The 144179-nt window shown below is 44.4% G+C and overlaps 1 protein-coding gene and 1 long non-coding RNA gene across 2 annotated transcripts; one reads left to right on the forward strand and one right to left on the reverse strand.

Moving 5' to 3' along the window:
- Positions 1-13828: 13828 nt before the first annotated feature.
- LOC143940814 (uncharacterized) lies at positions 13829-97762 on the reverse strand. The gene is made up of 4 exons (XR_013263943.1): positions 97631-97762; positions 92582-92694; positions 65378-65551; positions 13829-14674 (listed from the first exon to the last, which is right to left on the reverse strand). It is a non-coding gene; the product is annotated as an uncharacterized LOC143940814 (long non-coding RNA).
- Positions 97763-97770: 8 nt separating this feature from the next.
- F2RL1 (F2R like trypsin receptor 1) lies at positions 97771-119532 on the forward strand. Its single transcript, XM_077462573.1, has 2 exons — positions 97771-97910; positions 115582-119532. The coding sequence occupies exons 1-2, from the start codon at positions 97847-97849 to the stop codon at positions 116676-116678; spliced, it is 1161 nt and encodes a 386-aa protein (XP_077318699.1). The 5' UTR covers positions 97771-97846; the 3' UTR covers positions 116679-119532.
- The last annotated feature ends 24647 nt before the right edge of the window (positions 119533-144179 follow it).

Raw genomic sequence — 144179 nt, forward strand, 5'->3', positions numbered from 1 at the left:
CATCCTTCCTGGAGCATGGGTGGAGGAGCATAGAGCATGGACACCATGCAGACAGATCAGGCATGAAAGGTATGTGCTCTTGGCAGCCCCCGGTGGCGACTATAGGCATAGCATACATTTACTTAAAAGGAGAAAACCTACTAGAATCAGAAAAATTCTTGAGGAGTCTCCCTTACCTTATCCAGTTGCAGGGTCTGAATAACCGACCCAATCTTCACCTCTTACGGAATAGGGGGATCCACAGTTCTGGGCCCGAAAAAGCACCCTGCCAGGAATATGGCTGAAAAAAAAACAAATACTGGGTCCCAGGATCCAGCTCTCTAAAAAGAGAAGTGTTACAGGTAAAACCTAGTTTCTTCGGACACGAGGCCTGGAAAAGACACTTTGAATAGATCCAGGTGCATAGCTGGCCCCAGTAAGGATATTCCAGCGGAGCTCAGCCCAGCACATCTTTACTTGTGACCAATACCTAAGATATTGGCGAAAAAACTGAGGTACCTCCAGTAGGGGGAGGGGTTATATAGGGGATTGAACTTCCTGTCTAGGGTGTGCCAGTGTCCAATCACCTAGTGATACCCTATAACCCATCAGTAATTACTGAGTCTCTGTGCCCCATGATGTACGAGAAAGAAAAGTCAGATGAAGCCCACACGATCGTAATATCCTATGGAATGATTCCGTCTGATGTTTTCTGACGGAAAGTCCGGTCGTGTGTACCGGTCGTGTGCCCTAAACCACCACAGTTACTCATGTTGGATGTGCCCTGCTGTTAAATATAATTTCAAAAATTGTAATTACATGCCCCAGTCAAATAGGTGCAGAAAAATTGGGCCTTGGGTGTTGATGGTTCTATAACACTGTAACCCCTCACAGTTACTCTTGTTGGATGCAGGAACGTGTCCTGCTGTTAAATAATATTTCAAAAATAGTAATTACATGCCCCTGTTAAACAGGGGCAGAAAAATTAGGCCTTTGGTTTTGGTGGTGCCGCAACACTGTAACCTCTTAGCCCTTGTACACACGGTCGGACATTCCGACAACCAAATCCGTCGGATTTTGTCCGATGGATTTTGTCCAAAACTGTTGCATACACACAAAGTTATCAGAAAATCTGATCGTACTTAACGTGATGACGTTATTTCATTAGGACGGGACTACGTTCAGGCTAGTAGCCAATAGCTTTGGTCTAGGAATTTGATCTGAGCATGCTTGGCACTTTGTCCAATCGGAATTCTCTACACATGATCGGACAAAGTCCGATCGGATCATGTTGTCGGAAAATTTTATAGCCCTGCTGGAAAACTTGGTCCGTCGGATACTCCGGCGGAAACCGTCCGATGGAGCCCACACACTGTCGGATTATGCGACAACACGGTCCGATCGGACATTGTCCATCGGAATGTCCGACCGTGTGTACAAGGGCTTACAGTTACTCTTGTTGGGTGCAGGAATGGGCCCTGCTGTTAAATATTATTTTTGAAATTGTAATTACATGCCCTTGTTAAACAGGCTCAGAAAAATTGGGACTTGGGTGTTGGTGGTGCCCTAAACCAAAAATATTGTTGGAAGCTAGCATCATCAAGATTCAGGAGGAATAGCAGCAGTCAAGGTATCCCACATTCATAGCAAATTCAATCAGTTACATCAGCATCAGGTGCTTGATTCATTTTTAAAAATGTGAGCCTATCAACAGAGTCTGTGGACAGGTGCACTCTTTGATCCGTTAAAAACCTTCCAGCAGCACTGATATTGAACAAGTTCTTGCCAGTAGTCCATCGGATGGTATGAAAGTCACGAGTGATGGCACATCGTGTACTATAGGTGCTATGGGCACGACAAGATTATTTATGGCCCTAAGGTCTTGAACAAGATTTATAGGAGTGTTGTAAGGTGTGACAGGAGTCAATTTGGGGGAGCAGGGCGACCAAGAAAATAATGAACCCTGTATCTGCCATATTAGAAATAGTAGCTGATTCCTAATGCTGGGACAAATACTGTTAGGAGATGCTGTCACGTACCTTACAGCGGAGTCCGAAATGACGAGGGTGGCTTCTTGCACGGTGACGGTCCTAGCACCCCTGGAGGTGGAGATAGGAACTTCTAGGGCAGCAGGAGGGTGCAGGTGCCTGAAGGCAAGCAGGTAGCAGGTCATAGGTCAAGCAACGGGCTGGCAGAGAGGTACACAGACGGCAGGCAGGCTCATGCTCGGGGACAGGCAGAGGTCGGGGACAGGCAGAGGTCGGCAACAGGACAGGCAGCGGAGAATCAGGAGACAAGCCAAAGTCAGAGGTTCAAGCCGGGGTCGATGCAGGTAAGCAAGGCAAACGAGGTTGCAAGGGTATTCCAAGAGGGTGGTCAGGAAGAGCCAGGTGTTCCAGATCCAGGGAAGTCAGACAAAGTAGTACAGGCATACAGGAACGAGCTGAGACAATCCAGCACTGATGCTAAGTGGCTGCTTGTTTAAATAGGGTGCTGTGCGCTGTGATTCGCTGGCGTGAACGTGCACATTGCGCATGTCCGTTCCACAAAAATGCGCCGATGCGCACATCTGTGTGCCATTGCGCATATCCATGCGCCGATGCACATATCTATTACATATGATGCGCCAATGCGCACATATGTTCGGAAAAGGTGCGCAAATGCACATATTCGATCCGGGATTGCCCATGCTTGGTGCCGAGGTTCTCCGGATGCCCTTCTGAGCCAACTTTTCTGGATGGGAGCGGTGAAAAGCTTGTATGAGTTTTTGAGCATGAAGGTTTGCTCCCAGGAGTTTTCCTCCTGGCAAAACCCCTTCCATTTAATCAGGTATTGATTTTGTCCCTGCCTTCTCCTGCCTTCTCCTGCAGTCTACAATGGCCTCAATCTCAAACTTTTCTTCTCCGTCCACCGCTATAGCTTCTGGGGGTCCCACTTCACGACCTGCAAATAATTTGCCACATCGGGTTTCAGTAGGGAGGTATGAAACACAGGGTGTATTTTAAAAGACTCCGGGACTTCGAGTTGGTATGCCACTGGGTTCATTTTCCTTTTGATCGGAAAGGTTCCCAAATGTCTAGGTCCCAATTTCTTTGATGGGCAGGCCATCTTTAGGTTCATGGTTGAAAGCCATACCAAATCGCCAGGTTTTAAGTTCAGGTCCCCTCTTCTTCTATCAAAAAACGTTTTATTGTCCCTTTTGTGTTTTGGTGATGGTCTCTCTCAGCACCTGATTATTAGTGGCGAGGAAGTCTAGTCTGTCCTGGACCGCTGGTAAAGGGGAGTCTGGAATTAACGTTGTCAGAAAACAAGGATGGAACCCGTGATTGGAAAAGAAAGGGGATTGATTGGTGGTGGCATGGATGGAATTGTTAAATGCAAATTCTGCCAAAGGCAGTAATGAGGCCCAATCTTCCTGGGTAAAGGAGGAGAAGCAACGTAGGTATTGTTCTAGCGTCTGGTTAGTGTTCTCTGTCTGCCCGTTAGTCTGAGGATGGTAGGCTGAAGAGAAACTGAGCTTGATACCTAAGGCTTCACATAGTGCTTTCCAAAATTTCGAAGTGAACTGCACCCCACAATCAGAGATAATATCACTAGGGATCCTGTGCAGTCTGATTATCTCTTTAATGAAAACTTTGGCAGTTTCTGTCGCTGATGGGGGTCCCTTTCATTTGTATAAAGTGCGTAATTTTGGAGAGACGATCAACTACCACGAAGATGGATGAAAATCCTTCCGAAGGAGGAAGCTCCATAGTAAAATTCATGGCAATTTTATCCCAGGGTCTTTCAGGGATGAGTAAAGGTTTGAGCAGACCCCATGCTTTGCTTTTGCTATTCTTGTTTCTGAGGCAAGTTGGACAAGAACTGACATATTTCCTGCAATCCCTTGCTAGGTTAGGCCACCAAAAGTGTCTTTGGACCAAGTCCATGGTTTTTAAGCCCCAGAAATGGCCTGCTAAAGATTAGTAATGGCATGCCTGCAGGATGATAGACTGAAGGTTTAGTGGGGTTGGAGATCCCAGCTGATGAGGAGCAAGGAGAGGTCCGCTTTGTTCTTTGGTGTGGGTCTTTAAAGTACGCTTGCCAACGAGCTGCATGGCAGGTCAACATGTGTCTGGTCAAGCATGTGGTGCCCAAGCGGCTGATGTTTTGTTCCCACGAGATACGCTCGAGACATATGTTGCAAATAGCAGTGGTGCAATGTGATGCACTCGTCTCAGAAAAAGGCCCACACCCAAGAACTTTTGGAATAACGCGCAGAGGCAGCACCCTGCACAGGCGGAGCTCTGCGGTGTGATTCAGTCGTGTGCTGCCCCTAAGCTGGCCCCCGGAGGGCATCCTGCCTCGTTGAAGATGTGCCTCCTCCTCCTCTCTCCTACCAGGCACCCACGTGGAGTCAGTGACCTCATCATCCCCTCCCTCTTCATCACTGGAGCAAACCTGGCATTATGCTGCAGCTTGTGGAACATGGCTGCCAGATTGCTGTCCTGCTTGAGCATCCCCTCTATCTGCGCTCACGCTACTGCCTTCCTCTAGCTGAGTATCATCATCAGAGCCTTCAAAACACTGGGCATCCTCCTGGCGCATGTACCCAACACTGTGCTCAAACAGTTCGGGGGACTCCTCATGAGGACATGGTGGGTCTAGGGAAGGAGTGACTGATGATGACATTGAGAATAGGGAAGAGGATGAGTTGGCAGCTGCTTTGCTAGTACCCTATGCCTGGGTGAGAGAGGATGAGGAGGATGAAGAGGGCTTGGTCATCTACTCTACCAAGTCTTCGGCATGATGCAGCTCAACACGTCCAGCTGCTGAAAATAAGGACAAGCGTGTCCTATGGCCACGTGCTGATGACGATGCACCACGTCCACGACCAACACTGTTGTCTCTAGACACAGAGCCTGCTTGCCCTCTTTTATTGGCTCATACCTGTCTGCCTCTCCTTGTTGGCCTTCCAGACATGGTAATGGCCTGCAGGGAGATGGGAAAACCATCAATTGGGTAGTGTATATTGTGCTGGAGGCACACAACACCCACTAACTACTGCAGATGCCTGTATGAGAGAACACCAGCAATAAAGGTTAGATACAGGTTTATACTATGCTGTGCTGGAGGCACACAACAACCACTAACTCCTGCAGATGGCTGTATTAGAGAACACCAGCAATAAAGGGTAGATACAGGTGTATATTATGCTGTGCTGGAGGCACATAACACCCACTAACTCCTGCAGATGACTGTATTAGAGAACAACAGCAATAAAGGGTAGATACAGGTGTATACTGCGCTGGAAGCACACAACACCTACTAACTCCTGCAGATGGCTGTATTAGAGAACAGCAATAATGGGTAGATACAGGTGTATATTGTGCTGTGCTGGAGGCACACAACACCCACTAATTCCTGCAGATGGCTGTATTAGAGAACACCAGCAATAAAGGGTAGATACAGGTGTATACTGCACTGGAAGCACACAACACCCACTAACTCCTGCAGATGGCTCTATTAGAGAACAGCAATAAAGGTAGATACAGGTGTATACTGCGCTGGAGGCACACAACACCCACTAACTCCTGCAGATGGCTCTATTTGAGAACAGCAATAAAGGGTAGATACAGGTGTATACTGCGCTGGAGGCACACAACACCCACTAACTCCTGCAGATGGCTGTATTAGAGAACACCAGCAAAAAAGGGTAGATACAGGTGTATATTGTGCTGTGCTGGAGGCACACAACACCCACTAACTCCTGCAGATGCCTTTATTATAGAACACCAGCAATTAAAAGGTAGATACAGGTGTATACTGTGCTGTGCTGGAGGCACACAACACCCACTAACTCCTGCAGATGGATCTATTAGAGAACACCAGCAATAAAGTTTAGCTACAGGTGTATACTGTGCTGTGCTGGAGGCACACAACACCCACTAACTCCTGCAGATGGATCTATTAGAGAACACCAGCAATAAAGGGTAGATATAGGTGTATACTGCGCTGGAGGCACAAAACACCAACTAACTCCTGCAGATGGCTGTATTAGAGAACAACAGCAATAAAGGGTAGATACAGGTGTATATTGTGCTGGAGGCACACAACACCCACTAACTCCTGTAGATGGCTGTATTAGAGAACTCCAGCAATAAAGGGTAGATACAGGTGTATAATGCACTGGAAGCACACAACATGCACTAACTCCTGCAGATGGCTGTATTAGAGACCTCCAGCAATAAAGGGTAGATACAGGTGTATACTGTGCTGTGCTGGAGGCACACAACACCCACTAACTCCTGCAGATGGCTGTATTAGAGAACAACAGCAATAAAGGGTAGATACAGGTGTATATTGTGCTGGAGACACACAACACCCACTAACTCCTGCTGATGGCTGTATTAGAGAATTCCAGCAATAAAGGGTAGATACAGGTGTATACTGCGCTGGAAGCACACAACACCTACTAACTCCTGCAGATGGCTGTATTAGAGAACAGCAATAACGGGTAGATACAGGTGTATATTGTGCTGTGCTGGAGGCACACAACACCCACTAATTCCTGCAGATGGCTGTATTAGAGAACACCAGCAATAAAGGGTAGATACAGGTGTATACTGCACTGGAAGCACACAACATCCACTAACTCCTGCAGATGGCTCTATTAGAGAACAGCAATAAAAGGTAGATACAGGTGTATACTGCACTGGAAGCACACAACACCCACTAACTCCTGCAGATGGCTCTATTAGAGAACAGCAATAAAGGTAGATACAGGTGTATACTGCGCTGGAGGCACACAACACCCACTAACTCCTGCAGATGGCTCTATTTGAGAACAGCAATAAAGGGTAGATACAGGTGTATACTGCGCTGGAGGCACACAACACCCACTAACTCCTGCAGATGGCTGTATTAGAGAACACCAGCAAAAAAGGGTAGATACAGGTGTATATTGTGCTGTGCTGGAGGCACACAACACCCACTAACTCCTGCAGATGCCTTTATTATAGAACACCAGCAATTAAAAGGTAGATACAGGTGTATACTGTGCTGTGCTGGAGGCACACAACACCCACTAACTCCTGCAGATGGATCTATTAGAGAACACCAGCAATAAAGTTTAGCTACAGGTGTATACTGTGCTGTGCTGGAGGCACACAACACCCACTAACTCCTGCAGATGGATCTATTAGAGAACACCAGCAATAAAGGGTAGATATAGGTGTATACTGCGCTGGAGGCACAAAACACCAACTAACTCCTGCAGATGGCTGTATTAGAGAACAACAGCAATAAAGGGTAGATACAGGTGTATATTGTGCTGGAGGCACACAACACCCACTAACTCCTGTAGATGGCTGTATTAGAGAACTCCAGCAATAAAGGGTAGATACAGGTGTATAATGCACTGGAAGCACACAACATGCACTAACTCCTGCAGATGGCTGTATTAGAGACCTCCAGCAATAAAGGGTAGATACAGGTGTATACTGTGCTGTGCTGGAGGCACACAACACCCACTAACTCCTGCAGATGGCTGTATTAGAGAACAACAGCAATAAAGGGTAGATACATGTGTATATTGTGCTGGAGACACACAACACCCACTAACTCCTGCTGATGGCTGTATTAGAGAATTCCAGCAATAAAGGGTAGATACAGGTGTATACTGCGCTGGAAGCACACAACACCTACTAACTCCTGCAGATGGCTGTATTAGAGAACAGCAATAACGGGTAGATACAGGTGTATATTGTGCTGTGCTGGAGGCACACAACACCCACTAATTCCTGCAGATGGCTGTATTAGAGAACACCAGCAATAAAGGGTAGATACAGGTGTATACTGCACTGGAAGCACACAACATCCACTAACTCCTGCAGATGGCTCTATTAGAGAACAGCAATAAAGGTAGATACAGGTGTATACTGCGCTGGAAGCACACAACACCCACTAACTCCTGCAGATGGCTCTATTAGAGAACAGCAATAAAGGTAGATACAGGTGTATACTGCGCTGGAGGCACACAACACCCACTAACTCCTGCAGATGGCTCAATTAGAGAACAACAATAAAGGGTAGATACAGGTGTATACTGCGCAGGAGGCACACAACACCCTCTAACTCCTGCAGACGCTGGAATACTACACAAGGCCACCGCGCTGGTGGCCTTATATAGTGTGGGGCGTGTACTAAACAGCCTGAGCTATAACTGGCCACAGGCATCCTGCCTGTGGCCAATTATGGCTCTCCTTGCTGCCGGCGCTGTGATTGGCCAAGCATGCAGGGTCACAGTGCATGCTTGGCCAATCATGAGCCAGCAATGCACTGCGATGGCGCAGTGCATTGTGGGCCATTAGCGCCACACGAATTTGGCGCAAACGGCCCACAGAGTTCTGGACAGTCGGTGTTCGAGTTGAACATGCGTTCGACTCAAACACCAAGCTCATCCCTAGCTAGGAGATGTGAAGTTTGTCCTAAAGGTCATGTCTCTGAGTCACCAAAGCTGTCTAAAGCAGGGGTCTGAAACTGACGGCCCTCCAGCTGTTGTGAAACTACAAGTCCCATCATGCCTCTGCCTGTGGGAGTCCTGCTTGTAACTATCAGCCTTGCAATGCCTCATGGGACTTGTAGTTTCACAACAGCTGGAGGGCCGTCAGTTTGAGACCCCTGGTCTAAAGGATTAGATAATTAGCTTGTGTTAATTGGGTTTTTGGTGAGAGGTTGTACTTTCATCCTGCTGTATATATTTGTTTGAGATCTCAGAATAAAAATTTATTCCTGTTTGAACCTCAATACAGAGCCTCGTCTCGTACTTGGGGGAGAATTATTCATATGGTTTCTTGTTCGGCTGATTGAGGTGTTCAGTAGCTGCCTTTGGGTTTGGAAATGGAATGTCCTAAATGGCTTTAACCCCTTTCATACTCGGGGTGTCATTACAACTGGTGGCAAGCAGCTGGATCATTCCACAGCCCAGAAGGATAGCTACAAGAAGACAGGCCAATGGAAGCACAGTATGAATGGCTAAAGAGCTCTACCTTCAAGGACTTACTGGAGAACCGGGGCCGACCGGCCAATAACCGTAAGAAGAGGGACATCGCAGAACTAGTCGAAATGGATACAGCCGAAAGATCCAACACAACCGAAAGGCCCAGCGTAACAGACAGGACACCCGAAGAGGCAAGTTTTGATCGGGCTGTTAACATAAGACTGGCACATTATGGCCCTAACCCTACAGTGGAGATCATAGACCGAGTTAAATTGGCTACAGCAAAGAGGTGCTACAGCAGCAGGAGTCACAGCAGCACCAACTGAAAGGAGAAAGGTAAATTTTTCTGCTTTTAAAAAATGAATCGAAGCAGAAGGGGGGATTGATGAGTACCTTGCCGATTTTGAATGGCAATGTGGCCTATACCAGGTGCCCACAGAGGAATGGGCTACCATTTTTTCCGGGAAATTGTCCGGCCGGACCAGTGAAGAGTTCAGGGCAATCCCAGACGAGGAGATTATGAACTATGGGCTGGTAAAAGAAGCACTTTTGGCCAGGTATGCTGTCACACTGGAGGCATACTGGAGGCGGTTCCAAGAGATGAGCAAACAGACTGGAGACTCATATACTGAGTGGGCATGCCGCCTACACCGCACGGCATTCCACTGGGTCCCCGAATGCCAAGCAGTATTCAGGAAGAGGTGCTGCAGCAGTTCCTGCTTTAGCACTTTTTTGACAAGCTGTCCCCGGAAGTCAGAGAGTAGGTCCGGAACCGAAAAGTTTTCACCTTGCCTGAAGTAGCTTGCCTGGCGGACGAATACACAGACGCCCGCAAACTGGATAACCCTGTGGTCAAGACAACAGCTCGGGTGGATTATCGACCAGTGGCACCCCCTCCAGCTGGCACCTACCAACCACAGACATACTGCCCTACAACACCACCTCCAGCGGCCGCTTAGCCTTAGCAGCCCAGGTTCAACTCCCAGGACTACTCACAACCCATCAGGTGTTTCAGGTGTAAACAGCTAGGGCACAAAATGCCAGACTGTCCATTGAATCCAGCCAGGCAGTCCTAGGCATGGAGAAAGCCAATAGGGGTGCATCCACACACATCCATGCCTGCGGCTCACTGCGTTGAGGAGGAAGAACTTTTGGGGCGTCCTGCATGAGGCTGATCCAGTACAAGCAGCTAACCAGGACAACAGGCAGCAACACAGGCAGACTGTCCGGGGTTAATAGAAAGGTAGCCAATGGCCTACGTGATACTGGCACCACCATGACCCTACTACAGAAGAACCTCATCCCAAACAGCCAACACACCAGAGACACTGTAGCCGTAAGGGTTGCAGGAGGCACCGTTTTCCGGCTACCCATTGCCCGCGTTCACCTGGATTGGGGGTTGGTTCGGTGCACATGAATGTGGGGGTGATGAAGGATTTGCCAGTGGATATACTACTGGGGAATGATTTGGTCCCCCTCGTTTCTGCTTACGCCCGATGGGCCCCGCTGAAGCCAACCCAGTGACTACCCGTGCCCAGACCCGTGCTGTTGGAACTGGCCCGCTTGCTGCTGAGACACAGGTAAGACTATCTTCCCCAACATATACCTTAGATCAGGCTCCCCTAGGCTGGGATACCCCAGAGGCATTCGGGAGGGAAACCCGGGAGGACCTGGCCTTACACAAGTATAGGGCTAAGGCAGATACTCAGGAAAGGGGAATAGATGGGGAGATTTATGAATGATCAAAAGGTGTGTACTAATTCGCTAACGAAGCAACCTGTGCTGACTATGAGGTATATACAAATAAATAGATAAAGTGCTAAACGGAAATAAAAAGCAGCTAAACTTCTAAAGTGTTATGGCACAATGGGAGGATGATTTTATCTATAAAAATAAACTGGATCAACTAATTCTATACCAGCATTACATCGATGATATCTTTTTAATCTGGAAGGGAGATAAGGAGAGTCTTACACGATTTGGCTAAACTTTAGAAAGAAATGAGAAGAACATTAAATTATCTTGGGAAATAGATGAATCAAGAATTAATTTCCTAGATCTTGAAATCTGGCATGAAGACACGAGAATTAAGACTAAAACTTTTTTCAAAGCAATTGATAGAAATAGCTATTTGTCTATAGACAGCTGCCATCATTCATTTTGGCTAATGAACATTACAAACAACTAGTCAGACTAAGAAGAAATTGCACATCAGAAGCCGATTACAAACAACAAGCGGAATTTATTGGAGAACATTTTGTAGATAAAGGCTATGAAAAATCCTTTCTGCAACAAAAAATTGAGGAAATCGTAAATATTGAAAGAAAAAATCTCTTGATAAATAGAGAAAAAGAAGAATCAGAACATATGGAAACACCATTAATTCTGGATTATAATGTGCAATTCAAGAAACTGGAATCTATTGTTAGAAAACATTGGAACATTCTAACAGCTGACCGCCACCTGAACCAAGTACTACCTGTCTTCCCCAAATTAGTATATAGAAGAGCCACCACACTCCGGGATTTGCTAGCCAAAAATGTATTGGACCCCCTCCTGAAAAAGGCTATACATTCTTTGAGGGTAAAGGGTTCTACCCATGCAAAAAATGTTATGCTTGTCATCATACCACTTTTAGGAAAAAGGAAAAAGAAAAAAGAGAACTTTAGTGCCAACGTGACAGGGAAAAATTACAACATTAAAGATTTTATTTCCTGCAAGACTGAGAGGGTAATCTATGTTTTGGAGTGCTCATGTAATCTCCAATATATGGGCAAAACAAAAAGACTCCTCTGGAAAAGATTGAGGGAACATGTTCAAAATATTAAGCCAGGTTACCCCAAACACAGTGTATCAAGACATTTCCTAGAAGTTCATGGAAAGTATCCCAGCTCCCTCATTTTTTGGGGCATTGAAAAGTACAAGCCACACTGGAGAGGAAGTAATAAAATCATCACTCTTAGTAAATGTGAATCTAGATGGATATTTGAAATGCAATCTTTTGCTCCTCTGGGTCTCAACATCAAGTTTGATTTAAACAGTTTTATCTTTAATTATTAGTTTTATATATAAAAAAAAAATATTTGTTTCATGTGTAAGTCTGTTATTTTGTTGTAATTTTCTGTGATATTGGAGGTATTATCTAAATATAAATTTTTATGCTTTTATACTCTCATTTATACTTTGTTTTGTTTACCATTCACCTTGGGTTTTATATATATTTTAATCAGTAGGTTTTAGTATATTTATACTATTCTTGGTCCACCATTAATTAGATTAGTGAGAGTTCTTAGTGACCTGTGGTCCAGAACTTTGCACGATCCTTTGCTTCCTAGTCTCATTTGCATAAAGTCTTAAATCTTCAATTACCCGCCTCTAATTATGATTATATTCATTGTTTAAGCTCACTAAGTTCACTCAGCTCCTTCACCCTTGAGAAAGTCACGTGTGTTGTGACGCAACGTGTTGGGAGGAGCTCTGTGATGTCACTTCCGGCTACGGCCTTGACCAGAAGTCCTGTTGTTGTGTTTTTTGCCTTACATGCTGTTTTTTTGTCTGGCCTGTGCCACCATTTTTTTATGTAAACCATTTTTTTAATAAATGTGAAAATATACTGTTTAACAATACTACACCATGAAGGACCTTCCTTTTTTCTTTTGTCTGTGATATTGTGGTGTTTGGAGACATTCCCATTAGGACAAGAGATCCTGGAGATCGGGAACCAGCACAGTGACCCTCTGGATGTTTAAGAAGTATCCTGAGCCACTGCCTGAATGGCTTTTGATGCACTACTAGACCCATCTGAGGTCTTTTTGCGAGGTAAGGGGCTGGCACCACTGGGGGAGGATTGTATCAAGCTATATGTGGTTTTTCTACATTCCAAAGTGGACTGCTGAATTTGCTTTTTGATGGACTCCTATACCTGTTCTTTTCCCCCCTCACTTTTACTTGTCTTCATAAGAAAACAGTGATATTATTCCAGGACTATTTGGAGACAAAACTCTTTTCTTTCAGTTTGAACTATATGATTCACACCACACCAACTCTTTTCCCCCTCACTCCCATTTGTCTTTATAGAAAAGGAGTGATATTGTTGCAAGACTATTTGGAGTCAGTACTCCGGTTTCTGTTTATTTTCTCTATTTGGTTTTTATGATCCTTGTTTTTGGACGTTATACCAATCTTTGCACAAGGCACTGCACTTTACTTACTGTGCATTTTTAGAGCATTAGTTCACTATTTATTGCTGCTTTATTGGACTATTCATATATATATATATATATATATATATATATATATATATATATATATATATATATATATATATATATTCTTTGGATAGCTCACATTCTGTGGATTATATTTTCCAATATTGCACTTTATATTTCATCAACATTGCACTTTATTCCAATTGAATTTTTTTTTTCACATCAGGATTTATTTATATTGATTTCAATCACGTGTTGTGGGATTAATATTTCTTTGACCTTACTTATCACTGTTTATGGATACATATATCCCTTGTTGATAATTGGTCAGATATTTATTCACCTGTTTACGAGATTTATGAATGGGTGAGGGATAGACTGTATATGATCCCTAAGTCATCCCCGGGAAATAAATCCCCTTCGCAGAAACAACAGCTGGTGGTACCTAAGAAATACCAGCTGGAGATTCTGCAAATGATTTACCACTAGCAGGACATCTAGGGTCCCGTCGCACAGCCCATAGAATTACACAGAATTTCTTCTGGCCCAATTTTAACCAGGATGTGTGACTGTACTGCAAAATGTGGGACACATGTCAGGGGGTCGCAATGCTTTGCGTCTAGCTATTAAGTTCTTGTGGTAAAACCAAGGAAGCTTAGACTTCTGAAGTGTATCAATGCTTTACTAAACAGGGAAAAATCTGCACATACAAACTGTAGGATGAACAATACAACACAACTTATAGCTTACAAAATATATGCCTACACATATAAGCATGTACACATTAAGTAAACTAAACAATTATTCAACGTAGGGGTCAAGATGTCCTCCATGGTCCTTTGCTCAGTCCAACTCACAAAGTTCTCCAGCTTTCGGCAGCCATGTCTCCTCGTTGTCCCCTCCACCATCATCTCTTGTCCGAACACAAGTTTCTTTCAAACTCTCTCCATGCCCCTCCCACCCATTTCCTGCACACACCAACTTCCTCTGCTCAGCTCCAAAACCTATCCATCTGGTTTATTTACATATCAATGGAGGGGGGAGGGCCTCTGTACATATGCTCTTACCAAATCTAACTATATTATTGCTATCAAGACAATATACAAAATTGGCCATAGCAACACATACCACCTCTTGACTTTATAGGAAACTTCTTAAAGCCTTTTGTCCAGGAAAGGGCAAATTAAACCCCCCGTATTGTAAATGGGAGGAAAAATTTCCCTTTCGACCCCCATCTTGTGGGCAGTCAGACGATTGTTTTGTCCCTGGAAGGCTGCAACATTACTTTTGAGCAGGGTTAACAATGTCTTTTGGCAGTTTGTAAAGAAAGTCCCAGAGGAAAGTCTCTTGTCCTCTTGGTCATAAGGAAATGCTCAGATGAAATTCCACTCAAATTCAGCCACCATCAGGAAATAATCCACATCTTCCTTAGGCTCTCTTCTGGTCTGCCTACTCCCATCCAGCATGGTCATCTGCTCTGCCTGCTCCACCTCTCAATGCTCAATACCTGAAAAGAGTAAGAGACAAAGCAGATTATATGTTCCTTCCAATTGTGCCAAAAACATAGCTCACTGCTCACATTTCCCTATCTGCCCATTTCTAACTGCAAAACTATTGAAGGGTGCCCACTGTTGCCTTGAAAAACTTTCACGGAAAGGCACTGACTTCCAACGTAACAAATAAACTTGAATGTCTCTCCGTGCTGTCCTGGGAAGCACACAGGCCTGCTGTTGTCCAGTCTTCACAGCATGGCACATTTTTGCAAAATGCCCCATTTTATGGCAGCAGAAAAACTTAATGTGACTGAATCTACCATTCCCAACCATTTGCTTCCACTTCTTAAACAATGCTGGTGTAGGAATTCCATCTATTTCCTCTCTAGGGACCCCCACCTTAAGTAAATAAATAAATAAATCCACATGTGTCTCCTGGAGATCATAGGCCTTGCCTTCCTTGTATCTGACTCAACTCGGTCATTTGAGCTGATCAAATCCTCTGCTTCCCGGTTATGAGAAGTAACAGTGGCACATGTCCTACTTCTACTTACAGGCTTCGGGCCTTTGTCCTTTGTTAGGGCATCATTAGACTTGGTCATGAGGGCTGCGCAACGCTCATTCAAATCTTCAGCTTGGCCTACAGGGGTTTGAACACACTTCAAAGCCACTGCAGGTTTAACTTTGATTACACTTCTTTGATTGAGACCTTGTTCCTCCTTGAAGATTCAAGTAGGACACTGCCACCTGATTGTCCTAGAATATCTGTACCTCTCTCCCTCGGACCTGGTCCTGGAAAAAATCCAACACCTCCCTGACCGCCAGAAGCTCTCTGAAATTTGATGAAGCTCTGGTCTGACTGCAGTTCCAGAGGCCCTGTGCATAGTGATCTCCCAAATGACAAAATAATTATTGGGGGACTTTATAGGCACTGAGAAGAGGACAACTATTTCATTAATAATTTTATTGTTACAAACAGACAATACAAAATTGCATTAAAAACACATATTAGAAAGAGTGCTTCAATAGGACCATAATCAGCATGTAACAATAAAATTATTAATTAAATAGTTGTCCTCCTCTTAGTGCCTATAAAGTCCATAAAGCCCCCCAATAATTCTTTTGTATTTAGCTAGTCTGGACGTTGGCACTCCCTCTTATCTCTAATCATGCCGGGGTATCCACTATGACCACTTAGTGTTTATTGATATCCCCCTTTCAATTCCTGTTTCTGTTCTCCCAAATGAGCCTCCCAGCCCCAGGAGCTCGCATCCGTTGTGATCTTTATCAGTTCCAACTGTGACCGTCCGACCCCCCGATAGATTGGAGTGGACGATCCACCATTCTAGGTAGTCTTTTACCTCTCTTAACAGAGGAACTCTCATCTCCAGGGATTCTCTTCTCCCATCCCAAAGGAGAGCAGGAAGCCCTGAAGGCCCCGGGAGTGAAGTTGAGCCCAAGGGACGGCAGGAATGCATGAGACCATGAGTCCCAGCACTCTCATAATCCTCCTCCATGAGACCTCTCTGGCCACGAGGAGGTCCGCCACTGCCCCCTGGACTTTTAGGACCTTTTCTGGGGGAAGGAAAATTTTCTGGGCCCTTGAGTCCAGCTGGTACCCTAGGTAAAGAACCTTGGTAAAAATTCTCGGACTGGCAGCCAAGCCAAATGGGAGCGCCCTGAACTGCCAATGTTCTACTCCCCGATTGGTTGCGTACAGCAAACCACAGGTACTTCTGATGTTCCAGGGCAATAGGTAAATGCAGATAAGCATCTTTCAGATCTAACATGATCGTGAAAACGTCCTCCTGAAAGTGTTTTCGGACCGTATAGATGCTTTCCATCCTGAATCTTTTGTACATTAAGAACCGGTTTAGTTTTCGCAGATTGATAATTAGCCGAAACTTTCCTGATGGCTTTAGCACCACAAACACGTGGGAGTTGAAGCCTAGAGTCATCTGACCCACTGAAACCGGGGTAATCACCCCCTGTTCTGCAAGCTCGCGGACACTCCCTAAAAGACTTCCTGCTTTTAGAGGATCCCTGGGGGGGCTGAGTATTAAGAAACTTTTGAGGGGGGAGGGACCGAACCTCCAACTTGTGTCCTGTTCTTAAGAGATCTAGGATGTAAGGACTCTCTCCGAGATTTCCTCCCACTGGGGCAGAAATTCTGAGAGCAACTTTTATGTTGGCGTCATTGTCATTTGTTTCCTTCGTGGAGGGTCCAGCCCTGGAAAAAAGAATCCCACTTTTTTCCTTGCCTTTTCCACTCCCCCATTTTGTCCTTTGTTCGCTCTTGCCCTTAAACTGACCTTTTGCAGCGGTGCCACGAAAAAACTTCTTCCCTCTCTCCTTCTTGGGTTTTGTGGGGAACTTTTTACCCTTTTCCGTGGATCGGGACAGCACCTGTTCCAATCCCGACCCAAAGAGACGGGAACCCTCAAAGGGGATACCATATAGACGAGATTTAGATGTAAGGTCTCCATCTCACCTCTTGACCCAAAGGGCCCTCCTGGCTGAGTTCAGTAGTGCTGCTGGCTTAGCAGTCGTTCTTACTGTCTCTACCGTCGCTTCGGCTAGGTAAGCCATTGCCCTCCCAATGACTCCTAGCGAGTCTAACACCTCCTTGGACTCCTTTTTGCGTGAGACATGGTCCACCAGCTTGTTGAGCCATGCATCAGCGTTCCTGGCCACACATGCAGAAGCCAGAGCTGGGCCCATTGCCGCAGCATTGGCCTCCCAGGCATACACAGCAATGTTTCAGATTTTTTATCCATTTGATCCTGGATGTTGCCAGAGTCCTCAAAGGACAGGTCTGACCTCTTAGAGACCTGCGCTAGGGACACATCTAACTTTGGGACCTTAAAAAAATTGTCTTCCTCTTCCTCCTTAAAGGGGCACCTATGCTTCCAGGTTTTAAGTTTTAATAGTTTCCGCTCAGGCTCCTTCTATTTCCTTAAAATTATCTCCTTAAGGGATTGGTGTACCGGAAAGGATCTAGCTTCTAGTTTACCCAAACCTCTGTAAACCCTATCCTGAGCTGACACCTGGGCTGAGGGCAACTGAATGTCCCCTGAAGCATAAATCGCCCTAAGGAGACCCTCCATATCCTTTTCTGAGTAAAGATGTCCACCAGGCCTGGCCTCTATCTGGCTGTCCTGATCCGAATCCCCCCACTCCTCCCGGGAGCTCAGCTCAGAGTGACGAACCTCCTCCTCATCCGAAAAGTAGGAGGCAGGTTCCTGGGATCCACCCGTATTACTAGACCTATCCTCTTGTGAAAGAGTAATCTCCTTTTCTGAAGGGACCTCTCCTTGACACTTTTGAAGCGAAGCCTTAAAGGATTGGAGGGTAGCAAGCATCTCAATTTGCAGCGCTCGCCATTCCCTAGCCCCTTGTGCTGTCTCCTTGCCTGCCAGCTTGTAGATGCACTTGCAACAGAAAGGCTTGCTGTGGTCCTGTGGAAGCTTATCATTACAGTACCCACAGCGCCTAGACTTAGACGTGGCTTTAGTTTTTGGCCTGCTGACCGTCCCCTGGGACGGTCAGTTTCTGAAATCAAATATTCTCCTATTAGCCAAGTCTCCATTTTTTAGGGGAGGGGGAAAAAAGAGGCCACCCCAATTATCACCCCCCCCCACAAGCTCCAGCAGAGTTACTCACCCCCTGTGGCAACCTCAACTGCTGTGAGCTCCGGTCCGCCTTCCTTCTCCATCTTACAGGGTCTAGATGGCAGGTCGCGGACCTTCTAAGGCTTAGCAGACCTCCGGCCCCTCGCTCTGTCTCGCTTGCTGCCAGTATCAGCACTTCTGTTCACTGCTATGAACATCGTTTGGCGCCATGTTTTTGGAGTCCTCGGCCGCCAGAAGTGACCTCACGTAGGCTCCGGCGGCTTCTGGGCATGCGCAGTAGCATTCGCCGCACGCCACTCGAGCCGAGTGGCCACAACGGAACCCAGCGCTGCCAGGCGGCTAAACACAGCCTCCACCAGTCCCCCCAGGGACCTCGAGGCATTAGGAGACACATCGGCAGGCCTCCCACCATCCGCCACCTTCAGGTACGGGGAGGGGACGAACGAATAACACAGCCATCTGGAGTTATGGACAACTCACCTGTCCTAGTGCCCCAACATGCACAGGGGAATCCAGCCACCTGTTTAGGGAAAAAAAAAACCTCAGAAAAGAGGTTCAACCTCCTCAGGTCTCCGCAGTCCCCACTAACTGCTCCGAGCCTTGCTCCCAAGGGGGGCGACCATGGTCCCAGACCTAAGGTCTCTTTAAAAACATAACAAATGGTTTCAAAGCCTCCTTGGTGGGAAACACAATCAATAACTGAGGGTCAGAGGGAGGGGTGGGGCCTTTTAAATTCTGCTGATTGTGTTTCCTACCAGGTGAGACCAGTCATCTCTCAGCTGTGCCGTCCTGGAAGATGACTGGAGAAATATAAATGGCACAATGCCTACCAGCATGTGATATAAAGTGCAAATGTGCAGTGATCAATATGCAATATCACTATGACTAATATGCGTATTGAATAATGGTGAAATTAATAAAATATTATCTACATATAACTAACATAATACAATAAAGCATATATCATACTATAAAGTGCAATCATGCAGTAAAAAATATGCAATATTGAATGACAAAGTGAACAAAAAAAACAAAAAAAAGTTAATGTATGGCTAATATTCAAATGGAAAAGATCTGATAAAAAAGAGAAAGTTCTTGTAAACTAGTATTAAATGGAGGAGATCACATGTTCAGATGCTTGGGAGCATGTCACCCTTCACCATAGTTAAAAACAAAAAGGCTTACTAGAAAGCCAGCGATCACCCTTAATAAGCTCACCCCTGATGACGTCACCTTTGACAAAGCAATCGTCAGGACTCCACGCTCACATGCTCTGTGTATGTGCGATCGCTTCCATGGACTTGTAAATTGCAAGGAACTGTTTTGGTGTGTTTTCCCTGGAGCTGTGCCCCCAGTTTTGAAACGTATTTATGCAGCACTGCCAATAAACCGCTTATGAGACATATCCCACTATCCTGGGTCTTTTGTTTCTTCACATATTAATGTACCCTGTTGCTGAGGCTGTCTGATGTTCTGGCTGCTGATAACCACCCGGTGTATATAAAGGCTTCTGGTGAGAGATGCTTGGATATTTCTCCAGTGGATCTTTGAATCCAAACAAGTGCTTTGTAACCCCCCTTTGAAAGGGTGGTCGCTGGCTTTATGGTAAGCCTTTTATTTATGGTGATGGATGACACACCGCCAAGCATTTGACCAACGCTATCCACTTTTTATGGGATCTCCTCCACTGAATACTAGTTTACAAGAACTTTCTCTTTTCCATTTGTATATCAGCCATACATGAACTTTTTTTCTTCTTTTTTTTTGTTCATTATGTCATTCAATATTGCACATCTTGCACATTTATTAATTGCACAATTGCACTTTATAGTATGATATGTGCTATATTGTAAAATGTTAGTTATATGTAGATAATATTTTATTATTTTCACCATTATTCAATACTAGATATTAGTCATAGTGATATTGCATATCGATCATTGCACATTTGCACGTTATATCACATGCTGGTAGGCATTGTGTCATTTATATTTTCAGTTTAATTCAGTGCTGCACGTTACCTTTTGTATCATCTCTTTTCACAACTTGCTGGATTCTCTGCAACTTCTCCTCTGCTGTTTACGTTTGATTTCTAAGGACTACATATCCCATGGTACCTTGCTGCCTGAAAGCAAGCAGTGATTCTTGTACTGCCTTCACCTCTTGAAACTTCTCCTCTATGCACCTCTGTAGTTAAAGAGGGATTCCACCTAAAAAAAAAAAATATTAAAAGCCAGCAGCTATAAATACTACAGCTGCTGACTTTTAATAAATGGACACTCACCTGTCCCGGGTTCCAGCGATGCCGGCAGCCGAGGCCGATCGATCGCTCGGCTGCTGCCGCCACCATTCTAGGTGAGGGAATCAGGAAGTGAAGCGAATCGGCTTCACTTCCCGGTTCCCTACTGCGCATGCGCGAGTCGCGCAGCGCAATAGGAATTGTCCGCGCTGTCACTGGGACCCGTGTGTGTCCCAGCAGACAGCGCGGCAGGACAGGAATTGACATAGACTCCCATGGGAGTCTATGCCCGGAAGTGAGTGTAAATACCTGTCTTTGACAGGTATCTCCACCCCCCTCCCCCCTGTAAGGTGCCAATTGTGACACCGGAGGGGGGGAGGGTTCCGATCAGCGGAAGTTCCACTTTAGGGTGGAACCCCGCTTTAAGAAGGCAGGCTCTGTGAAATGTGTGACACAGCAGTGCCTTCTCAGAGCTAAGTGAATACTTGGCACAAAATTCAAGGAAGTAAATATAAGGGGATTCTTCACAAAGTAAGTTTACAAACTTCAAGATAGCTCTGATTATTAGGAGTAGGCTAGAAATAATTGAAATACAACATGAAAATGGATATGTGATTTTACATTTTGACCATAGATATGCTTTACATTTTTATACCATAGCAAAAAAAATTATAATAATTTCCTTTGTGATTTACGCATAAACATCATTTTTTTAAAACATTAGGCTACCATTATGCACTGCCTGCATTGTTCCCCGTTACACATATCTCCACTGTCATATGACCACAGCTAAGTAATTAATAGGTAATAGGAGGTGCATGTGATCAGTGCCAAACATTAATCCAGGGACATATACAGCCTGAGGGACACAACCACATTCCAGCACAACCTGTACAATTTCACAGATCGTCAAACATGAAATCCATTGGTTGACCAACATACAATGAGCCCTATGGCCACAAAGGAGAGGATTTATCAACTTTAATCCCAGAGCGATTTTTTTTTCTCTTTCTGCATACATGTTAAAATGAATATCTTAGATCTTAAGATTAATTAAACCCTAAGCCTAGGTTCACACTGGGAACTGCATGTGAATTGTACAGGGATTGTACTGCATTCCTGTGCAAATCACATGTGATTTTGTGCAGTGCAATTTGAGCCAATTCATTTTTGATGGCTCAAATCGTACTGCATCCGCATGCACCTTTTTTTTACCTGCACTGAAATTGGATTGCATGGGGGTTTATATCCATACAATCTGCTTCAGGCAAATGCACTGCGTTTGCAACTTGCTTTTGGGGTGTCGTTAACTTCTAATTGACACCCGGAGCAGATCACAGAACACAGTGGGGGTTATTTACAAAAGGCATATCCACTTGGCAGTGCAGTCACTGTAAATCAGAGGGGTAGATCTGAAATAAGGGGAAGCTCTGCTGATTTTATCATCCAATCATATGCAAGCTAACTTGCTGTTTTTTTATTTTCCTTGCATGTCCCCCTCAGATTTAGAGTTACTGCAGTGACTTGTAGTGCAAAGTGGATTTGCCTTTCGTAAATAACCCCCAGTGTGATGTGTACACACACACTCCAACATATTTGAACAGGCCAACTTTAGATCTTAATTCAAATAGTGCTTACATACTTTATAAAACTCATATACATTTATACTCATAAGTTTACATACCCTGACAGAATTTATGATTTCTAGGCCATTTTTCAGAGAATATGAATGATAGCACAAAACATTTCTTTCACTCATTGTTAGTGTTTGGCTGAAGCCATTTATTGTCAATCAACTGTGTTTACTCTTTTTAGATCATAATGGCAACAGAAACGATCCAAATGACCCTGATCAAAAGTTTACAAAGGAGTTTGAATGGCTATTAAAGATAACCATCCTCACCTGTGATCTGTTTTCTTGTAATTAGTGTGTGTGTGTATAAAAGGTCAATGAGTTTCTGGATTGCTAACAGACCCTTGCATCTTTCATCCAGTGCTGCACTGACGTTTCTGGATTCTAAGTCATGAGGAAAGCAAAATAATTGTCAAAGGATCTGCGGGAAAAGGAAATTGAACTGTATAAAACAGGAAATTGATATAAAAAGATATCCAAAGAATTGGGAATGCCAATCGGCAGTGTTTAAACTGTAATCAAGAAGTGGAAAATTAGGGGTTCTCTTGAAACCAAACCACGGTCAGGTAGACCAACCACAACTGCCAGGGAAATTGTTTGGGATGCAAAGCAAAACACACATACAACTTCAGTAGAAATACAGGACTCACTGAAAACATGTGGTGTGGCTGTTTCAAGATGCACAATAATAAGGCACTTGAAGAAAGGTGGGCTGCATGGTCGAGTCGCCAGAAGAAAGCCATTATTACGCAAATGCCACAAAGTATCCCGCTTACAATACGCCAAACAGCACAGAGACAAGCCTCAAACCTTCTGGCACAAAGTCAATTGGAGTGATAAGACCAAAATTTAGCTTTTTGGCCACAACCATAAAAGCTACATTTGCAGAGGAGTCAACAAGGCCCTATGATGAAAGGTACACCATTCCTACTGTGAAACACGGAGGTTGATCGCTGATGTTTTGGGGATGTGTGAGCTACAAAGGCACAGGAAATTTGGTCAAAATTGATGGCAAGATGAATGCAGTATGTTATTGAGAAATACTGGAGGAACATTTGCATTCCTCAGCGAGGAAGCTGCGCTTGGGACGTACTTGGACATTCCGACATGACAATGATCCAAAACACAAGGCCAAGGCAACCTGTCATTAGCTACAACAGAATAAAGTGAAGGTTCTGGAGTGGCCATCCCAGTCTCCTGACCTCAATATCATTGAGCCACTCTGGGGAGATCTCAAACATGCAGTTCAAGAATTTACAGGAACTGGAGACTTTTTGCCAAGAGGAATGGGCAGCTTTACCATCTGAGAAGATATAGCGCTTCATCCACAAATACCACAAAAGTCTTCAAGCTGTCATTAATGTTAAAGGGGGCAATACATGGCATTAAGAACTGGGGTATTTAAACTGTTGATCAGGGTCATTTGGGCAGTTTCTGTTGCCATTATGATTTAAAAAGTAAACACATTGATAATAAATGGCTTCAGCCAAACACTGACCATGAGTAAAAGTAATGTTTTTGTGTTATCATTCATATTCTCTGAAAAATGGCCAAGAAATCATAAATTCTGCCAGGGTATGTAAACTTATGAGCACAACTGCACTTATGATATGATAATGGTATACGAGTACATTTAAAATTGTGTATTCATTTTCATAATCTAAACCAGTGTTTCTCAACCAGGGTTCCACAAGCAGATGAATGGCAGATCACATCCCCAAACATCTAACAGGCTGCGGGGGAAAACTGACATCACTGTCCTGTGCCTGTTGTGGGCAGCCCTTCCATCCATCCCAGTAGCCTGTGTGGGTGTGACATCATTCGGGAGGGATCGGAGAGGAGGAAGGGATGAGAATCGGCACGAGGGATACCATTGCAATCCAGCTGCTTCCCTGAGGTTTGCTGTAAACCACTATAGATAACAGCATTGTACCCTCCAGTTTCCTCCTGCTCCCCCATACTATACTTTTCTCTCCTGGTCCCCTTGTCCTATTCTCTCCTGCCCCCCCATGATATTCTTTCTTGCCCCCTATACTATTCTCTCCTGGACCCCTATACTATTCTCTCCTGGCCTCCTGTACTATTCTCTCCTGGCCCCCCCTGTACTATACAATTTTTTCCTGGCCTCCCCTGTAAGGTTTCCTCCTTGCTCCTCGTACTATTCTTTCCTGTCTCCCTGTACTAATACTTTCTGCCCCCCCCCCCCCTGTAATATTGTCTCCTGGCCCCCCTCCCTAAACTATTGTCTCCTGGCCCCCTATAATATTCCCTCCTGGCCCCCTGTACTATTCTCTCTTGGCCACTCTGTACTGTTCCCTACTGCCCCCAATGCTATTCTTTTCTGGCCCCCCTGTACTATACAGTTCCCTCCTGACTATTCTATTCTTTCCTTGTTCTCCATACTATTCTCTGCTGGCCCCCCCGGTAATGTTCCCCCATGGCCCCCTTGTACTATACAGTTACCTGAATACTGCTTATCATAGGTTTGAATCAGATTTTAGCATCTGTGCAAAAAAAGCAAGCACAAGTGTCACATTAAGGAGGTAAGTTTTAGTATTTATTCTATTGCCTAATGATATTTCTAAGCATAATTGTTATATCTACAGCTCCCTGATCACACTGATGTTCTGTGAGCTGTAGCTATGAAAATTATTTTAGGGGTTCCCTGAGCTCTCAGACTTGTCGCCAGGGGTTCCTCGAAGCTAAAAAGGTTGAGAAACACTGATCTGAATTAACACAGTTACAGATTTGTCATATGGAAAAAGTAAGTACACCCCTACATTTATAATCACTTAAAGCCCATGAAATTAGAATCTGATGTTCCAAATGAACATCTACAGTCTGGTGATCTCTTTGCTATTTACAGGCATGGTATCATTATACCAAGATCATTAAAGGAGTTGTAAAGGCAGAAGTTTTTTTATCTTAATGCATTCTATGCATTAAGATAAAAAAAAACCTGTGTGTAGAAGCTTCCCCAGCACCCCTTAATTACTTATCTGAGCACCATCTCACTCAAGTGATGTCAACGAGTGTCTTAGCCATCCAATATTCTCCTCCTGATTAGCTGAGACACAGCAGTAGCGCCATTGGCTCCCACGGCTGTTAAAGTCAGCCAATCAGGGGAGAGTGGGGACGGGGGCCCGGTCGGGGCTCCGTGTCTGAATGGACACAGGGAGCTGTGACTCGGCTTGGGTGCCCCCAAAGCAAGCTGCTTTGGGGCACTCAACAGGAGGGAAGGGCCAGGAGAGCTGAAGAGGGACCTGAGGAGAATCCAGGTTGCTCTGTTCAAAACCAACTGCACAGAGGAGGTAAGGGCCGGTTCACACTGCAGGCGAGGCGAGGCGACTCCGACTTGCCTCGCCGCGACCTGCCGCGACCTCGGCGGCAACTTGCAGATGACTTCTGTATAGAAGTCAATGCAAGTCGCCCCGAGGTCGCCCAAAAGTAGTACAGGAACCTTTTTTCTGAGTCAGAGAGACTCGAGTCGCTCCTCTCAGAACGGTTCCATTGTACAGAACGGGGGCGACTTGCGAGAGCGAGGCGAGGCGAGTCGTGTCGCCTCGCATCGCCCACTGTGTGAACCGGTGTTCTGCCTAATAGTGTCCGCCTATCAAATGCTGTCCGATCCGTACTGCGCATGCGCAGTACGGAGCAGACGAGGCTTCGGAAAAACTCCGAAGCTGAACGGCGCCTGCGCCGTGAGTGGAGGGGGTAGCCCCACTATCCAAGCGGACATAGGGTTAAGAATTTTAGAGGGCCCCTCGCGGGCGAGCTTCGCTCGCCACGCTTCGGGCTCGGCCTCGCTCCGCTCGGCTCTTTTTTATTCTAACTCTATGTCCACTTGGATAGTGGGGATGGAACCTGGACTCACGGCGCAGGCACCGTTCATCCTCGGCAATTTTCGGAATCTGTGTTCCTGTGTACTGCGCATGCGCAGTACGCAGGGGACACCATCTGATGGAGGACACTATTTTACAAGACACCGGCTCTTAGTATAACATGTTTGTTTCTTTGTTTTTTTTAACAAACAAGATTTTACAATCACTTTAACCACTTGCTTACTGGGCACTTAAACACCCTTCCTGACCAGACCAATTTTCAGCTTTTGGTACTCTCACACTTTGAATGACAATTACTCAGTCATGCAACACTGTACCCAAATGAATTTTGTGTCCTTTTTTTCCCACAAATAGAGCTTTCTTTTGGTGGTATTTGATCACCTCTGGGGTTTTTATTTTTTGCGCTATAAATGAAAAAAGACCGAAAATGTTGAAAAAAACGCATATTTCTTAGTTTCTGTGATAAAATTTTGCAAATTATAATTTTTTTTTCATAAATTTTGGCCACAATTTATACTGCTACATATCTTTGGTAAAAATAACCCAAATTAGTGGATATTATTTGGTCTTTGTGAAAGTTAGAGAGTCTACAAGCTGTGGTGCGAATTGCACAAAATTGATTTATCTCATTTCTTGCGACCCGAACAAGTCAGGAAAGTACAAATACCCCCCAAATGACCCCTTTTTTGAAAGTAGACATTCCAAGGTATTTACTAAGATGCATGGTGAGGTTTTTGATGTTGTCATCTTTTTCCCACAATTCTTTGCAAAATGAAGATTTTTATTTTATTTTTTCTCACAAAATTTTCAATGTAATAGGTTATTTCTCTCACATGGCATGTGTATACCACAAATGACACCCCAAAATACGTTCTGCTACTCCTTCTGAGTATTACGATACCAAATGTGTGAGACTTTTACACAGCCTGGCCACATACAGAGGCCCAATATTGAAATAGCACCATCAGGCGTTCTAGGAGCATAAATTACACATCTTATTTCTCAACCACCTATTACAGTTTTGAAGGCCCTGGAGCACCGGAACAATGGAAATGCCCACAAAGTGACCCCATTTTGGAAAGCTAACACCCCAACGTATAATCTATGAGGCATAATGAGTCGTTTGAATGGTTCATTTTTTTTCCAGAAGTTTTGGGAAAATGTGGAAAAAAATGAAAACGCATTTTTTTTACGCAAAGTTGTCCATTTATAAGATATTTCCAACACATAGCATGTACATAGCAAAAATGACACCCCAAAATACGTTCTACTACTCCTCCTGAGTATAACGATACCAAATGTGTGAAACTTTTACACAGCCTGACCACATACAGAGGCCCAATATTGAAATAGCACCATCAGGCGTTCTAGGAGCATAAATTACACATCTTATTTCTCAACCACCTATTACAGTTTTGAAGGCCCTGGAGCACCAGGACAATGGAAATGCCCACAAAGTGACCCCACGTGGCACTGACGACACGTGGCACTGACAGATGGCACTGGAGGCAGATGGCACTGGAGGCAGATGGCACTGGAGGCAGATGGGGCTGGCAGATGGGGCTGGCAGATGGGGCTGACAGATGGGGCTGACAGATGGGGCTGGCAGATGGGGCTGGCAGATGGGGCTGGCAGATGGGGCTGGCAGATGGGGTTGGCAGATGTCGCTGGCAGATGGGGCTGGGGCTGGCACTGGGGCTGGCACTGGCAGATGGCACTGGCAGATGGTGCTGGCTATTTGCTCTGGCTAATTGCTCTGGCAAATGGGGCTGGCAGATGGCACTGCGGTTGGCAGATGGCACTGGCAGGTGGCACTGGGGCTGGCGGCACTGGGGCTGACGGATGGCACTGGGGCTGACGGATGGCACTGGCGCTGGCAGGTGGCACTGGCGCTGGCAGGTGGCACTGGCAGGTGGCACTGGCGCTGGCAGGTGGCACTGGCAGGTGGCACTGGCACGTGGCACTGGCACTGGGGCTGGCGGCACTGGGGCTGACGGCACTGGGGCTGACGGATGGCACTGGCGCTGGCAGGTGGCACTGGCGCTGGCAGGTGGCACTGGCAGGTGGCAGGTGGCACTAGCAAGTGGCACTGGCGGCACTGGCACTGGCGGCATTGGTGGTGGCACTGGCAGGTGGCACTGGGGCTGATGGATGGCACTGGCGCTGGCAGGTGGCACTGGCGCTGGCAGGTGGCACTGGCAGGTGACACTGGCACTGGTGGCACTGACGGCACTGGGGCTGACGGCACTGGGGCTGACGGATGGCACTGGCAGGTGGCACTGGCAGGTGGCACTGGTGCTGGCAGGTGGCACTGGGGCTGACGGCACTGGCGGCACTGGGGCTGACGGCACTGACGGCACTGGGGCTGACGGACGGCACTGGGGCTGACGGATGGCACTGGGGCTGACGGACGGCACTGGGGCTGACGGACGGCACTGGGGCTGGCAGGCGGCACTGGCGCTGGCGGCACGGGCTGACGGCACTGTGGCTGACGGCACTGGGGCTGACGGCAGGCGCTGGCAGGTGGCACTGGCGGCACTGGCACTACTGGCAGATGGCACTGGGCTGACAGATGGCACTGGTCTGACAGATGGCACTGGCACTGGGGCTGACAGATGGCACTGGGGCTGACACTGGCACTGGGGCTGACACAGGCACTGGGCTGACACAGGCACTGGGGCTGAGACTGGCACTGGGGCTGAGACTGGCACTAGGGCTGAGACAGGCACTGGGGCTGAGACTGGCACTGGGGCTGAGACTGGCACTGGGGCTGCACTGGGGCTGACACTTAGATCGCTCTCCCTCCTCACACGCTGTCTCTGTGTGAGGAGGGAGAGACACGGCAATGGGAGATGATCTCATATGTTTACATATGAGATCATCTCCCATTGGCAGCTGTGATCGCGCTGTGAACGGCCGCTTTGATTGGCCGTTCACGGCGATCTGTATTTGCCTGTCTCCGGGAGACACGGCAAATACAATACTTCCGCGATGCGCGCCCCCGGCGGCACGCATTGCGGAAGTAAACACCAGGCCGTCCAGGGACGGCCAGGCGAAGGAAGCCGTCCGCTCTAAGGCCGTCATTCGGCCATAGGGCGGGTGGGAAGCTGTTAAAGATCTCAGAAAGAATGTTGTTGATGCTTAGGCCGCGTACACACGCGCGGACTGTTCGCCCAACTTTGTCCGTCCAACAGTTTCAGCAAACAGTCCGCTCAAAATTAGCATGGACGGACATGCCCACACACGACGAACGAACAGTTTGCTGAAACCGTGCGCGATGACGTGAACAGCACGTACGACGGGACGAAAAATACGACGTCCTATACACTGCATTATAGCTTTCGGCGTGAAAATCCTTTCTGAGCATGCGCGCAACTTTGTTTGACGAACAAGCCTACACACGAGCGGGCTGTTCGCTGAAACAAGGTTTCAGCGGACAGTTTTTCGGAAATTCCGAAAAACCTTGTCCGTCCAACTGTCCGCTGAAACTGTCCGCTGAAAGCCCACACACGAGCGGACTGTCCGCCCAAACACTGTTCAGCGGACAAAGTTGGGCGAACAGTCCGCCCGTGTGTACGCGGCCTTATGGGTCTTGCAAGGGATTTAAAAGAATCTCCAAAATTATTAGAATTCGGTCATTCTACTGCAAGTAAAATAATTTAAAAGTGGTGTAGATTTCAAATTGCTAATTTGTCAAGGACTGGTCAGTCCATCAAATTCAACACAACAATTGACTGATGCTAAAAGAAGTCTCCAATTACCCCAAAATTTAATTGCAGGATGTTAAAGAGCCGTCACCCCCCCCCCCCCCCCCCCCACACACACACACACACACACTAAATGCTGTAGCTGCTGACTTTTAATATTAGGACACATATGCCCTGTACACACGGTCGGACTTTCCAACAGAAAATGTGCGATTGGATTGTGTTGTCGAAAAATCCGATCGTGTGTGGGCTCCATCTGACTTTTTCCGTCTGAATTTCCGACACACAAAGTTTGAGAGCAGGATCTAAAATTTTCCAACAACAAAATCTGATTGTTTAAATTTCGATCGCGTGTAGACAATTCCGACGGACAAAGTGCCATGCATGCTCAGAATAAATTACGAGACGAAAGCTATTGGCTACTGGCCCGTTTATAGTCCCGTCGAACATCTTATACGTCACCTTGTTCTTAACGATCGGATTTTCCAACAACTTTGTGCGACCGTGTGTAGGCAAGACAAGTTTGGGAAAAAATCTGATGGATTTTGTCGTCGGAATGTCGACCATGTGTACAGGGCATTACAGTGGATATAAAAATCTACACATCCCTGGTAAAATGTCAGCTTTCTGTGGTGTAATGATTTCAGAAGTTTTTCCACCTTTAATGTGACCTATAAACTGTACAACTCAATTGAAAACAAACTGAAATCTTTTAAGAAGCAAAAATGAAAAACTAAAATAATGTGGTTGCATAAATGGGCAGCTGGGGATGTAGCTGTGTTCAGAATTAAGCAATCACATTCAAACCCATATTAACCACTTCAATAGCCCAGGACAATTTTGAGCTTTCAGTGGTGTCGCAATTTGAATGACAATTGCGCGGCCATACTACTCTGTACTCAAACTAAATTTGTATAATTTTGTTCCCACAAATACAGCTTTTATTTGGTGGTATTTGATCACCTCTGCGTTTTTTATTTTTTGCTAAACAAATAAAAAAAGATAGAAAATTTTGAAAAAAATAAAAGGTTTGCTTTTGTTTCTGTTATAAAATTTTGTAATTAAGTAAGTTTTCTCTTTCACTGATGGGCAATGATAAGGTGACACTGATGAGCTGGCACCAATGAGCGGGCACTGATGGGTACCGATGATGGCACTGATGGGCACTGGCAGGCGGCACTGATATGCAGCACTGATGGGCACTCATGGGTGGCACAGATGGGCACTGATAGGCGACACTGATGGGCACTGGAAGGATGAAAACATAGGTAATTATGGGTGGCACTGATATGCGGCACTGCTGGGCACTGATAGACGGCACTGATGGGCACTGATACATGGCACTGATAAGAGGCACTGATGGGCATCCCTGGTGGCACTGGCAGTGGTAGGCATTGTCAGTGGGCACTGATTGGCAGCTGCCTGGGCACCGATGTGCATTTCCCTGGGGGTCTAGGGGGGGCATACCTGGTGGTCCAGTGTGGATGGCCATCCTGGTGGTCCTGGGTGGCATGATGGTAGCCCTGAGCGGGATCCAAGGGGGGGCAGCGCTGATAAATCAATCAGCAATCAATCAACAATCAACACAGACCCCCCCGTCAGGAGAGCCGATTGGCTCTCCTCTAGTCGTGTCTGTCAGACGCGAGTGAGGAAAAGCCGAACACCGGCTCTTCCTATTTACATGCTGATCAGCCGTGATTGGACACGGCTGATCACATGGTAAAGAGTCTCCATCAGAGACACTTTACTTAGATCGGTGTTGTGGGGTGTCAGGCTGACACACCGCAACAACGATCGTCGCTATGCGCGCCCCCGGGGGTGAGCAGCAGCTTAAAATCCCGAGGACGTCATATGACGCCCAGTCAGGATATTGAAACAACTTTGCCTCCGTCATTCTGCTATATGGTGGGCGGCAGGTGGTTAAATATGAGTCAGTACATACCTGCCATCATGTCTGATTAACCCCAAATAAAGTTCAGCTGTTCTAGTAGGTCTTTCCTGACATTTTCTTAGTCGCATCTTACAGGAAAAGCCATGGTCCGCAGAAAGCTTCCAAAGCATCAGCGGGATCTCATTGTTAAAAGTTATCAGTCAGGAGAAGGATACAAATGAATTTCCAAGGCATTCGATATACCATGGAACACAGTGAAGACAGTCATCATCAAGTGGAGAAAATATGGCACAACAGTGACATTCCCAAGAACTGGATATTCCTCCAAAATTTATGAAAAGCCAAGAAGAAAACTTGTCAGGGAGGCTGCAAGAGGCCTACAGCAACATTGAAAGAGCCGCAGGAATATCTGGAAAGTATTGGCTGTATGGTACATGTGACAACAATCTCCCATACTCTTCATCTGTCTGGGCTATGGGGTAGAGTGACAAGAGGGAAGCCTTTTCTTACAAAGAAAAACATCCAAGCCCAGACAAATTTTGCAAAAACACATCTGAAGTCTCCCAAAAGCCTGTGCAAAAATGTGTTTTGGTCAGATGAAACCAAAGTTGAACTTTTTGGCCATAATTCCAAAAGATTTGTTTGGTGCAAAACAAACACTGCACATCACCAAAAGAACACCATACCCACAGTGAAGCATTGTGGTGGCAGCATCATGCTTTGGGGGTGTTTTACTTCAGCTGGAACATGGGCCTTAGTCAAGGTAGAGGGGATTATGAACAGTTCCAAATACCAGTCAATATTGGCACAAAACCTTCAGGCTTCTGCTAGAAAGCTGAAGATGAACTTTACCTTTCAGCATGACAACAACCCAAAGCATACATCCAAATCAACAAATGCTTCACCAGAAGATTACACAAGAAGATTCAAGTTTTGGAATGGCCCAGCCAGAGCCCAGACCTGAATCCAATTGAAAATCTGTGGGAGTATCTGAAGAGGGCTGTACTGACAGATTTGGAGTGTTTTTGCAAAGAAGAGTGGGCAAATAATGCTGCGCTTTATAACTGGCCTGGCGGCGGAGGAAGGAAAAGGGGGCCTGAGATTTCAACAGCACAGTCTACCAGAAGTGACGGGTACCCTTCAGAAACAGGTACCCCCCTCCCCCAAATGTGGTACCGGAGGGGGGTAGGAGGCAGATAAGGGAAGGTTCCACTTTCCACTTTTGGAATAATTATCTGAATCAAGCACACTAGCAGATCCGCCAAAGGAATGGCTCACAAACAAGAAATCGAGGGTTGTAGATTGCCCTAGTGAAAGCTCTGATTTAACTCCTATTAAAATTTTGTAGGGGGATTTTGAAATAGCAGTTCATGCAAAAACTGCATTTTGCAACTTTTGCAAGTGGTCAAAAAATTCACATCTACTGGTGGCCAATTATACAAAATGCCTACAAGTAATTTTTTGCTAGACACAGGCAATGTCTGCTTTTGATGCCAAGGACATACTTTTGCACAGTACACAATTACATCTATTGGTGTTTTTTTTTTTTTTTTTATGAATGATGAAAAGGCAATTGTTTGTGTTCTTATTCAAATATATCACATTTATCTGAAGGCATTGTTTGAATAAAGATCCATTGATTGTGAGAATTATTCCCTTCCCTTCCCCTCCTATTTACCTTTTATGTTCTTCCCTTACTATATAATACTTACTATAACCCTTTCCCGCCGAGCGTACGCACATCTGCGTACTCGGCTTCCGAGGGTTATACCGGGATGATGCCCGCACCTGCAGGCATCATCCCGGTACCGTTTTTTACAGCAGGCGATTGGCTATCCAGGCATAACAACCGATGCGGCTAAAAGCCGCTCGGCTGTTATGCCGGAGGAGCGGGAGGGGACGTCCCCCCCTCCCGCCGCCTCTCGCCGCTGTTACCGGTGCTCCCGCTCGATCGGGAGCACCGATTTGCGATCCGTCGGCTCTGGCTGCTGGGGAGGAACTGGAACGAAGCCGTAATCGGCTTCGTTCCAGTCTCCTCATCGTAAACACGGAAGCGACGTCATGACGTCACTTCCCGTTTACTCGGCTGCCAATGGCGCCGGTTTAAAAAAAATATCCGGTATTCAGAATCGCCGTTTTCGGCGATCTGAATACATTGAAGTGTAAAGGAGGGGTGGGGGGTCTTTTAGACCCCCGATCCCTCCATAAAGAGTACCTGTCACCACCTATTACTGTCACAAGGGATGTTTACATTCCTTGTGACAGCAATAAAAGTGATCAAATTTATTTATTTTTTTTTTAAACAATTTAGTCATTTAAAAAAAAATAAAAAAAAAAAAAAAATAAAAAAAAAAATTTCAAAGCGCCCGCCGTCCCCGCGAGCTCGCGAAGCAAAGAAAACGCATACGGAAGTCGCGCCCGCGTATGTAAACGGTGTTCAAATCACACATGTGAGGTATCGCCGCGATCGTCAGAGCGAGAGCAATAATTCTAGCAGTAGACCTCCTCTGTAACGCTAACCTGGTAACCGTAAAAAATTTTTAAAGCGTCGCCTATTGAGATTTTTAGGTACCGTACTTTGTCGTCAATCTACAAGTGCGCGCAATTATAAAGTGTGACATGTTTGGTATCTATTTACTCGGCGTAACATTATCTTTCACATTTCGCAAAAAAATTGGGCTAATTTCACTGTTTTGTTTTTTTTTTATTCATGAAAGTGTCCCTTTTCCCAAAAAGTTGCGTTTAAAACACCACTGCGCAAATACCGTGTGACATAAAATATTGCAACAATCGCCGTTTTATTCTCTAGAGCCTCTGCTAAAAAAATATATATAATGTTTGGGGGTTCCAAGTAATTTTCTAGCAAAAAATATGGATTTTAACTTGTAAACACCAAATTCCAAAAATAGGCTTAGTCATGAAAGGGATAAACATACTTTAGAAGTTATGATCAAAGCTTTAAAATCATATATTTTCTTTTAGACATATTTATATTTTCTTGGGATTAAAATGTTTAAAACTCGGGGGGCGTGGCCTGGTGATGTGCTAGAGCAGACGTGTGCTCTGTGAGCTCCGAGGCCGACACCGAGAAATATACATAAAAATCATCCAAAAACTCATATTTTTCCTACCTGAGTGATGGGCCGGCGGACGGGCAAGTCTCTGCCCAAGAAAGGAGCCTCGACGGGGTCGATTAAGCGATTCCTTTCCGTGGAACCGGACGAGGTGGAAGAGCAGGACGACCTAGGCCGCAAGCCGCGGAGTAGAGTGGATTCCGCATCCCGCGATGGGCCGGACCGGAGGTCGCGCTCGCCCGAGTCCTCGGCGGGCTCGGGGGCTGAGGGTGAGTCACATCCTTCCGCCGGAGCGGCGCCGAGAGTGAGCGATCTCCCTACCACCTCCGATCTCGCCGCCATGCTTCTGAACCTCGAGCGGGTCATCAGGAAGGAGGTCTCCGCAGTTTGTTCGGATCTCTCGCAAGTACTGGTTCGTGTTGAAGAGTCGGAGCAACGTCTCGATCGCCACGCGAACGCTATTCGATCCCTCCAGGCGACTACACGTCAACTTGCCATTTCGCATCGTACGACCGTTTACAAGATCGAAGATCAAGAGAATCGTAACAGACGTAATAACGTTCGGATTAGGGGACTTCCCGAAGCGACTGGAGACGACGATCTGTTACCATCCGTTCGGGGCATTTTTAATAGCCTTCTGGGACGAGCACCTGACGCCCCTTTGAAGATTGACCGGGTGCACAGGGCACTCCGCCCACGCAATCTTGCTACAGACGTCCCACGGGACATTATTTGCCGGGTCCACCATTATCCTGAAAAGGACCTGATTATGCAGAAAGCTAAGGGAGCTAATCCGTTTGATTTTCACGGGGCGATGCTATCCTTTTTCCCGGATCTCGCTAAGGAAACCTTGGATCGACGCAGGGCCCTAAGGCCCCTCACGGAACTGCTCCGGGCGGCGTCCATTAAATATAGGTGGGGCTTCCCTGCGGCCTTGATCGCATCTAGAGATGGCAAAACCGCAATACTTCGTTTTCCGGAGGAGCTGTCCAAATTCTGCACGGATATGTCCGTTCCTATCCCAGAGCTACCTGGATGGCAAGAAGGCATCCCGCCCCTGCCCGCGGGGACCGACCAGGGCTGGCAGAGAGTGAGCCGTGCCCGCCGTACTTCTGCACCTGATTACCGCCCTTGAAAGGGCTTCCTGCCTGCCAACTTGTTCAGCTTGGTTACCTGTTCAGGACGTCTACTTGCATCTGTGGGACATACCGCCTGAATGTGACTGGGGGGGTTCCCTTTACTAAGTTTGTGCGAGGAAGCTGACCGCCTTTGGCGACAACGTGTTTTTGCAGGCCAGGGCTGAGCACCCCTAAGGGGCCCTCAGTCTGGATATGATCATCGCTACTCTTTTGCCCTTTTTCTTTTTATTGGCGTGACATTTCTTCATCTTCCTCGCTGTGCCTTTGGAGCGTATCTGACTCATGGATCCCCTTTCCCCCCCCCCCCCCCATTGGGTACCCTACCGCCTTAGCTTCATACCAATATTGTTCTGTACAGGCGCTTTAGGTTTTGGATGATGTTATTCATAGATTTTTCTGCCTAGGTGTCGGCACCGGACCGCGGGGCGCTGCCTTGGACCTTTATGGTGTGGTTTGCGCCCGGCTGCCCGCGTCCCGCCTCCCCCTTTTTGAGCGGGGGCTGCCCGGCGCGGGGCCTCGGCGTCCGTTCCCCCGTTGGGGTGGCGGGCGTGGGGGCCCTGTGGCGGTCACGCAGCCCGCTCTTGCACGGCATAGTAATGCGTGCACTAATGGCTGTTTCTCGACAGCACCTTTTTTGGTTCATTTTGTTTTTCCCACTAAGGTGGGGCCTTGCATTTTCTTGTTGCCTTTCTCTCTCCTTTCCTCTTCTCTTTCACCTTTTCTGTCTACTGCCTCCACCTCCTCTGTTCCCCTCCCCCTCTTTGGCGGCAGACCACCTTGGTATTGTATTGATAATGTTGTGGTGATCGCGGTTCCTCCTCCTGAGACCCCATGGCTACTGTGAACATTGTATCTTTTAATGTACGGGGCCTTTACGCCCCAGGGAAGAGACACAATTTATATAGGGAACTGGACCGTTTGCGGGGGGACGTGGTCTTCCTCCAGGAGACCCACCTCACGCAGACGACTCGAGTTAGGTTACACTCACCACAGTACCCTACGTGGTACTACAGCCTCTCGGACATCTCTAAAGCCAAGGGTGTGGCCATCGGGCTTCGTAGGGGAACCGCGTTCACGTTTGAGGAAATGTTGTGTGATCCTGCGGGACGTTTTCTGTTTCTGCGGGGCACCTTGGGCAGCATGCAGTGTACTTTGGCCACCTTATACTCCCCTAACAAAAACCAGGTGCGTTTCTTGGCTTCCACACTTAGCTCCCTGCGGAACTTTGCACGTGGATGCATTCTCCTAGCGGGCGATTTTAATGTTCCCTTGGAACCTACTCTGGACACCTCTAGGGGTGGTTCCTCGCTTTCCGGCAGGGGAATAAGGTATATACGTTCTCGACTCCATGATCTACAATTGATGGATGTCTGGAGAATTGCTCACCCGCGGGAAAGGGACTTTACCTACTTTTCCCCGGTGCACCAAACCTACTCTAGAATAGATTTATGCTTCATTGATCACCAACACCTTCCGCTCATAGTGAAGTCAAGCATTGACTCATCCCCCATTTCGGACCATGCTCCGATTTCCTTAACCATTAGCGTGGCGTCCATACCCCTGAAGGCCACTAACTGGAAATTGAACGAGGACCTTATAGCCGAAGAGGCCGATAAAAAGGTGATGGGTGATAGTTTGGAGTTTTATTTTAAGACTAATGTCAGTCCTGAAGTTTCACCGGGAGTGCTCTGGGAGGCCCACAAGGTGTATATTAGGGGAAAGTTCATAGAATTGGGTTCTAGGAAAAAGAGGGAGCGCTTAACTCAACAGGCCAACTTGTTGCGGGACATTACTGACTTAGAACGCCGACATAAGTTGAACCAGACTACGGCCCTTTTCCACGCCTTAACGGAAAAGCGGGAGACCTTGCAGTCTCTCCTTCATTTAGACCACAAACGTCGCGCGCGGTTGGTAGCTCACCGTTTTTATGAGTGGGGCGATAGGCCCAGTAGACTGCTGGCTAATTCGGTGCAACAGCGGAAGAATGCAGCGTTTATTGCCAAAGTTAAGACCCCCTCGGGAGACTTGGTGTTCGAGACACCCCGTATAGCCAAGACATTCCGGGACTTTTACCAGCGCCTATATCGGGTGCACCAGGGGGACCATGATAGAGAGGCTCGGGGACGCCTTATTGGGGACTATCTGGCCCGTGCCGCGCTCCCGAAACTCTCCGGGGAGGTTTTGGCTTCCTTGGAGGGGGAGTTGACGACTGCGGAGCTTCTGGGCGCCATGAAAGCTATGGCGCGCGGTAAGGCACCGGGTCCAGACGGCCTCACTGTAGCGTATTATAGAGCGTACGCTGACATACTGATGCCGTACTTGACCAGATATGCTAACGTGACCTCGGACGGCGGGGACCTTCGCCCGGAGACCACTCATGCACATATCACGGTATTACCCAAGGAGGGCAAGGACCCTAGTGACTGCGCGAGCTTCCGCCCTATCTCGCTCTTGAATATAGATGCGAAGATTTATGCTAAAGCTATAGCGAATAGGCTGCTCCCCCTGGTGCCACAATGGATTTCACGGGATCAGACAGGATTCATCCCCGGGAGGGAAGCGCGGGATAATTCTCTCCGCACACTCTCCTTGATGGCTTATGTGCGGCGGACTGCCCAGCCCACCCTGTTACTCTCCACGGATGCTGAGAAGGCGTTTGACAGGGTGGACTGGGACTTCCTTATGGCTACGCTGGCGCACCTGGGCATAGGTCCCACTTTGCGCTCCCAAATAGCGGCGTTGTACCACTGCCCCACTGCTCAGATACGGATTAACGGAACCCTTAGTGACCCCTTCACCCTATATAATGGCACTCGTCAGGGGTGCCCGCTCTCGCCGATTTTATTCGCGATATCCCTAGAACCATTTTTATCTCTTGTTAGACAAAATCCGAATATACGTGGTGTTACCATAGGTACGACGGAACACAAATACGCGGCTTACGCGGACGATATTTTGTTCTACGTGCAACAGCCTCTGATCACCCTTCCAAACCTTATGTCCGAGTTTACTGCCTACGGCGCGGTGTCAAACTTTAAAATCAATATGTCCAAATCGGAAATGTTAAACATCTCTGTACCCGCCAAACAGGTGTCCCACCTGAAAAAGAACTATCCCTTTAACTGGTAGCTGAGCTCCATGAAATATTTGGGCATTTACCTAACGCCCTCACTATCGTCCCTTTTCCGCGCTAACTTTCTGCCTTTGCTCAACACTCTTAGGTCCGATATCCAAAAGTGGTCCCAGCTACGACATTCTTGGCTGGGAAGAATAGGTCTGGTTAAGATGAACTTGCTGCCCAGGGTGCTCTTCATGTTGCAGATGGTCCCGTTTGGGATACCGGTGGGGTTTTTTACAATTTTGACATCTATGGTATACCGGTACATATGGAATAGGAGAAGGCCCAGGCTGAATAGAACACTCCTCATCCGCCCTAAGGGTAGCGGGGGTTTAGCTGTACCAGACTTCAAACTCTACTATAGGGCCGTTGTGCTGACCAGACTCTCTGACTTGAAGTATTGCAAGGGCACGAAACTCTGGGTAAATGTGGAAACAGACCTCTGTGGAGCTGAACCTTCCACGCTGATGTGGATACCGAGGAAGTTCCGAACCCTTTTGCCTACCACGTCCCCACTTACACACTCCTCCTTGATGGTATGGGACTCTATCTGTAAGAGGTATGGCTGGCAGTATAACTCCCCCCTGATGCCCTTGGTGGGTCACAACTTTTTCCCACCGGGTAACATGGACCCTCAGATTCACCCGTGGCGGCTGGGCACTCACACCTATCTCCATCAGTTCACCGGCCCATCCGGGGTGCTACCTCTTGCTTCCATCATGGGTGACTCCTCCATTTCCTACATGGATCGCTGGAAACATCATCAACTGTTGAACTTTGTTCGCATGCTCCCAAAACCCCTGCGCACCCTGGCGGAGCTTACACCTGTGGAAACCGCATTTGCTGAACCTGACCCGATTGAGCGGCCAGTTTCGTACTTCTATCAGGCCTTGCTGTCCCTCACCTCTACGGGTACCCCCTCCTTCCTACGGTACTGGGAAAGGGAACTACAAATGGCGCTGTCTCCGTCCCAGCAGTCACAAATCCTAACACTGGCTCATGCCTCCTCTGGATCCTCTAAGACATCAGAAATGGCGTATAAACTTTTGACCAGATGGCACTACACACCGGTTGTTTTACATAGGTTCTCTCCCCAATCCTCCCCACTCTGTTGGCGGGAGTGCGGGGAGGTAGCCTCATGCCCATATTTGGTGGTACTGCCCGAGGATCCGCCCATTCTGGCTGGCGATCATATACACAATTAAAGAAATCCAGGGGTGGGAGGTACCTAATGACCCGTGGTATGTCCTGTTCCATTGCACGGGAAGGCCGACAGGCTCCTACAAGAGGTCGATTACACCACATCTCTTAAACGCTGCTAAAACCCTCATTCCTCAGTTTTGGAAGCTGAAGACGATCCCCACACTCCGGCGTTGGTTGCTCAATGTGGATACCACATATTACATGGAGGATATGACCCTTTCCCTCCGGGGTAAATCTGAGTTGTCAACAAAGATCTGGGCCTGTTGGGTTGCCTTCAAATATTCCTCGAGCTATGCAGCCATAATGTCTCAACCAGAGTGAAGTGACCATGACGCTTGTTTTTACTATATCTACTGTTATTTTGCAATAGGTTGTCTGACGGTGGTCTGCCCCCCTCCCCCCCCCCCCTCCCTTCTTTCTCTTTCTCTCTCTCTTTCTGCTTATTTTCCCTTTCCTTTACTCTCCTTCTAATTCTGTCTACTATATTTCCTCTTTTCTGATAGAAGAGGTGGGTGTATATTTCTGTGCCCATGTAACTAACGTTATAATGTTGTAGATCTTGCTATTGGTTTCTATATTGATCGTTATGCTCTGTACACGCTTCTCTTCTTTAATAAACATTAATTTAAAAAAAAAAAAAAAAAATGTTTAAAACTCAGCTATAAGAATGCTTTCAAATTCTAAAATATACAAGGCCATTTATTGTCATTCCCACGAGAATATCTTGAAATTCTTCTTTGCTTTGTATCATCCGTACTTCAATATGTCTACTTTTTATTTTTGGTATCAAATAATTTGTCTTATATTCTGTACATGTAATTTATTTTAACATAAAATAAAAACTTTTGAACGAGAAAGATACAATGATTGCATGTTTAAATATGTCAAAAAAAGTCGGTGTAAATTGGGTACACCTAATTTTTTACATATATTCAGCATGTACAGTATATATAACGCTGTCAGAGTGCTTTTGCAACCTTGTATTTTTAACTATGTGTGCACAACAGCAAGTCAAACCAAAATATTATTTAACCACTTGAGACCCGCGCTATAGCCGAATGACGGCTACAGCGCGGATCTCCTTTTCCGAGACGACGTCAGTAGACGTAGTCCCGTGCACAAGCGGCCTGCGCGCCCCCTGGCGCGCTCTGTGATCGGCGAGTCTACGAGACTCGCCTGATCACCGATCCGTGCAAGGGGTCGATCCCGACCCCTTATCACGTGATCAGCTGTCAGCCAATGACAGCTGATCATGTGATATAACGGAGAAGGTAATCGGCTATTATTCCTCCTCGCGCTGTCATCAGTCCCGATCACGGCCAGCCCTGCCAGTGCCCACCTGCCCCCTGCCAGTGCCCACCTGCCCCCTCATAACTACACATAATAAAAAATTAGTGCCCCCCGTCAGTGCCACCCAGCAGTGCCCACAGTGCCACCCAGCAGTGCCCACAGTGCCACCCAGCAGTGCCCACAATCTGCCTCAACAAAGGTGCTGCACCCCAGTGCCACATATCCGTGCCCATCAGTGTCATCTACCAGTGCCCATCAGTGCCGCCCATCAGTGCCCAGCAGTGCCACCTATCAGAGCCACCTATCAGTGCCCATCAGTCCCATCTATCAGTGGTACCTACCAGTGCCCGTCCGTGCCACCCATCCGTGCCACCCATCTGTGCCACCCATCCATGCCATCTTATCTGTGCCCATCTTTTGCCATCAGTGCCGCCTTATCTGTGCCCATCGGTGCCACCTTATCTGTGCCTATTAGTGCCGCCTTAACTATGCCTATCAGTGCCCACCAGTGCAGCCTATCAGTGCCCACCAATGCAGCCTATCAGTGCCCACCAATGCAGCCCATCAGTGCCGCCTCATCAGCGCACTTCAATGAAGGAGAAAAATGACCTGTTTGCAAAAAATTTTAACAAACTATTAAACATGATTTTTTTTTTTTGCATTTTTTTTGTTTGTTTAGCAAAAAATAAAACTCCGAGCTGTGATTAAATACCACCAAAAGAAAGCTCTATTTGTGGGAAAAAAATGATAAAAATTTTATTTGGGTACAGTGTTGTATGCCCGCGCAATTGTCATTCAAAGTGCATCAGCGCTGAAAGCTGAAAATTGGTCTGGGACTGAGGGGGGTTTAAGTGCCCAGTAAGCAAGTGGTTAAATAAAGGACCCCATGAACACAAGTAGTGAAAGGCTGAAAATATGTTGGGTGTAAAATTCAAGATATTTACTGGGATCCGTGTACAAACTACCATACAGGTGAATGGCTGTACGTAATCATACTCATGTAAATATTGTCGCACATAAGCATTTTCATTTACAGGTACATGCATAAACTTCTGCATTTTGGAAATATGTTGCACACACATACTTGGATACAGAAGCATCAGCATTTAGAAGAGTATGACAGTGTACAAACATTTACTTGTATGGCAGGCTCTAAGTGACACCAGTGACTCCCCAGAAAAAGGAAAATGCCTGGAATACTGGACCTTTCACCATACATGTGAGATATCAGTTCAGGGTGGCATTTCTGTAGCAGGCACCCTCCCCTAGCTGCCAGGGGAATGGCTGCTCCAGCAAGAAGGGGACCACGGACACAGGAAAGGTTAGGCAAGTTTTGGTGGTAGGGTACTCAATCATTAGAACGAGAGATAGGACAATCTGTCACAAAGATCATGATCACCAAATGGTATGCTGTTTACCAGGTGCTCAGCCTTGGCACATCATGGACTAGATGGACAGATTGTTGAAAGGGGCTTGGGATGACCCAGCTGTCATAGTGTATGTTGGTACCAACTACAAAGTTAGAGGAAGGTGGAGCATCCTAAAAAATGATTTCAGGGACTTAGGAGTGACACTGAAGAGAAGGACCTCCAAGGTGTTTTTTTTAGAAATACTGCCTGTGCCTTGACACCAGAGAGGCAGCAGGAGCTTAGGGAACTTAAGAAGTGGCTGAGGAGATGGTGTAGGAAGGAGGGTTTTGGGTTCCTGGAGAACTGGGTGACTTTTCAGTGGGTTACTGGCCCTTTAGTAGGGACAGACCGCAACTTAATGGGGAGAAAGAACTTAATTGGGAGGAAGAATGGGCAAGAAGTTGGGGGGCTTTTAAACTAGGTGGTGGGGGATGGTTCAGAGAAAGCAACAGCCAGCAGTGAGCGAAGGTCAGAGGGTATTAATGGAAGAATTAGCAGTAATATACCCATAACACCTAAACAGTGGGTGAATGAGCTGACAAATCAAAATCACAGCCTCAGAAAACCTAAAGAGAAAATAATATGTTCTGTACAAAACTGAGAGGCATGTTCACAAATGCCAGGAGCCTAGCTAATAAAATGGAGGAACTGGAGCTGCTATTACATGAGGATTTAGACTTTGTGGGAATAACAGAAATGTGGTTTGACAGCTCACACGACTAGCTGGCAACGATCCAGGGGTATTCCTTGTATCAGAGGGACAGGGAGGGTAGAAGAGGGTGAGGGGTGTGCCTGTATATCAAGAATGGTTAATGGGTAGCAGAGAAAAATGACACTGTAAATGGGTAAGGTGGAAGGTGAAATCCCTATGGGTGGAACTTCAAAGGGGAGAAGCAAGTAGGAAATTAATAGTACATGTATGCTATAGAACCCCGAACCTGAAGGAAGAGGAGGAGTTGGCCCTCCTATCACAGTTAGAAATGGCAGCGAGGCAGGGCAATGTCATCATAATGAGGGACTTTAACTATCCAGATGTTGATTGGGCAGAAGGGACAGACTACTCATTAAAGACCCGTTGTTTCCTAAATGTCTTACAGGACAACTTCATGTCTCAGTTGGTGGATTCCCCGCCTTGAAATAATACATTGCTAGATCTATTGATTACAAACGGCTCAGATCTGATCTCAGATGTTGAAATACAGGATCACCTGGGGTCTAGTGATTACGGGATGTTTACATTCAGCATAAATCATAGGAAAGGGTGGCATGAGGGTAGTACAAGAACACTAAACTTCAAACAAGCAAACTTTTCTAAACTGTGCTCAATACTACAAGATATTAAATGGGACCACATGTGTAGGAACACATTAACCTCTTGCCCCCTGCACTATAGCCGAAAGATGGCTACAGCCTGGGCCCAAATTGCCGGGAGGGCTATTTACATCCTCCTGTGCATGTGATGCCTGTGCACCCCCTACCACGTGATCAGCTGTCAGCCAATGACAGCTGATCACGTGATGTAAACAGAAGCCGGTAATCAGCTTTTTTTCCCCTCATGCTGACAACGTGTTGATTTCTGTCTTGTGTAGACGGGACACTGGTCCTGCACACTCCAGACCCACTTCTGCAAAGCAGTGCCCACCAGTGACACCTACCAGTGCCCACCAGTGCCACCTACCAGTGCATATCAGAACTGCTAAGCAGTGCCACCTACCAGTGCCACCTATCAATGCCCACCAGTGCCATCTATCAGTGTCTCATCATCTGTGCAACCTATCAGTGCCACTCATCAGTGCCCTTCAGTGCCACCTATCAGTGCAGCCTCAGCAGCGCAAATCAATGAAGGAGAAAAATTACCTGATTGTAAAACTATGAAAAGTGCTTTTTTTTTTTTTTTTGTTTAGCAAAAAATAAAAACCCCATTAGTGATTAAACACACAATTGCCATTCAAAGTACGACAGCACTGAACGCTGAAAATTGGCCTGGGCAGTAAGAGGGTTTAAGTTTCAAGTAAGCAAGTGGTGAAAGGTATCACCAAGTGCATTCTAATAAACAATAAATATAGAGAAGTCGGGTGGGCTAAAACATAATGTAAACAGTCATATTAAAGAAAAAAAATGGCCTTTAAAAAATCCCGAAACAAAAGGAAGTTAGTGATCAATGACAAGGAGAAGGAAACTGTATTAAATGTTTTTTTTTCTCATCAGTTTTTACACAGGAAAAGGAGGTGTATAACAACCATGACCAGCACTCAAGGACTGCAACCTGTGTCAGGTTTTTACTGCTCTCTGAGTCTGCATTGAGATTTCCTATTATACCCAGTCCCAGTACTCAATGTACAAAAGGAGTGCAGATGGAACACTGAAGCATAGGGTAGAAAAATCTGGTGTAGTCTCCAGTTTCAAGAGACGGTTTTTCGATTGTTCAGGTTATCCCTATAGTGGGGATAACCATAGTGCAGTGGGGAGATTCCCCACCTCGAATGGAGGAATCAGTTTAGTTTATACTAAGCTACTGATACTGAGCCATGCATGTCCACCCTAAACGTTTGGTTATCAGCAGAGAATACACACCTACAGTATATCTTGTACTGACTTAACCTTGTTCATTTATCTAACACTCTATTTATAATAAATAAATGTTGGCTATTAAAATCAGAAAACCTGTCATGTCCTATCTGAAAGCATTGTTTTGCACCCAATTCTGAAGCATACGTTATCTATTGCATGTAGCTAGTAAATATTTATTTGCTGATATGAAGATTAGCAACCTTAGGTTTTATTTCCTCATATACTGCTTTGAATATTGTTAAACCTAAACATGAAGCATCTGATATGTGGGCACAATCTCATTGTAAGGGCTCATGTACACAGGACATTTTAACCACTACAATACTGGGCACTTTTGCCCCTTTCCTTCCCAGCCCAATTTTCAGCTTTCATCGCTCTCGTAATTTCAATGACAATTGCACAGTCATGCTACACTGTACCCAAATGAAATTTTAATCATTTTGTTTGCACAAATAGAGCTTTCTTTTGGTGGTATTTATTCACGACTCCGTTTTTAATTTTTTGCGATATAAGTGAAAAAATTGTGTACATTTGGGAAAAAAACAATATTTTCTTCTATTTTAAAAGAAAGCCAATAAAATCTAATTTTGTCATAAATTTAAGCCAAAATGTATTCTGCTACATGTCTTTGGTAAAAAAAAATCCGTTAAGTGTATAACAATTGGTTTGTGTGATCACGGACAGATGTATGCAAATGATCATGTACAGATGTGTGCAGGTGATCACAGACATATGTGTGCAGATAATCATTGGGACATGTGATTTTAGTGGGACATATGTGGGGGACAGGTGTTTTTATTATTGGGAAAATGCGTTTTTATTATTTGGGGACATGTGTGGGGATGTTTTATACTAGACTGGTGATCAGTGAGTAAAAAACTGTAAAAAACAGCTCATACTCACTGATCACCAGCAGGCTGCAGCGATCTGCTCTCCTCTCCTCAGCGATGACTTCCGTGTGAGGAGAGGAGAGCCGATTGCCTAGCAACTGGCTGTTTGTTTACACATGATGGCTGTTATTAGACATGGCCATCATGTGATCAGGAGGGCCAATCACAGAGCCCTCCTGCCAATCTGTGATGCGCCGCTGGGATCGCGCCACTGCCTGATCCCCTTACTTCTGAAGGACATTCAGAAAACGCCTAGAAATGTCAAACGCAGCTTGACGCATTTAGCCACATTTTTTGGCGTTTTTCATTTTCACAGCTCGTTTTTTTTTTTAATCAGAAAAGTTTTTATTAGAAAACAGAATATTACACGGCATCCGTAATACTGAAAGTGCAGCGCACTGAATTACATAGCATTGAACCCGTATATCGTACAGAGTCTCCATAGTGATAATATAACATAGGGGTACATTTATCTTGAAAATGTAAAGCAAATGCAGTAGTAACACACACAAAAAAAGAAAATAGTTATCCTAACAGGAAAACCTTTCAGAAAAAAAAAATAGATACAAAGAAAAAGGGAAAAAAAAGAGGGGGGGGGGGGGGGAAGAGTCAGAAACCCCTGAGAGTCATAGAATGCGGAGATAAAAGGGCTCATGGAGCCATCACAATAGTAGTGACCGTCACCACTCCCCAAGCAATGGTTTACATAAACTCCAAATAGATCATTTACAGACCATAGTGATGTTTAGGGTTGGGTCAACCTTGTAGCAGCCTATGTTGGATCAACAGGTGTGGTGCTAGGCCTGGGACCTCAAGCCAATCATGCCAGAGGTTATAACATTTGGGGAGCGTTTCTGTGTTGGTATGTCAGCTTCTCACGTATCAGCATTTTGTTAACCTGATCAATCCACTGTTGCCTGCTGGGTACCCTGGGCGTGATCCACAATTGCGTTACAGCTCGTTTTTACTGCTCCTGGAAGCAGAAGCTGTCCTTTTTTTTTGATACTGCCTCTAAACACTTATGCCTCTAAACGCCTCTGACAGTTTATGTGTGCATGGACACATAGGCTAACATGGATGGGCTTTTAGAGGCAGTGAAAAAAAACATCAAACACCCCTAACAGCAGATGTAAAAACAACCTGTGTGCATGAGCCCTTATACATACATGTTTCTTTTTTTCTTTTTTTACCCACTTGCTGCCTGTAAACCACAGATCTCTCCATAAAAAAGACCTGACACGCCCCATGCTGTCACTAGCGATGTTCCTCAACTAAAATTTAAAGTACTCCCGTCCCACGGTGCATACACACAAATGCGAAAATTAAAAGTCAGCAGCTACAGTATTTTTTTGGTTGGGGGGGGGGGGGGGGGGGGCTGGAGATCAGCTTTAAGAAACCTTTTCAGAGTGGACTGGAGGGTTGTAAATCAAATGTTACAATAAAGCACCTGGGAGAGGAGACTTGCAACATTGTATCTTGTATACTGACAGATCTACAGTGCCTTAGTATTCGGCCCCCTTGAACTTTTCAACCTTTTGCCACATTTCAGACTTCAAACATAAAGATATAACATTTTTATTTTTTGTGAAGAATCACCAACAAGTGGGACACAATTGTGAAGTGGAACGAAATCTATTGGATTTTTGAAACTTTTTTAACTAATAAAAAAATGAAAAGTGGGGCGTGCAAAATTATTCGGCCCCCTTGCGTTAATACTTTGTAGAGCCACCTTTTGCTGCGATTACAGCTGCAAGTCGCTTGGGGTATGCTAAGCAGTGCCACCTACCAGTGCCACCTATCAATGCCCACCAGTGCCATCTATCAGTGTCTCATCATCTGTGCAACCTATCAGTGCCACTCATCAGTGCCCTTCAGTGCAGCCTCAGCAGCGCAAATCAATGAAGGAGAAAAATTACCTGATTGTAAAACTATGAAAAGTGCTTTTTTTTTTTTTTTTGTTTAGCAAAAAATAAAAACCCCATTAGTGATTAAACACACAATTGCCATTCAAAGTACGACAGCACTGAACGCTGAAAATTGGCCTGGGCAGTAAGAGGGTTTAAGTTTCAAGTAAGCAAGTGGTGAAAGGTATCACCAAGTGCATTCTAATAAACAATAAATATAGAGAAGTCTGGTGGGCTAAAACATAATGTAAACAGTCATATTAAAGAAAAAAAATGGCCTTTAAAAAATCCCGAAACAAAAGGAAGTTAGTGATCAATGACAAGGAGAAGGAAACTGTATTAAATGTTTTTTTTTCTCATCAGTTTTTACACAGGAAAAGGAGGTGTATAACAACCATGACCAGCACTCAAGGACTGCAACCTGTGTCAGGTTTTTACTGCTCTCTGAGTCTGCATTGAGATTTCCTATTATACCCGGTCCCAGTACTCAATGTACAAAAGGAGTGCAGATGGAACACTGAAGCATAGGGTAGAAAAATCTGGTGTAGTCTCCAGTTTCAAGAGACGGTTTTTCGATTGTTCAGGTTATCCCTATGGGGAAGCCAAAGTAAATGTAAATTATGAGAGCAGCACAAGTTGTTCACTGTATTATTTTGTTTTTATTGCTTTCCTTGTCACTGGGAAAAGATCCAAGTGAAATCCAAGCCAACAAGGACAAAGACACCAATGTATCTACTCCATGCAATAGAAATGATAAAAAAAAAAGGTTGAGCTAGAGCTAAGCTTACTGTACTAGTGTGACCGATGAAACTTTTACTGCAACTCTCATGTCACAAGCAGGCAGGCAGCACCATTCTATGTATTCTCTTTGACTGCAAAGTTCATCATGATACCATATCACTGAAAAGTTACCCTCAGGGGACATGTCAGTAGTGTAGAAAGCACACTTTGATCACCAGGCTCTGTTGTAGCCAAGGATTTACTTCCACAAAGCTGTAGAACTGGATTTGTACAATAAACTGTTGTCTTGCCTGTGTACTGTAACTGACAAACAGCCAGGTATGTGTGAACTATAAATAGAGTGCGTTCAGAAACCCGTCCTCCGTAAAGAACATGAGTCAGTCATGTCTCTGGTGTATGCCTCATCTGTATCTTTTATCTAGTTGTCTTTATAAAGAGTCATTAATCCCTCACTTTTACTATGATTCACTGGATTAGCATGTAATTGTTACGTTATGGGTGATCCTGGAAATTCCTTTAATTAGCCAGTTAGCTCTAAAACGCTAGAAAAATAATACGGAGATTGTGATGATTAATTACATGTAGAAGACAAAACTAACATTATGACACATCAATCTATTCTTCTTAGATTTCAGAGAACTAGCCAGTCTGGGCAATTAGCACCCATGATTAGGTTTCCATTCCATTTCTAGTCTGAGTAATATGCAAGTGAAAATTGGAAGGTGTTTTCCAGGCACTGGAGCGGGTTAGTGGTAACACTTAAAGCGGAATTCCGCCAATTTTTTTTTTTTTTAAGTCAGCAGCTACAAATACTGCAGCTGCTGACTTTTAAAATATGGACATTTACCTGTCCAGGGTGCCCGAGATGTTGGCACACAAAGCCGATCTGTCCCTCGGCTCTCAGGTAGAGGCCCCGCCATCTTCGGTAAGGGAATCAGGAAGTGAAGCCTTACGGCTTCACAGCCTGGTTCCCTACTGCGCATGCGCGAGTCGCGCTGTGTGATTCCACATGTCCCTGCTGTCTTGCTGTCTTCTGGGACCTGTGTGTCTCCCATAAGACAGTGGGGGGACGGAGGAGGCGCCGGATATAGCATAGATATCCGCGGATACTGCAGCTATCTATGCCCGGATGTGGGAGCAAATACCTGGATTATACAGGTATCTGTTCCCCCCTCCCCCTGAAAGGTGCCAAATGTGACACGGGGGGGGGGGGGAGGGGGATTCTGAAAAGTAATACTAAAGTCTCTTTTTTTTAAAATAACAAACATGTTATATTTACCTGCTCTGTGCAGTGGTTTTGCACAGAGCAGCCCAGATTCTCCTCTTCTTGGGTCCCTCGCCAGTGCTCCTGGCTCTTCCCTCTTGTTGAGTGCTTCCACAGAAACCAGCTTGCTATGGGAGCACCTGAGCTGAGCCGCAGCTCTGTGTGTCCAGTCAGAGACAGAGGCGTGGCCTGGCCCCACCCCCTCTTTCTCCTTATTGGCTCACTAATTTTGACATCAGCGGGAGCCAATGGAGCTTCGCTTCTGTCTCAGCCAATGAGGAGGAAGAGCCTCAGACAGCTGAGTCTCTCATGCAACATCGCTGGATCGTGATGGGCTCAGGTAGGTATTGGGGGCGCTGCTGCACACAGAAGGCTTTTTATCTTAATGCATAGAATGCAATAAGATAAAAAAAAAAAATTCTACCTTTACAACCACTTTAAACCGCCCATAGATGGTTCCTGCTGAATCAGCCAGTTGGGCAGTATGGGACTGGCTGAATGTAAAAATGTGTTGTCATTATATAAAAATGTCTATAAAATAATAAAAGGAGCTCTAAGTGTAATGTACTCCAAGATCCAACAGTCTAATGCCGGCCATGTGCAGTTCGAATCTCGGCCGGTTGGTTGATCAATCAACTTGGGTACAACCAGCCTGCCGGATTTACTTGCATTTATCATTAGCGGGTGCTATAGCTGCTAGCAATAATTGCTGTCTTCTCCCAGCCAGGGATGGTTTCCCCTGCTCAACGCCTCCCCAACCCTGACAATACAAGTGGGGTTCCCCTGTCAGCACTGTCTGCGTTGATGGGGGAATCGTGAGAATTTCTTTCCTGCACCATCTATGGTCTGCCTTAGGCCTGGTTCACACCAACCCATGTGCTAAAATGAAGCGTTTTACTGGGCAGGCAGCTGCCAGCATGAGCTCTGAAAAGGCACCATACAACGCACATTTCAACACACTGCTTACTGTGTTTTTCCAACTATATTTGAAGTTTCACTTAGTCTTGGCACAACAGCGCAGTGTACTGCGTTACATCACAGCATGTTGTAGTGTAAATCTGGCACCTAGGCAACAATTGTTTTCTATGTGCCCTGGCGGTGACGTGTATATGCAGTGCTGAAAAACACAGCTCCCCATACATAGCATGAGCAGGCCCTTACAGAGACCCTGTTACCAGACCTGACCTTTTAAAGCCCAACTCCAGACAAAAATTAAATTTAAAGTGTTACTAAATCTACAGCAGTAAAATAAGTCTGTACATGCAGTAAAGCGTGCTTGTTATACTCACTGTGGAACCTAAGGGTTAATCCTCTGCATTGTGTAAAAGGGCTGTTTGATCCTCTGTCCTCTGATCCTCCCCTTCTTCCACTGTCCTCTTTTTTACATTGGCAGATCCCCGTTCTGCCTCTCTTCTCTACCCTATCAGGCAAACGTTATTTGGTCTGCGTATTCTGACAGCAGGGGAGTCTCCCCACTGTCAGAATACCATAGTGCAGTGGGGAGATTCCCCACCTCGAATGGAGGAATCAGTTTAGTTTATACTAAGCTACTGATACTGAGCCATGCATGTCCACCCTAAACGTTTGGTTATCAGCAGAGATTACACACCTACAGTATATCTTGTACTGACTTAACCTTGTTCATTTATCTAACACTATATTTATAATAAATAAATGTTGGCTATTAAAATCAGAAAACCTGTCATGTCCTATCTGAAAGCATTGTTTTGCACCCAATTCTGAAGCATACGTTATCTATTGCATGTAGCTAGTAAATATTTATTTGCTGATATGAAGATTAGCAATCTTAGGTTTTTTTTCCTCATATACTGCTTTGAATATTGTTAAACCTAAACATGAAGCATCTGACATGCGGGCACAATCTCATTGTAAGGGCTCATGTACACAGGACATTTTAACCACTACAGTACTGGGCACTTTCGCCCCTTTCCTTCCCAGCCCAATTTTCAGCTTTCATCGCTCTCGCAATTTCAATGACAATTGCACAGTCATGCTACACTGTACCCAAATGAAATTTTAATCATTTTGTTTGCACAAATAGAGCTTTCTTTTGGTGGTATTTATTCACGACTCCGTTTTTTATTTTTTGCGATATAAGTGAAAAAATTGCGTAAATTTGGGAAAAAAACTATATTTTCTTCTATTTTAAAAGAAATCCAATAAAATCTAATTTTGTCATAAATTTAAGCCAAAATGTATTCTGCTACATGTCTTTGGTAAAAAAAATTCCGTTAAGTGTATAACAATTGGTTTGTGTGATCACGGACAGATGTACGCAAATGATCATGTACAGATGTGTGCAGGTGATCACAGACATATGTGTGCAGATAATCATTGGGACATGTGATTTTAGTGGGACATATGTGGGGGACAGGTGTTTTTATTATTGGGAACATTTCCTTTTTCGTTATTTGGGGACATGTGTGTTTTGGGGACATGTGTGGGGACATTGTGTTTACACTGTTTTATACTAGACTTGTGATCAGTGAGTAAAAAACTGTAAACAGCTCATACTCACTGATCACCAGCAGGCTGCAGCGATCTGCTCTCCTCTCCTCAGCGATGACTTCCGTGTGAGGAGAGGAGAGCCGATTGCCTAGCAACTGGCTGTTTGTTTACACATGATGGCTGTTATTAGACATGGCCATCATGTGATCAGGAGGGCCAATCACAGAGCCCTCCTGCCAATCCGTGATGCGCCGCTGGGATCGCGCCACTGCCTGATCCCCCCTACTTCTGAAGGACATTCAGAAAACGCCTAGAAATGTCAAACGCAGCTTGACGCATTTAGCCACGTTTTTTTGGCATTTTTCATTTTCACAGCTCGTTTTTTTTTTTTTTTTATCAGAAAAGTTTTTATTAGAAAACAGAATATTACACGGCATCCGTAATACTGAAAGTGCAGCGCACTGAATTACATAGCATTGAACCCGTATATCGTACAGAGTCTCCATAGTGATAATATAACATAGGGGTACATTTATCTTGAAAATGTAAAGCAGATGCAGTAGTAACACACACAAAAAAAGAAAATAGTTATCCAAACAGGAAAACCTTGCAGAAAAAAAAAAATAGATACAAAGAAAAAGGGAAAAAAAAGAGGGGGGGGGGGGAAGAGTCAGAAACCCCTGAGAGTCATAGAATGCGGAGATAAAAGGGCTCATGGAGCCATCACAATAGTAGTGACCGTCACCACTCCCCAAGCAATGGTTTACATAAACTCCAAATAGATCATTTACAGACCATAGTGATGTTTAGGGTTGGGTCAACCTTGTAGCAGCCTATGTTGGATCAACAGGTGTGGTGCTAGGCCTGGAACCTCAAGCCAATCATGCCAGAGGTTATAAAATGTTTGGGGAGCGTTTCTGTGTTTGTATGTCAGCTTCTCATGTATCAGCATTTTGTTAACCTGATCAATCCACTGTTGCCTGCTGGGTACCCTGGGCGTGATCCACAATTGCGTTACAGCTCATTTTTACTGCTCCTGGAAGCAGAAGCTGTCCTTTTTTTTATACTGCCCCTAAACACTTATGCCTCTAAACGCCTCTGACAGTTTATGTGTGCATGGACACATAGGCTAACATGGATGGGCTTTTAGAGGCAGTGAAAAAAAACATCAAACACCCCTAACAGCAGATGTAAAAACAACCTGTGTGCATGACCCCTTATACATACATATGTTTCTTTTTTCTTTTTTAACCACTTGCTGCCTGTAGACCACAGATCTCTCCATAAAAAAGACCTGACATGCCCCATGCTGTCACTAGCGATGTTCCTCAACTAAAATTTAAAGTACTCCCGTCCCACGGTGCATACACACAAATGCGAAAATTAAAAGTCAGCAGCTACAGTATTTTTTTGGTTGGGTGGGGGGGTTGGAGATTTTTTTTTTTTTTAAACCTGCAAAGCAAAAGGCATAATGAGCTAGTATGCACCGCATACTAGCTCATTATGAAATACTTACCTTAGAACGAGGCCCCGACATCTGGCCCGATCCACGCCGAGGGAGCTGACATGCTACCTCTGCGTTTCTTCCGGGTATCACGGCTCCGGCGCTGTGAGTGGCCGGAGCCGCGATATCGTCACTCCCGCGCGTGCGCGCGGGAGATTTCATTCCGGCCGCCGGCCACTGCCGGATTTTCAGGCCGAGAATCCCCTTGTGCGCATGCGCCGCTGCAGTCAGCGGCGCATACCGAGGGGGATATTTTTTTTACCTACAGGTAAGCCTTATTATAGGCTTTCCTGTAGGTAAAAGTTTAAAAATCGAGTATACAACCACTTTAAGAAACCTTTTCAGAGTGGACTGGAGGGTTGTAAATCAAATGTTACAATAAAGCATCTGGGAGAGGAGGCTTGCAACATTGTATCTTGTATACTGACAGATCTAAGTGCTGAGTAGGAGATCATGTTTGGTCTCTGCAGCAAGAGAGTTGTTTATTTTTTTTCAAGAGAGGTAAAGGAGATTGAAAGGAATGCTGTGTTAAGCTGTCCATACATGGAACAAAAAAACAAAACTAAACTGATTCCCCCATCCACACTGAATGTAGAATGTATAAATAAATCTTCCCTGCTGTGTTATTGTATTCTGACAGCAGGGAGACTCCCCACAATTAGAATACACAGATCAAGGCTGCATCCCATGGGCTGCAGTGCTGATCGAACTGACATTTTGCAGCAGTCCTGTTCGTGAGAAGTCAATTAATAGATCAACTTCTCGTTAACGGAAACAGCCATACATGGATCGAAATTTGTCCACCTAGATAGCAAGGATAACTTTTTTTTATATTCAAAAATTTTATTGGTTTTCAAAAAATACATCATTACAAACATTATCAAACTTATGTAAAAATACCATCTTAAATCTTAAGCTGCCCCCCCCCCCCCCCAGCAAAAAAATACTCACTCCCACCCCCTCTCCCTTCTAGGCTTCCTCCTTATCCCTGCTTAGTCTTCCCCAACTAGTCAATTCTCTACATACTCAGGATATTAACATTCCCATGTGTTCTCATTCATCTGTATCACATATTTGCATATACTTCTCCAATTTCTTGAAATCCAGACATTTTCCCCAGGTATCCCCAGGTATAGTTATAGCTCTCTACATGTATTGTCTCCTTGATGGAGCATCTCTAAGCAATTTTTAGTATCAATTCCTTTGCTCTAGGGGTTTTTAGTGTTGGCCAATACCTCAGAATCAGGCCTTTAGCTGCGTTTACCAGGTGTGGTACCAAAGATCTCCTGTATTGTGCTATAGGTTTATCAGTTTTATGAAATAGACATCCACAGGGTTCGGCCTGTATGTGCTCACTTGTAGGGATGAGCCGAACACCCCCCGGTTCGGTTCGCACCAGAACTTTCGAACGGACCCCAAATTCGTACGAACGTTAGAACCCCATTGAAGTCTATGGGACTCGAACGTTCGAAATTAAAAGTGCTAATTTTAATGGCTAATATGCAAGATACTGTCCTAAAAAGGGTTTGGGGACCTGGCTCCTGCCCCAGGGGACATGGGTCAATGCCTAAAATTTTTTTAAAAATGGCCGTTTTGGCGGGAGCACTGATTTTAATGACGATTAAAGTGAAAAAAAAAGTTAAATATTCCTTTAAATATGGTGCCTGGGGGGTGTCTGTAGTATGCCTGTGAAGTGCCACGTGTTTCCCGTGTTTAGAACAGTCCCTGCACAAAATGACATTAAACGGAAATAACACCATTTAAAACTGCTTGCGGTTTTAATGTTATATCTGGTTCCTGCAATATGGTTGAAAATCATTGAGAAAAATGGCATGGGTAGCCCTCCCTGCCCATTAACAGCCTATTTGGGTCTTGTACGCATATTAAGGGGAACCCTGTACCCATATTAAAAAAAGGAAATGCGTGTGGCCCCCAGGCCCTATATACTCAGAACAGCAGTATACAGGCGGTGCAAACAAGACAGGGACTGTGTAGGTTTGTTGTGTTAAGTTGAATCTGTTTGTAATTTTCAACTGGTACATTTTTAAAGTGTAGCTCCAGTCAAAAAAACTATTTTTAAGCTTTTTGGAAAACATAGGGAAGGGTTATCACCCCTGTATAATTTGTTTTGTCGTCCATCTTTTTTCATCTCACTTGCTGTTGTCTCCTTCCATTTGCAAGTAGGAGATGTTTGTAAGTTGGATGTTTGAAAGTAGGGGCCTGCCCTATATGCTCTGCAGAAATGGCGGAACAAGGTGTTGGTTTTGCCACAACATTGTAAGCCCTCAAAGTGACTCTTGGTGGGCGCTGGAGCGCCCTGCTGTGAACGATTATATCAAGAATTGTAATTACATGCCATTGTTGAACAGTGGTAGAAAAATTGACCTTTGGTGGTTGTGGTGCTGGTGCCACAACACTATAAGTCCTCAACGTTACTCTGGGTGGGCACAGGAAGGGGCCCTCCTGTGAAATATTATATCAAGAATTGTAATTACATGTCCCTGTTAAACAGGGGCAGAAAAATTTGGCCTTAGGCACTGGTGCTGGTGCCACCACACTGCAACCTCTCCCATATACTCTAGTTTTATTGCAGGAATTAGCCCTGCTGCAAAGCATTGCATCAAAAATTGTACTTAAACGCCCCTGTTAAACAGGGGCAGAAAAATTGGGCCTTAGGCACTGGTGCCACCACACTGCAACCTCTGCCATATACTCTTGTTTTATTGCAGGAATTAGCCCTGCTGCAAAGCATTGCATCAAAAATTGTACTTAAACAGCCCTGTTAAACAGGGGCAGAAAAATTGGGCTGATGGCATCACCCAGAACCAGAAATGTTCTTCCAACATATCAGCGGAGGAGGAAGAGGATAGACAATCAACATAACAGGACAGTCACTCAGCATCAGCATAGGCAGTCTTGAAGGGATGTGATATTTCAAAAAAAATTATTCTGTTACATCAGCTTCAGGGGCTTGGTAGCTGTGGGTGATCCAAGACTGATTCATCTTGATGAAGGTCAGTCGATCAACTGATTCGGTGGACAGGCGCACCCTGTGATCGGTAACAAAGCCACCAGCAGCACTAAAGGTGCGTTCCGAAAGAACGCTGGATGCAGGACAGGCCAGTAGCTCAATTGCATACTGTGCAAGCTCTGGCCAGTGATCCATCCTCAAGACCCAGTAAGCCAGAGGATTTTTGGTGGGAAAGGTGTCCAAGTCTGACCTTGCCCCTAGGTATTCCTGCACCATGTAAATCAGACGCTGGCGATGGGTGCTGGAACCGATCATACCTTGGGGCTGCGGACTAAAAAATTGTCTGAAAGCATCAGTCAGACGGCCACCTTCTCCACCGCTCCTTCTGACCGATGCCTCAGCAACACGTTGTCCAGGACCAGGAGTTTGTAACCTCCCAGTCTCTGGGAACGCGTTGCACAGACCTTTCTGCAAGGCCTCCCGGAGATGTCTCATCCTCTGCTCCCTCTGCGATGGCAAGATAAGGTCGGCAACCTTACCCTTGTACCGTGGATCAAGGAGAGTGGCCAGCCAGTAATGGTCCCTCTCCTTGATCCGAAGAATACGAGGATCCTTCCGCAGGCTTTGCAGGATCAGGGAGGCCATGCAGGGTAGGTTAGCTGAGGCATTCGGTCCGGAGTCCTCTGGGTCACTAAGGACAACATGATCCGCAGCTACCTCCTCCCAGCCACGTACAAGTCCACGTGTTTCTTGGGACTGTAAATCATCCCTACAAGACTGCTGCTGCTGATGCTGAGTGCCAGCCTCCACCTCCATGCTGACACAATCATCCTCCTCCTCCTCTTCCTCCTCCTCATCCTCTTCCTGTGTGATGGGTGGCACAGCAGGAACACTGTCTGGATAAAGGGGGCCTTGAGAGGCAAGCAAGTCCTCCTCTTCCTGCCTCTGTTCTGCCTCAAGTGCCCTGTCCATTATTCCACGCAGCGTATGCTCCAAGAGGTGGACAAGAGGTACAGTGTCACTGATGCATGCACTGTCACTGCTCACCATCCTTGTGGCCTCCTCAAACGGTGACAGGACAGTGCATGCATCCCTGATCATGCCCCACTGGCGTGGTGAGAAAAAGCAGAGCTCCCCTGACCCTGTCCTGGTGCCGTAGTCGCACAGGTACTCATTGATGGCCCTCTGCTGCGTGTGCAGCCGCTGCAGCATGGCCAACGTTGAGTTCCATCTGGTGGGCATGTCACATATAAGGCGGTTCTTGGGCAGGTTCAACTCCTTTTGGAGCACAGCCAGCCGAGCACAGGCATTAAATGATCGGCGGAAATGCACACAGACTTTCCTGGCCTGCTTCAGGACATCCTGTAAGCCGGGGTACCTGCCCAAGAACCGCTGCACCACCAGGTTAAGGACGTGAGCTACACAGGGCACATGGGTCAGTTGTCCCTGTCGGAGGGCGGAGAGGAGGTTGGTGCCATTGTCACAAACCACCATTCCTGGCTTAAGCTGGCGTGGCATCAACCACCTCTCAGCCTGCCCCTGCAGAGCTGACAAAACATTCGCCCCAGTTTGGCTCCTGTCCCCCAAACAAACCAGCGCAAGCACGGCATTGCATCGTTTTGCCTGCATACTTGCGTAGCCCCTGGAACGCCTACGAAGCACCGCTGGTTCTGAGGACAGAGCACTGGAAGAGGCCATGGAGGAAGAAGAAGAGGAGGGGGTGGAGGAGAGAGGTGTGTCACAACCAATAGTAGCATTTTGGAGGCTTGGTGGCGGAACAACCTCCAACACTACTGCACCTTGTCCTGCATCCTTCCCAGCTGCCAGAAGAGTGACCCAATGGGCCGTGAAAGACAGGTAACGTCCCTATCCATGCCTGCTGGACCATGAGTCAGCGGTAATATGCACCTTACCGCTGACCGCCCTGTCCAGCGAGGCAAGGACATTGCCTTCCACATGCCGGTAGAGAGCCGGAATCGCCTTCCGTGAGAAAAAGTGGCGTTTGGGGACCTGCCACTGAGGAACCGCACATTGTACAAACTCACGGAAGGGGGCCGAGTCTACCAACTAAAAAGGCAGCAGTTGAAGTGCTAGCAATTTAGCCAAGCTAGCATTCAACCGCTGGGCATGTGGATGGCTGGGAGTGAACTTCTTTCGCCGGTCCAGCAGCTGGGGCAGGGACATTTGCCTGCTATAATCGGACGTGGATGTACCGCTAGCAGAGTTCCCGGAAGCACTTGGCTGTGACACACCTAATTCTACACCTTCATTCCTCTCAGAGCAGGTTTCAGAGAGGACTGAAGGTCTAGTGGGGTTGGAGAAGCCAGCTGATGAGGAGCAAGGAGAGGTCCGCTTTGTTCTTTGGTGTGGGTCTTTGAGGTACGCTTGCCAACGAGCTGCATGGCAGGTCAACATATGTCTGGTCAAGCATGTGGTGCCCAAGCGGCTGATGTTTTGGCCACGCGAGATACGCTTGAGACATATGTTGCAAATAGCAGCGGTGCGATCTGATGCACTCGTCTCAAAAAAGGCCCACACCAAAGAACTTTTAGAATAACGCGCAGAGGCAGCGCCCTGCACAGGCGGAGCTCTGCGGTGTGATTCAGTCGGTGTGCTGCCCCTAAGCTGGCCCCCGGAGGGCATCCTGCCTCGTTGGACATGTGCCTCCTCCTCCTCCTCCTCTCTCCTTCCAGGCACCCACGTGGAGTCAGTGCCCTCATCATCCCCTCCCTCTTCATCGCTGTAGCAAACCTGGCAGTATGCTGCAGCTTGTGGAACATGACTGCCAGATTGCTGTCCTTCTTGAGCATCCCCTCTCTCTGCGCTCACGCTACTGCCTTCCTCTAGCTGAGTGTCATCATCAGAGCCCACAAAACACTGGGCATCCTCCTGGAGCATGTACCTAACACTGTGTTCAAAGAGTTCAGGAGACTCCTCAGGAGGACGTGGTGGGTCTAGGGAAGGAGTCACTGATGATGACATTGAGAGGAGGGAAGACGATGCGTTGGCAGCTGCTTTGCTAGTACCCTGAGACTGGGTGAGAGAGGATGAGGAGGATGAAGAGGGCTTGGTCATCCACTCTACCAAGTCGTTGGCATGTTGCGGCTCAACATGTCCAGCTGCCGAAAAGAAGGACAAGCGTGTCCCATGGCCACGTGCTGATGACAATGCACCGCGTCCACGACCAGCACTGTTGTCTCTAGACACAGAGCCTGCTTGCCCTCTTTTATCGGCTCGCGCCGGTCTGCCTCTCCTTGCTGGCCTTCCAGACATGGTAATGGCCTGAAGGGAGTTGGGTAAAAAAGCAGTTGGGTAGTGTATATTGTGCTAGAGGCACACAACACCCACTAACTCCTGCAGATGCCTTTATTATAGAACACCAGAGATAAAGGGGTATATACAGATGTATACTGTGCTGTGCTGGAGGCACACACAACTTCCAATAACTCCTGCAGATGGCAAGTGGTCTCAAATAGAGAAGAGCTATGTAGGTGGATATAGCGGTATGTACTGGGTACAGAGCACGCAGACAGCACGCACAAGCTCCTAACACTACTGACTGCAAGCTCTATTATAAAAGATAGATCACTAGCTATATAGGTGAGGTGAATATAGCGGTGTATACTGCGGTCAGGGCACGCAGACAACAACCACTACACAACAGCAAGATCGAAAATCGTCCGAAAACGATCGGTGTGTACTGTGTTGAAGGTACACAGAACACCCACTAACTCCTGCAGATGCCTTTATTATAGAACACCAGAGATAAAGGGATATATACAGATGTATACTGTGCTGTGCTAGAGGCACACACAACTTCCAATAACTCCTGCAGATGGCAAGTGGGCTCAAATAGAGAACAGCTATGTAGGTGGATATAGCGGTATGTACTGGGTACAGAGCACGCAGACAGCACGCACAAGCTCCTAACACTACTGACTGCAAGCTCTATTATAAAAGATAGATTACTAGCTATATAGGTGAGGTGAATATAGCAGTGTATACTGCGGTCAGGGCACACAGACAACAACCACTACGCAACAGCAAGATCGAAAATCGGCCGAAAACGATTGGTGTGTACTGTGTTGAAGGTACACAGAACACCCACTGCTTCAGACGCCAACACACTACACAAGGCCGCCGCGCTGGCGGCCTTATATAGTGTGGGGCGTGCACTACACAGCCTGAGCTATGATTGGCCACAGGCATCCTGCCTGTGGCCAATCATGGCTCTCCTCGCTGCTGGCGCTGCGATTGGCCAAGCATGCGGGGTCACAGTGCATGCTTGGCCAATCATGAGCCAGCAATGCACTGCGCCATCGCAGTGCATTGTGGGCCGTGAGCGCCACACGAATTTGGCGCGAACGGACCAAAATGTTCGGACTTTGCCAAACGGACGAACAGCCAATGTTCGAGTCGAACGTATGTTCGACTCGAACACGAAGCTCATCCCTACTCCCTTGTTATTTCTTGAATAACCTCAATGATCTCCCTCCAGAAGGCCTGCATCTTAGTACATTCCCACCATACGTGTGCAAAGGTCTCCGACGAACTGCACTCCCTCCAACATAGAGGGGATCAGTGATGGCTGGTGGGTTCCCCTTTTGGTTGACAGCACCCTCCCGCCAGCACTCCTCTGCCGGCGGTCTGGCACTTACCCGCTCATATAGTGCAGGGCTGTGTACCCCCGCCCCCCCCCCCCCCCGCGCTGGGGTCCGGCACTTACCTGCTCTTGTAGCAAGGCTGTGGTGTCCTCTCCTCCTCTCCTGGAGGGCGGGCAGCAGTGAAATTAATTCAATATCGTCACACAACAGGGAGGGATCGGGGCACAGTGCCCTGCGCTCTGAGTCCACCTGTTTTTGAAGCCTATTGGAGTCTCTGTCTCTAATCAGGTGTTTAAAAAAAAAACCCCACCCCGCATTGGAATCCATGGTCCGGCGCTCTATGTAGATCAGGCGACACATGGATAGGTGAGGTGGCGCCCATGCGCCCTCTATGCACGGGCCACCACTGTAGGGTATATGTCCTCCCCAAAGCTTTGCGCCCTCAGCAGGATCACATACCATCTAGCCAAGAGTTTAAAGCTCATTTCTGTTGTCTTTGTGTTCCTTGAGGAAAAACATGATAGTTTTAATATTCTCCTCTTCTGGTGCTCATTTAATCTTACCCCCAGTTCTTGCTCCCATTTCCCCAGATAGGCCGGGAACTCAGGTTCTGTTTCTTGCACTAGTATCTTATATATTTTTAAAGTGCTGTGCTGGACACTAGACGGGGAGCTGAACAGTTTTTCTATAGGCTTAAAGCGTAGTTCTGCTTAAAAAAAAAAAATTTAATTAAAAGTCAGCAGCTACAAATACTGCAGCTGCTGACTTCTAATATTTGGACACTTACCTGTCCCAGGGTCCAGCAATGCGGGGGAACGAAGCCCCGCTCGTCTCCCTCTCCTCTCTGCGACACCAGTATTGTAACTGTAGGTGCCAGGCTGTGGCTTCACAGCCGGGCACGACCCTGCATGCGCGAGCCGTGCCGCACACCATGACTGGCCAGGCAATTATATTGGGACCTGTGATGTGTCGAGAGGGAGAGGTGATCTTCCTTCTGGTGACACGGTGCGCCGGGAGGAAGTGGGAGCTGGGACCCCCCCGCTCCCAAAAAAAATGACATGCCAAATGTGGCATGTCACCTCCCTTAAAGCGGAAGTTCCATTTTTGGGTGGAACTTCGCTTTAAATCTATATTTTCCACCTAGTGGCTGTGGTAACATTTGTGTGAAGTGTTGTATTTGTGCATATCTCCATTTATCATACTACCCCATTTTTGCTTTAATTAAAAAAAATTATGAATCCTATCCCCTGTCATCACATCTTGTACCTGTATTATCTCCTTTTTTGCCCATCTAACAAAAGTATAAATAATCCTCTTTCCCATGTGTGAAATAGTTTGTGTCTATTAACTGCTTGCCGACTAGCCACTGCAGTTTTACTGTGGTAGAATGGCACAGCTGGGCAAAACAATGTTACCTTATGTCGCTTCGCTTTTTGGCCACTAGGGGCACGTGCGACCGAATCGGATGCGAGAGCCTGGTGGGCATGATGACCACCAGGCACCCATGTTTGCTGGTGACAGAGCGAGAACGGGGATCTGTGTGTGTAAACACACAAATCCCAGTTGTTTCAGGGGAGTAGAGAAAGAATGTGTATTCATATTAAGTATGAACACCACTCTCTCTCTCCTCCTAGACAATCCCATCCTTCCTACAGTTAGAACACACCTAGGGAACACAGTTAACCCCTTGATCGCCCCCTAGTGTTAACTCTTTCCCTGCCATTGACATTTATACAGTAATCAGTGCATCTTTATAGCACTGATCGCTGTATAATTATCAATGGTCACAAAACTGTGTCAAAAGTGTCCAATTTGTCCATCGCAATATCGCAGTCCCGATAAAAAAAGAAGACCGCCGCCATTACTAGTAAAAAAATTTAAATGCCATAAATCTATCCCCTATTTTCTAGATTCTATAATGTTTGCATAAAATAATCAATGTATGCTTATTGTGATTTTTTTTTTTGACAAAAAATATGTAGAAGAATACATATCGGCCTAAACTGAGGCAAAAAAAAATAATTTGATAAAAGATGTGGGATATTTATTATAGCAAAAAAGATAATTGGGGGTTATTTACTAAAGTAAAATCCACTTTGCACTGCAAGTGCACTTGGAAGTAAAGTTGCTGTAGATCTGAGGGGGACATGCAAGGAAAATAAAAACCAGCATTTTAGCTTGCACATGATTGGATGATAAAATCAGCAGAGCTTCCACTCATTTCAGATCTACCCCTTAGATTGAGAGCGACTGCACTTCCAAGTGCACTTGCAGTGCAAAGTGGATTTGCCTTTTGTAAATAACCCCCATTGTGTTTTTTTCAAAATTGTCACTCTTCTTTTGTTTATAGCACAAAAAAATAAAAATCGCAGAGGCAATCAAATACCACTAAAAGAAAGCGCTATTTGTCGGAAAAAAAGGACATCAATTTTGTTTGGGTACAGCATGGCACAACTGCGCAATTGTCAGTTAAAGCGACGCAGTTGCGTATTGCAAAAAAATGGCCTGGTCATTGAGCAGCCAAATCTTCCGGAGCTGAAGTGGTTAATGAAATTAAAGGTGAATTGTGCTCCCAGTGATAATGCCTGTTGGGGTGTAGAGTGGTCTAGGGGTGAGTGGACCCTCAGTTAAGGTATCTGCCTAGAGTATACACACACACACACACACACACACACACACACACACACACACACACCATACAGTTCTCAAAGTGGTCTGACAATTATTTCTGGACTTCAGCTCATAAGGGCAAAATGACCTCCCAAAGAAAGCCCAACCCTCCTTACATTAATATATGATAAAATACAGACATTCGTTAAAACAAGCAGTGGAAAATTACTGAGTACGTGCAGAAAACAATATACACCCCCAAATTCATATAGAAACTGGCCACAGAAAGGCCACTAGAAAAAAAAATAGATTGTTCTCTGTTCTCAATAAGAGGAACTTAACTTAACTCTTAATTGAACTCCTAACAGACTCTATGTGAATATTTACCTTAAACTGGATACTCATATTATAGGTTACAATATCCAAGATGGCAGCCAATAAGCTAAGACAACATTAAGCTAAAATATTCCTTCAACGCCTGCATAGGATATCCCATATTCTAAAAACATTCTCTGTCAGTGGGTTTGTGCTGTTTTCTAAATCTCGATATGATCGTGGGATCCAAACTCATAGGGTAAATGGAATAGCCATTTTATTTATCAAACATTTAGAAGTCCTATGATGTAACAGCTGTCTTGGTTGTGTTCAAGTGCCATTTACACCTCCAGGTGTGAAGACATCTATCTTTGGCTTTTCCCAGAACGCTGAAAGTGACGTGTATATGTGAAATGACCATGGTGAATATCAATAAATGTCACCAAAGACTTCAAAGGAGTCCAGGTGCCAAGGTGCCACCTCCTTCAGAATGTATAAATTGTATCACATGGTTCTCAGCCATTTCAGAGCAATTCTTTTTGAAATGAACATGTACTGTGACATTATGCTTGCTCTCTACGCTTATAGCTAAAACTATAGGCACATATATCAAATACATTTTTTATATAGCTTCAGCAGTCAATATGTTATTGAAACCCCTTGGGTTCTGGGGTTTCCCTATCACAAACCATCTTACCTAACCACTTCAGCCCTGGAAGATTTGGCTGCTGAATAACCAGGCCATTTTTTGCGATTCGGCACTGCGTTGCTTTAACTGACAATTGCGCGGTTGTGTGACATGGCACCCAAACAAAATTGATGTCCTTTTTTTTCCCAAAAATTGAGCTTTCTTTGGTTTTCATTTTTTGCGCTATAAACAAAAAAATAAAGAGCGTCAATTTTGAAAAAAACACAATATTTTGTACTTTTTGCTATAATAATTATCCCCATTTTTTTTTTTTTTTTTTAAAAAGCAAGTTTTTTCTCAGTTTAGTATTCTTCTACATATTTTTGGTAAAAAAAATACAATAAGCATATATTGATTGGTTTGTGCAAAAGTTATAGCGTCTACAAAATAGGAAATATATTTATAGCCTTTTTGTTATTATTTTTTTTTACTAGTAATGGCGGCGATCTGCGATTTTTATCGTGACTGCGACCTTATGGCGGACGCATCAGTCACTTTTGACACATTTTTGGGACCATTGGCATTTATACAGCGATCAGTGCTATAAAGATGCACTGATTACTGTAGAAATGTCACTGGCAGGGAAGGGGTTAACACTAGGGGCGATCAAGGGGTTAACTGTGTTCTCCATGTGTGTTTCTAACTGTGGGGGGGGCTGACCTAAAGGAAATGACAGATCTTGTTTCCTAGCGATTAGGAACTCACGATTTGTCTCTCCTCACAGAACAGGGATTTTTGTGTTTACACACGCATGTCCCTGTTCTGCCTCTTGTGCCTGCGACCGCTCGTTGGCGGTGGTCATCACGACTGTTGACCATGAGCATCGGCACCCCCACAGTGCAGCGGGCGCACCTGCTATCCTGCTTATAGGAGCCAACGTAAAGCTACGATGACTCGCTGGATCATGCCGATCTGTATAATGATGGCAGCTGGTCGGCAAGCGGCTAAATCTACTTTACTTTGTGCAAACTATCTCAACCCAGCTTTTATTTTTCTTATTGTGAATCCAATCTATTAATCGTGAAATAGTGACCACCTAATAATATTTTTTAAGATCTGGTAATGCCAGCCCGTCTGCTTTCTTCTCCTTGGCCAACGCAGCACATATGAGATTCTGGGATGTCTATGTGCCCATAAATACTTCAAATATTTAAAATATTTCTGCCGAAGGGTATTTGGGAGAATTTGACATTGATATAGCACTTTAGGCATGATACTCATTTTAAATGCATTTATTCTACCCAACCAAGAAATGGGTCTATATTTGGAGGGAGTATACGTTTTCTTTAATTGTATTAAGTAAGGGAATGTAATTAGCCTTATACAGCACCTTCAATAATGTTGTTAATTTATTTCCGAGGTTCCCCAGTTCTTCCTTGCGCCACGCAAAGGTAAACATTGGCTAAATTGCCAACTTCTCTATCAGCGGCAGTAATGTTTAGAATCTCTGATTTAGATGTATTAATTTAAAAATGTGATAGTGACCCATATCTCCTTACTTCCTTCAGTAGGTTTGGTAGTGTCAGCCTGGGGTTATAAATATAAAAGAATGTAATCTGCATACACAGCCACATTGTTTTCCTATTCCCCAATTCTGACAGCCTTGATGTCCACACTCTCCCGAATTGTCATTAGCAGGGGCTCCAGAGCAATTACGAACAGTACTGGTGAGAGGGGACACCCTTGCCTAGTTCCATTAAAGAGTTCCATGGGGGAAAGATAGGTTTCCATTTATCCTAATTTTCACTGTCGGGTGATGGTATAATGTCCTAATCCACTGCATCATCCTGTTCCCTATTCCTAGGTGTCTTAAGGTTGCAAACATAAATCCCCAGTCTACCCTGTCAAAAGCTTTCTCAGCGTCCATTGACAGGAGTAGAACTGGGTCCCCTCTCCGTTTAACTTCATGGATCAAGAATAATGTCTTAAGGCAATTATCTGTCCCCTCTCACCCTGCTACAAATCCCACCCAATCATTACGAATCCATTTAGGCATTAAAAGTTTTAACCTATCAGCCAGTATCTTTGCAAATCTTGTTACATCAACATTTAACAGAGGCCCTGAAGGTACTGTTGTATTTCAAGGTCTTTCTTTTGTCTCCCTATAAGGTCTTCTGACTGACTCACATTATATAACTTACTATAATATGTATAAAAAGACCTTGGCCATTTCCGAAGATGAATGCACCATTTCACCTTTCTCATCTCTTATTTTTAAAGGATGCAGTTTTCTTTTCCCACAGGACTTTAGCTAGCAACTACCCCGGTTTGTTTCCCCACTGATATTTCTCCTTCATAACTGATGAAATGCACATTTTGTTTCTTCTTCCATAAAAGAAGCCAACTCCTCCCTTTTCCTAATTAGTTCCTGCCTCTCTGGAATACCTTTAAGTTGGAACTGCTGTTCCATTTCATGGATTTATCTTAAGAGGATTTTAAGAGGAGATTTAGTCTCTCCTTTCTTTCTTCTTCTGCGTTCCTATTTTCATCAGTATGCCCCTTTATATAGGACTTGTGGGATTCCCACAAGGTGGGTGCAGAGACCTCTGATGTATCATTAATGGAAAATAATTCCTCTAGCTCGCATTTTATCCTTTTAATAACCCCGGGATCCCGGATATGCGATTCATTCAATTTCCAGGTATAGTTTCTTGGCGTCATTTACTGAAGAAGAGGATGGGGCATCCCCAGACAGCAAGGATAACTTGCCACAAATTTGCATTAAGATGAAAAACCTCCTGTGATGCAGCAACCCCCCCCCCCCGAGACCCCCTTTTACTTACCTGAACATGGTCTTTCCAGTGATGGAGATGAGCACACCCGCTCCAGACATGGTCTCGGGTCCTGATTGGGTAGATTGATAGCAGCCCAGCCATTGGCTCCCGCTGATGTCAATCAAATTCAATGACGCGGGAGCCACGGGGTGGGCTGAGCAGCAGGACACAGGAGCGTGCCCGCACTAGTGCCCCTAGGCTAAGCGCTTCTCGGTCGGGCCACTCAATGTGGAGAGAAGCCATGAGCGCCAGACCCCACAAGAGGAGGATCGGGGCCACTCTGTGCAGAACCCTTACACAGAGGAGGGAAGTATGACATGTTTGTTATTAAAAAACAAAACAAAAAAAAACAAGACTTTAAAACCCCTTTAGCCACTTACCCACTGGGCACTTAAACCCCCTTCCTAACCAGACACATTTTCAGCTTTTGGTGCTCTCACAATTTGAATGACAATTACTCAGTCATGCAACACTGTACCCATACGAAATATTTGTCCTTTTTTCGCACAAATAGAGCTTTCTTTTGGTGGTATTTAATCACCGCTGTTTATTTTTTATTTTTTGTGCTATAAATCAAAAAAGACTGAAAATTCGGTAAAAAAATAATTTGTTTCTGTTAAAATTTATTGCAGAGTATTGGCGAGTATTGCATAGTATTGGCGAGTATTGCATAGTATTGACAGAGTATTGCATAGTATTGTTGCAGAGTACTGCAGAGTATTGCAGTACTGGCAGTGGCAGAATATGGGCACTGAGCAGCGCTGTGGGATGGATAAGTAGTGCCCACAGCGCTGCAAATGATCTCTCCCTCTCTCACTGTAGCGATCAGTATCATGACGCCAGTTTGTTTATAAGTGATGCTCTGTCATTTGACTGAGCGATCACGTGGTAAACGGCCGCTATCAGCTGATTAATCCAGGTGATTAAGGATCTTCTGTGATGGGATTAGCCATGAGTCAGCTGTACCTCGTTCGCTAAACCATTGTGTGATGTTTTGGGTAAATATTGTTAATGTGGCGAGTGACCTCCTTCTCAAGTGTATAAAAGCCTATATTCTTGTTCAAATAAACAGTTCTTATTCTGGTTTCCTCCAAAACTGGTGTTGCCTAGTTCTTGGGGTAACTATAGCCAGATTTACTGATTTTGTGTTCCAGAGAAATTGGGAAACAGCTTTTTGGCGGAGATACACAGTCAGGGTGTCCAGATTCCATCACAGGCTACACTGATAGGCACTGATGAAGTGGCACTTATGGGCATTGAGGAGGTGGCACTTATGGGCACTGATTAGGTGGAACTGATGAGGAGGCACTAATATGCCACGCTTATGGGCACTGATAGGTGGCACGGATTGTTGCCGCTTTATTTTAAACAGGGCACTGATGATCAGTGCCCTGATTACCTGTCTTGCTGTCCCCTGCGAGGAGATGCCGCTGATTGGCTCTCCTTGCCACACACTCTGTCAGTGAGAGGCGATGAGAGCCAATTACCGCCACTTCCTGTATTTACATGTGACCGGCTGTGATTGGCAGCCACGATCACCCTGCTCCGTACCCCCAGGGTTCTTAAAATGAAAATTTTCACACAAAATTCTACTAATAATCAGCTTTACCTTAAAGTATTATTTGTTTTGTTTTGGATAGAGTGGAGGATAGGAACACCTGACAGTTTTGCTGTCTGTGCCCCCGTTAGGCTCAGTTCACACTGATGTGACATAAGGTCCAACTTCTGTGACCCCATGTGAAATTCAATGTTTCCCTATGAGACCTGCCTTAACTGATACTACATAACTCTGTCCAACTTTAGAAAAGGTTCCTGTACTACTTTGGTCCAACTTCAATTCTGCAGAGTGTAAAAAGTCACATCAAATTCACTGAAAATCACGTGACTTTGTAGTCGGGCTAGCATGTACCGAGCCTTAAAGAGATCCACCCTCTCCATTTGTCCCCTTTACCATTATCATTGAAAGTGAAAGTAAAAGAAAAAAAAAGTTTTGCCTATAGTTCTACTTTAATGAATAAGTTGAAGCAGTGTTCACTTCAATTATCCAATCATGTACAAGAGAAATTCTGTTTTTATTTTTTTTTTACAGTTGGACTTTGGGAAGGTTAAAAAAAACAAAAACAAATGACCCTTGCTTTGCCCTGTCCCACACTTCCCCCCCCGCCCAGCAGACAGCGCTCTCCTCTGCTGACACTCCTGGGATCTGGCTGGGCCCAACTGTCCTTAATGTACAATGCAACAATGCAGAACTGCTGGCCCAGCAATGTACATGGTGATGTAAGAAAGCCTATGACTGGCGGAGCGGTGAAGAAAAGCAGTTTCTGGGGACTGGCCTTTCAGCTGGAAGGAAACCTGTGGGAGAGTATAATAAGGTAGGCATTACTGCTTAATTCTTTGCCATTCTGAAGCTTCCCTCCAACCACTTTGCATATTATTTTATACATACTGTGATTCTGTACTTGCCAAATATGCTGCAGAAATCTCCTTCCACTGAGTCTGACTGCAACAATTTTAACTGTGGGCAGCTGAAGCTTCTGCCTGTTCACTTCCTGGATTTACGCAGACACACAGAGGCACCCCTCCTGCTCTGCAGCTCTGATTGGCCCTCTTATGACTCATCCCCCCCCCCTCCATTCCTGCTAAACTCTCCCCAGAGTGAAAGAGAGAGAGCTGTGCATGATGTCAAACGCCTAGGCATTTTTCCAGACAAGAAACAGGAAGTGGGCTGTATAAGGTATTTACTGGCAGGAAAAAAATGTTTTACTAGCCAAAATAAAAAAAAACAAGGGCATAAGATTTAATAGATGGAACGATGAAAAAATTACTGAAGTTCCACTTTAAAAAGGTTGTAAACTAAGAAAAAATAACCCTGTAAGACAAAGGCATAATGAGCTAGTATGCATCACATACTAGCCCATTATGAAACAATTATTTTAAAACGAAGCTGTTGCAGCAGTGCCCGCACACCACTGAAAAGGCTGACATTTTCCAGGTTTGCGGGCTCAGTCGCTGTAATTGGCTGGAGCCCCGGTAACGTCACTGGCTGCATGCAATGGAAATATCTCCTAAATGGTATACGTTTAGGAGATATTTTCACTACCTATAGGTAAGCCTTATTATAGGCTTACCTGTAAGCAGAGGAAGTTTACTTCCTCTTTAAAGATGAACAAAAAGTCATTCAGTGTCATTTCAATTAAGTTACAAAAAAATTTGGGTCATTACATCACATTTCACCAGGGCTTTTTTCAGCAGAAACTAGGAGGAACTCAGTTCCACCACCTCTGTCTCAGGTCTTCTGCTCCCTGCTCACCACTATCACTTGGTAACACTAAAATCCAGCTTCTGTGCTTACAAGTGATAGCTTATCTCCCAGTAGCTCCCACAGGTCAGATCTCCTGTGCAGATCCCACTGAGTGCTGGACAGGGACAAGGGAGATACAGAACAGGTGCCCAGGGTTTAGTGCATTAATGAGCCGGAGAGGGTGCGTGGTAGGCTGCACCCTCTGTGGTCTCCATTTTTTCCCTGGTGACCAATTGTTGATGCTCCAACTGCATGATCTCCCTTGCAAGTGACTGTAGTATAGTATGCTGGGAGGTACTACAGCCGGATAGGTGTTTCAGCTTAATATTGCAACAAAGGCAAGATATATGACAGATGGTGGAGCTTTTAAGGAGGAGGGAGAAAATGAGGGCAGTGGAGAGAGGGGGTTATATGCAGAGGGAAGAGCTACTATTTGATGCCAGTTGGCAGGTATGTCAGTGTGGTGGGCATGGTTGAGTTCCTGCACCTATTCTCTGAGAAAAAAAGCCCTGCATTTCACGGCTCCTTTATAACACACACCAGTGGTCACTTTATATAGGATATGCTGTGCTCTGCTGGTGTGAATGGGCCACTAGTGTCTGCCCTGATATAGGTTGGACCAGAAGTGCCTGAAGCATCTTTGCACTGACCTCTCAATTCCTCCTTCTGCATATACATTATGGGAAAGACTCTGGAGTAGCAAAACTTCGGATCGGGAGCACACCCACAAAGGAAGTAAAGTAGAAAGTCTTAATTGAAGCATACATATAATACAAGCAATGGATGAGCACAGGCAGGGGAAACGCAGGTAGGTTGATGCGTTTCACGCTATAGAAGTGCTTTCTCAAAACCACCATGGGAAAAGCTCTGTTGGAATATACAGTGCCTTGCGAAAGTATTCGGCCCCCTTGAACTTTTCAACCTTTTGCCACATTTCAGGCTTCAAAAATAAAGATATAAAATTTAAATTTTTTGTGAAAAATCACCAACAAGTGGGACACAATTGTGAAGTGGAACGAAATCTATTGGATATTTTAAACTTTTTTAGCAAATAAAAAACTGAAAAGTTGTGCGTGCAAAATTATTCGGCCCCTTTACTTTCAGTGCAGCAAACTCACTCCAGAAGTTCAGCGAGGATCTCTGAATGATCCAATGTTGTCCTAAATGACTGATGGTGATAAATAGAATCCACCTGTGTGTAATCAAGTCTCTGTATAAATGCACCTGCTCTGTGATAGTCTCAGGGTTCTGTTGAAAGCGCAGAGAGCATCATGAAGACCAAGGAACACACCAGGCAGGTCCGTAATACTGTTGTGGAGAAGTTTAAATCCGGATTTGGATACAAAAAGATTTCCCAAGCTTTAAACATCCCAAGCAGCACTGTGCAAGCGATCATTTTGAAATGGAAGGAGTATCAGACCACTGCAAATCTACCAAGACCTGGCCGTCCCTCTAAACTTTCAGCTCAGACAAGGAGAAGACTGATCAGAGATGCAGCCAAGAGGCCCATGATCACTCTGGATGAACTGCAGAGAACTACAGCTGAGGTGGGAGAGTCTGTCCATAGGACAACAATCAGTTGTACACTGCACAAATCTGGCCTTTATGGAAGAGTGGCAAGAAGAAAGCCATTTCTCAAGGATATCCATAAAAAGTCTCGTCTAAAGTTTGCCACAAGCCACCTGGGAGACACACCAAACATGTGGAAGAAGGTGCTCTGGTCAGATGAAACCAAAATCGAACTTTTTGCCCACAATGCAAAACTATATGTTTGGCGCAAAAGCAACACAGCTCATCACCCTCAACACACCATCCCCACTGTCAAACATGGTGGTGGCAGCATCGTGGTTTGGGCCTGCTTTTCTTCAGCAGGGACAGGGAAGATGGTTAAAATTGAGGGGAAGATGGATGCAGCCAAATACAGTACCATTCTGGATGAAAACCTGTTGGAGTCTGAAAAAGACCTGAAACTGGGACGGAGATTTATCTTCCAACAAGACAATGATCCCAAACATACAGCAAAATCTACAAAGGAATGGTTCACAAATAAACGTATCCAGGTGTTAGAATGGCCAAGTCAAAGTCCAGACCTGAATCCAATCGAGAATCTGTGGAAAGAGCTGAAAACTGCTGTTCACAAACGCTCTCCGTCCAACCTCACTGAGCTCGAGCTGTTTTGCAAGGAAGAATGGGCAAGAATTTCAGTCTCTCGATGTGCAAAACTGATAGAGACATACCCCAAGCGACTTGCAGCTGTAATCGCAGCAAAAGGTGGCTCTACAAAGTATTAACGCAAGGGGGCCGAATAATTTTGCACGCCCCACTTTTCATTTTTTTATTAGTTAAAAAAGTTTCAAAAATCCAATAGATTTCGTTCCACTTCACAATTGTGTCCCACTTGTTGGTGATTCTTCACAAAAAATTAAAATTTTATATCTTTATGTTTGAAGCCTGAAATGTGGCAAAAGGTTGAAAAGTTCAAGGGGGCCGAATACTTTCGCAAGGCACTGTATAGAAATCACTGGCCAAGTCAAAGCTTGTCTTGACATGTCTGTTAGCTGGGGACTTTCCACGAAGGCATGTTTAAATTTTGTCTGAAGTTTATGACTAGTTCATCACACTTATTAGGCCACATTACCAGACAGGGAACACAGTCTGCTTTTGTAATGAACAAATATACCGTAGCAGTTCTCAAAACATATATATTTACAAGCTATAAATAAATACATTTTTTCGCAGCATTACCAAGCAGGAAGCACAGTCTGCATCTGTAATGAACAAATATGGCAGCCCCTGAATATTCCAAACTATATACACAGAAAGAAATTATGCAAAAAATAAAAAATAAAAATAAATAACATTGTCACATCAGCAAATAAACGTAACTATTGGTTACATTTATTTGCTAATTCCCTGTAGCGTTATAGAATTGTTACATTGCATCTCTTGCTACAAAGACATATGCATTTACTAGGCTTCTCTGATCCATCTAGTAGCTGTAATGTGGTATTTTACTATCCCATAAAAAAAAAAAAGAACATTTATTCAGAAGAAAAAATTGCCTTAAGAACATTTGTTTTTGGCCGAGTCACTCAGAATGAATGTAAATGCATCACAGAACCCCCCATCACAGAGCGACCCATCACAAACCCCCCATCACGAACCCCCCCATCACCGACTGACCCATCACAAAACCCCCCATCACAAACCACCCATCACAAACCACCCATCACAGAACCCCCATCACAGACTGACCCATCACAAAACCCCCCATCGCAGACCGACCCATCACAAAACCCCCCATCACAGACTGACCCATAACAAAACCCCCCATCACAAAACCCCTCCATCACAAACCCCCCACCGCAGACCGACCCATCACAAAACCGCCCATTACAAACCACACAAAACAGAACGACCCATCACAAAACCCCCCATCACAGACTGATCCATCACAAAACCTCCCCATTACAAACCTCCCATCACAGAACCCACCATTACAGACCAATCCTTCACAAATCCCCCATTACAGACCAATCCATCACAAAACCCCCCATCACAAAACCCCCCATCACAATACCCCCCATCACAGACTGACCCATCACAAAACCCCCTATCACAAACCCACCATCACAGAACCCCCCATCACAGAACTCACAATCACAAAACCCCCCAATACAAAACCCCTCCATCACAAACCCCCCATCACAGAACCCCCCATCACAGACTGACCCATCACAAAACCCCCCATCACAAAACATCCCCCTTACAAACCTCCCATCACAGAACCCCCCATTACAGACCAATCCTTCACAAATCCCCCATTACAGATGAATCCATCACAAAACCCCCCATCACAATACCCCCCATCACAAACCCCCCCATCACAGACTGACCCATCACAAACCCACCATCACAGAACCCCCCATCACAGAACTCCCAATCACAAAACCCCCCAATACAAAACCCCTCCATCACAAACCCCCCATCACAGAACCCCCCATCACAGACCGACCCATCACAAAACCCCCATCACAAAACCCCCCATTACAGACCAATCCATCACAAACCCCCCCATTACAAAACCCTCTATCACATAACCCCCCTTCAGACGGGCCCATCACCAAACCTCCCATTACAGAACCCCCATCACAGACTGACCCATCACAGAACACCCCAATTACAGACCCCCCAATCACAGACCCCCCAAATCACAGCCCCTCATCACATTCCTTTCTTGATATTAGACTCCTGTCCTTTTCATAACAGCGCAGCACTCCCCCCTCCCCACAGAGCCCAACCTTATTCACACAAGACAGAAAGCACAACAGCCCAGGACAAAGGGCGGGACTTTTCACGTTTAAGGAGGGTGATTGATTGCTGGGACCGCCCCGCTGCCTAGCAACCAATCAACCACTTAACTTGAAAAGTCCCGCCGTTTGTCCAGAGTGGCTGGGCTTCGCACCTTGTGTGAATAAGACAGGCAGTCTGGTTAGAGGAGGAGGAAGGGGGGAGTGCAGCAATATTATGGAAGGGACAGACCTGTCACACCTGCCATGCTGTGAACATAGCGGCAGGCAGGCGAGCTGATGGCAGGGAGAGAACACACAGTCAACTATTTGGCGAGGCTGCAGTCCAGGTAGGATGGTTACTGGGGCCGGAACCGGACTGTGGTCCACCATTTAGTGACGCCTGCTCTATAATGTGCACTTTTTTCAATTAACCTCCCTGGCGATACGATTATTTCAGATTTTAGGTGCTGAAAGCGGTACCATTATTTTGCATGAAAATTTGGCGTTTTATATTGTAGTCCTGTAATTCTTATGAATAACTCACTTAAATCTGTCCAAACCAGAGTCTAGCAGACATCCCGGGTATGATAAAGTTTGAAAAATGAAATCATAAATTATAATATAATAAATAACTATAAATAATTATACCAAATAATAATATAACAATAATAAAAATTATTCAATAATGTAATCAAATAAAAAAAAAGCACAAAATTTGCTCAGTTGCAGAATTGTCACTGTCATAACTTTTCAATATTTGATGATGGATCTCCCCACAAATCGCTATCGCTCAATTCTGCGAGTGATTCCACCCCTGGCCTCTCCCCAGACCCCACCTTGAAACATCCTTAGAGCAGAGTGCGTTGTGTCCGTGTTCGCTCTGCATAAGCTGAGTGGACAGATCCCCTGCTGATCAAGCGGATTCCGCCCCATGTGAAGGAAGCCTTGATAATGAACTGCAACACAGGCAGGTTAAAGCGGACCTCCACCCTGAAGTGGAAGTTCTGCTCATCTGATCCATTCACCCCTCCGGTGCCACAATTGGAACCTTTCAGGGGGGTGCAGATATCTGGATAATCCAGGTATCTGCACCCACTTCCGGGACAAGCTAGCCGCAGATGCCAACCACTCCCCCCCCCCTTGGGTTCTGGGAAACACACAGTTCCCAGGACACAGCAGGGACCAGTGAAGACGCGCAGCGTGACTCGTGCATGTGCAATAGGGAACCGGGCAGTGAAGCCGCAATGCTTCACTTCCCGATTCCCTGACAGAGGATGGCGGCGGGGGCAGCGGAGAGACAAGCGATTGCTCGTCATCTGCCGCCGACATCGCTGGACCCTGGAACAGGTAAGTGTCAATTTATTAAAAGTCAGCAGCTGCAATATTTGTAGCTGCTGGCTTTTAATATTTTTTTTTAAAGGTGCAGCTCCTCTTTAAGATCATCAGCATTATGATAATACACAGGCAGCAGGCACTCTATCATGGCTGGCACTGTCACAGTGTGTTACATGACATAGCCATACCTCCCAACTTTCTGAGATGGGAATGAGGGACACCTATTAACAAAAGCATGTAGGCATAGGACACACCCCATGCCACGCCTAACCACTATTATTGCTTTATACTGGCTTTTGAAATGTACAAATGCAGCAATTTAGAAAATTGGATGAAAGGTTTAGCACTGGGTTACACTATTTGAAAAATAAAAAGTGCATTTTGTATACAATTATATAGATCAGACCAAAATTAGGGACAACTGAGGAGGAAAGAGGGACAGAGGGACATTGCTCCAAATCAGGGACAGTCGGGAGCTATGGACATAGCTGTTGGGTGCTGAACTTGTTAACTTATGACCAATAACAAAATAAGCACCCAACAGCCATGAAAAGAACACGCTGACTGCTGCGCTGCCTGTGTGTTATATCACCACACCATGCCATCCATAGTAAATATGCACAGTGCAATGCAGTATAATCACCACACCATCCATAGTAAATACGCACAGTGCAATGCAGTATATTCACCACACCATGCCAGCCATAGTAAATATGTGCAGTGCAATGCAGTATAATCACCACACCATCCATAGCAGATATGTGCAGTGCAATGCAGTATAATCATCTCGCACACCATGCCATCCATAGTAAATATGTGCAGTGCAATGCAGTATCACCACACCATGCCATGTCCGGAGCGGTCGCGGTGCGGTTCCCAAAAATGTCCTGTGCGTTTTTGGGTCCGGTTAAGAACCATTGAACAGAAAAGCTGAAAAACGCGGACGCACATATGTGAACCCGGCCTAAACATGTGCAGACTCATGTGCAATGCAGTATAATCATCACACCATCATCCATAGTAAATATGTGCAGACTCAAGCACCCCTGTGCTACTCCTGGACCCTGTCAGCTACCTCTGCCTACCACCGCCATTCGCCTCATAGCCTCTCTCTCTCTGTCTCAGGCCTGACTCAAAGCTGAGCAGGGGAAGATCACACCGCCAGGGAAGGAAATAGGCGGCTGCAGCAGCAGGCCCCCAGGACTTGAGCCACCAGGAAATGTGGAGCAAGCACAAAATAGACATGCGCCAAAAACTGAAAAAGTCCCTCCAGTCCCACCAGCACATCCTCAGAGAGGATCCCAGAAAATATCAAAAATACACCCCCCCCCCCCCAAGCTAGTAGGAGCGACTGAGTGGGGGTGTGATTTAGAAAGGCTGTTTTTTTTCTTTAATTCTGCACTGACTGTCTGTGATGCTGCCCAGGCCCCACTGCTGAGGACAACAGGGCTGGTACAACACTGGCTTATCAGCGGCCCTGGCTCTGTCTCTTCCCTCCAATCAGCTCTCAGAGCTGTCCACACTAAGCTCGGCAGTGTGTAATTTCAGCTCTCTGACCCCTTTCTTGCTGATAGCTCACGCAAGCTTTATAAATTCTGGACTCTGAATGACTGTAGGGAAGGGAAAACTGCAGATAAACAGGTACAACTTATGTAAGAGAATTTGTTTCATCTCTGTCTACCACCCGAGAATAGTCACTTCACTGGGTATATGTGATGGTTTGTAACCACTGCTAAATTATTAATAACTATGTCCAGCTACATGGAGAGTGACAACACTTTCTCTGCTACAGGTAAAAAATACTATTGTGTCACCCCTCCTATGTGCACTCTAGATGATCTTTCTTACTATCAGCACATGTGGATGAAGCAAAACCTAAACTGGCCCTATACGGTTTAGGAGATATTTACCTGAAGACAGCCACCTCTGTCTACAGCGCATGCGCCGTAGACAGCTGCGTGCAGGCGCACTGGGTAAGCCGCAGATCGCGGGGATATGCCGCGAGTGTCGGCTCCCGTGTGCATGCGCAGGAGTGACGTCATCGCTGCTCCGGCGAATCACAGCGCCGGAGCAGCGAGACCCACCAAGAAGATGGACGCTCTGAACTACAGGGGACAGCAGTGACTTCGCTGGCTCCTGTGTCAGGTAAGTGATGCATAGTAGTCCATTATGCTTTACCTTTGCAGGGAATCAAAGAGGAAGTAAACCCATCAGGGTTTGCTTCCTCTTTAAATGGTTTCTGTTTGGAGTTAAGCCGCTGAAAAATGTTGAAACACCAGCTTGCTTACCCGATAGTGCAAAGTGCGGGTAAAGGTCAGTGCTATAATTCTATGTTGATTTAACGAGCTAAGAAGACCAGAACAAAGTGTTTGTACATTTCACCGAATTGTCCAACAAAGGAAAACATACTGTATCTCCATTGAGTTCATATTTTAGCATTTACATTAGAGTCCTTTTTATGACTTTCTTGTTTTTACAAAATCATATTAAAGCGGTATTAAACCCCAAAATAATACATTGCAGTTTACCAATCTTTAGATGTGGCGGTGACATTTGTTTTTCCTTTTTAGGCTTTTCCCTCTCTGTTTTCACCTGGTGATCTGACCAGTAATACACCTCCTGTATTAGAATGAGCCCACTCTGGATGAAGGAGCAACAGAGACACTTTTGGACAGCAGAATGGTTAATCTGGGGGAAGGGGAGTGTTATGCCACATACACACGATCGGACTATCCGGCGGAACAACCCGCCGGACCTTGCAGCGGAAGTCCGCTGGACTTTCCAAACGAGCGGACCTGCTTTACCCGCTCTTCGGTTCTTCTTGCCGGGCCTCCGCTTTCTTCTTCCAGCTCTTTTACTAGCGTTAGCCCGGTCTTCTGTCGCTGCCGCCTTCTGCTTCTTCTTCCTTCTTCATAGTTTCATAGTTAGTAAGGTTGAATAAAGACACCAGTCCATCCAGTTCAACCTGAGGGAGTGTCTACAATTGTCCCTATCCATGTACATTGCACACTCACATAGGCCCCTACCCTCAAGGAGCCCACATTCCAAGGTCCCCATTCATATAGTAGGGCCAATTTTGGACAGAAGCCAATTAACCTACCTGCATGTCTTTGGAGTGTGGGAGGAAACCGGAGTACCCGAAGGAAACCCACGCAGGCACAGGGAGAACATGCAAACTCCAGGCAGGTAGTGTCATGGTTGGGATGTTGACACAACGCTTTCTCCAGCCTTAATGGCAGGGACGCGTTGTGCGGCAACTTACACAGGCACAAGAAGCAGGGTCACCGGGTGATGTCACATGATGACCCCACCCCTTATGATGTCACAGTGCCAGCATCCTCCAGGATGCTGGGACTCCCAAAGTCAGAAGAAGACCCCTGGATGGCGGCGGCGACAAAGGAGAAAGCCAGGCTCCTCCACTAGTAAAAGAGCCAACAGAAGATAGCGGAGGAGTCCGGCAAGAAGACCCCCGAAGACGGAAGAAGAGAAAACCCCCGGAGCTGTCTAATAGAGTATTTTAAAAACCTGTGTTGTGTTTTTTTTATGTACACTTTTTTCCCCCAGGTGAATGGGTAGGGGTACAAAGTGCCCTATACTCATTCACATAGGGTAGGGGGCCGGAATCTGGGGGCATCCTTATTAAAGGGGGCTCCCGGATTCTGATAAGCCCCCTGCCCACAGACCCAGACAACCAACGGCCAGGGTTGTCGGGAAGAGGCCCTTGTCCTCATAAACAAAGCACCCCCCCATGGGGCGAGGTACTCTATTCCCCATATTGCTTTTATCACGTGTGATTGTTTTTATACGTTTTTACCTATTAAAAGCCATCCCTTTTTTTCTTTTTTATGTGTCCTGATGCAAGTGCTGCTTAGCTTCACTATTTGGTTCCAGAACCCTCGTTAGGGTTGATTTTGGTCATTCATTTGCCATCACTGGAGTTCCTGTCCTGGTACCACCTGCAGTATCCATTATATCCATGGTCGATACCATGTGAAGTTGGAGTAAGGCCAATCCGGGAATTTCCTGACATTGGATATACAGTCACCGTGGACCTGTCCCATGGGTGCATTCATGCTCGATTGACTCGTTGTCTTATGATAGTCGAGTCCAACATCTCTGGTAAACGTATATGAACCTTGACGTTTATTTTGAAGACACCTACAGTTTGATGACTCTCGGGGCTGTGCGACATCCTGTGTATTCACCTACATGTCTAGATGGACATTTGGTGTTTCATTTACCTCTACATGGACGTTTTCTCAGGTACTTTTTGTTTGATTAATCTCACTCACAAGTTTGCCCTGTTTATATGTTTGGTTTAGCGCTACATATTCACCACTATTACTGATTTGAATTTTTGTCACATTCTGTGTAGCTGCTTTTTCCTTGATTCAGTTTTATTTTATAGAAAGGCGCAATAATTGTTTGTATGTCACGTCTCCAAAGTATCACGATTTCCAGTGCGACTTTTGGTGAACTCTGACCTGACTTTACATTCTCTGGACCAAAGTCCCATCAAAAGTCAGACAAAAGTAGTGCAGGAACCTTTCCTGAAGTTGCAGCCACTTCTGTGGTGTCCGTACCCCGTTTCCCCCGAAAATAATCTTTACCCTGAAAAATAAGACCTAGCGTGAGGTTCTGAGTTGGCTGCAATATAAGCCCTATCCCGAAAACAAGCCCTAGTAAAAACACATAATCTGTTCTGTAAAAAGAATATATAATGTGCAGTGTGTCTCCTTGTGGAAAATACCTTATTTACAGCACCATGTGTCAGCGGCCCCTCCCTCTGCAGTGATCAGAACAGGGCTGACATCGGCGGAGATCTTGGCCCCTCCCTCTATAGTGCCCAGAGCCCGGATCTCGGCCCCTCCCTCTGCAATATTTGGAGCGGGGAAGAAGAGCTCCAGTGGATCACGTGGCGTTGTAAATAAGGTGTTTTCCACAATAAAGTTACACTAGGGGAGACACTGCACATTATGTAATAGTTTTACAGAACAGATTACATGTTTTTACAAAGTCTTTAACTAAGGCTTATTTTTTGTGACTACAGAATTTTACAATGCTAACTCCTGAGCTGACAAGGGGAGGAACTGTTTTGTACATACCGTAAATAAATAAGACATCCCCTGAAAATAAGCCCTAGCGTGTTTTTTGTAGCCAAAATTTGTATAAGACCCGGTCTTATTTTTGGGGAAACGCTGTAAGAACAGCTCTCATAGAAATACATTGAATTTTACATGTCCTGCGACTTGGGGTCTCACAAAGCAGATTCCAAGGAGCCTTAAAGCACAACCGATGTGTAGCACTACAAAGCAAGAATCAGACTCCACATATGTAATGAACAAACATGGCTTCCCCCATATATAATGTAATATAATTACAAACTATAGTTAGAAATTAAACATTAACCCCCCTGGTGGTATTTCCGAGTATGGCTCGGGGTGAAAATTTTGTACCATTAGCGGTAACCCCGAGCCAGGCTCGGGACCGCATCACTGAATCCAGGGAGAGCTTACTTACCTTATCCCCTGGATCCAGTGATGTCCCCCCGCTGTACAAGCGAGCCGTCCTCCGCTCGATCTATCACAGAGCCAAGCTCCGTTCCCTGCGAGCGTTGCGACGCACGGGGATGGAGAACGGCGCCAAATTCAAAAAGTGAAACACACACATTACATACAGTATAATGTAATCTTACAGATTGCATTGCTGTATGTAATTATTTCACATCCCTTTTGTCCCTAGTGTTCTGTCCAGTGTCCTGCATGCAGTTTTATAATATAAATACTGTTCTTTATGCCTGGAAACTGGAGATTGTCCATAGCAACAGCTAGAAAACAGCGATAATAAATTGGAATCACTCGCAGAATTGAGCGACAGCGATTTGTGGGGGAGATCCGTCATCAAATACTGAAAAGTAATGACAGTGACAATTCTGCAACTGAGCAAATTTCAGTGTTTTTGATTTGATTACATTATTGAATAATTTTTATTATTATTATATTATTATTTGGTAAAATTATTTATAATTATTTATTATATTATAATTTATGATTTCATTTTTTAAACTTTATCATACCCGGGATGTCTGCTAGACTCTGGTTTGGACAGATTTAAGTGTGTTATTCCTAAGAATTACAGGCCTACAATATAAAATGCCAAATTTTCATGCAAAATAATGGTACCGCTTTCAGCACCTAAAATCTGAAATAATCATACCGGCAGGGAGGTTAAAAACTATGAACATAATGATTATATTGTTTACTATCAAGCTGATCTATTTTCCAGAATTATCTAAATAAATATTGTATTCTAAAGTTCTGATGTTCTAGTCCCCTTTCACACTAAAGCCAAAGATAAAACGTTTGCCTTTAGGGCTCATTTACACTTGCAGTAGCCCTCTGAACAGCAATCTGCTGTGGATCCCCATTCTGAGGGTGTTTGTCCCCAAGCAGTGAGGCGTTATAGTGTCGCCTCCTCACCACCAGTTTAACCCCCACATAACCTATAATAACGCACACTATAACTTACAGGAAACAGACAATACAACCTTAATACCAAAAAAGTTGGGATGCTGTGTAAAATCTACCTAACAAAATGGTAAAAAGCTGGCAAAGTAAGTGGCACTAACAAGGATGAGCTGGAAGAACATTTTGCAAGTGATTAGGTTAATCGGCAACAGGTCAGTAGCATTATGGGGTGTAAAAAGGACACAAGGTTAGTGTGTCTCAAAAGTAGAGAAGGGAAGAGGTTCACCAATCTGTGAAAATCTGTTGAACAATTTCAGAATAATGTTCCTCAATTTAAAATTGCAAAGACTTTAAAATATATCATAACCTGGAGAAATCTCTGTGTGCAAAGAGCAAGGCCGAATCGTAATATTGGATGCCCGTGATCTTTGGGCCCTCAGCTGGCACTGCAATAAAAACAGACATGATTCTGTGATTGGACATCACTGCATGGGCTCAGAAATACTTCCAATGAATGCCTTGCCATCCAAAAATAGGAGGTACTGCTCTGTCATGCAAATAAGAAGCCATATCTGAACATGATCCAGAAACACTGCAGTCTCCTCTGGGACAAAAATGGTCTGTTGCAAAGTGGAAAACTGTTCTGTAATCAGATGAATCAAAATCTGACATTCTTTTTGGCAAGCATGGACGCCATGTCCTCCAGACATGGAGGAGAGGGACCTTTCCTCTACCCTAAAGTTATACTTTAACCACTTGCTTACTGGGCACTTAAACCCCCCTCCTGCCCAGACCAATTTTCAGCTTTCAGCGCTGATTGCACTTTGAATGACAATTGCGCGGTCCTACAACACCGTACCCAAATGTAATTTTTAGCATTTTTTTCCCACAAATAGAGCTTTCTTTTGGTGGTATTTAATTCCAGCTGGGAGTTTTATTTTTTGCTAAACAAACAAAAAAAGATGCAAAATAAAAATAAAAAAAAATCATGTTTAATAGTTTGTTATAAAATTTTGCAAACAGGTCATTTTTTTCCTTCATTGAAATGCACTGATGAGGCGGCGCTGGTGAGCACTGATAGGCTGCACTGTTGGGCACTGATAGGCACAGTTAAGTTGGCACTAATAAGCACAGATAAGGTGGCACCGATGGGCACAGATAAGGCAGTACTGATGGGCACAGATAAGGCAGCACTGATGGGCAAAGATGGGCACAGATAAGATGGCACGGATGGGTGGCACGGATGGGCACTGATGGGTACCACTGATAGATGGGACTGATGGACACTGATAGGTGGCCACCGATAGGTGGTACTGATAGGTGGCACTGCTGGGCACTGATGGGCGGCACTGCTGGGCACTGATGGGCGGCACTGCTGGGCACTGATAGATGACACTGATGGGCACGGATATGTGGCACTGAGGTGCAGCACTGTTTTTGCGGCAGATTGTGGGCACTGATAGGTGGCACTGTGGGCACTGATAGGTGGCACTGTGGCCACTAATGGGTGGCACTGTGGGCACTAATGGGTGGCACTGATGGGAGGCACTTTTTTATTCTATAGGTGGCACTGTCAGGGGGCAGGTGGACACTGATACGCTGGCCGTGATCGGGACTGATGTCCCGATCACGGCCACCGGTGATCGGCTTTTTTGTTTTCTCCTCGTGCTGTTGACACGAGGAGGAAAAATAGCCGATTACCGGCTCTGTTTTGTCACATGATCAGCTGTCATTGGCTGACAGCTGATCACGTGGTAAGGGGTAGGGATTGACCCCTTGCTCGGATCCGTGATCAGGCGAGTTTCATAGACTCGCCGATCACAGAGGGCACGCAGGCCGCTCGTGCACGGGACGACATCAATAGACGTTGTCCCGGCAAAGCAGGTCGGCGCTGTAGCCGTCATTCGGCTATAGCGCGGATCTCTAGAGGTTAAATTTACACCTTTAACTGCTTGCTGCCCACGGCACCATCAGATGATGTCGGGGTGGTGTGGCTCTTGTTCTGGGACGTCATATGACGGGGGCCCACAGCATGGCGAACGTGGCCGCGCCATGTTGCTAGGACACGGTACAACCCCGTTCTCTGTAAAGAGCCATGTCCGCGGCTTTCTGACCGTGTGATTGGCTGTATCCAATCACAGCCGGTCACGTCTAAACAAGGGAGTGCTGGTAATCGGCTCTCCTCACCTTACACTGACAGAGTGTGAAGGGAGGAGAGCCGATCAACGGCATCTCCTCACAGGGGGACATGTGGAAATGTAATCAGGGTACTGATTACAATAGTGCAACACGGTGTCACCAATCAGTGCCCACCAATGCCAGCTATCAGTGGCAGCAGTCAGTGCCCACCACTGCCCACAAGTGCCACCAATCAGTGCCCATTGGCGATGCCAGTCAGTGCTGGCAATCAATGCCACCTATCAGTGCTGTCCATCAATGCCCATCAGTGCTGTGAATCAATGCCCATCAGTAATGCCCATCAGTGTCGCCCATCAGTGCCACCCATCAATGCCCATCAGTGACCATCAGTACCGCCTATCCGTGCTACCTATCAGTTCCCACCAGTGCCGACAATTAGTGCCCATCAGTGCCACCTAACGGTGGCCATCAGTGCCGCCTATCAGTGTTCATCCATGCCACCCATCAGTGCCCATACGTGCGGCATATTAGCGCCTCCTCATCAGTGCCACCTAATCAGTGCCGCCTCATCAGCACACATCAGCGAAAAATTACTTAGTTACAAAATGTACAGACAGAAACATTTTTGGTCTTTTTTTTTTTTTTGTAAAAAATAAAAAACCCAGCAGTGATTAAATACCACCACTGCGCAATTGTCATTCAAAGTACAACAGCGCTGGAAGCTGAAAAATGGCTTGGGCAGGAAGGGGGTGTAAGTGCCTGGTAGGCAAGTGGTTAAAGTCCCATTATTACAGTAAAAGGGAAAATGTTTAAATGTTAAACTCCAGCTAAACATCCAAATGTGTGGACACGGCTAGAACAGGGACAAACACGAGTACTACTAACAGGAGTGATCTGCTGCTATGACCACTTGCCATCAGGACTGAAGAAACACCCAATATTAGGCACAACACTCTGCATAGGCTCGCGCTTCAAACACTCATTATCCACACCTGACTCACCGCTGTTCCCTATTATTGGTAACCCACAGTTCCCTCCCGGACTAGACTCCCTAGTCGGAGATATAATGCGTGCAGCTAATCGCACAAATGCACATTTTCTGGTGAATGGAGAATGGGCCTCATTAGAGACATTAAGAAGCGACACAGGTCCCTACAGGCTACCTTTTTGGTCTACCCTCCAACTGAGACACTTCCTCACGTTGATACCTGATCCGCACCATTTTAATACATCACTAATGACGTTTGCATGACAGAGGATAGTTTTCCAAAGGTCCTATAGTCAATGTATAACCTCCTGACCTCTCCTACGGGAGACACCACCTTGAATTGTATTAATAAATGGGAAAGAGATCTAGATTGAATCTGTTCCCTTGAAAAGGTACAATGTATCATCAGATTCGCTTTAAAATCCTCTATCTGTACCAAAGTAATAGAGGCCAGTTAGAAGCTCTTAACAAGATGGTACTACACCCCACAGGCCTTACATATCTATTACCCGAGTACTTCCGACCTTTGTTGGAGGTGCCGGGGCGACAGAGGTACGCTACTGCATGTGTTTTGGTCGAGTCCAAAATTGTCTTCATTCTCGTGCACCATCAGAACAACAATTTAGAAATTCAGGGAATGCACGGTCCAGAATGATCTGGCCTTCTTTTTATTACATGTCTCTAACATACCAACAAATTCATACAGAAAATCAATTATACATCACCTGTTAAATGCTGCAAAGGCCTGTATCCCACTTTGTTGGAAACAGCAGTCACCACCTACGGTGGCACACTGGCTCCAAGAAGCGGAAGATATCAGTAAAACTGAAGATTTGGTGCTCACTGCAAAACACCAACAGGAAAAACACACTAAGACATGGGCGATATGGAAACAATGTATCTTTTCCTCGGAAGGAATAGCCCTTAGGCTTCATTCCCACGAGGCGCATCCGCTGCCTCGGAGTCTGCCTCTGTCCGCCAGCTCAGTGGGAGATCTCTCCTTTAATCTCCGCTGAGCCAGTAGATGACAAGTCCCTCTCTGCTCACTGAGCGGGGAGGGGCTTGTCGAGCGCCGCTGGTTTCTATGGACAGATCAGATGAAAACGGACAGCATGTCCGTTTTCATCAGCTCTAACCCGATCTGATAGTGACAGATCCAGACGTAGGGCCATCCGTCTGCTTTTAGCGGATCGGATGTCAGGGGACATTTTACCGCTGACTTCCGTCGCTTCATAGACCAGCATGGAGCGCCCATTCAGGTCCACCGTCAAAACTGACAGGCGGACCTGAACGGTCCAACAGTGTGAAAGGGGCCTTAGAGCTTCCCAATAGAATAAGTCCAAACATGGAAACCATCCTGAATCAACCAGGGTTCTATTAAGCTCTGTCCCACCAACTCTCCCTCCTGCTCCCTCTCCAGTCCTTCCCTTCCCTTCCCTTTTCTAATTGTAACTTATTTTCTATGTTTTCTAATACATTCATAAGTTTAAGAACGAAAATGGAGAGCAAGAAAGAATGAAAGAGGAAATGTGGGAACCTTTCAGCTCCCATTAAAAGGAGAACTGCACAATGTTTAAAAGTTTTATCATTGAACGCCAAGTAAGAAATGTTCAAAGTTGCGCTGTCTCCCCTATTGTTCGTTCTGGCATTGGAGCAACTCCTGGAGACGGTAAGGAGAAACCCAGATATAAAGGGGGTTGAGATAGAGGGGGAAATGCATAAGACAGCCGCATTCGCGGATGATATTCTGTTTTATGTATCTAGCCCACGAATTTCCATGCCAAACTTGTTAAAGGCCTTACAGAAGTACGGGGAATTATCTAACTTTAAAATGAACCCAAGCAAGTCAGAAATCTTAAACGTAAATATAAATTTGAGAGAAGAATTAGACATTAAGAGAGAATTACCATTTCTATGGCAGAAAGAAATAAAATATTTAGGGATTAAACTGACCGCATCAATAGAAAAAATATATCAAATAAACTATATCCCCCCTTTTAGAAGAATTGAGAGAAGAAATAAGGAGAATGAGAACAAAGCCCCTGTCATGGTTGGAAAGAATTAATGCCTTAAAAATGATTATTCAACCTAAAATTCTATATAAATTTCAGCTATTACCAATATATATCCCCCCCTTATATTTTAAAATGATAAATTCTTTAATTTCTAAATGTATCTGGAACAACAAGAAACCTAGAACCCCACTGAAGACTTTGCAAAAGGGAAAAGATGAGGGAGGTCTGAATGTCCCAGACTTTAAAAAATATTACGAAGCAGCAGTGTTAACACGGGTGGCGGAATGGGCAAAATTAGAAAGTAAAAAAAGATGGGGAAAAATAGAACATAGTCTATCAGGCACAAATTTATGTAGAGAAATTTGGACTCCTTTAAAATATAGATCACTAGGGGAGACAACACCTTTGTTCACAAAAAATGTGTTTAGAGTATGGGAGGGAATACACAAACATAACAAGTGGAAATATAATTCCCCTTTAATATACTTAAAAGACAATGATTTTTTTTCACCTGGTAAAAGTACAATAGGAGGGAAATGGATAAAACAAGATAATATGCAATTACGACACATAATTAAAGAGGGGAAATTGAAAACACTAGCAATATTACAGAAAGAAAATGATTGGATGGATCTGAATGAGTGGCGATACCTGCAGCTTAGACATTTCGTCTCAAGACTACCACAACCGCTTAGAGATGGAGAAAATCTGACTGCTTTGGAGCGGATATGTGAGGGGAAAACCCCAAGGGCAGGCATTGCCCAGTTTTATAAGGTCTTGAGACGGGAATGTGAAGCGGAGGTACCAATTTTCATTAAAAAATGGGAAGAAGACTTAGGAGCACGGGGTGAAAACCAAAATATAGAAAAAATATTGAAGATGGTTCACAGATCCACGGAAAACAGTAAGATGATAGAAACAAATTATAAAATTTATGTAAGATGGTATAGGACCCCAGATATAATGGCAAAGTACCAGGAGGGACAATCTGGGAAATGTTGGAGGAATTGTGGACAAACGGGAAGTTTGGCCCATATATGGTGGGACTGTCCCAAGATTAAAGAATTTTGGGGAGAAATAATAAGATATATAGAAGTAATAGCTAAAATACATTTACCAGAAAACTCATGGTTATGCCTATTCCATGCAGTAGACACCCCAATTAAGGAGTATAGGAATTCCCTTACAAGCTCATTAATAAATGCGGCAAAGAGTCTGATTCCGAGAAAATGGAAAGAAATAGAAGCACCCAAAGTAAAGGAATGGTTAGGAAAAGTAGAGGAAATATATAGTATTGAAGGGCTGGGAATGGAGGAAGAGAGGGAAAGAAAGAGATTCCATGTGAAATGGAAATACTGTAAAATCTTTAGATAATCTAGGATCTTTAGCGAGGTAATGGGTCTGTAGGGGCGGGGAGAGGGGGGCGAGATATTTTAGAAGAATTTGAGAAGTAAAGAAAGAAAACTAGGATAATGTGAAAAATTGAAGGGCATGAATGTATTTTGGTCCTATAGTTTTCTTTTAATACTTGGTTATGTTTTGTATTCAACATAAGTGAAAATTTTAAATACAGAATAAAAAAAAAAAGAAATGTTCAAAGTTTATAACGTAAATGTAAATTGATACACCTCTGTGATCTTGTTTCTTCCCCTTCTCTCCAATATTTTGTTGTTGTTATTAAGATGTGATATGTTTTGTATTGCAGTGCCTTGCCCATATTGGGCGTTAATAAAATCATATTTGAAAAAATAAAAACATCCAAATGCAGAGTATTTACCAAATTCCCAGCCTTGCCACATATGACAGCCAAGTGGATGGTGCCCTTCCTTCTATCAGTCTGAGTGCTGCTGTACCAGGGATTACAGAATTCTGATACCTATTCAAATGTTTTTCATTACCTTCATTGAATGATTAACCACTATATATATATATATATATATATATATATATATATATATATATATATATATATATATATATATATATATATATATTTATTTATTTATTTATCTTTTTCTGCTATAAAACATATCCAATAAAAAAAATGTAAAATCTGATTTCTTCTTCAGTTTACGCCAATATGTATTTTGCTACATGTTTTTTGTAAACTAAACTAAAAAAATACCAATAAGTGTATACTCGATGGTTTGCGTAAAAGTTATAGAATCTAAAATCTATGGGGTATTTTTATTTATTGATTTTTTTACTAGTAATGGCAGTGATCAGCGACTTAGAGTGGGACTGGGTTATAGCGGAGAACATTCTGACACTGACACTTTTTAGGGACCAGTGACACTGAAGCTGCATTCACACTTGAGTGTCTTTGAGCGATTTTCCGGCTTTTTTTCTTGTGTTTTTGGCACAGCGTTTTTATGCCGCGTTTTTGGGCTTTGGCGTTTTTTTACTAGCCAACAGAGAAAACTATTATCTGTTGCATCATTTGTTGCTAGGTATTTCAGCTTTTTTTTAGCTTTTCCATTAGCTTTTATTTCTTCTTTTATAATTATTAATTTATTATAATGTTTTTTCATTAGGGTAAGGGGTTCGAGTTCAGTTTAGCTTAGGGTTAGGAGTTGGGATTAGGGTTATTTATTATTATTATTTTATTTATTTTTATTTTATTTATTATTATATGAATAATAATAAATGAATAAATAAATGTAAAATAAATACACAAATAAAAATCATAAATATTAAATAAATGAATGCAATAAATGAATGCTAAGTAAAAAAAAATAATGAACTCTTAAATTTAGTCCTTACCGCTTAAAAAATAAAATAATAATAAATAAACACCCTAACACAAAATAAATTATTATTATTAATATTATTATTAATAATAATGTATTTTTTGTTTTGAGTTTGGGTGTTCGTTACTTTATTATTATTATTATTATTAATTATTATTATAATAATAATGTATTTCATATGTCTTTAAGGTTAGAGGTTAATTAATATTTATTAATGTGTTATTACATATTATTAATTTTGCTTTTTGCCAGTGAGGCAGCATCGTTGCACCTTCGCCACATAATATTATGGCGTCGGTATATCAATGACGTGCTTATGGTATGGACAGGTTCCTTAGTGGAATTCCAGGACTTTATGCTGTTTATCTCCAAGAATGTATATAACTTAAAGTTCACTATGCAGTTTGACACAAAAGCATTCCATTCCTTGATTTGAGGACATTCCTCAATCCGGAAGGGTTGATACAGCGGGCAACACCATTTTGCATTTTAATAGCTCTCATCCTCGCTCCCTGGTAAGGAGCGTCACCTTGGCCAACATCTTAGGCTGAGGAGGAACTGTGCCAGGGAGGAGGACTTTGAGATTGAGGCTAAGGCCCTTTTTTGTCGTCTCCTACAGAGAGGATATAGCAAAAAGGTGTTAAAACTATTATATCAACGTGCTAACTCAAACTCAAGAGAGGAACCTGTCCAAAGTACTACTAAAGTAATTACCAAGTTCAGTACCCAGCAGGACCAATTTCAAGCCATATTGGCACGCAATTGGCATTTCCTGTCCGAGGATAGTGTTTTTTCTAAATAGGTATCCGACAGACCAGAGTTGGTTTTCAGACAAGACCGATCAGTCAGGGATAGTCTGGTTCACAGTAACTATACATCTGAAGTTTTGTTAGAAGGAGCTGTGGGAGTTGTACGTACTTACGGATGTGGGAGCTGTGACCAGTGCCCCTGGGTGAGGGAGGGTCATATGTTCCCACTCCCAAGACGGGGCATGTTAATATCTAGAGCCTATGCTGATTGTAAAATCAGTAGGTCTGGTATATATAGCACTCTTTAGGTGCGGTGCTTTCTATATAGGAAAGACAAAGTGCAAATTTAGTCGACGTATACGAGACCATCTATAATATATAGACGTGGGTTTACTATACACACCTATATGTAAACATGTGGGACTTCAGCACAACTTCGATCCGCCTGTGATAACCTTTCTTGTCCTGAAACGCATTTTCCAGAACTCACGGGGAGGTGACTTTGACAAACAAATTCTGAAACAGGAAACAAAATGGATTTATAACCAACAAGAAACTTTGACACCCCCCCCCCCCCCCCCCCGGGCTTAATACAGCACTGGCATTTAAACCATATTTTTGATGGATTTCTAGGGCCTTCCTACCCTCCACCCTGCCTTATTCTTGCTTTATTTGGAGGCGTTAGCAAGAATAATAATATATATATATATATATATATATCTATATATATAGATATATATATATATAGAGAGAGAGAGATGTATATATATATACTATATAGAGAGAGATATACACACACATGATCTGGCACACAGCTGCCACCCTGTAGCAGTAAAACTGCTATAGGGTGGACAGGAAGTGGTTAATTAATAAACACATACCTGCATTAATGTGTTTTTAGATTTTACTGGAGTTTAGCTTTAACATCCAATTACTAGTAGTGTATCATTGTTGTAAAATATACAGAATAGTCATTTAAGGGTAGTATCATTGTGTTACAGCAGCATGGCCATGACATTTCTGCCATGTACCACTTTGGGGCATTGTCAATGTTTGAAATGGTTGGAAAGTCAAATACTATTTATTATATTCTGCCTTAAAGCGGTTTGGTACCTAAAAATTAAACTTCATATTATTAAAATCACAAGATAGAATACTTACCTAAATGAGCCCTGAAAAAAATAAATATTCTTTACTTACCTTTTATTTCAGATGTTTCTGCTGACTTCCGGGTTGTCCTCCCGTGGGAGTAGGCGTGGTTATCGTCCTCGCAATGGTCCCTGGGAAATTTCTAAGCTATTTCCCAAGAATCCATGGGGGGACAATGAAATTGCGAAATCTCGTGAGATTTCGTTAGGACGCCGGTCACGTGACGAGGGCGTGTCCGAATTTGCCATTTTTAAAGTGGGCAGGCAGCTGTATCTGCCATTACCACTATTGCACACTGAGCATGCGCGAGATGGAGCGGAGCATGCTGGGAGCCGAGCGTCATCGATATACAGGAAGTAAATGCCTGTGGGCTTCAGACGCCCACACTTAAAATGGAAAACGCCAGAGCACTTTTTTAAAAGTCATCCCGAGGAAAAGAATCGTCGCACCGGGGGTCAAAAAAACGCCGGACGTGGATGCTAAGCGAAGGTAGCAGTTGCCCACCTGTAACACAGGTAAGAAAAAAAAGAGTGGAATCCCGCTTTAGGCTGGGTTCACACCACAGCGATGCGGGAACGCCGCGAATCCGCTGCGTTTTCCCGCATCGCATGACTCCCGCCGGCAGTTCACACTGCCCTATGCGAACGGCTGGGAGTGTCAATGAAATGTTAATGACACCCCCAGATCCGTCCGCATATCGCAGTGCGATCTGCAGACTCGCACAGGAATCGGATCGCATGGTGTGAACACCCATGCGATCCGATTCTGCTGCGGACCAAAAAAAGGGTCCCGTGCGAGTTTGCTGCGGGAGCGATGCGAATTCAGCCATACTATCTGTATGGCTGAACTCGCATCGCTACGGAGATCGGATGTGATTTGCACTGCAGTGCGGTGCGAATCACATCCGGATCTCCCCCCGCAGCAGTGTGAACCCAGCCTTAAAGTGGATTTTCACCCAAAAGTGGAACTTCCACTTATCTCTCTCCTCCTCCCCCTCCGGTGCCACATTTGGCACCTTTCGGGGGGGGTTTGATAGGAACCCGTCCCCACTTCCGTCGGACCTCGCCTTGGTGAGGTATGTCAGGATTACGGCCCCCCTCTTCCTTCCCCTTCTGCCGAACCAGGAAGAGAGCATAGCGCGCCTCGCACATGTGCAGTAGGGAATTGGCTGTGAAGCTGCAAGGCTGCACTGCTGGTGTAACGACATACTCGTCGACCCATCACAGTTTGCTGCAGAAGTGACGTTCTGTTGCCGCCATCTTGCTACACCCCACACTCGCCCACAGTAAGGATACACTAAGAAGGGAGAAAGCGGACATCTTGTTACACCCACCGGAGTTTTGAATTTGACACGTATTTATAACAGTAAAGTCATTTTATATAGTGAAATACAGGACTTACAACTCCGTCTGACTCCTTAGATCTTGAATTTTAAAAGCATTGGCAACTCTGCTCATCTCACATGTTTGCCAATCTGACAGAAGTTCGCTGCTTTTAAAATTCAACATCTAAGCAGTCAGACGGAGCTCTAAGTCCTGTATTTCACTATAGAAACTAATTTTTCTGTTATAAATACGTCTAAAATGCAAAACTCCAGTGGGTGTAACCAAATGTCCGCTTTCCCCCTTCTTAGTGTATCCTTACTGTGGACAAGTGAGTGTGGGGTGTAGCAAGATGGCGGCAACAGAACATCACTTCCGTAGCAAACTGCGATGGGTCGCTGAATATGTCGTTACACCGGGTTCCCTTAGAGCCGGTTCACACAGCGGGCGATGCGAGGCGACACGACTCGCCTCGCCTCGCTCTCGCAAGTCGCCCCCGTTCTGTACAATGGAACCGTTCTGAGAGGAGCGACTCGAGTCGCTCCGACTCAGAAAAAAGGTTCCTGTACTACTTTTGGGCGACCTCGGGGCGACTTGCATTGACTTCTATACAGAAGTCATCTGCAAGTTGCCGCTGAGGTCACGGCAGGTCGCGGCGAGGCAAGTCGGAGTCGCCTCGCCTCGCCTGCAGTGTGAACCGGCCCTTACTGGTAATGGCAGCGGCAGCACCCGGACAGCTGTACACCAGGACAGGTAAATGTCCTCATGTTAAAAGTCAGCAGCTGCAGTATTTGTATCTTCTGACATTTCATTTTTGGAGGGGGCAGAACAAGTGGATGTAAATCTCAGACATGAAGTATTGGGTGTTCCCTGAACGGTAACGTTCGACCTGAACCCATTCATGGGCCGATCCGACCAATACTATTTACAGCCACTTTAAGGCCTCATGCACACGGACGTTTTTACAGCCGCTTTTTTGAGCGTTTTTTGCAGCTTAACCACTTGCTTACTGGGCACTTAAACCCCCCTCAGTCCCAGACCAATTTTCAGCTTTCAGCGCTGATGCACTTTGAATGACAATTGCGCAGGCATACAACACTGTACCCAAATGAAATTTTTATCATTTTTTTCCCACAAATAGAGCTTTCTTTTGGTGGTATTTAGTTACAGCTCGGAGTTTTATTTTTTGCTAAACAAACAAAAAAAGATGCAAAAAAAAAAAAAAAAAATCATGTTTAATAGTTTGTTATAAAATTTTGCAAACGGGTCATTTTTCTCCTTCATTGAAGTGCGCTGATGAGGCGGCACTGATAGGCTGCACTGGTGGGCACTGATGGGCTGCATTGGTGGGCACTGATGGGCTGCATTGGTGGGCACTGATGGGCTGCACTGGTGGGCACTGATAGGCATAGTTAAAGCGGCACTAATAGGCACAGATAAGGCGGCACCGATGGGCACAGATAAGGCGGCACTGATGGGCAAAGATGGGCACAGATAAGATGGCACGGATGGGTGGCACGGATGGGTACGGATGGGCACCACTGATAGATAGGACTGATGGGCACTGATAGGTGGCACTGATAGGTGGCTCTGATAGGTGGCACTGCTGGGCACTGATGGGCGGCACTGCTGGGCACTGATGGGCGGCACTGCTGGGCACTGATGGGCGGCACTGGGGTGCAGCACCTTTGAGGCAGATTGTGGGCACTGCTGGGTGGCACTGTGGGTGGCACTGCTGGGTGGCACTGTGGGCACTGCTGGGTGGCACTATGGGCACTGCTGGGTGGCACTGACGGGGGGCACTTACTTTTATTAAGTGGGGCACTGCAGGGGGCAGGTGGGCACTGTCAGAGGGCAGATGGTCGCTAGCAGGGCTGGCCGTGATCGGGACTGATGTCCCGATCACGGCTGCCGGTGATCGGCTTTTTTTTTTTCTCCTCGCGCTGTCAGCACGAGGAGGAATAATAGCCGATTACCGGCTTCGTTATATCACATGATCAGCTGTCATTGGCTGACAGCTGATCACGTGATAAGGGGTCGGGATCGACCCCTTGCACGGATCGGTGATCAGGCGAGTCTCATGGACTCGCCGATCACAGAGCGCGCCGCGCGCGCCCCTCAGGGGGCGCGCAGGGCGCTCGTACACGGGACTACGTCAATAGACGTAGTCCCGGAAAAGGAGATACGCGCTGTAGCCGTCAATTGACTATAGCGCGGATCTCAAGTGGTTAAAAACGCCTGTCCATGTTAGTCTATGGCCTCATGCCCACCTAGGTGTTTTTGAGCTGCAAATGGCATAGGCGTTTTTAAGCTGTAAAAAAAACCCAGGACCAGTGCGTTCCGTGGCGCGGAGCTTGAGCTGTAAAAACGTGAATCGTGGAAAAACGCGCAAAAGCGCGTAACATAATTTCTTTGTTTTCTGTGGCATTGTGGGAAATTTGGGAGTGCAATAGCCAAGAGATGTTTCTTTAAAAAAAAAACGCTACTTAACGCTAAAAAACGCACAAAAACGCCAATGCAAAACGCGGTAAAAATAGCGTTTTTAACGCCGAGTTTTCCAGGCGTCAGAGCTAGCTTTGCAGTCCATTTTTTAAAACGTCCCTGTGCATGAGCACTAAAAGCGAATGGCACCACAAGCACAATACACATTCTCCTCACACCTGTGTGCTTTAGCATGGTCACAAAACTCCCAGCTGTGTGGGCCTCAGTGTGAGCTGCATTGTATTGGATGTCATCATGAAAGTACTGTGCGTCAGTTCGCGTCATGCTGCGTTGATGTGCGTATGAGGAGGACACGCCTCCATGTGCCCCGTGCATTGACCTTCTGTTCATCTCAGTGGAGGCGGGCACAGCTCCTGGAGTAAAGAGCGCAGTTGTATCCCAGCACACAATGATCCCCTATACACTCTCTACACCGCCCCCCCCCCCCCGCTCACCTCACCGTACACTCAGCAACCATTCACCTCACAGACCCGACATACCTGACTCATGACGTCAGCCACCAGCAATCAACCACGGGGGCGTGGTGGAAAGAATCCCCGCCCTCCCCAGGTACTCGGTTTCAGTGAAACCTATGAGAGGGGGCGTGCCCGGGGCCGGTGACGTCAGGCGGCAGAGTATCACGGAGCGGAGTGAGTTCGCAGCAGCATTCCGCCAGCGGAGTTGTCAGTGAGGAGTTTGTCGAAGTTGTGTCCGCTATGAGGGGCCCGGGGCTCCTGTGCGGGGCTGTGCTCTTCTCTGCCTGCCTTCTAGCTGTGACTGGTAAGTGCTGCCCGGACTGTGGACGTCTACTGCTGGTGAACCACAAGGCTCAGCGTGACTGAGCAGCTTCTCATAGGGACAGGAGAGAGCGGGGTCTGGGGAAGTGCGAATGCCTAGGACACACCTTGGGGGGGAGGTCATTGATACAATGCCATGGCTTGTTCCAGGTATATGAGCAGACAAGGACCTCCTGTCTGCTCACTATGAGTGTTTGCCTCCGGGGATTGATTGCACTTGTAGTTGGGGGGTAAAATAGGCGGTTTTAGGGCCCATTCACACAAGGACAGCGAATTTTCATACTTGTTTTGCAGATGGCATTAGAAAAGTGACAGAACGACAGGCTAATCCATGCAGTCTGCCCATTCTGTTTTTGTTTGTGTGTGTGTGTTTTTTTTGTTTTATTTTTATATAATATTATTAATTTAAAAAAAAAAAAAAAAAAAAAAAAATATTATACATTTTTATTTTTTCCATTTAGCTGTGTGTTTGTCCCAAGCACGATTGAAGTGTCATTTTTAACGACACCCCAGGTGCTTCTACAAACACGGAGTTTGGGGCCACAAGCGGCACAGTGCTGTCCTATTATGAGGTTTGGACTGATCTTTAGAAGATGTCTGTTGTGCGTTTTGCTCATTCCCCTACATTTGGTAGCCCATTGAAATTTTGTGAGATCTCAAAAACGGAATGCGCTCCTTCCGGTGGGAATCGGCCCTCGCTATCCACAGGCAGGTGACGGGATTTGTACGCATGCTGCAGCCATGATCTCTTAAAGTAGTTCTAATCCGCTGGACTTTTTTTTTTTTTTTTTTTTTTGGATCCTGCAAAGTAATGGTTATAATGTGCTAGTATGCATTTCATACTTGCGCATGCTGTTAAACTTGCCTTAAAAAATGAAGCCCTCCTGGTCCAGAGATGTCAGATCTGCAGGCGCTCCCATCGCCACCCGTCTTGCTTCCAGGTTCGCAATCTTTGGCTCTGTGACTGTCTGGAGCCGCAATGATGTCACTGCACAGGGCTCTGAAGGATTGGCACGGGTGGCCGTTCCTTCAGAGCACATGCGCCAATGATTTCACTGGCTGAATGTAGAGTAAATCTCTCCTAAACTGTGCACATTTAGGAGATATTTATACTGCCTATAAGTAAAAGCCTGAGATAGACGTTTACTTCCACTTTAAGCCTGCTACCCACGATGAGGTTATCGGCCGAATGATCATCCGTTGTTTTTTGCATGCTAGTCTCCCTATCAAAAGTGAAGAGGTTACAAAAATTCTCGTACATAATACAAATTTGGAAGGAATGTATTGTATAGTATTCGTTCTTTTCCTAGCATGTGTAGTCTTGTAGAATAGCGATCCACCATGGGTCTCTTTTCAGAGAGCAGCTTAGGCGTGGCTGACAGCCGTTCAGGACAAAGTACTATCCGCTCCTGAATGTGGGTTTTCTTTTTGTTTTGTTCCCTTTGTCTGCTGAATTGGCTCACCGTAGTGTTTGTCTTGCAGTTGTGGTGTGGCCACTTTCACTTGAATGCCAATAGTAATGCCGAACGTGACAGCACCTCAGAAATGATCCCCACTGTCACATTTGGCATTACCACTGCCATGTGTGACCCAATCAAGTGAAGGCGGCCACACCACAAATACAAGCCATGCACTCTGGTTTGGCAATTCAGCTGTTTGAAAATAAAAAGCCATTCAGGAGGCCGTAGTATTGTGTCCCGAAAGCCTGTCGGCCACACCTATGCCCTTCTGGAAAAGAGACCTATCATGGATCGCTATTCAGAGACCAGCACAGGTTTATATTTGTAAGTTGTATTAGAATATGAGCCTGCCAGGAGATTTGTTGACTCTGCACTTCCTCTAACCGGGTGAAATGTCTGCTGCGTTGTCACCTGGGGGACTTTAACTAACAAATGAGAGCCCAGGCTGGGTACACATATGTGTAGTTGAGTGTGTAATTGCGCATGTTCCTGATCTGCAGGCAAAGCGTGCCGCCTTTTTAATAGAGGCGCGAGGGTGGCACATCCATTCATTAGCAAAATGCCCACGTTTCTCATGGATCATTTGAATGGACTGCTGTACTCTCAAGTACACATACAAGTTTGAGCCTAGACTCGGCATCAGTTCACATTATACGGCGTAGATGCGTTTTCCTCAAGGCATGTAATGCATTTTTAGTGTTAAAATGCTGCATTTAAATGTAATTGCTTTGTTTTACAAGAGTTTTCTTTCATTTTTCATCAATACCTGTCCTCATTTCGAGGTGTTTGTGTGTAAAATATGGATGTGATTTTTAAGGTTCTCATTAAAAAAAAAAAAAAAAAAATATATATATATATATATATATATATATATATATATATATATATATATATATATATATATATATATATATATATATATACACACACACATACACTTGCTGCTCTGTGTAATGGTTATGCACAGAGCAGTCCCGATCCTCTGCTTCCTCCCCCTTTCTTTTTTTTTTTTTTTTTTTTTGTCCCCCGCTGGCAGTCCTGGCTCATCCCTCTGCTGAGTACCCCCAATAACAATTCTTTTTACAATAGGGGCACTTAACCTCTCTGGCAGTATGATTATTTCAGATTTTAGGTGCTGAAAGCAGTACCATTTTATTTTGCATGAAAATTTGGCATTTTATATTGTAGGCCTGTAATTCTTAAATAATTCACTTAAATCCGTCCAAACAACAGTCTAATAGACATCCCAGGTATGATAAAATTTGAATATGTATGATTTGAGATAGAGATGTCTCTCTGTCTCTCTGTCACATATACACATGCTGAGTTGCAGAATTGTCGCTGTCATTACTATTAGTGTTTGATGAATTTCCCCACAAATTACAAATTGCAGAGAGCAGTTGAGCTGGCTGTAGATGGATTGTTTTGTTTTAAAAAATAAATTAAAAATTCCCCATTCAAGGTGGATGGAGGAATCATTACCTCTGGGCTATTGTATTCTGACATCGGGACTCCACTGTCAGAATACACTGATCAACACTGCAATGCTGATCAAAGGGAAATGTTCCAAAAATCTGTCGCGAGAAACATTGATCATTAGATTGACTTCTCACAAGCAGGAATGGCCATAGAAGAATTGGGCCAGTCCTTGCTGAACCAGATGATATTCCATCCATTTACGGCCAGTTTTAGAGAGACGCTTATTAATATCACATGGATAAAAGGTGACTCTTGTAGTATTGTTTGTTCCCCCTAGAATGTTGAGTCGAGTAGGAAGTGGAAGTTCAGTGTTTTTTTATTTATTTATTTATTTTTTCAGAATAAGATCTGACTATGTATGGTCAGCTAGTTTTCAGAGGACTCTCACCACAGGCCACTTTTATGTGCACATTGACTGTACAATGACGTGGCGGTGTAGTGCGTATGGGAATGCAGTAGATATTTCTGTGTGGTTTCATCCAGTGGAAAAATAGAGCATTGTTTTGTCATAACACACCGATGATCCTCAGTTAGTAACTGCTATTAATTGCTACAGATTAGTCCTCATTCAGTAAGAACATAATGAGTCTACTTCTTTCCAAATGAGTCACCAGATGACAAATACCTTTTCTTTGGACGTATACCCTGTGCTCCGGTCAGTGCAGATTGCTGAGTTTCTGGCTGCTCAGGAAATGCTGTGCTCTCTGACCTCTGGTCTGTAGTAGCATGAAATTCAACCTCATTATCAGAGTATTCAGATATGTTTTTTTACACTGTATGTGTGCAGTTTATTTTCTAAATAAAGGGAGTTTCCCTAAATTTGAACATATTAAATCATTACTAGGGATATTCCTAAATAATAAAGAAAAACAATTGCCTCTAGTGTTTGTATATGTGTAGTTGTATCTAGGGCTGCAACTAATGATTATTTTCATGATCGGTTAATAACCTTAAATGTTTGTTAATATGTACAGTTAAAAAAAAGGCAATTTTATTCTTATATATTCTATGCAGTGTTAAATATAAATAACCAACTATATGGTTAGAGAGTAAAATATCCAATCCACTCTAACACCCCTTTCACACCAGGGCGTTTTGCAGGCGCTATAGTGTTAGAAATAGCGCCTGCAATCCGCCCTAAAGAAGCGGCACCATTGTGTGTAGTGTGAAAGCCCCGAGGGCTTTCACACTAGAGTGTTGCGCTGGCAGGACGTCAGAAAGAAGTCCTGTCAGCAGCTTCTTTGGAGCGGTGTGTTTACCGCTCCTCCACTGCTGCTCCCCATTGAAATCAATGGGGCAGCGCTATAATACCGCCGGTAAAACGTATTGCCGTCAGTTTTAACCCTTTCGCGGCCGAAATGCGCCGCAGATCCGGCGGTAAAACGCCACTAAAAATAGCGGCTTTTAACCGCCGACGCAATGGGCGGTGTGGTGTGAAAGGGGTCTTAGAATAACAGACAGAAGAGATATACTTTATATACTATTAGAGGAGAGATGTACTGTATATACTATTGAAGGTTGAATCTGGTAAATATCACCAGACTCAGATCAAATTGTTTTTTTTATTTATTTATTTTTTTGTAATTTTTAAGAACGTTCGTTTGATTTTCTAACTGTTAGTGGAATCAAATTGACATTCCCTTTCAACCACAGTGACCTGGAAAATTTGGAAATAAAAATCTTTAGACACTGTATGCAGTTTTCGTTCAGAAATGACATTCATTTTAAAAACAGAATGTTAATTGTTGAAAATTTCAAACAACGTTCGTTCATTCAGCGGATGTACAAAGATTTTTCATCTGAAAATTGATCCGTGTGGCCAGCATAAGGTTCGGTACACACCTATGCAGTTTGCAGTGCTTTTTGCTGTGCGTTTTTTACTTTAGCACACGTGATTTAGCGTTTTTTTTTTTTTTTTTTTGTTTTTTTTTTGCCCAATTTGTTGGGCAGATTCAAAAACACAAATTGCTGCAAAAAATGCATTACATGCATTTCTGCAGCAACTACATTGAAGTATATTGAACCAAAAAAAAAAAGCAGTTTTGCGTAAATGTGTGTCCCATAGGAAACCATGTAAATGAACTGTAGTGCGTTTCTGCAAAAAGCACCAAAAAAAGGCATAGATGTGAACCAGATCTAAGACATCTAGTAACATAATGGGGTTAAAAAAAAAAAAAAATTAGCCCTTTTATAGTACAAAAAAGCAGAATCACTACTATAAGGGGTTATTTTTTTTACTGTAGAACTGTGAAAGTAATATTTCCAGTAGCGATTATTTGCTATGTTTGTACTTTAAAGGACTAATTTTTAGTTTTTTACCCCATTATGTTACTGGCCAATTAATCAATTATGAAAATGTTAATCGAATAGTTGTTTCAGCCCTAGTTGTATCTTTAGATTGTAAAGCCCCATACACACTATTAGATTTTTTGCTGATTTTTGTCTTCAGATTTACCAAAACCATGTAATATGAGGTCAAATCTTCGGAGTTTCAATTTGTATGCAATCAGGCAGGCCCTTGCCCTACATGGTTTTGGTAAAATTGAAGACAAAAATCTGCAGAAAATCTGATGGTGTGTATGGGGCTTTAGCTTCCCTGGTGGATCTATATTATAATGTCATGGTACCAACCAAGCATGTTAAATCAGCTACATCTCCATTTTGATGCTTTAGATGCAGTTCAGTTAGAAAATTTGAAACTTTAATGTGGTTGAAATTTCCATGTGTGTTTTTATTTATTTTTTTAAAAACTCTTCAAATTTCCCACACCTTTGTTGTCCTTCATTATTTTATATGGTTTTAATCTTCTGCTGCTGGACATTGATTGCTTCATAGATTTTACAAGTTATGCAATGCAGTCTTCGTGCCCGGTTGGCTTATGTAATATAACAGGGTGTACTGTTCTTGGCTCTTCTAATTGGTAACTTGATTACATAAATTAAATAACCTGCATATTATCATCCTGTGTGTGTATTGCATTGCCTAGATTTCTCAATATCTAAGTCCCTGTCGCTACACATGGAAAAGATCGAGGTTTTTCCTGAACGTGATATAAACTCCAAAAAAATTCAAGTATTTAATAATTGTGTTTATTACATAAATGTTAAATTACAAAAACAAGTCAATGAAGTCGGAGTATACTAGTTTAAAAACATGAGTTTTGAGGAGTATTGCAGATGGGTAGGAAATCAATATTGTCGGGGGGGGGGGGGGGGGGCAGAGCAGCTAAAGGCTTTTCATCCCATAGTGGTCATGTACACCCTATTCACACTTGTGTGTCTTGTCATGCAACTTTGGAGTCATATGACAAGTTGTACCCCGTGTTTTCCAATGATGACTATTATTCATATATGTGCAACTTAAAGTTTCAAAGTAGTTCATGCACTACTTTGGTCTGACTTTCATGCAACTTAGGGGCCAGGGACTTCAATGGTAACCCTCAAATCTGCATGAAAGTCATACCTGCATGTTTTACATGCAACAGTGGTGAGACAATGGGGCCGACTTTGCAAAGGGACAACAAGTCGCATTCAAGTCACCAAAGTTGTGCAACTTGTGCATGAAGCTTCATTCTTAACATAAACACCCATTTTGCCCTCTTTTGCTGCTGTGATCTGACTCTGTTGGAGGGTTAGTTTGTTCTCTGTAGTCGCACTGTATGTAGGAACATGGCCACCTTCTCTTGACATGGGCTATGTACTATGAGATGTGTAGTATGCATTTAGTGTACGTATGTGACTGGAATGAGTAGTGCTCCTTGGCTTTAACCAAACAGAAGTGAGAGGGGGAAAAGGAGAAGTTTGGGAGCTCACAAAGGACATTACCTAATGGTCCTGTAATCCATTTTTCATTAAATGGTTTCTCACTATAATCTTCCTACTTTATTGTAGTCTATTTGTATAGTTTGTTTGGAAAACAAGGATATGGTTCAGTGTCGTTCTTGTAGCAGTTATTAAGGATTTGTTGCACACATGGCATTGATTTATATGCCAAACTCCTGTAAAAGAAATGTTAAAGAGGATGTAAACCCTGATGGGCTTTACTTCCTCTTTGTTCCCCTGCAAAGTAAAAACATAATGGGCTAGTAGCATTAACATTAGTTTTTATTTATTTTGTCCTGCCTAAAACAATACTAACTGATGCTAATTTGAAAAAAAAGAATGTAAGAAAAAACAAATCCTTCCTGAATTTACTGACCTTGACCTTTTTAACCCCTTACTTGACCCAAACAGTAACCCTGCCACTGACCTAGATTGAACCTTTATCCAGGTGTGTGGGGTTTTTTTGTTTTGTTTTTTCCAAACATTTGTAAAACCTTTTTTTTTTTTTTTTTTTTTTTTTTTTTCCTCTGCAAGGAAAAATATACTTTTGGTAATCTAGTGTGTTGGGAAGCCTGCCTTTGCACGCACATGAACTTTAATAGCACCCCAGTCTTGCCTGTAGGGATTAATATTGAGTTGACCCACCATTTGCAGTTATAACAGCTTCAACTCTTCTGGGAAGGCTGTCAACAGGGTTTAGGAGTGTGTCTATGGGAATGTTGGACCATTCTTCAAGACGTGCATTTGTGAGGTCAGGCACTGATGTGGATAAGAAGGCCTGACTCCCACTCTCCACTCTAATTCATCCCAAAGGTGTTCTATCGGGTTGAGGTCAGGACTCTGTGCAGGCCAGTCAAGTTCTTCCACCTCAAACTCTCTCATCCATGTCTATATGGACCTTGCTTTGTGCACTGGTCCAAATCATTTTGTGGAGGTGGATGATGTGGGGTGGTATTTTTGGGGGTTTGGCTTGACCCCCCTTCCTTCCAGTGAAGGAAACTCTAAAGCTGTCAGCCTACCAAGACATTTTGGACAACTTCATTCTCCCAACTTTGTGGCGACAGTTTGGGGATGGCCCCTTCCTGGTACAACATGATTGCACACCAGTGCACAAAGCAAGGTCTATGAAGACATGAATGAGCGAGTTTGGGATGGAGGAACTTGACTGGCCTGTACAGAGTCCTGACCTCAACCCAATAGAACATCTTTGGGATGAATTTGAGCTGAGGCTGCAAGCCAGGCCTTCTCGTCCACATCAGTGTCTGACCTCACAAATGTGCTATTGGAAGAAGGGTCAAACGTTTCCATAGACACATTCCTAAACCTTGTGGACAGCCTTCCCAGAAGAGTTGAAGTCGTTCTAGCTGCAAAGGGTGGACCAACTCAATATTGAATCTTACGGACTAAGACTTCCTACTTGGTAATAAAGGTGTCTCTGTTAGGAAGCATCTACAATTTGGAGAGTTTTCCCAATATGTGCTTATTTTTTTTATTTTTTTTGGTGTGTATATAGATAACACAGAATTGACTGTAATGTATACTAAATGTTGTTTGCAAATGCCAGCAACATTTCTGTAGATATAATTCATTCAATTTATTCAACGGCAATGACTCTGGGCAAACTGCATTGATTCACAGCAACCAATCGGAATTCAATTTATTATTAATCTGACCACTATAATCTGAGTCCAGTTGCCTGGTTGTTGTGCTAACCGTCAGGCTTCAGTACTTTGAAATGATATTTAAAGTTAAAGTGATTGTAAAGGTTCGTGTGTGTGTGTGTGTGTGGTTTTGTTAAAACAGTTACTTGCCTGCTCTGTGCAAAGGTTTTGCACAGAGCAGCCTGGATACTCTTCTTCTGGGGTGCCCCAGCGGCGTTCCTGGTGCCTCCACGGAGAGCCACTTTCCCTGGGGGCACCCGTGTAGGTTCGCTCACAAGTCACACTGCTGTGTCCATTGACACAGACAGCATGACTCAGGCCCCGCCCCTGCTATCGAGTCGCTGGATTTGATTGAAAGTAGCAGGAGCCAATGCGGCTGGAGCTGCTGGGCTCATGCTCATCGATGGAACGGATAGGTTCAGGTAAGAAAAAAGGGGGCAACTGCAGCACAAAAGTTTTTCACCTTAATGCATAGAATACATTAGGGTGAAAAACCTTGAGGGTTTACAACCACTTTAAAGAGGAAGTAAACCCTGATGAGTTTACTTCCTCTTTCATTCCCTGCAAAGGCAAAGCATAATGGACTACTATGCATCGCATAGTAGCCCATTATGTGTCACTTACCTGACACAGGAGCCAGCGAAGTCGCCGCTGTCCCCTGTAGTCCGCCGCATCCATCTTGCTGGTGGCGTCTCGCAGCTCCGCCGCTGTCATTCGGTGTAGCCGCGATGACGTCACTCCCGCTCATGCGCACGGGAGTCGACACGCGCAACAGCTCCATTCTTGGAAATGCCGCGCTCAGTGCGCCTGCACGCCGCTGCCTACGGCGCCTGCGCCGTAGACAGCGGTGCCCGTTTTCGGGCAAATATCTCCTAAACCTATATGGTTTAGGAGATATTGCTTGGACCTACAGGTAAGCCTTAATCTAGGCTTGCCTGTAGGTCAAAGTGGTTTGTAAGGGTTTACAACCACTTTAAGGACTTCAGACTTTCTCGCTAGGCATACTGCGTTTATTATAGGTCAATGACTTGAAAAGGGACAGAGACCTTCAACAGCAGTAGGAAAGTTTCAAAGCTAAAACGGTAAAATCGTTTATTTTCCATTGTGTTTGACTTCATTCTTTAGAAATCCGACATAACTGACACTAACACACTCCTTTTAGTAAGATTGTCAGAAACCATTCTGATACTTGCTGTATAGAGGGGGTCTTCCTGTCCCTGTGGGGCACACAGGGAGTGGAGGGTCTTCCTGTCCCTGGGGGGCACACAAAGGGGGTTATTTACTAAAGGCAAATCCACTTTGCACTATAAGTGCAAAGTACACTTGAAAGTGCAGTTTCTATAGATCCAAGGGGGACATGCAAGGAAAATAAACAGCATTTTAGCTTACACATGATTGGATAACAAAATCAGGAGAGCTTCCCCTCATTTCAGATTTACAGCACCTGCACTTCCAAGTCCAATTTCAAGTGCACTTTGCCCTTGTAGTGCAAAGTGGATTTCCCTTTTGTAAATAACCCCCAACGTATGGGCTGTTACCTCTTATCGGTATTGTACTTGTTTGCTGTTCTAATGGATCATGCATCTCATCTGATCTCTGGACATATGGATAACAAATGACTAAAAATATTCATTCCTGAATTACTATTATCTGCACTTGAGCAATCTTGATATCTTTATCTACATGAATACACTGTAATTTACACACCTTGAGGTCACTGCAGTCCCCTGTAAAACAAAACCCTCGTCCACTAAAGTGTTTACGGTAATTATATATATATATATATATATATATATATATATATATATATATATATATATATATATATATATATATATATCACGATAAGTTAGTTCACACCATAAACTGTGCTGTAAACCTGCATTCTGTGTGTTTTCCAAACTGTGTTCAAAGTGCACTGCACTTGCAATCTGCAGTGGGTGCCAGTGTTAACTGAACAGCACCCTAAACATAGGTCGCAAACAGTGTTTGCCTGCACTGGATCCCATGGTACAGTAGTGCTGTGCGATCTGGTCATTGTGTGTTTTTTAAAGTAGTGCATTTACTACTTTTTGGTGTGGTCCCAGCACAATTTTAGCCTATTCAAATAAATGGGCTGAAATTGCACTGCACATGTGGATTGCACAGCGTATTCCTGTGCAATTTCATGGTGTGAACTGGCCCTAAATAAACAAACAAAAGACACGAAGCATTATTGTCTTAACCAGTTCCCGGCCGGCGCACGCCGATGTACGTCGGCAGAATGGCACGGGCAGGCATATTGGCGTACAGGTACGTCCAATCTTCAATGCTGCCCATACCCGCGATCGTCTTACGGGGCAGCTGAATGGAGGAAATGTCGTGTAAACAGCATTTCCCCATTCTACCTAGCAACTAGTGACGCTGATCTCTGCTCCATGTGATTGGAGCAGAGATCAGTGTTCACTAAATGAAAGCCCAGCCCCCACACAGTTAGTAACACACCCCTAAGATCACTTAACCCCCTACACTGCCACCCACTGGTTAACCCCTTCACTGCCAGTGTAATTTACACAGGAATCACTGCATTTATATAGCAGTGATTTCTGTATAAATGACAATGGTCCCAAAAATGTGTCAAATGTCCGATGTGTCCGCCGCAATGTCGCAGTCACAATAAAAATCGCTGATTGCCGCCATTACTAGTAAAAAAAAAAAATATTAATAAATGCCATAAAACTATCCCCTATTTGTTATAACTTTTGCGCAAACCAATTTTTGGTTAAAAAAAAAAAAAATGTAGAAGAATAGGTATCGGCCTAAACTGAGGGAAAAAAAGTTTTTTTATATATATTTTTGGGGGATATTTATTATGGCAAAAAGTAAAAAATTATGCGGTTTTTTGTTTTTTTTCAAAATTGTCGCTCTATTTTTGTTTATAGCACAAAAAATAAAAACCGCAGAGGTGATCAAATACCACCAAAAGAGAGCTCTATTTGTGGGAAAAAGACGTCAATTTTGTTTGGGAGCCACGTCGCACGACCACACAATTGTCAGTTAAAGCGACGCAGTGCCGGATCGCAAAAAGTGGTCTAGTCTTTGACCAGCAAAATTGTCCGGTCTGTAAGTGGTTAAACAAAGGATCCATAATGAGAAATTACATAATTGGTCCCTAAGAGTCACAGTAAAATCCCTAATAAACCATTCCTAATAAGAGAAGTAAATGGAAACAAATTACAGTGGTGAAAAAGTAAATCTCCTAAACACATTTCCTTCCTAACGATTATCGCATGTAATATTTGGGGGTTGTGTTTTTTATTTTTTGGAAATATGCAGGGCCGGCTTTCCCACAAGGCCACCGAGGCCAGGCCTCAGAGTGGCAGTGGTGCAGGGGCTGCACTGCCTGCAAATCGGCGCTGAAAATCCCCACGGTCTGTCAGACAGCCAGCATGGGCAGCACGCACATGCAGTGCCGCCTTTTTATTTGATCAAGGAGCGGGCTGTGGGTGGGCGGGGCCTTGAGCTCCACCAATGCTCTGGTCCCGCCCCTTGCTATGCTGCCTGCAAGCAAGCGTGATCGGACTCTGAGGAACAGAGGCCTTGGTAGGAGGGATCTGACCATGGCGCGGAGTGGGGTCAAGTGAAACTAGCAGCAGCAATGTGGAGGAATTGATCAGAGCTGAGCTGGCCAGGAGGACAAGGTAGGTCTTCTTTCTCCTCCCCTGGCTCCTGCAACCCATGTGTAGAACTGTAAAAGTAGAAAGATTTAAAATTTGATGGGCACACTGGCAGCATTATCGATCAGCTTTGGGTCAAGAAAGACTGAACAGTTTTTAGCTTTACTTGCCTTTTGAGTCAGAACTTTTAAATGCTTTGTCCCACGAAGATATTATCAATGAGTTTGCCAAAAGAAAAGTTATTACTAAAAAATTGTAATGCAGAAAATGCCTTTTTAAAGATTATAGCAGTAAGAAACTCCCTACAGAGTATTTTCAGTCTGTACAATTAAAGCCAGTTATTTTCAGTATATAAAACACAAAACTGGCGCTGGAGTAATATAGTGAAACAAATTCAATTTAATTAAGTGAAGTGTTTCGCTACTGAATAAAGTGCTAAAACTTCAAAGATGATAAACGGATAAAAGCAGCTAGCAAATGCAAAAAAAAACCATACATGTGAAATTAAGTAAACAGCTCATGCCAATGGACACAATACTGCATGTGAAAATAAGTGAACAACTCGCACCAATAAACACAATATCTAGCAATGATAAATGGTTAGCTATCATTTGAGTCCAAAAAAGTGCATAAAGTGTATCCCCCTTCTGAGACCACACTCACCGGGCAGACAATCTTTTCAGTCCAAAAATCAGACAAATGGATAAACTGATGATATTAAAAGTTCCAAATGGAGACATTAAATGCACACTGGATCACTGGTAAAAAAGAGAAATAAATAGTATGGTGAAGTACTGTTGCGCTTAATCAATATTGCGTGCTGGGTGCTACTTACAGGATAAGCAGAGAGAAGCAAACTTTCAGGTAAAAAACTTCCACGATCGCCACTCGTATAGCATGCGCTCCACGGTGGCAAAAAATGGCGTCGCTGGTTAAGCCGTAGGCCAGAAATTATGTTGACGTGTTTCGCCCCTCCAGGGCATCTTTGACATCCTGGAGGAGGGGCGAAATGCGAACAAACACTGAATTATTTTTTTTTTTAATACTTACCTGTCCAGGGATCCAGTGATGTCCTCACCTGAACCAATTCTTTAGTCTGCTTTGTGTGCAAGCGTTGGCATGTTGGGTAAGGAAACCGGCAGTGCAGCATTATGGCTGCACAGCAAGTTTTCTACTGTGCATGCACGAGCCACGCTGGGCTTTGTAAATGGTCCCAGAAGGCTGTGGGGCATAAGGAGGAGGGGGGGGGGGGGCGCAAACATCTTTGTGTTTCACCATGACAATCTGATCCAGAAGTGGGTGCAGGTACATGTCAAAACCAGGTCCGGTCTCCCCCCCCCCCCCCCCCCCCAAAAAAAAGTACCAAATGAGGAAGGGAGGGGGGAATGCAAACGAGCAGAACTTCTCGCTTTGGCCATAACAAAGCTCTGTGCCTTTGTTCTATGGAAAAAAATAAATCTTCCTCTGTGCAGTGTTAACCAGGTTAAAAAAAAAAAAAAAAAAAAACTGCAATAGAAACTATGTAAAAATCACACTGGATTTAAGTGCTAAATATCATGAAAACCGAGAAATCTTGCATGAGTTATATTAAGCCAAAAATGAATGCACTGTTTATCTTGCTTTAAAATCCGAGATGGGCAGGGGGCATTCAGAAGGCATGGTGGGAACCAGTGTAAGGTACATAATTTCACCACTCTCGGAAGTGGAGTAAAGTTTGACTTCAATCAGATAAGTTGGAAAACGGGTCCCTATTGCTTTGGTCTTCCTCAGTGAGAGAAGTGCTTCTTGCAGCTGAAGTCCTTTTTGGTGCGCAAGGAAAGAATTGTGTACGGTAAACGATTAAATCTGAGTGGCAAATATTGTGGTTGAAAGTTAGTCTATAGTAGGGAGAAAAAGCCCATATTGTGGGAGGATTCAATAAAGCAAGGACAACGCTTTTCTGGTGGTATGGCCCCTTTAACGTGGCCCAATGCACTTCCAAATAAATATTGCTGCAACAGATTCTAAAAGAATTGCCACCTTTTTGCAGATCAGCAGACTGTAATTAGGCCCAGCTCTGAGTTGGTGTACAGAGACATACCAGTGCTCAGAGGTGGGGGCATCTGTGCTGGGAAACATCTATAATGTGAGCTATCTGCACAGGGCTTGGGGTTTCTTGGATGCCTAGCAACTGATGACTCCTCCCCAGCCTATTTTGGCTGCTGGCTGAGATTCCCTGGTTGGCGGCTGACAGTAAACAAGGGAGGGAATGCTGGCTGACGACATTGTCCAAATAAGGCCATGGGTAATGACCTTAGCGTGCATGCTCATCTCCTTGTTTACATTCAGTTGAGGAATTTCCCAGCCGGAAGCTATAGGAGTCAGCCATTGCTATGACGCTGATAGCTAGGACAGTTGTTGGCTGTGTAGCCAACAAGGGACTGAACATGAACTGAGGACGGAGTATCTGGTATGGACAAGCGTGCCCCCCCCCCCCCCCCCCCCCCGGCTAGTTCCCTGGCTGTCATGCTGATACAAAGGTTTTCATACATCCAGCCAGCTAACTGGAATAAGTATTCAGATTGAAGTTTTGACTGTATTCTGAGTTTTCATGCTGCATATTGTTCCTGGTTAGAGATTCAGAAAAATATTGGGGTTGGTGAAAAGCCTGCAGCTAAAAGACAGAAATAGCTTGCATGTTATTGCGCCATACATCATACAAGTGTGTTACTTTTGCTTGACAATGGCCCCCGAGCACCATCTGTAATAGGGGTGCTTCAGAACGACAAATCATATTCATCCTCCCTGCAATAAACTGGATATTCTGGTTTATATAAACAAATTTTGCAGGCGTTTCCAACAAATAAAACAGCATGTTATATTTTCGCAGCAGACACATGAAGCTTCATGCATTATTTCCCAATGTCAGGCGCTTCTCACTGATACTGACTCAGACTAGATGGGGATGATTTCTGTGATCGAAAGTTCAGAGGGTTTTCACCTACGCATTGCATCGCTTGTCATCACAGTATTCATCGTGACTATATCCCCTCTCATATTGCAGGACTTTGAGTCACTAACAATGAACTGCTATATTCTAGACATACGAATATATATTTAGTGTGTGTGTGTGTGTGTGTGCGCGCTCATAGGTTTATATACCCTGGCAGAATTTATGATTTCTTGTCCATTTTTCAGAGAATATGAATAACACAAACTTTCCTTTCACTTATGGTTAGTGTTTTGGCTGAAGCCATTTATTTTCAATCAACTGTTTACTCCTTTTTAAATCCTAATCACAACAGAAACTACCCAAATGACCCTGATCAAAAGTTTACTTACCCCAGTTCTTAATACTGTGTATTGTCCCCTTTAACATCAATGACAGCTTGAAGTCTTTTGTGGATGAGGCTCTTTATCTTCTCAGATGGTAAAGCTGCCCATTCCTCTTGGCAAAAAAAGCCTCCAGTTCCTGTAAATTCTTGGGCTGTTTTGCATGAACTGCATGTTTGAGATCTCCCCAGAGTGGCTCAATGATATTGAGGTCAGGAGACTGAGATGGCCACTCCAGAACCTTCACTTTATTCTGCCGTAGCCAATGACAGGTCGACTTGGCCTTGGATCATTGTCATGTTGGAATGTCCAAGTACATCCAATGTTCCTCCAGTCTTTTTTGATAACATACTGCATTCATCTTGCCATCAATTTTGACCAAATTTCCTGTGCCTTTGTAGCTCACACATCCCCAAAACATCAGCGATTCACCTCTGTGTTTGACAGTAGGAATGGTGTACCTTTCTTCATGGGCCTTGTTGACTTCTCCAAATGTAGTGTTTATGGTTGTGGCCAAAGCAAAATTTTTGGTCTCCTCACTCCAAATGACTATGCCAGAAAGTTTGAATCTTGTCTCTGTGCTGTTTGGCATATTGTAGGTGGCATACTTTGGGGCATTTGTGTAGTAATGTCTTCTGGCGACTCGACCATGTAGCCCATCTTTCTTCACGTGCCTCCTTATTGTGCATCTTGAAACAGCCACTCCACGTTTTCAGAATGCTGTATTTTACCTGAAGTTATTTGTGGGTTTTTCTTTGAATCCAAAACCATTTTCCTAGCAGTTGTGGCTGAAATTTTAGTTGGTCTACCTGACCATGGTTTGGTTTCAACAGAACCCCCTCATTTTCCACTTCTTGATTAGTTTGAACACTGCTGATTGGCATTCTCAATTCATTGGATATCTTTTTATGTCCCTTTCCGGTTTTTATACAGTTTAACAACTACCTTTTTCCGCAGCTTTTGCTTTCCCCATAACTCGGAATCCAGATACGTCAATGCAGCACTGGATGAAAGATGCAAGGGTTTGTCAGGAGTAAAGGTCGAACGATATATCGGCCAATATTTGGCCTTATTTAAGAAATCTGCATCCGTTGATTATTATGTAAATTGGACCAATGAACACTGACCGCACTGTGCCTGTTCCTCCTACCTTCCCAAAATTCCATTGACAGCAGTGTGATGCTTGCCAGAGTCGCTGAGTGTGTGAAACTGACCTGTAACTAAATGCAGAGAGACAAGCTGTCAAAATTGAGCGTTGATGTTGGGGGGTGGGCGGGACCCAGCAGCTATCAAACACTAGCCAATGGGATGGGATCTGGGTGGGCTGCTACATGTGACCCCGCCCCCTTAAGCAGCCCAATCATCGGCTGGTGTTTGATAGCCGCTGGGTCGTGTCCCGCCCACCCCCAACATCGCTGTTAAATTTTGACAGCTGGTCTCTCTCTGCATTCAGTTATAGATGTCCGTTTCACAGTTGCACTATATGGGCTTAGTGTGAAACCTATCAGTGCTGCCAACCAGTGCAATCATAATTTCCAATCAGTGCCAGAAAATGCCACCTATCAGTGTTTCTAATTGGAAGCAGTGGCACCAATCGGTGTACTGTACCGAGGCCATCAAGTGTGTGGTACAGTGACAGGCACGAGCAGGGGGGGTGGAATGGGTGAGTCTGAGATGAAGGGCAGGGGAAGAAAAGGGCCTAAAATATTGGCCGCAAAAATCGCCATCGTATATCGGCCATCCCGATTTTCTAAATATCGGCATCAGCCAGAGGAAAATTCATAATGGTTGACCTCCTAGTCAGGAAGCTCTCTCTCGTGCTCTAGCTCGCTCGCTCTCAGCAAACAGATCACAGGTGAGGATGATTACCTTTTTTAATAGTCATTCAAACCCCTTTGTGTCAACTTGTGTGCATGTTATCAGACCAAAATCGCCAGGGTATGTACATTTTTCATCAGGGTCATTTGGGTAGTTTCTGTTGCCATTATGATTTAAAGAGTAAACACGATTGATACTAAATGGCTTCAGCCAAACACTGAGCCAAGCACTCAGTGAGTTAGTGGAAGAAGCAGTCTCATAACAGGCAGGCTTGTGGTGTCACCAGAAGTCCTGAGTAACGAGGTGCCAATAGCATCCAGCCTCTCATTACTCTGGACTTCTGGTGACACCATAAGCCTACTTTATTATTCCCTACTCCTTGTCTGACAACAGGATTGGATTTTATTTGAGCTAGACCTAATGATTTCAATATTTTTCTCCTTTTAGGCCAAAATACAACTAAAGGAGGACGAAGGTTTATTGGTAAGGATGGCTCGTTTGACAATACTACTGGCAAATATGGATATACAGTGGATGACTTTGCCAAAAAAGTTTTGACGGGTGGCTTAACAACTGTCTTCCTGCCTTTGGTCTATATCGTTGTGTTTGTAGTTGGTTTGCCCAGCAATGCCATTGCATTATGGGTCTTCCTTTTCCGCACCAAAAAGAAACACCCAGCCGTGATCTATATGGCCAACTTGGCAGTAGCCGATTTGATGTTTGTCATCTGGATTCCACTCAAGATTTCCTATCACCTGAAAGGCAACAACTGGATTTATGGGGAAGGCCTATGCAAAGTCCTTGTGGGATTTTTCTATGGGAACATGTACTGTTCAATCCTATTCATCACCTGTCTCAGCGTTCAGCGGTACTGGGTCATTGTAAATCCCATTTCTCACACCCGGAAAAAGACTAAACTTGCCTTCATCGTTTCAGCCACAATATGGGTGGTCATTCTTCTCAGCACAATTCCATTGTATCTGGCTGAACAAACTGTATACGTCAGCAATGTTAATATCACAACATGCCATGATGTCCTCCCGCTCAGTGTTCTAGCCACCGACATGTTCAACTACTTCCTCTCTCTTGCCATCGGGCTTTTCTTCTTCCCAGCAGTCCTAATCTCTGTGGCCTATATTGTAATTATCAGAACATTAAATGCTTCCATTACAGATGAAAACATTGGTAAAAAGAGGAAGAAAGCCATTGTGCTCATCGTTATTGTGCTGATTATGTGTCTTGTGTGTTTCTTGCCCAGTAACATTCTGTTGCTGGTGAACTTTGCCACTATTAAGGAGAACCATGTTGGTGACACCTATGCCTTCTACATTGTGGCCCTGTGCTTTTCCTCACTGAATAGCTGTATCGACCCCTTTGTCTACTACTTTGTGTCCAAAGACTTCAGAGACAATGTTAAGAACACTTTCCTCTGCAGAAGCGTCAGGACTGTGGAAAGGATGCAGATCTCATTTAGCTCTATGAAGTATTCCAGAAAGAACACATACACCTCCAGCTCCAGCAACACAAAAACCAGTACCTGCTAGGTGATCTTGTAACAACGAAGAGGCAATGGACCTAGGACTTGTGTCTAGAAGCCTATGGAAATATATGCCATTTATTTGCTGGCCCTTCCAGCACAGAAAATGTGGACGTTGTATAAAGGACAAATCCACATTTTAAAAACTTTTCACTTCTAATTTATGAAGTGTTTGGAACTGTGTTCTGTGAATATATGTAAAGCTGATTTATGTTCCTTTGCAGTAATGTCATTCAGTTCTAGTCTTTTCAGTGTCACTGCCTGCTTGCTCTACTGAAGCATTAGCTGTGATACTGTAGGATAGAAGTCTCATTCATATGTAGTAAGCCAACCTTTTTAAGTTCCTTATGAAATGCCTAGTAGCATTTATTCTGAAACAGGGAACAACGAAGGTTTAGTTTCACAGGGCCATGAGAGCACTTCAAAGAATTCTGACCTGTGCTTTGCAGCCAAATTTACTCCACTCTACAACTTCACTGCTTTGCATTGCCTTTTCTAATACCAATGAAGAGCTCCTTAGATTTACCTTGAAACGTTTTTTTTTTTTTTTTTTTTTTTTTTTTTTTTTTTTGTTCCCTGAACTTTTAAAATATACAATTTAAGCTGTGCAAGAAAAGTAATATATTGGGCAAACCTCAGTTTAAGTATGCATTTCACTAATAGCCATGGAAAGGACATGTAAGGAAGTAGCATGCATTGTAAGGACAGTCTCAGTTTTCAGGGGCCCCATCTGCTTCTCACTGTTAAAAGGAACCAGTCATGGTATAAAATATAAAAACTGCCATTGTGGACTTATTTCTAAGACTCCATACACACTATAAAATTTTTGTCAGATTTTTCTTTAAATTTACCAAAACCATGTAGTGCAAGGGTCTGCCTGATTGCATACAAATTGAAAGTGTTAAGATTTACCAAAACCATATAATATGAGGTCAAACCTAAAGGAAAGTCTACAGAAAATTGTATAGTGTGTATCCAGCTTTAGGCTGGATTTTAATGTTCGTGCACTTGCAATGAGCATGGTAATGCACATGCGTAGGTGTGAATGGACCTATAGTTTGAGAACTAGCCATATTGGAAAGAAGGGAATTTTAAACTGACATGCATTTTCATGCAGCAAAGTTTAAGTCCTCTTTCAGACGAGCGATCCGTTCAGGTCCGCCTGTCGGTGGGTTTTTTTTTTTTTTTTTTTGGCGGACATGAACGGATGCTCCATAGACCTCTGTGGAGCGTCGGATGTCAGCAGTGAAATGTCCGAAAAAACGGTCCATCGTCATCCGATCTCCCATAGGGGAGAGCGGCACTCTGACAGGTCCATCCCTGCACAGTGTGCAGAGACGGACCTGTCATCTGCCTGCTCAGCAGGGATCAACGGCGCGATCCCCGCTGAGCAAGCTGATATCCACCGGGTGGATCATCACGGATCCGTCCCGTTTGAAAGAGCCCTTAGAATTTTACTGCGTCAAAACAGACTAGTATGACTAAAGCCTCGTACACATGGTACGATTGTTGGTAGGGGATTGTCGGTTGACAGACTGTTGTCCTAAAATCTTACCATTAGTATGCTCCTTTTGACAACTGTTTCGTTTTCCGCCAACAAATGTTGGATGACAGGTTAGTAAATTTTCGGCGGACACCGGTTTGACGTCAGGTTTTCGTATGGTCAGTACACAAATCCGTTTCACAAGTTGAAAGTACAAATACACATGCTTTGAATCAGTGCTCACGAAATTAGCAGAAGGGGCCCAAAGGGTGGTGCTCAAGAGCTGAAATTCCTTGAAGTACATCACTACATTTATGTTTGTGGCACAACAATTGTGTACCATTGGTATGTAAGGCAAGATCCTGGCACACTCCTATTTGAAAAAAGAACAGACGCCCAGTTGGCCAACAATTGTACTGTGGGTACAAGACTTTAGCCCTGAAGGTCAAAGCTCCAGGCTGGTCATCCTTCTCCTTCCTTGGGTATTGATGAATCCATAGTCTGGACTGAGCATGGAGCGTAGGAATTCCTGATATATACTTGTGCTCAACCCATGTCTTCACCAAGTAGTGTAGGAGCAATAAGAGTGACGGTTCTGTAGTGTATTAAAAGCAACTGCATGCTTAGTTTTTAACAGAGACCCATGTGCAGCAGCGGCATAATAAAGTCTGCCTGTTCATGTCAGTAGTGCTTTTTACAGACATATCGGTAGGTATTTCCTTGTGTTACTAGAAGATTGCATGAACTGGAGATCTCTTCTAGTGAGAATAATAGCCATACACAATTTGAGCATTAAAAAAAAAAAAAAAACTTTTGGGGCCTGGGACAATCTGTTAAAAGGAAACTGTGATTTAAATATGTAGGCTGTCATTGCTGATCCCTCCAGCAAATGCTGATTGTCTGGCTGTCACCCTGGCCCTCTTTCTTGGCAAATTTAAGTCACTGACTTGGAACAAGTATGCAGATCGGACTATTCAGGGACTTTAACACACTTGTTCCAGGTAAATGGCTTGGCAGCTAGCATATTAAAATGACAACCAGGCAACTAGCATTTTTAAGGAGGTAAGTTTCCTTCAACATGGGTGAACCACCACTTTTCCACCCATGTGCTGCAATAGGTAATAATTTTATTTCTGATTTATCGGCAGAGATGGAGACAAATGTTTTTGCAATTTGTTAGAATTGGCTTCAATGTACAGGTCAGTGAGATGAATTGCACACCTTTTCTAGTAATCAATGTGAATTTTTAGATATGCATTTTCTTTACATGTTGAGCAGTAATATTTTGAGCACTGTTTTTTTTTTTTTTAATATATATTTTTTTATTATGCATGTGATCATAAAATCTATTATACAGTAAAAGTTTGTTTTTCAGTGATTGTTGCTGTTCATTTGTGTTTAATCCTAGAAAATATAGCACCTACGAAGAATGTCCAGCAAAACTTTTTTTTTTTTTCCTTACTTTTTGAGGAATGGGTTTGAACCCATGTCAGTTTTTCACTGTTATCTGATGCTCCATTAGCAGATGTACCCTTGCTTGCTGTTCTACTGGCATTTTACCAGACAGGAAGTGACTGCAAAAGCAACACAGAAATAAAAATGTTATTGCTAGTTATATGGGAGGTACACACATTTTGCTCCAGAGGGAGTAAAACTTTTAATTGGTGTCTGTGTTGCACTTCTTTCCTTACTTTGCCTTGTGAAGCTGTTGTCAGGACAGGAAGTGAAGGGATGGCTCACTAAAAGTAACCCCAGATGGCAGTAAAGGGGTTCTAATACTTCCCACATTATCCAAAACTAGAAAAAAAATTGTAAGTAAGATCCCTTCTTGAGGTTCAGTGGAATCCTTGATGAAGATTCAAAAAAGAGGGGTTTTATTTTTAAAATTGCATTGCCGTGTTGTCAAAGAAAACTGATGCACACTGGGGCGAATTTGCAAAGGGGCCTATATTGGCAGCCCGTGAAAATGTGCAGCTTGCTATAAGTATGCATTCACGTTTCTAAATTGTGAGTGAGAAAAAAATCTTAATATAACTAAAATTTCTTGTAATTTTTAGTGGATCTAAACAAACGCATAGTTAGAAAAAAGCCTGTGCCACCCTTTGTAGAGCTCCAGGGGGAATTTAAGGAATTTAGGTACCCTTAGACTGTTGGATCTCTGAGTGCATTACAAATGAGGCTCCTTTTTTACAGATATTTTTATATGGCACCAACTCTTCTCTTTTTTTTTTTTTTTTTTTTTTTTCTTTTCTTCTTTTTTTTTTTTTTTTTTTCCCCCCAGCTCTTTGCATACTGTACAATTACATCAGTCTGTGCCCTCAAGAAGCTTACAGTCTAAGGTTCCTCAATCTAATCTGTACAATCTGTACAATCTGAATACCTCACATGCTTGCATACATGTGGACTCATATTAGGGCCAGATTTAGACAGGTGCCAATTGACCTACCAGCAATGCTGTATCCTGGCCTAGGCCAACAAGCTTAGGCCTAGGGCCGCACGGAAAGAGTCCCCACTGACTTCCGTTTACACTGTTAGTGTAGCGCCAGTCTTATGGGGCGGACTGGCCTGAGAAGCAAGTCTAGCTCCCCCATAAAGCGGCCACACTGCTTCCAGTATGTGGGCGTCCGGCATTCCACAACTGGGGGGGTGGGGGTGCGTGTGCTGCTTCTAATTTTGGACTGTCCTATCATCCTGCACCATTGGCATGGTTATATCTTGGTCCTCTCCATAAAATTATCATAAATTTGGGCTTAACCACTTCAGCCACAGAGGATTTGGCTGCTCAATGACTGGTCCATTTTTTGCGATTTGGCACTGCGTAGCTTTAACTGACAACTGCGCAGTAATGACAACGTTGTACCCAAAAAAAATTGTCCCCCTTTTTTTTTATTTTTATTTTTTATTTTTTTCACAAATAGAAGTGGTATTTGATCATCTCTGCGACTTTTATAAAAAAAATCAATTTTGAAAAGCTATATATATTATTTTTTTTTTTTTGCTGTAATAAATTATCCCCCAAAAATATATTAAAAAAATTCAGTTTAGGCCGATATGTATTCTTCTACATATTTTTGGTTAAAAAAAAAAAAAAATCGCAATAAGCGTATATTGATTGGTTTGCACAAACCATTGTATAGCGTCTACAAAATGGAGGATCGTTTTATACAATTTTTTTATTTTTTGCTTTTTTTTAAATTAGTAATGGTGGCGATCTGTGTGTGTGTGTGTGTGTGTGTGTGTGTGTGTTTTTTTTTTTTTTTTTTTTTTTGGACATGGCAGACACATCGGACATTTTTGACACTATTTTTGGACCATTGTCATTTTATACAGCGATCAGTGCTATAAAAATGCATTGATTTTACTGTGTAAATGACACTGGCAGTGAAGGGTTTAAGTGTCCTAGGGAGTGATTCTAACTTTGAGGGCTGGGACGCACAGGACAGTGATCACTGCTCTCGATGGCAGAGCAGTATATCACTGCCCTGTCGCTAGGCAAAAAAGCATCTCCCCTTCTACCTCTCCGTGACATGATCGCCGGGAGACCAGCGGACGTTGAGTCCACGGGCGGTATCACAGGGCACGCGTTGGCATGCCAGGAAATTCAGAAGGACATACAGGTATGCCCACTTGCCCAGCCGTGCCATTCTGCTGCCATAAATCTACATGCGGCAGTCTGCAATGGGTTAAAGTAGAACTATAGTAAACACAGGGTGGGCCTTGAACAGCAAGGGGTGGGTCATATTTAAATTGGAGGATGCGTGAGTTTAGTCAGGCCTAGGGCAACACAAAACCTAAATCCACTACTGCCTACCAGCATGTTTTTGGAGTGTGAGTGGAAACCAGAGAACAGGCATTCATACCAAGGCATTATAGTGCACGTTAGAGCAACACACTAGATGTGCAAGCCACAATTGCACCCCAGCATTCAGATACATATGCTGTGTCTTTTGCATTGAGTCATGATTTTGACAACCCACTCCATTTTGAATGTGTTGCCCAATGTAGTTTACCTATACAGGTGAAAACATGCATGAAAGTGGAAAAAAAATATTACAGAACAGGATTCAAGATACTTCAGGCCATTTGCTTTTAAAAGATAGGTTTACCTTTTTGAGCATGTTGTTATATTTGGGGTGAAACATGTTCAGCAACCTCCCCCACCACCAATTTCAACCCCTAAGCTGAATTGATAGAGGATTTTGTCTACAAGATGTATGGTACTTGCTTGTACTATGCTATTTATCCATATATTAAAATTGATATTGAGCAGTGGGGTAGATCACTTCTGCCCCACTGTTCCTTTAACCACTTGCTTACTGGGCACTTAAAGCCCCCTCCTGCCCAGACCAATTTTCAGCTTTCAGCGCTGATGCACTTTGAATGACAATTGCGCGGCCATATAACAAATGACATTTTTATCATTTTTTTTCCCCACAAATAGAGCTTTCTTTTGGTGGTATTTAATTACAGCTGGGAGTTTTATTTTTTGCTAAACGAACAAAAAAAGAGGCAAAATAAAATAAAAATCATGTTTAATAGTTTGTTATAAAATTTTGCAAACAGGTAATTTTTCTCCTTCATTGAAATGCGCTGATGAGGCTGCACTGGTGGGCACTGATAGGCACAGATAAGGCGGCACTGATGGGCACGGATTGGTGGCACTAAGTGGCACTGATAGGTACCACTGATAGATGGGACTGATGGGCACTGGTAGATGACACTGATGGGCACGGATATGTGGCACTGGGGTGCAGCGCTGTTGTTGAGGCAGATTGTGGGCACTGATGGGGGGGGCAATTTTTTTATTATTTGGGTGGCACTGGCAGGGGGCAGGTGGGCACTGATAAGCTGGCCGTGATCGGGACTGATGTCCCGATCACGGCTGCTGGTGATCGGCTTTTTTTTTTTTTTTCTCGAGCTGATTACCGGCTCTGTTGTGTCACATGATCAGCTGTCATTGGCTGACAGCTGATCACATGGTAAGGGGTTGGGATCGACCCCCTTGCTCCGATCCGTGATCAGGCGAGTCTCATAGACTCGCTGATCAAAGAGCGTGCCGCACACGCCCCTCAGGGGGCGCGCAGGCAGCTCGTGCACGGGACGACATCAATAGATGTCCTGGCAAAGCAGGTCCGCGCTGTAGCTGTCATTTGGCTATAGCGCGGATCTCAAGTGGTTAAAAAAAAAAAAAGAAGATTCCTGTTGTAGCGGAAACATGGCAGCTACTGTTTTTGACCTTCATAAAATGCCATGACTGCCTTGCTTTTGGTGCTGGACCTGGAACAAGTATGCAACATAAGAACTTTCCTGATCTCAGTACTTGTTTTAAAGCGGTGACCCAGAAAATAATCCATACACATCCTCATACTTGATGGCCCTGTAATCTATTTTTCATTAAATTGTTTGTTTCTTACTGTGTTTTTCTGTCTTCTGTAAAGTCAAGTCCCAGATCTCCTACCCGCTAACCTGTGAGTTGTGGTCACGTGGACTGCTATGCACACTACAAATACTGTAGTCCTATACATAAGTCGGAACATGAAGAATGAACACGGCCATCTTCTAACCGAGTCAGATCAGTTATAAATACTTGTTTTGATAGTTGTGTGTTTTTTTTTTTTTTAAAAAAAACAGAATTGTCACTTTTTACAATACCTATAAACACAATAGTCAGAACAACCTAGTTGGATAACATAAAAAAGAAAAAAGGAACAATGTTGCTCAGTCAATCGATGTGAATTGCATGCTTATTTAAACTGAATATATTGAATAAGATGTAAGAGGTCTTCATAAGACAACTTTCCAGCAAATTATTTTTTATTTTTTTAACCACTTCCCACCCGGCCAATGCATATATACGGCCGGGTGGGAGCCGTCTATTCCTGACAGGCCGTTCAGGAACGTCCTTCAGGAGTAGCGGGATCGCGCGCTCGCGCAGCGGCGCGATCCCGATGTGCTCGTGTCACCCGGACACGGCACATCTCAGATCGGCAGGAGGGCTCTGTGATTGGCCCTCCTGATCGCATGACGGCCGTGTCCAATCACGGCCGTCATGTGATGTAAACAAACAGCCGGTTGCTAGGCAATCGGCTCTCCTCTCCTCACACGGAAGTCACCGCTGAGGAGAGGAGAGCAGAACGCTGCAGCCGGCTGATGATCAGTGAGTATGGGCTGCTTTTTACAGGTTTTTACTCACTGATCATCAGTGTAGTGTCAACACACAACACACCACACAGTACAAACACAGTCCCCACACATGTCCCCAAATAATAAAAACACATGTCCCTAATAATAAAAACATGTCCCCCACATATGTCCCACTAAAATCACATGTCCCAATGATTATCTGCACACATATGTACGTGATCACCTGCACACATATGTACATGATCATTTGCGTACATATGTCTGTGATCACACAAACCAATTATTATACACTTAACGGAATTTTTTTTACCAAAAACATGTAGCAGAATACATTTTGGCTTAAATTTATGACAAAATTAGATTTTATTGGATTTCTTTTCAAATAGAAAAAAGAAAATATTGTTTTTTTTTCCAAATTTCCGCTATTTTTGCGCTTATATCGCAAAAAAAAAAACCGGAGTCGTGAATAAATAACACCAAAATAAAGCTCTATTTGTGCGAACAAAATGATAACAATTTCATTTGGGTACAGTGTAGCATGACCGCGCAATTGTCACTGAAAGCTGAAAATTGGGCTGGGAAGGAAGGGGGTGAAAGTGCCCTGTATTGTAGTGGTTAAGTCACATACCAGGAGCTCACAGGTATACAATCAGTCCAAAATGTTGGATGGACAAGGGATGATGTATGCACATCCACAGCAGGCTGCTTTTCTCTGGAGTGAAGCCAGCTCAAGTCATATAAAAAAACAAATAGAAAAGCACCACTCAGTAAAAGGTGCTTTAATCCATAATAAAACATATACGTCACTTACATCTGATGTGCAGAAAGTTGGGCACACAGGAGTAAATACTGTAGTCATCGGCATATCCAGGAGTGCCAATAGAGCCTGTGAATATGACTGCGGGACGCTGGGGGAGAGCCCGGCTGGGTCTCGCATATGGTGGACTTCAGAGCGGCTCGAGGAGACGGCATGTGACGTCAGAGATGCAAGGGGAACATGCCGCGTTTCTGAGCATGCGCAGGACTCGTACAGAGCCAGCGCGCTCCTTTCTCAAGTGTAAAAGATACAGGGAAAACAGACTGACAGTTCTTAAATACCTGGAGTCGATGGGCAAAGCTACAGTGTGCAATTTAGACCAAAGGGTGAAAGCAAAGCTGACAATACAAAGAAGGATTTGCCTATGCAACCTGCTCATGACAGTACAAAGTTTTTTACACAGCAGATTATATTTATATGCCGATAAATTACGATGAGCCGATCATAAGATTAAATTATAAATACCAAGGGAAGTATAATAATAAAATATATATATATGAATAATAATAAATAATTATTAAATAAAAAATAAAGTGTTTTTTTTTTAGTTGGGTAGCATCGGGGGTTATTTACTAAAGGCAAATCCACTTTGCACCACAAGTGCACTAAACGTGCATTTGGAAGTGCAGTCACTGTAGATCTGAGGGGGACATGCAAAGAAAAAAAAAAAAAAAAACAACAAAATTTTAGCTTGCACATGATTGGATGATGAAATCAGCAGAGCTTCCACTCATTTCAGATCTTTCCCTCAGATCTACAGTGACTGCACTTTCAAGTTTACTTGCAGTGCAAAGTGGATTTACCTTTAGTAAATAACCCCCTATATGTCAAGTATTGGGAGTGTGTAATATATCATTTTTAAAAAAAGTTATGTTTAGCTCATGAACTTTGGTGTCTTGCTCTATTCATGTCCCAGCTGTAGTAGTGGTGGTATCCATGTATTATCACAGTTTCTTGGGGGTATGATGGTAGCCTTGGAATGAAATAAAACAATTCTATAAGTCAAAACAGCAATAGAAACTGAGGATACCACTTATGATCGAATTACTACATACACTAAATGGCTTTTCTGCTTTACTAAGCTTTGTAATCAGACTAAGGAAGAGCCTTTGTACTTTGAAAGCTTTCTATGACTTACATTGCAGTTAACCATTAAAGTGATCGTGTATTCTGATTTAACCTTGGATAAGAAGAAAGTAACAAGACTTCGGTACTTGCCTTTCCTATAGAAAATACTGCTCCAGGCTCTTTTCAGGAGTGGTCATATGTTTAAAAGGCAAGGCAGTTGATTATATGGTATCTTATAGACACAAAGATTTGAATTCAGATTTTGAACTCAGGTTATTGAGGCCCCAACTAGGAATGATGCTCTGTTGGACCTGGTAATCTCAGATCATGCACAGTGTATTACTAATGTTCAGATAAAGGAACACCTGGGTAGCAGTGACCATAACATGATTTCATTTGATGTTAGCCTTAAGCAAAAATCACATACGGGAAAGATAACAACACTTAATTTCAAGAGAGCACATTTTCCAAGGATGAGGGCTGCTCTCCAGGACTTAGACTGGGAGAGAATTTTGGCATCAATGAGCACAGAACAGAAATGGGAATTCTTCAAAAAGACTATTTGTGAACTCACTGCAAAGTATATTCCCATGGGCAATAAGTTTAAAAGGCTAAAAATAAAACCTATGTAGCTCACGGCCAAAGTTAAAAAAGCTATGAACTATAAGAAAAGAGCTTTTAAAAAAATATAAAAATGAAGGAACACTAGTGTCATTTAAATGTTACAAAGAATACACCGGAATATGTAAAAGGGAAATCAAGGATGCAAAAATTCAAAACGGAAGACAGATTGCAAAACATAGGACAAACCCCCAAAAAATCTTCAAATATATTAATAGTAAAAAGGTCAAGTCTGAGCATATAGGCCCTTTACAAAATAATTTAGAGTAGGTGACTGGGGACAAAGAAGGCTAATTTATTAAATACTTTCTTCAGTTCTGTGTATACAAAGGAGCATGGGGGAGCTCATGTCCATAATGGGGGTGGTAGTGACACAGCCCCAAATCCACAATGGCTCAAAAGTGATATGGTGCAGAAATATTTGGACAGAATAAAGGTGGATAAAGTACCTGGACCTGATGGCATCCACCCACGATCCAGCGATCCTAAAAGAATTGAGCTCTGTAATTTCAAAGCCATTGTATCTAATTTTTAGGGACTCATTAATGACAGGAATAGTACCATTGGATTGGCGCAGGACCAATGTGGTGCCTATATTTAAAAAGGGAACAAAGTCTTTACCAAGTAACTATGGACCTGTTAGTTTAACTTCTATAGTTGGGAAGATACTGGAGAGATTAATAAAAGACCACATAGATGAGTTTTTGCAGGAAAAAAATATTTTAAGCAACAGACAGCATGGATTCATGAAAGACAGAAGTTGTCAGACAAACCTGATTTCTTTTTATGAGGAGGCAAGTAAAACCTTGGACAGAGGAGTGGTGGTGGACGTGGTATACTTGGATTTTGCAAAAGCTTTGGAAAAAGTTCCGCACACATGGCTCATGTGTAAGGTAAAGTCTACAGGTTTGGAAATAGTTTGTAAATGGATAGAAAACTGGCTAAAAGACAGAATTCAGAGAGTAGTGGTTAATGATTCTTACTCTGAATGGTCTAAGGTTATCAGTGGTGTACCCCAAGGTTCAGTGCTGGGACCCTTACTTTTTAATATCCTTATAAATGATATTGGGTCTGGGATCAAAAGTAACATTTCCATCTTTGCAGATGACACCAAGCTATGCAGTGGAATAATGTCCTTATAGGATGTCTCCAATTTACAAGCCAAACTCAATGCTCTGTCTAATTGGATGACTATGTGGCAAATGAGGTTTAATGTTGAGAAATGTAAAGTTATGCACTTGGAGGCTAAGAATATGCATGCATCATACATTCTAGGGGGAGTACAACTGGGGGATCTATAGTGAAGCATCTGGGGGTTTTGGTAGATCATAAGCTCAATAATAGCATGCAATGCCAAGCTGCGGTTTCCAAAGCGAGCAAAGTCCTTTCTTGTATTAAGAGAGGTATGGACTCCAGAGAGAGAGAGATATAATTTTGCCCCTGTTCAAATCATTAGTAAGACCTCATCTGGAATATGCAGTTCAGTTTTGGGCACCCAAAGGAAATTGGGGAACTGGAGAAAGTGCAGAGAAGGGCAACCAAACCGATAAGAGGCATGGAGGAGCTCAGCTATGAGAAAAGATTAGAGGAACTGAATTTATTCACTCTTGATAAGAGGAGATTAAGGGGGGATATGATCAACATGTAAAAATATATAAGGGGTCCATATAGTGAACCATATAGTGATCTTGGTGTTGAGTTCTTCACTTTACAGTCCACAAAGAGGACAAGGGGGCACTCTTTACATCTAGAGGAAAAGGGATTTCATCTCCAAATACGGAAAGGTTTCTTCACACTAAGAGCTGTGAAAATGTGGAATAGACTCCCTGCAGAGGTGGTTCTGGTAAGCTCAGTAGATTGCTTTAAGAAAGGCCTGGATTATTTCCTAAATGTACATAATATGACTGGGTACTGACATTTATAGGTAAAGTTGATCTGGGGAAAATCCGATTGCCTCTCGTGTGATCAGGAAGGAATTCTTTGCCCTGCTTTGGCAAATTGGATCATGCTCTGCTGGGGTTTTTTGCCTTCCTCTTGATCAACTGTGGGTATAAAATTGGGTATATGGGACTGTGTGTATATATATATATATATATATATATATATATATATATAATTTTTTTTTTTTTTTTTTTTTGTAGTTGAACTGGATGGACTTGTGTCTTTTTTCAACCTTACTAACTATGTATCTATCAATTATGCAGTTTATTTAATTAAGCCACACAAGGAACAATGATAACCTGCAAAATGCAATAAAGCAGGCCATATAGATTTAAGAGTTATGGCAGTTCACGTTTTGAGCATATGATATAGAGTAGGGGCCTCCAAACTTTCTAAACAAAGGGCCGGTTTACTGTCCTTCAGACTTTAGGCTGGCACTATTGGAAGTAGAAAATGTCTTGGTCAGTGAGAGTAATTGTGCCACATCAATGGGGTCATTGGGCCCCATTGTTTATGTCATTAGAAGGAGCTGTGTCATTAATGGTGTCATTTGTCCCCATTGTTGTCTTTGAGAAGAACTGTGCCCCATCATTGGGAGGAATTGCACTCCTTCATTTGTGTCAAAGGGTGAAATGGTGCCCCAAGGGCCAAATAAAAGCAAGCAAATGGCCACATCTGGCCCCCAGGCCACAGTTTGGAAACCATTGAGTATATAGATACTATTTTTTTTTTCTCATTTTGGTTAGAGTAAGGGAAGGTTATAACCCCCTGTCAGATATATATATATATATATATATATATATAATTATTTTTTTTCCCCCACCATCTGTGTCCCATTGCGGAGATTTTCACTTCTTGTCCCATAGCCAAACAGGAAGTGAAAGGAAATCCTTGGGGACCCCCCAGGTCACTAGAACTAGTGTCCCCATTTGCAGATTTCCCCTATATAACTTTTCTGGGGACAACTTAAAATTTTGGGATTTACTTTCACTTTCAATTATGGTAAACAGGACAAATAGAGAGGGAGAATCTCCTTAACCAGAACACAGACGGCAATAAAAACTGACAAGTGTTCTAATTTGTCTCCACTCTAATTATAACTAAAGGCAAAACTTTTTCTTTTTAAAGTGGTTGTAAACCCTTTACAGCCACTTTTTGCTCCAGGTAAGACTATAATAAGACTTGCCTGTAGCTACCCTGTATATCTCCTAAACCTGCACGGTTTAGGAGATATCCCCTGTATCTGCATGTGCCGACGTCATCGACACATGAGCACTGAAGCAATGGCACGTGCGCGCTGTTGCTTCAGTTAGACTGTGCCGCTAAAGATGGGGCATGCACGGGAGTGACGTCATTGCAGCTCTGGCCAATCACAGCGCCAGAGCCTGCGATACCCAGAAGTAACTCCGGGAGTGATGTCTCTGGCCGGAGCAGTGTACGAGGACCACTGTGGGGGCTTCGATCTATGGTAAGTAATGCATAATGAGCTAGTATACAATGCATACTAGCTCATTATGCTTTGTCTTGCAGGTTTTTTTTGTTTTGTTCGTGGGTTTACAACCACTTTAAAGTGGTTGTAAACCCTCCCCCACAACTTTGTCCCATGTAAATCAGCATAAAAAATCCTAATGAACACTGCTTGTAGATATCTCCTTACTTGCTTAGTATTGTTGTAATCCTTGTTGTTCTGTAGAATGAAGTCACTGAGCATGCCCAGATCTCCCCTGATTTAAGGCACACTCTCTATGTCTTATCTGTCTGTTATCAGGACTTCCGGCACAACACTGAACTCTGCTAATCACTCAGAGCTTCCTCCTACACACCATGTGACCATGTGACATGACATACAGTCTAAACTTGGCCATTACTGCAGTCTTATCAGCTGAAGCTGATAAGTCTGACAAAGGGAAACATTAGACATCGGCACAAGTAAATACTATGAAATAATCAAGTAAGCTATGAACAGGGAAGCAGGGTTGCCATAGAAACGTTGGATTGAGAAGGAGGCTTGGTTAACAGTACAGGAAGTGCTCAATGTAAGAGTGGAAATACACTCCACTGTGGACTCAGAAAACAATACTTAAGATGGTGCTGCCTAACCTCTGGAAACAAGTTTTTTTAAAGTTTCTTTAAACAGTAAGTAATATGCGATTTGGGATGGATTACAGTGGCTATAGTCTGATAGTGACTTATTATAACGGACTAAATGAAAAGAAGCATCAGAGTGGGAGAGTTTACTTCCTCTTTAAGTCACATACCCAGGACAAGTATGTAGCAAGTGAAGTCAGAACTGCTGACCTGCACATTTTGCTTTAGGCTATTTACCTTTGAACATAGTCTTTCCCAAAACCTTACGTGCCTCAGCACAAGAGTCATCAGAAAATAGTCATGGGTATATAATGTGTAAGGCCCTTACATGTATCTTGTAGTAGGGATTTAGAGTATTGTTTGCTCTTAGTCTTAACCTTTTTTTCAGTTTTGACAAAGGCTCTTGTTTCGCTGTTTACCTCTGTAAATATTGAAAGGCTAAATTAGCTATGCTGTTGCCTTGGCAGTGTTGTCCTAGGGACAATTCTCAAAGTAGCCAGATTTGACATAAAGTGCAAAAAGTATAAAAGTACCAATCCTATTTAGAGGCACTGTATGGGATAGGTGTTAAATGTTCATTATGTCTAGGTCTATAGGAATAAGCAATAACCCTTACATTATATCTTGCTCCTGCACAATTCCTCCCAGCTGAATGGTTGGTCCACTGAGGCTGCTTTTTTGTCACTCCTCTGGTTACTGGTGCCTCCTTACTAATTATTTTATTCCCCTTGGACAAAACAAGTGTTCAAGTAGTTGCAAACCTTGGATGTGAAATATGAACTAAGCACATCCATCTGTAGTGTGTACTTGTCTCACTCTAAAGCACTAAGGGGGTTATTTACGAAAGGCAAATCCACTTTGCACTACAAGTGCAAACTACACTTGAAAGTACACTTGGAAGTGCATTCGCTGTAGATCTGGGAGGGACATGCAAGGAAAATAAAAAACAGCATTTTAGCTTGCACATGATTGGATGATAAAATCAGCAGAGCTTCCCCTCATTTCAGATCTACCCCTTAGATTTACAGCGACTGCACTTCCAAGTGCAATTTCAAGTGCAATTTGCACTTGTAGTGCAGAGTGGATTTGCCTTTTGTAAATAACCCCCAATATGTAATTTCTATATGCTGCCTCATTTCTCTGGTGTCAGCATGAGTCATTTTTGACAAGTCTTCCTGAGGCCAGGAGAAAAAGAACAGGGCAGGGAGGTAAAGCACACAACCTAACATTGGTGGTCTCAGCTCTGTCCCTGTGTGCTGTGTAAAGGAAGGTGTGTGCCTTCCCTCCAATCAGCTCTAAGTTCTCCTCACTGAGCTCTGCGGAGTGTAACTTCAGCTCTAAGCCCCTGCTTTCTGACAACTCAGAGAAGCTATTTAAATTCTGGACTTTGAACATATGAAGAGAAGACAGCAGATAAAAAGGTACAACTTATGCAGGAGGATGGAGAAAGAACAGGGCCGGTGCTATCACTAGGCAAACTAGGCAGCCACCTAGGGTGCCCTGCTACCTAGGGCACCCAGCCACTGGTTTTCCTACTCTTTTCTCTCTATAGCAAGCAACTAAGTCTCAGCAGGCAGACCGTTCGCACATAGTGCCAGAGGCACAGCAGTGGCAGAGAACTGTGTCTGGTCCCGACTCCCGAATGAATGGAAGCAAGCAAACATTAATTGATGGGCACTGGTAGGCTACATTTGATGGGTGCCATTGAGGCTACATTTGATGGGCGTTGGTGAGGCAGGCTGCATTTTATGGGCACTGGTAGGTTGCATTGATGGGCGCTGGTAGGCTGCATTTGATGTTCGCTGATGAGGCCACATTTGATGGGCGCTCGTGAGGCCGCATTTGATGGGTGCTGGTGAAGCTGCGTTGATGGGCACTTGTAGGCTGCATTGATGGGCGCTTGTAGGCTGCATTGATGGGCGCCGGTGAGGCCGCATTTGATGGGTGCTGGTGGGCTGCATTTTATGGGCGCTGGTGAGGCCGCATTTGGGTGCTGGTGAAGCTGCGTTGATGGGCACTTGTAGGCTGCATTGATGGGCGCTTGTAGGCTGCATTGATGGGCGCCGGTGAGGCCGCATTTGATGGGTGCTGGTGAGGCCACATTTGATGGGTGCTGGTGAGGCCACATTTGATGGGTGCTGGTGGGCTGCATTTGATGGGTGCTGGTGGGCTGCATTGATGGGCGCTGGTGAGGCTGCATTGATGGGCGCTGGTGAAGCCGCATTTGATGGGTGATGGTGAGGCCACATTTTATGGGCGCTGGTGAGGCTGCATTTTATGGGCGCTGGTGAAGCCGCATTGGTGGGTGCTGGTGAGGCCGCTATTGATGGGCGCTGGTGAAGCCGCATTTGATGGGTGCTGGTGAGGCCGCATTTTATGGGCGCTGGTGAAGCCGCATTGGTGGGTGCTGGTGAGGCCGCTATTGATGGGCGCTAGTGAAGCCGCATTGATGGGCGCTGGTGAGGCAGGTTGCATTGATGGGCGCTGGTAGGCTGCATTTGATGGGCGCTGGTGAAGCTGCATTGATGGGCGCTGGTGAGGCAGGCTGCATTTGAAGGGCACTGGTAAGTTGCATTGATGGGTGCTGGTGAAGCCGCATTTGATGGGCGCTGGTGAAGCTGCATTGATGGGCGCTGGTGAAGCCGCATTGGTGGGTGCTGGTGAGGCCGCTATTGATGGGCGCTAGTGAAGCTCCATTGATGGGCGCTGGTGAGGCAGGCTGCATTTGAAGGGCACTGGTAAGTTGCATTGATGGGTGCTGGTGAAGCCGCATTTGATGGGCGCTGGTGAAGCTGCATTGATGGGCGCTGGTGAGGCAGGCTGCATTTGAAGGGCACTGGTAAGTTGCATTGATGGGTGCTGGTGAGGCTGCATTGATGGGCGCTGGTAGGCTGCATTTGATGTTCACTGGTGAGGCTGCAGTGATGGGAGTTGGTAGGCTGCATTGATAGGAGTTGGTAGGTCACATTTGATGGGCGCTTGTAGGCTGCATTTGATGTTCGCTGGTGAGGCTGCATTGATGGGAGTTGGTAGGCTGCATTGATGGTAGTTGGTAGGCCGCATTTGATGGGCGCTGGTGAGGCTGCATTTGATGGCCGCTGGTGAGGCCACGTTTGATGGGTGCTGGTGAGACCGCATTTGATGGGTGCTGGTGAGGCCGCATTTGATGGGTGCTTGTGAGGCCACATTTGATGGGTGCTTGTGAGGCCACATTTGATGGGTGCTGGTGGGCTGCATTTGATGGGTGCTGGTGGGCTGCATTTGATGGGTGCTGGTGGGCTGCATTGATGGGCGCTGGTGAGGCTGCATTGATGGGCGCTGGTGAAGCCGCATTTGATGGGTGATGGTGAGGCCACATTTTATGGGCGCTGGTGAGGCCGCATTTTATGGGCGCTGGTGAAGCCGCATTGGTGGGTGCTGGTGAAGCCGCATTGGTGGGTGCTGGTGAGGCCGCTATTGATGGGCGCTGGTGAAGCCGCATTTGATGGGTGCTGGGGAGGCCGCATTTTATGGGTGCTGGTGAAGCCGCATTGGTGGGTGCTGGTGAGGCCGCTATTGATGGGCGCTGGTGAGGCCGCATTTGATGGGCGCTAGTGAAGCCGCATTGATGGGCGCTGGTGAGGCAGGTTGCATTGATGGGCGCTGGTAGGCTGCATTGATGGGAGTTGTGAGGCTGCATTGATGGGAGTTGGTAGGCCGCATTTGATGGGTGCTGGTGAGGCCGCATTTGATGGGCGCTGGTGAAGCTGCATTGATGGGTGCTGGTGAGGCAGGCTGCATTTGAAGGGCACTGGTAAGTTGCATTGATGGGTGCTGGTGAAGCCGCATTTGATGGGCGCTGGTGAAGCTGCATTGATGGGCGCTGGTGAGGCAGGCTGCATTTGAAGGGCACTGGTAAGTTGCATTGATGGGTGCTGGTGAGGCTGCATTGATGGGCGCTGGTAGGCTGCATTTGATGTTCACTGGTGAGGCTGCATTGATGGGAGTTGGTAGGCTGCATTGATGGGAGTTGGTAGGTCACATTTGATGGGCGCTTGTAGGCTGCATTTGATGTTCGCTGGTGAGGCTGCATTGATGGGAGTTGGTAGGCTGCATTTATGGTAGTTGGTAGGCCGCATTTGATGGGCGCTGGTGAGGCCACATTGATGGGCGCTTGTAGGCTGCATTGATGGGCGCTGGTGAGGCCACATTTGATTGCCGCTGGTGAAGCTGCATTGATGGGTGCTTGTAGGCTGTATTGATGGGCGTTGGTGGACTGCATTTGATGGGCACTTTACTAAAAAGTTAGGGTTTACATGGGTATGGAAAAGGGGGAGGGGTTAGGGATAGAGCCAAGGGGGGGGCGGCAAAAGGAGGTTTTGCCTAGGATGTCAAAAACCCTTGCAACAGCCCTGAGCAAGAAGTACTTCTTATGGTATACAAGGAACAACAAAAATGAAAGTGCCCCAAAATGTCTTATACCTTATCCATACTTTGCTCATACACAATACTAAACAATTCTTCGCAGAGTTCTGAAATGTCTATGTCTTGCAGAAAGATAGAAAAAAAATACAAAATAGACAAAGATCTATTACTACTTTACAATTTAGAAATTTAGCCAATAACCTCACCTCACCCCCCGACTGACTTCTGGCGGACTTTTCAGCGCCAACATTTTCTGACCAAGCCAATGAAATGGAAACAACCAGCTACACCCTTAACATTCTTAAAACCTTTGCACTGAACAGTTTAATGTTAGGCACACCCTCTCCCTTGAAAAAGTCACGTGTCTAGTGATGAAACCGGTCGGGAGGAGCCAGTGATGAGCAGTGCTGTGTGTGCACTGTTGGTGTGTGAGGGGATCCCAGCTGTTAGCTGTATGCAACTGACCTTACCATATGCGATTCATTCTTCTGGTGAGTGTGAGTGAAATTAACCCTTCGTTTATAGGGAATATTCAATATACTATCTGCGCAATGGTCTTTTCCTTTTGTTGTTTCATACTGCGAAAGTTCTTTGGAAGCCAAAAGCCAGCCCATGCAAGAGTAGCTGAATATATGAGCAAGCCATTTCAAGCCATTTCTATCATTGGGGTAAACTCATCACTAAAGACGTTGCCTTTCTTCACATCGGTATGCTGTCCTATTGAGATATTTGTGCACTGTGAATCATCACATTATTATATCAAATTTTTCTTTCTTTTTTATTGTATTTAATAATTTATCATCACATTGATATTCAGTTTTAGGATTTTGTTATGGTGAAGGATGTTATGTTATTTATAATAGGCTCTATTTGCTTATTTTGCACATGATTCACTGATTAACCATTAGGAGGTTACATCGTGTTCTATTGGGAGGTTAATATTAGCGCATTATACATTCTAAATATAAACAATACTTTTTGTGTGATATCAGCTCACATACACAATAATTGCAGCTATATTATTTGGTCATCTTCTAGTATTTGTCATTTATTAGTTCATATCAGCGCTTTAGTACACTTTTTACTTTACCCTCTCCAAAAAGCTGTTGCCTCCTCACAACACCAGCCGAGGACTACAGCCAAGGTTATATAATCCAATGAGAAAAAGATCAAGGAAGAACCAAGGAAAAGTTTCATTTTGCATTCATTGCCAACAAGATTCCAGAATTTGGATATAAAAATACCAGGCAGATGGTTGTTCTTTCCCAAGACACTGCTCATGGTGCACAGCCTCTGAGGATGTTGAAACATACCCCATTTCTGGAACAAGGTCCTCTCAGTATTTAAAAAAACACTCAGACATTGATCTGGACCAAGTCCCTGGCAAATACGCCTCCATGACATTCTCAGATGTCACTACAAAAAGATATTGCTCATACTTTTATGTAAAGGAGTGTCATCATGTGTACCTCTACTATGGGAGCAAACGCAACCGGCACACTGGACTTATATATAGCCAAAGTAAATAAAATAGAGACACAAAGGATCTAACTCACTCTCTTCAGATCCCAATGCTAATATTTTAGGGAATCATGGCCTTATTGGTTTTGATACACCAGGCCATCAAGTACTACTTCAAGAAAAATGAATCAGCTACATGCTGAAGACTTGTTCTGAGCTTCCTGTGACGAATCGGCAGCAGGATGGGACACTCCATCCCCATACCTTTTTATGCCTCCCTTTCCCCTCCCTTTCTAATCTTCAACACCTAACCAACTCTTCCCCTGCTACCACTTTATAGTCTGCCAAGGGCAGAAAGATGAGAGGACAATGTTGTCATTAAGGTGAAAAAGGAAAGCTGTGGATGAAGATCCACCTTATTCTTGTGTAAAAACAAATGTAGCACTGACCCCCGAAGGAGCGGCTGGTTTTATTGGGCGTATCGTTACCTTCTTGACCTCGTGTGCGTCTAGGGGTTTCCCGAAGTAGATTGCCCAAAGAATTGCAGAAACTGACACTGAATTCACTTTTGGGATTTTTATTTGACAGCAAGTAGACAAAACAGTCTCTCAAAGAAAGGTAGAAGGTTGGGTAGGAAGTTCAGGTAATCTTGGAACTGCAAAAGATAGGAAGTCTCTCACTATAGAAATCCAGAGAATTACCACTCACAACTGGATTCTCACAGCTACCGGATAGACCTCCTCTCACCAGGCCTAGCAACCGATAGAGTGTTTAAGTAAAACAAAGTCTCTGCCACAGACTTGAATGTAGAACACTTGTGAATAAAGTCTCTGCCACAGACTTGAATGTAGAACACTTGTGAATAAAGTCTCTGCCACAGACTTGAATGTAGAACACTTGTGAATAAAGTCTCGGCCACAGACTTGGATGTAACTAAGGGACATAGATACATTTATAGAGCTATTATATGGTACCAGTATCTTGCAGCCGGTCTGGCGATACAGTATGAGTGTAGATTCCCTTGGTGTCCTTCAACTGAGCCTCCAGGCTCTTTCTGAGAAGCCAGCCTTATGCGTGGCCTTCTCCAGAAGAGTCCTCCCCTGGTTGCTTCTCCAGTTGCTGGGCCTCTCCACAGATAAGACGGCACCGGACCACCTTTGAATCCTCCTCCCAGTTACTTGGCCTCGGGCTAGCGAGCCCCGAGAATTGAAATTGGATGGATCTACACCCCAGGCCATGAGGGCCATGTGGGCTGGTCAGGAGGACCAGGACCAAGCAGACAGAAAGATCTTCTAGACCAGAACCCAGAAGCACGTGATGTCAGTACCTTAAGTACCCTCTCCCAGAATGCATAGCAAGATGACACTCCCACTGGGCTCAATACGCCTAGCTAAACTGCATTCTCACACTTGCCAGTGGTGACAGCGACACCTGTGGCCAAGCAGAACCCAGTGCAATCCAGCTAGACTGGTACTGAAACCATAATTTGGTATAATTAACCCTAAAACCCAACTATGGCTTTAGGAACTTTAAATAGAAAAAAAAACACATAGCGCGTGCTCTTCAGGAGCCAGCGCTATAAAAAAAGGATGTCTTACAAGACAAGGTAGCCAGCTCTGAAACCCTCTTTAGGTTGAGTCAGCCTTAGGCAGAGAGATGGAAGGAAAATGTCCTCATTGGAGTGAAAAGGCAAACCGTGGATGAAGAACCACCTTATCCTTGTGTAAAATAAAAAAGGATAGGTTACAAGACAAGGAAGTCCACTCCAAAACCCTACGTGCAGAGGTAATGGCTACCAAAAACACCACTTTTGGAGAAAGAGTCAATAAAGAAATGTCCTGAATATTCTCAAAGGGTGGTTTTTGCAGTACATAAAGCATTTGGTCCAGGTCATACAGTGACAATGTAATTCTGACCAGTGAAGCAAACACCTTGAATAAAGGTGCAGCCAAACGAATGTACAGCCAGAGGGTATTGAAAGATGACTTTTGATAGTACCCAAGACAACCAGTTGATCCACAATCCATTGAAGTAAGACCAAATCAAGTGTCACCATTGCACCAAGAACATGAATTAGCTCACAGAGACTAACACCACTATATGTAGGTACGATGGTAGATATTTGGTGATGTAGATTTCCAGGCCTTAAAGCGGTAGTAAACCACAGCTGCCTTAAAAAAAAAAAAACACCTGTAAAGCAATTTCATAATGTGCTAGTATGCATTGCATACTAGCACATTATGAATTACTTACCTTAGAACAAAGCCTTCCAGCGGCACAATGCCACCGCTGAGTGGGCTGACATCTTCCCCCAGTCTTTCTTACGGGTTTGCGTGCTCCGGCCGAAGCCACAATGATGCCACTTCCACGCATGCGTGCTGAAGTCCTCAGTTTAGGCACGAAGCTCTGAAGGTCCAGCAAGGTATGCTGGACCTTCAGAGCACATGTGCGAGTGCTGTAACTGGCTGCATCCAGCGTGAATATATCCTATATGGTGTAAGTTTAGGAGATATTCGTTTTACCTACAGGTAAGCCTTATTATAGGCTTACCTATAGCTAAAAATCACCAAGCGGTCTTTACTACTGCTTTAAGTATTGTTGGAATCGCCAAATTTAACAGATCCCTCTTATTTAATACCTAACTTTCTATAGTCAAGCAATTAAAGCAAGCAAGCAAAAAGCAGGATGGAAGGTCTGTGTTAGGACCCTGAAAAAGCAAGCCTGTACAAAGAGGAAGATGCCAGGGAGCATCCATCCACCAGACTTACTGTGCCTGTCCTCAAACCAGAGACTATGAGTTCAGCCTGGAGCCATGAGAATTACTAGATTTTCTTTCAGCTTCTATCCAACACAGAAGACAGGGAGGATATGCATATATGATATTTTACCCATCTCAGGGCGCCACTAGGGTATCTGTCCAGGGATCCTTCCAGGGATCCTTCATCCTGGCCACAAACCTGGACACCACCTTGATGAGATGAGGTGCCAAGAGATACACATCTGGCATTCCCCACGTTTGACAGATCTGAAAGAAGACCTTCGGGTGCAAATACCACTCTCCTTGGTCAAGACTTTGTCAACAGCTTTCAACCTTTTTTAGAGGTCGCCAGGCTGTCGGCAGTGGAACTGGATGGAGCACCTGTGTCTTTCACCCGCACTTAAATGCCAAAGCCTCGTGCGCCAAGTATTAATCGCCCAGTGTGCATAGGACCTAAAGTAAACCTGTGCCCATACTATGAACATTAGTTGTAACATACAGTATTCTGAACATGCACATGGTGTTGGGGTAATAGCCAGGTTTCCATATAGTTGCCTATATGTAGTTTTAAATTAACCCTCCACAGGAAAATAGATTTTTTTTTTAAATCAAATATAATTCAATGTAAAAAAGAAATTGAGTTCTAGCTTTCAAGTAGAGTTGTCAAAAGCCTTTAAAGATCATTAGTGACTCTCTCCTAATATTTACTACCCCCAGACTCTGCACACACCAACGAGATGCACAGGCTGACACAACCAAGCCCGATGATTCCGATTCTGAACTTGTGGAGGTTGAGCAGAATTAGAGGAGGGAGAAGAAGAAGAGCGCAAGATTTTGATTTCATCTTTCAGTTCACGGTCCAAAAAAAATAATAATTGGAGGCACTATTGATCTGATAGAGAGTAAACCTAAAAACACCATTCAGGATGAGATTTCTCTGAATTGCTGTCTGAAATTTCTACAGTTTTGCAGATTAATAAACATCTGGGCTAACTCTAATAAAAAAATTAAGTACAAATATCCCTTTGGTGGTAAGCATGTTAGCAACCTGGCTAAGTGCCAATGTCTTGATGTTGGTGTATCAAAACTGATGGGCAATTCTTACCTCCCCTTTAATGATGCTGGCAAACATAACTCTTTGAAGACCAAAAAGATAACTGTCTGTAAAATGTGCCAGCAAGCCTTTTGTAACCATTTTATTGTTATGCTTAGGAGCCACTTGTGTGGCAAACCTGTGGGTATTTGGTTTAGGCTCATTAAAATCCTATTAAGAAAGTCAATACTAGAAAGCAGATTTTAAGGTCTGGCGGTATTAAAATCTGCTATTGATGCTTCTTCTGAGTCCATCAGAATGACTGCCAACACTGCGTCATTATCTCATAGGAAAGATAGAGCTTTGTGGTCCACATGTCCAAGGCTAGGATGGAGGTGTTGGTGATAAAATGAGACGTTGTGCAATCTGTTTAAGGGAGAGTTTCCCTTTGATTAATGAAATAAAAAAGATTCTTTGAAAAAATAAGCAAATGAAGCCAGGAAATATTTTCACTTTCTCTGACAGCTAATTATAAATCCCTGCCAGGGAATAGAAAGATATTGATATCAGCTCTGTATTATATTCCACAACATTACTCAGTTCTATTGCCTGCAATTTACAGCCAATCCACAAACTGCTGTCTGTAGTACCTAAAGGAGTTCTCTCTGCTTAAAGTGATACTAAAGGCATTAAAAAAAAAAAAAAAACAGTTACAGAGCTTTGAAAAAGAACCCTTTGAAATGTTCATGTTACGACCAAAAACGTAAATGTATTTTATTGGGATTTTATGTGGTAGACCAACACAAAGTGGCACATAATTGTGAAGTGAAAGGAAAATGGTAAATGGGTTTAATTTTTTTTTACAAATTATCTAAAAAAGGGGCCTGCATTTGTAGTCAGCCCCCTTTACTCTGATACCACTAACTAAAATTTTGTGGAACCAATCACCTTCAGAAGTCACCTAATTAGTAAATAGAGTCCACCAGTGGCGGCTACACCATTAGGAGTGCAGGGGCACCACCCCCTAATCCATGCGCCTGGCCCCTAATCTACATGCAGGGCGCCAGATGCATGGATTTCAATGTTTTTTTTTGGAAGCACATGATTAGAGCCTGAGCCTCTAATTGTCTTAAAAAAAGGTGGGTTCAGAGCGCAGAGCACTGCACCCTGAGCCCACCAAGTTGTGTGACAATAGCGAACTAATATTCACTATTGTCCTTCTGCTTCTCCTCCCGGCCAATTAGGAAGTGGGTCTTAAGACCCGATTGGTCGAGAGGAGAAGTGACCATATTGGCTGCCGGGGAGGAGATGCAGGGGTAGCCGCCGAAACTGTCCAAATCCTAGATGGGGTAAGTGCGGGTCTGGTTGGCAGACAGGGGAGGAATGGTGGGGGTGTGGTTTGCCAATCGACTGAGCGACGGGGAGGGCTGATGGGAGATTTTGACTGACAGATGGGCCAAACAGGGGAGGGGTGGTGGGTGGTTTGTTTGCCCCCCCCCCCCCCAAAAGAGTGGAGCACCAGCCGCCACTGGAGCCCACCTGTGTGTAATTTAATCTCAGTATAAATACAGCTGTTCTGTAATGCTCTCAGAGTTTTGTTAGAGAACCTTAGTGAACAAACAGCATCATGAAGGCCAAGGAACACACCAGACAGGTCAGGGATAAAGGTGTGGAGAAGTTTAAAGCAGGGTTAGGTGTTATAAAAAAAAATCCCAAGCTTTGAACATCTCACAAAGCACTGTTCAACCCATCATCCAAAAATGGAAAGAGTATGGCACAACTGCAAACCCATGACCATTCACCTAAACTGACAAGCCAGGCAAGGACAGTATTAATCAGTGAAGCAGCCAAGAGATCCATGGTAACGCTGGAGGAGCTGCAGAGATCTATAGTTCAGGTGGGAGAATCTGTCCATAGGACAACTATTAGTTGTGCACTCCACAAATATGGCCTTTATGTAAGAGGAGCAAGAAGAAAGGCATTGTTTAAAAAAAGCCATAAGAAGTCTCGTTTGCGAGACTTCTCGTTTACGAGAAGCCATGTGGGGGACACATCAAATGTGGAAGAAGGTGCTCTGGTCAGATGAGACCAAACTTGAACTTTTGGGCCTATAAGCATAACACTCTGTGTGGCGGAAAACGAACACAGCACATCACTGAGAACACACCATCCCCACCGTGAAACTGTTCTTCAGCAGGAACAAGGAAGCTGGGCAGAGTTGATGGGAAAATGGTTGAAGCCAAATACAGGGCAATCTTAGAAGAAAACCTGTTAGGCCGCGTACACACGTGGGGACTGTTTGCCCAACTTTGTCCGCTGAACAGTGTTTCGGCGGACAGTCCGCCCGTGTGTGGGCTTTCAGCGGACAGTTTCAGCGAACAGTCTGCTGAACAAAGTTTTTCGGAAATTCCGAAAAACTGTCCGCTGAAACTCTGTTTCAGCGAACAGTCCCCTCGTGTGTAGGCTTGTTCGTCAAACTAAGTTCCGCGCATCCTCAGAAAGGATTTACACGCTGAAAGTTGTAATGCAGTGTATAGGACGCCGTATTTTCCGTCCCGTCGTACGTGCCGTTCACGTCATCGCGCACGGTTTCAGCAAACTGTTCGTTCGTCGTGTGTGGGCAAGTCCGTCCATGCTAATTTTGAGCGGACTGTTCGCTGAAACTGTTTGACGGACAAAGTTGAGCGAACAGTCCCCGCGTGTGTACGCGGCCTTAGAATATGCAAAAGAATTGAGACTGGGGAGGAGGTTCACCTTCCAGCAGGACAACGACCCTAAACATACAGACAGAGCTACAATGGAATGGTTTAGATCAAAGCACAAGACTTTACAATTGCTGTTCACAGACGTTCTCCATCCAATCTGACAGAGCTTGAGCTATTTTGCAAAGAAGAATGGGCAAAAATTTCACTTTTTAGATGTGCAAAGCTGGTAGAGACATCCCAAAAAAGACTTGCAGCTGTAATTGCAGAGAAAGGTGGTTCTACAAAGTATTGGGGGGGGGGGCTCAGGGGGGCTGAATACAAATGCACGCCACACTTTTCTCATATTTGTAAAAAATGTTGAAAACCATTTATCATTTGCTTTCTACTTCTACTTTGTGTTGGTTTATCACATAACATTCCTATAAAATACATTTATATTTTTGGTTGTAACATGTCAAAATGTTTAACATTTCAAGGGGTGTGAATACTTTTCCAAGACACTGTATACTTACCTGAAAAGATATGCTGTTGGCTCCTTCCTTCTCTGGGTGCCTCTCCTGTAGCAAGCCGAGTGTGAGGAGGCACCCATGCATGCATGCTCCTGTCAGGTCCCAAGCTGAGCTATCTGTGCCTGTAAACACACAGTGCTGGTAAGCTATGCTTTTGCTCCCTTCTGACAGAAGTTTGACTAATTGGAGCAGTTGCCAATGCTCCACTGCCCTCAGCTTCTCCTCTGAAAGCCGACAGCACTGAAGCGGTGACATTGAGCCAGGTTAATGTTTAGATACAGAGTGTAAGACAGGTAGTGGGGTGGTTTTTTTTTGTTGTTTTTACCTTAATGCAGAGAATGCATTAAGTTTTAAAAACAATTACTTTAACTCAGAAGAATGACTTTAGTAGTAGACTACTTTAACTCAGCAGAGCTCTGTGGTTGGAGGACAATGGCCCCTGCTGCTGTATCAGCTAATGAGGAATGATAGATCCA

The sequence above is a fragment of the Lithobates pipiens genome, unplaced genomic scaffold (genome assembly GCF_037356315.1).
Source record: "Lithobates pipiens isolate NorthernLeopardFrog02 unplaced genomic scaffold, aLitPip1_a1.2 Scaffold_3, whole genome shotgun sequence".
NCBI classification, from domain to species: domain Eukaryota; kingdom Metazoa; phylum Chordata; class Amphibia; order Anura; family Ranidae; genus Lithobates; species Lithobates pipiens.

Excerpts from the sequence above, each read along its gene's own strand:
- F2RL1 (XM_077462573.1), top strand. The coding sequence starts at position 97,847 with ATGAGGGGCCCGGGGCTCCTGTGCGGGGCTGTGCTCTTCTCTGCCTGC. Across the intron at positions 97,911-115,581 it reads CTGCCTTCTAGCTGTGACTG|GCCAAAATACAACTAAAGGA; the intron begins GTAAGTGCTGCC and ends TTCTCCTTTTAG.